This window comes from Pagrus major, chromosome 7 (assembly GCF_040436345.1).
Source record: "Pagrus major chromosome 7, Pma_NU_1.0".
Classification (NCBI taxonomy): domain Eukaryota; kingdom Metazoa; phylum Chordata; class Actinopteri; order Spariformes; family Sparidae; genus Pagrus; species Pagrus major.
The window spans coordinates 2,934,826-3,078,696 of NC_133221.1; the positions used below are offsets into that span (position 1 = coordinate 2,934,826).

At 39.7% G+C, this 143,871-nt stretch overlaps 7 protein-coding genes, 2 long non-coding RNA genes, 2 other non-coding genes and 1 pseudogene across 15 annotated transcripts in view; 7 read left to right on the forward strand and 5 right to left on the reverse strand.

Annotated features, from left to right (window-relative positions):
• Positions 1-15,876: 15,876 nt before the first annotated feature.
• LOC140999260 (uncharacterized) lies at positions 15,877-32,439 on the forward strand. Of its 3 annotated transcripts, none has more exons than XR_012179487.1 (4): positions 15,877-16,045; positions 26,506-26,604; positions 28,970-29,080; positions 31,718-32,439. It is a non-coding gene; the product is annotated as an uncharacterized lncRNA (long non-coding RNA). The 3 variants fall into 3 exon arrangements; XR_012179488.1 differs by lacking the exon at positions 15,877-16,045 and adding an exon at positions 19,737-19,837; XR_012179489.1 differs by lacking the exon at positions 15,877-16,045 and adding an exon at positions 21,972-22,263.
• A 3,920-nt stretch (positions 32,440-36,359) lies between these two features.
• Positions 36,360-43,022, reverse strand: ppdpfb (pancreatic progenitor cell differentiation and proliferation factor b). The gene is made up of 5 exons (XM_073470927.1): positions 42,872-43,022; positions 41,315-41,410; positions 40,271-40,348; positions 37,640-37,733; positions 36,360-36,886 (listed from the first exon to the last, which is right to left on the reverse strand). The coding sequence occupies exons 2-5, from the start codon at positions 41,367-41,369 to the stop codon at positions 36,772-36,774; spliced, it is 342 nt and encodes a 113-aa protein (XP_073327028.1). The 5' UTR covers positions 41,370-41,410; positions 42,872-43,022; the 3' UTR covers positions 36,360-36,771.
• A 4,417-nt stretch (positions 43,023-47,439) lies between these two features.
• On the forward strand, positions 47,440-55,027 carry LOC140999296 (galactose-specific lectin nattectin-like). The gene is made up of 8 exons (XM_073469626.1): positions 47,440-47,505; positions 49,415-49,553; positions 50,565-50,623; positions 50,859-50,874; positions 51,100-51,104; positions 52,081-52,215; positions 52,302-52,413; positions 54,888-55,027. The coding sequence occupies exons 3-8, from the start codon at positions 50,567-50,569 to the stop codon at positions 55,025-55,027; spliced, it is 465 nt and encodes a 154-aa protein (XP_073325727.1). The 5' UTR covers positions 47,440-47,505; positions 49,415-49,553; positions 50,565-50,566.
• A 2,516-nt stretch (positions 55,028-57,543) lies between these two features.
• On the reverse strand, positions 57,544-71,625 carry LOC140999299 (uncharacterized; annotated as a pseudogene).
• Positions 71,626-82,102: 10,477 nt separating this feature from the next.
• LOC140999301 (galactose-specific lectin nattectin-like) lies at positions 82,103-85,655 on the forward strand. Its single transcript, XM_073469631.1, has 7 exons — positions 82,103-82,202; positions 83,213-83,271; positions 83,509-83,524; positions 84,741-84,820; positions 84,984-85,118; positions 85,205-85,316; positions 85,511-85,655. The coding sequence occupies exons 2-7, from the start codon at positions 83,215-83,217 to the stop codon at positions 85,573-85,575; spliced, it is 465 nt and encodes a 154-aa protein (XP_073325732.1). The 5' UTR covers positions 82,103-82,202; positions 83,213-83,214; the 3' UTR covers positions 85,576-85,655.
• A 2,270-nt stretch (positions 85,656-87,925) lies between these two features.
• LOC140999302 (uncharacterized) lies at positions 87,926-102,987 on the forward strand. Its single transcript, XM_073469632.1, has 21 exons — positions 87,926-87,959; positions 88,235-88,267; positions 88,367-88,429; positions 88,761-88,896; positions 90,319-90,428; positions 91,483-91,527; positions 91,634-91,766; positions 91,942-92,045; positions 92,815-92,827; positions 94,551-94,717; positions 96,659-96,691; positions 96,936-97,031; positions 97,630-97,765; positions 98,249-98,362; positions 98,452-98,492; positions 98,589-98,721; positions 98,834-98,937; positions 101,597-101,787; positions 101,899-102,118; positions 102,562-102,680; positions 102,898-102,987. The coding sequence occupies exons 1-21, from the start codon at positions 87,926-87,928 to the stop codon at positions 102,985-102,987; spliced, it is 2,115 nt and encodes a 704-aa protein (XP_073325733.1).
• A 7,569-nt stretch (positions 102,988-110,556) lies between these two features.
• On the forward strand, positions 110,557-113,221 carry LOC140999165 (C-type lectin lectoxin-Phi1-like). Its single transcript, XM_073469441.1, has 3 exons — positions 110,557-110,894; positions 111,166-111,266; positions 111,754-113,221. Exons 1-3 carry the CDS (start codon positions 110,588-110,590, stop codon positions 111,880-111,882), a joined length of 537 nt encoding a protein of 178 aa, XP_073325542.1. The 5' UTR covers positions 110,557-110,587; the 3' UTR covers positions 111,883-113,221.
• Positions 113,222-116,751: 3,530 nt separating this feature from the next.
• Positions 116,752-116,833, forward strand: trnas-aga (transfer RNA serine (anticodon AGA)). Its single transcript has one exon. It is a non-coding gene; the product is annotated as a tRNA-Ser (tRNA).
• A 1,390-nt stretch (positions 116,834-118,223) lies between these two features.
• Positions 118,224-120,126, reverse strand: LOC141000196 (uncharacterized). Its single transcript, XR_012179523.1, has 3 exons — positions 120,060-120,126; positions 119,688-119,788; positions 118,224-119,200 (listed from the first exon to the last, which is right to left on the reverse strand). It is a non-coding gene; the product is annotated as an uncharacterized lncRNA (long non-coding RNA).
• Positions 120,127-127,342: 7,216 nt separating this feature from the next.
• LOC141000009 (lactose-binding lectin l-2-like) lies at positions 127,343-131,214 on the reverse strand. The gene is made up of 4 exons (XM_073470622.1): positions 131,193-131,214; positions 129,669-130,004; positions 129,300-129,397; positions 127,343-128,812 (listed from the first exon to the last, which is right to left on the reverse strand). Exons 1-4 carry the CDS (start codon positions 131,203-131,205, stop codon positions 128,681-128,683), a joined length of 579 nt encoding a protein of 192 aa, XP_073326723.1. The 5' UTR covers positions 131,206-131,214; the 3' UTR covers positions 127,343-128,680.
• Positions 131,215-141,950: 10,736 nt separating this feature from the next.
• On the forward strand, positions 141,951-142,022 carry trnae-cuc (transfer RNA glutamic acid (anticodon CUC)). Its single transcript has one exon. It is a non-coding gene; the product is annotated as a tRNA-Glu (tRNA).
• Positions 142,023-143,026: 1,004 nt separating this feature from the next.
• Positions 143,027-143,871, reverse strand: part of tpd52l2b (tpd52 like 2b) — a 29,515-nt gene continuing 28,670 nt past the window's right edge. For all 3 annotated transcript variants that reach the window (XM_073469773.1, XM_073469774.1, XM_073469776.1), the window contains one exon: positions 143,027-143,871. This exon is cut by the window's right edge and continues 2,918 nt beyond it. The gene's annotated coding sequence lies outside the window, so the exon portion shown is untranslated.

Below are 143,871 nucleotides of genomic sequence, written 5' to 3' on the forward strand. Positions count from 1 at the left end.
CTGGCCCAGTACCCCAACACAATCCACAGAACACAACCGTGTCAAACAAAGCGAGGCGAGCTGGCCACCGGGATCAGTCGCCATGACTGACAAGCTGACGGACCATTTGAAAACTCCAGTCCCTGATTGTCGACCTCGGATTGGCGCTCCTGCACCAGACGGAGCCGCACCAATCAGGATCCACCACTGGCACCGGAGACGAGGGAGGAGCCTGATCCAGGGCCGGAGAGCGACTGAGCGAGAGAGAGAGACCAAAATGGGAGACAAGACACATACACACACATGCAGGGCCGTAACACCTCAAAATTCCCTTAACTTTTTCTCAAAATTCTTACTTTTGATTCAAACTTTTTCTTAAAATTCTATATCCCCCGCAAAAAAGTTTCTCCTCAAAATTCTGACTTTTCTCCCAAAATTCAGACTTTTTTCCCTTAACTTTTCAAACTGTTCTCTTAAAATTCTGACTTTTGTTTCAAACTTTTTTCTCAAAATTCAGACTTTTTCCCCTTAACTTTTCAAACTGTTCTCTTAAGATTCTGACTTTTGTTTCAAACTTTTTTCTCAAAATTCAGACTTTCTTTCCCTTAACTTTTCAAAGAGTTTTTTCAAACTTTTTCTCAAAATCTTGACTTTTTTCTCCTAACTTTTCCTCAAAAATTTCTCAAAATTCTGACTTTTTTCTCTTAACTTTTTCTCAAAATTTCTCAAAAATCTGACTTTCCCCCCCAAAATTCAGACTTTTTCAACGTCTTTCAAATGTTTTCAAACTTTTATGGGGAAAGACAGAAAAGTTTGAAAATGTTTAGGGAAAAAAAGTCTGAATTTTTTTGGGGGGTGGGGGGGATAATATTCAGAATTGAGAAAAAGTGTGAAACAAAAGTCAAAATAATTTTATAAAAAGTTACTGGGAAAAAGTCAAAATTTTGAGAAAAAGTTAAGAGAAAAAAGTCAGGATTTTGGGAAAAAAGTTCAGGGAAAAAAAACATTTGGAGAAAAAGTTCAGGGAAAAAAGTCAGAATTTTAAGAGAAAAGTTTGAAAATGTTTAGGGAAAAAAAGTGTGAATTTCTGGGGGGAAAGTCAGAATTTTGAGTAGAAGCTTGGGGGGGGTAGACTTTTGAGAAAAAGTGTGAAACAAAAATCAAAATAATTTTTCTGAAAAGTCTGAATTTTGGGTAGAAAGGTCAGAATTTTGAGAAAAAGTTCAGGAAAAAAAACATTTTGAGAAAAATTTCAGGGGAAAAAGTCACAATTTTAAGAATAAAGTTTGAAAATGTTTAGGGAAAAAAAGTCTGAATTTTGGGGGGAAAGTCAGAATTTTGAGTAGAAACTTTTTTTGGGGGGGGATAGAATTTTGAGTAAAAGTGTGAAACAAAAGTCAAAATAATTTTGTAAAAAGTTACTGGGAAAAAGTCAAAATTTTGAGAAAAAGTTGAGAGAAAAAATTCAGAATTTTGAGAAAACGTTTGAAAAAAAAAATCAGAATTTTAAGAGAAAACGTTTGAAAGTGTTTAGGGAAAAAAGTCAAAATTTCGGGGGGGGGGGGGGGGGGGGGGGCGGGGTCAGAATTTTGAGTAGAAACTTTTGGGGGCGGGGAGAGATAGAATTTTGAGAAAGTGTGAAACAAAAGTCAAAAAGAAATTTCTGAAAAGTGAATTTTGAGTAGAAACTTTTGGGGGCGGGGAGAGATAGAATTTTGAGAAAGTGTGAAACAAAAGTCAAAAAGAAATTTCTGAAAAGTGAATTTTGGGTAGAAAGGTCAGAATTTTGAGAAAAAGTTAAGGGAAAAAAGTCAGAGTTTTGAGTAATTTTGAGAAAATGTTATAGGAAAAAAGTCAGAATTTTGAGAAAAAGTTCAGGAAAAAAAACATTTGGAGAAAAAGTTCAGGGAAAAAAGTGAGAATTTTAAGAGAAAAGTTTGAAAATGTTTAGGGAAAAAAAGACAGAATTTTGAGTAGAAACTTTTTGGGTGGGATAAAATTTTGAGAAAAAAGTCAAAATATTTTTTGTAAAAAGTTACTGGGAAAAAGTCAAAATTTTGAGAAAAAGTTGAGAGAAAAAATTCAGATTTTTGAGAAAACGTTTGAAAAAAAAGTCAGAATTTCAAAAGAAAACGTTTGAAAAAAAGTCAAAATTTAAGAGAAACGTTTGAAAGCGTTAAGGGAAAAAAAGTCTGAATTTTGGGGGGGAGTCAGAATTTTGAGTAGAAACTTTTGGGGGCGGGGAGAGATAGAATTTTGAGAAAGTGTGAAACAAAAGTCAAAAAGAAATTTCTGAAAAGTGAATTTTGAGTAGAAACTTTTGGGGGCGGGGAGAGATAGAATTTTGAGAAAGTGTGAAACAAAAGTCAAAAAGAAATTTCTGAAAAGTGAATTTTGGGTAGAAAGGTCAGAATTTTGAGAAAAAGTTAAGGGAAAAAAGTCAGAGTTTTGAGTAATTTTGAGAAAATGTTATAGGAAAAAAGTCAGAATTTTGAGAAAAAGTTCAGGAAAAAAAACATTTGGAGAAAAAGTTCAGGGAAAAAAGTGAGAATTTTAAGAGAAAAGTTTGAAAATGTTTAGGGAAAAAAAGACAGAATTTTGAGTAGAAACTTTTTGGGTGGGATAAAATTTTGAGAAAAAAGTCAAAATATTTTTTGTAAAAAGTTACTGGGAAAAAGTCAAAATTTTGAGAAAAAGTTGAGAGAAAAAATTCAGATTTTTGAGAAAACGTTTGAAAAAAAAGTCAGAATTTCAAAAGAAAACGTTTGAAAAAAAGTCAAAATTTAAGAGAAACGTTTGAAAGCGTTAAGGGAAAAAAAGTCTGAATTTTGGGGGGGAGTCAGAATTTTGAGTAGAAACTTTTGGGGGTTGGGGGAGCTAGAATTTTGAGAAAGTGTGAAACAAAAGTCAAAATAATTTTTCTGAAAAGTCTGAATTTTGGGTAGAAAGGTCAGAATTTTGAGAAAAAGTTAAGGGAAAAGTCAGAGTTTTGAGTAATTTTGAGAAAATGTTATAGGAAAAAAGTCAGAATTTTGAGAAAAAGTTCAGGAAAAAAAAATTTGAGAAAAATTTCAGGGGGAAAAAGTCAGAATTTTAAGAAAAAAGTTTGAAAATGTTTAGGGAAAAAAAGTCTGAATTTGGGGGGAAAAATCTGAATTTTGAGTAGAAACTTTTGAGGGGGGAGATAGAATTTTGAGAAAGTGTGAAACAAAAGTCCAAATTTTGAAACAAAGTTCAGGGAAAAGAGTCAGAATTTTGGGTAGAAAGGTCAGAATTTTGAATAATTTTGAGAAAATGTAATGGGAAAAAAGTCAGAATTTTGAGGAAAAAGTTTGAAAATGTTTAGGGAAAAAAAGTCTGAATTTCGGGGGGAAAGTCAGAATTTTGAGTAGAAACTTTTTTTGGGGGAGATAGAATTTTGAGAAAAAGTGTGAAACAAAAGTCAAAATAATTTTTTAAAAAGTTACTGGGAAAAAGTCAAAATTATGAGAAAAAGTTGAGAGAAGAAATTCAGAATTTTAAGAAAACGTTTGAAAAAAAGTCAGAATTTCAAGAAAACGTTTGAAAAAAAGTCAAAATTTTAAGAGAAAACGTTTGAAAGCGTTTAGGGAAAAAAGTCAAAATTTCGGGGGGGGGGGGGGGAGTCAGAATTTTTAGTAGAAACTTTTGGGGGCGGGGAGAGAGAATTTTGAGAAAGTGTGAAACAAAAGTCAAAAAAAATTTCTGAAAAGTGAATTTTGGGTAGAAAGGTCAGAATTATGAGAAAAAGTTAAGGGAAAAGTCAGAGTTTTGAGTAATTTTGAGAAAATGTTATAGGAAAAAAGTCAGAATTTTGAGAAAAAGTTCAGGAAAAAAAACATTTTGAGAAAAATTTCAGGGGAAAAAGTCAGAATTTTAAGAGAAAAGTCTGAAAATGTTTAGGGAAAAAGCCTGAATTTCAGGGGGAAAGTCAGAATTTTGAGTAGAAACTTTTGAGGGGGGGAGATAGAATTTTGAGAAAGTGTGAAACAAAAGTCCAAATTTTGAGACAAAGTTCAGGGAAAAAAGTCAGAATTTTGGGTAGAAAGGTCAGAATTTTGAATAATTTTGAGAAAATGTAATGGGAAAAAAGTCAGAATTTTGAGGAAAAAGTTCAGGAAAAAAAAAATTGGAGAAAAATTTCAGGGAAAAAAGTCACAGTTTTAAGAAAAAAGTTTGAAAATGTTTAGGGAAAAAAAGTCTGAATTTCGGGGGGAAAGTCAGAATTTTGAGTAGAAACTTTTTTTGGGGGAGATAGAATTTTGAGAAAAAGTGTGAAACAAAAGTCAAAATAATTTTTTAAAAAGTTACTGGGAAAAAGTCAAAATTATGAGAAAAAGTTGAGAGAAGAAATTCAGAATTTTACGAAAACGTTTGAAAAAAAGTCAGAATTTCAAGAGAAAACGTTTGAAAAAAAGTCAAAATTTTAAGAGAAAACGTTTGAAAGCGTTTAGGGAAAAAAGTCAAAATTTCGGGGGGGGGGGGGGGGGGGGAGTCAGAATTTTTAGTAGAAACTTTTGGGGGCGGGGAGAGAGAATTTTGAGAAAGTGTGAAACAAAAGTCAAAAAAAAATTTCTGAAAAGTGAATTTTGGGTAGAAAGGTCAGAATTATGAGAAAAAGTTAAGGGAAAAGTCAGAGTTTTGAGTAATTTTGAGAAAATGTTATAGGAAAAAAGTCAGAATTTTGAGAAAAAGTTCAGGAAAAAAAACATTTTGAGAAAAATTTCAGGGGAAAAAGTCAGAATTTTAAGAGAAAAGTCTGAAAATGTTTAGGGAAAAAGCCTGAATTTCAGGGGAAAGTCAGAATTTTGAGTAGAAACTTTTGAGGGGGGGAGATAGAATTTTGAGAAAATGTGAAACAAAAGTCCAAATTTTGAGACAAAGTTCAGGGAAAAAAGTCAGAATTTTGGGTAGAAAGGTCAGAATTTTGAATAATTTTGAGAAAATGTAATGGGAAAAAAGTCAGAATTTTGAGGAAAAAGTTCAGGAAAAAAAAAATTGGAGAAAAAGTTCAGGCAAAAAAGTCACAGTTTTAAGAAAAAAGTTTGAAAATGTTTAGGGAAAAAAAGTCTGAATTTCGGGGGGAAAGTCAGAATTTTGAGTAGAAACTTTTTTTGGGGGAGATAGAATTTTGAGAAAAAGTGTGAAACAAAAGTCAAAATAACTTTGTAAAAAGTTAGTGGGAAGAAGTCAAAATTTTGAGAAAAAGTTGAGAGAAAAAATTCAGAATTTTTAGAAAACGTTTGAAAAAAGTCAGAATTTCAAGAGAAAACATTTGAAAAAAAGTCAAAATTTTAAGAGAAAACGTTTGAAAGCGTTTAGGGAAAAAAGTCAAAATTTCGGGGGGGGGGGAGTCAGAATTTTTAGTAGAAACTTTTGGGGGCGGGGAGAGATAGAATTTTGAGAAAGTGTGAAACAAAAGTCAAAATTTTTTTTCTGAAAAGTGAATTTTGGGTAGAAAGGTCAGAATTATGAGAAAAAGTTAAGGGAAAAGTCAGAGTTTTGAGTAATTTTGAGAAAATGTTATAGGAAAAAGGTCACAATTTTGAGAAAAAGTTCAGGAAAAAAAACATTTGGAGAAAAATTTCAGGGGAAAAAGTCAGAATTTTAAGAGAAAAGTCTGAAAATGTTTAGGGAAAAAAGCCTGAATTTCAGGGGGAAAGTCAGAATTTTGAGTAGAAACTTTTGAGGGGGGGAGATAGAATTTTGAGAAAGTGTGAAACAAAAGTCCAAATTTTGAAACAAAGTTCAGGGAAAAAAGTCAGAATTTTGGGTAGAAAGGTCAGAATTTTGAATAATTTTGAGAAAATGTTATGGGAAAAAAGTCAGAATTTTGAGGAAAAAGTTCAGGAAAAAAAAATTGGAGAAAAAGTTCAGGGAAAAAAGTCACAATTTTAAGAGAAAAGCTTGAAAATGTTTAGGGGAAAAAAGTCTGAATTTCGGGGGGGAAAGTCAGAATTTTGAGTAGAAACTTTTTTGGGGGGGATAGAATTTTAAGAAAAAGTGTGAAACAAAAGTCAAAATAATTTTGTAAAAAGTTACTGGGAAAAAGTCAAAATTTTGAGAAAAAGTTGAGAGAAAAAATTCAGAATTTTGAGAAAACGTTTGAAAAAAAAGTCAGAATTTTAAGAGAAAACGTTTAAAAAGCGTTTAGGGAAAAAAGTAAAAATTTCGGGGGGTAGTCAGAATTTTGACTAGAAACTTTTGGGGGCGGGGAGATAGAATTTTGGGAAAGTGTGAAACAAAAGTAAAAAAAAAAAATTCTGAAAAGTGAATTTTGGGTAGAAAGGTCAGAATTTTGAGAAAAAGTTAAGGGAAAAAAGTCAGAGTTTTGAGTAATTTTGAGAAAATGTTATAGGAAAAAGTCAGAATTCTGAGAAAAATTTCAGGGAAAAAAGTCAGAATTTCAGGAGAAAACGTTTGAAAAAAGTCAAATTTTAAGAGAAAACGTTTGAAAGCATTTAGGGAAAAAAAGTCTAAATTTCGCGGGGGAGGGAGTCAGAATTTTGAGTAGAAACTTTGGGGGCAGGGGGAGATAGAATTTTGAGAAAGTGTGAAACAAAAGTCAAAATATTTTTTCTGAAAAGTCTGAATTTTGGGTAGAAAGGTCAGAATTTTGAGAAAAAGTTTAGGGAAAAAAGTCAGAGTTTTGAGTAATTTTGAGAAAATGTTATAGGAAAAAAGTCACAATTTTGAGAAAAAGTTCAGGAAAAAAACATTTTGAGAAAAATTTCAGGGAAAAAAGTGAGAATTTTAAGAGAAAAGTTTGAAAATGTTTAGGGAAAAAAAGTCAGAATTTCAGGGGGAAAGTCAGAATTTTGAGTAGAAACTTTTTGGGTGGGATAAAATTTTGAGAAAAAGTGTGAAACAAAAGTCAAAATATTTTTTGTAAAAAGTTACTGGGAAAAAGTCAAAATTTTGAGAAAAAGTTGAGAGAAAAAATTCAGATTTTTGAGAAAACGTTTGAAAAAAAAGTCAGAATTTCAAAAGAAAACATTTGAAAAACGGGGGGGGAGTCAGAATTTTGAGTAGAAATTTTTGGGGGTGGGGGGAGATAGAATTTTGAGAAAGTGTGAAACAAAAGTCAAAATAATTTTTCTGAAAAGTCAGAATTTTTGGTAGAAAGGTCAGAATTTTGAGAAAAAGTCAAGGGAAAAAAAGTCAGAATTTTAAGAGAAAAGTTTGAAAATGTTTAGGGAAAAAATTCTGAATTTTGGGGGAAAAGTTAGAATTTTGAGTAGAAACTTTTAGGGGGGAAGATAGAATTTTGAGAAAACATTTAAAACAAAAGTCAAAATTTTGAGAAAAAGTTCAGGGAAAGAGTCAGAAATTTGGGGGGACAAGTCAGAATTTTGAGGAGAAGCTGTTGGGAAGAAAGCGTTTAGGGGAAAAAAGTCAGAATTTTGGGAGGAAAAGTCAAGATTTTGAGAGAAAAGTCTGAAAAAGTCAAAGAAATTTTTTTTCTCACAAAATGACTTTTCTAGAGCAAAAAAGACTTTTCGAGAAATGTCACTTTTTTCTCTAGAAAAAGTTTTTTTTTTCTTTTTAATTCGACAACTTTTTTTGGAAAACGTCGACACATTTACTGTATTCATCTTCATCAGGTTGATACAGAAATAAAATGTCTGTCTAACTTTTTCCTAAAAAAGTTGTCGACTTTTTCCTAAAAAAGTTGTCTACTTTTTCCAGAAACGCAATGGGGATGTTTTAGAAATGTTTTCATTTGATTCACAACATTTCAGAAACTTTTTTCCCAAAAAAAACTGTCTCCAGAAACACAATAAGAGAGTTTTCATCAATCATCAATAAACCATAAAATAACATACATTTTATTTCCTCATCAACCTGATGAAGATGAATACAGTAAATTTGTCGATGTTTTCCAAAAAAAGTTATTGTCATTTTCCAAAAATAGTCGTCGACTGTTCCAAAAAAGTTTTTGTGCAATGTTTTCCAAAGAAAATTCTGAATTGTTGTATTTTGTATTTTGTTTCTGAAATGTTGTTGTGGTTTCACACTTAGAGCCACCACAGTAACACAATGGGAACGTTTTAGAAATGTTTTCTTTTAATCATCAATAAACCATAAAATCACATTTTATTTCTGTACCAACATGATGATGAAGAAGAATAAAGTGTTTGTCGACTTTTTCGAAAATTGTTGTATTTTGTAAAAAAAAAAAAAAAACAGACACATTTTTGGAAAAGTTGTGTTTTGTGAAATGTTTTTCTGAAAAAAATTTGTCGACTATCTAAGAAAAAAGTTGTCAACTTTTTCCAAAAATGCTCTCTTTTAAATCATCAATAAATCATAAAATCACATACACTTGATATCTTTATCTTTATTTTCAATGTTTTGTTCCTTTATTAAGTATATTTCATTTGCGTAGACATCATGCTGCTGGTTGTCAACCTGATGAAGATGAAGAATACAGTAAATTTAAGTGTGCAGGATGTTCTGGTTCTTTCACAGTTCATTTTTTAACTGGTATCATTGAGGAACAAAAAGGTCATGAGTGCAATTTTCATCATATGAAACAAAATTGTTTCTCACAACAACAAAAAAATTTCAAACCAAAAAATTGGTTTGATCTTTAAATAATCATTCTTTGTAGTACCACATCCTAAAGATTGATCTCATAATTAATCAATTTATATCAATTTTTTTGTATTACCGACAGTACAGAACCCAAAGAGATTCAGTTTACAATGAAATCAGAGAAAAGCAACAAATCCTCACATTTAATAAGCTTGAAACTAAAAATTATTTGCATTTGCATTGCTGCTAGATTAATTATCGACCTCTCAGAAATAAATTAAGGTTATTCATTTTATGGGAAATTCACAGATTTGAAAAACTGTTCCCAGACAGGTTTAAATATCTTTGTTTTGTTAATGAAACTGCAGTTGTTTCCATAGCAGTTAATCCACACAGCACAGTGTCCTTCCCTTTAGTTAATCTCTCTCACTCTCACACACACGTCCTTCACAATGAGCTCTGTATAATTCTAGTGATGACCAGTATTTTTTACAAAGTATGCGAAGACACAAAGCAGCCCACATTCACTATACCTGAAACCACATGTGGACTCACATAGCCACAACTGTCTTAGTCACTGAGGTCTCGTGGGTCAGTGTGAGGACAGGCTGAAACTGTATATGTGTGGGAATGTGTGTGTGTGTGTGTGCTGGTATGCTCTATATGACTCCCTATCCTCCCGTCCTACACAGTCATGGCGCCAAGTTAACCCAGATGAATGAAGGATGGTCAGAAATAGAGTCAGAACCTCAGATTATGCCCCGGGGCACTCAGTGACCTCAACAAGAAGAAACTCTGACACTCATCTCATTCTGCTAAACTGTGACCTCAGACTAGGGCTGCACAGTACTGTAAAAAAAAAGAAGTCATATTTCAATTATTTTTCCAGATTGCAAAACGATTCATATTTAGTGGAACAATGCCTGCAGCAAAGAAACAATTTCTGGAGTTGGCAGTCACCTCATCCACGGCTGAAACCAGCCTAACCGTGAGTCCATCTGCCAAAAACTTAAAGACATGAAACAGTCACATGAATGCATTTCATGTCTGTGTCTTGACCTGGGAGGCAATTAACCTCCAGTAACTGAGCAAGCATGAAGACTGAACCAGGGGAAACTGCTGTCTCTGTCCAAAACACTCACCAGCACCTCTAAAGCTCTCTAATAAACACACATCCATCTTGTTTAATCCACAAAAAATACATGAAAATGTAATTAAATGTCAGTTATGTCTTTATCAGTGTGTATTTTTTAGCTGTGCTAGAAGTGTTGCTATGTCAATGTCAGTCTGTTGGTCGGTCCACCATTTTGGGATGACAACTGGACTTGAAGTCACTGTTTTGATGGCTTGCTACTGGACTCGACAGAAAATAAATGACTTTGGACTTGTGGCTTGACATGAGACATGATGACTTGAATGACTTGTCTGTGTTTATGTTCTCAGTTTGGTTTCTTGGTCTGGCTCTAAAAGTGATGGGAGGGAATATTTTTCTGATTGACAACACATTAAGAAAGCTTTTATAAAGTTTTTTGTTTGATTGTATTTATTTCACATATCAGTCCAACTATAGTCAAAGTCTGATGTCAATGCAGCAGCAACCACATGCATAAAACCTCTGGAAGTGAAAGCAAAGTTGAACTTGTATCATAATAATTATCTAAGCATAATTATGCATCATGTTTCGTTGCTAATCTTCCACGTCTTGTTTGTTGATGAAAGTGACATTTAAGAACCACTGAGTTCACACAATTTACAACAATCCTTGACTTGTACTCGTAGTCAGAGTGTCCCTGGTTTTTGCACAAAAGACTTCTGAGCTGAAATCCGAAACAATACGCCACATTGTGTGACAACAACCCCCCACAGTGTTTGCTCTCACTGCAGGAACTAAAACACCCAAATGACAAAGTGAGCTAAATATGCAGCCAGTTTGTTTATTCTTTCAGTGTCTGGACACACAAATGCAGTCACCCTTAAAAACACATTTTAATAGTGTCTCAGTTTCTCTCGTTCTGGTTTTAAACTGGTGCCGTCAGAGTACAGAAAGGTTGGCGTTAATACTTCCTATACAACCAAAGTCTGACCCACATTCAGCTGATCATGTGCTCCAGGAGTGTCTGACCTCTGAAGTGGGAAAACAGCCAAAACTGTGGTTATTACATGCAGTAGATCCGGTTCAAGGCTTGAACTCGGTCACCTGGAGACGGCTGGCTGGCACCACAGCAGAGTGCCATTCAAAGCAAACGCAAACAGACTGAATATACAGAACATCTGAGGTTAAATATACAGAACAGGAAAGCAAATAAAATCGCTCTCATAACACAAATTCTACTTACTGAGAACGAAGCGTTTTCTCTCTGAAAAGTGACAAAGTGAGAATTATGAGGAAAGATCTGAAGTCATGAGGTGCATCTTTTTCTACATTTGTGTTTCGAAGTGGATTTACATCCGATATCACCGTAGTTCACAATTTATAACTAGTGATGTGTACGCTGACGATGTCGACTTTTCCAATTCCTAAACGCAGCATCCATTTCTGACATCATTGCCTCCAAACAGTGTTACTGCAAGTTAAACCACCAGAGTGGCGTCCATGATCTTGACCTGAACTTGTGTTACTGTTATTGTTGTCATGTTTCTCAAATCAGTCTCTGCTTAAGTGTGTTTTGGAAAAGCTGTTCTGTAAATTTCCTGTCATGTCTTTGCTCGTCTGTTTTTGTCTTTGCTTTCGTTGCGCCGTAATTTGCTCTCCTTTAATTGCTGCCCATGTCTTTGTCCTGACACGTCGACTTTTTCCAGAAACACAATGAGAATGTTTTAGAAATATTTTCATATAATCATCAATAAACCATAAAATCACATACATTTTCTTTCTGTATCAACCTGATGATGAAGAATATGGTAAATTTGTCAACTTTTTCCAAAATGTTGTCGCCTGTTCCAAAACAGTTTTTGTGATTTTGTGCAGTTTTCCGAAAGAAAATTCAGAATTGTTGTATTTTGTAAAATGTAAAGTTTCAGAAATGTTGTCGTGTTTTGACACAATGGGAATGTTTTAGAAATGTTTTCTTTTAATCATCAATAAACCATAAAATCACATACATTTTATTACTGTACCAACCTGAAGAAGAAGAATACAGTAAGTTTGTCGACTTTTCCTGAAAAACTGGTGCTGTCAGATTACAGAAAGTTTGGCATTAATACTTCCTATACAACCAAAGTCTTACCCACATTCAGCTGATCATGTGCTCCAGGAGTGTCTGACCTCTGAAGTGGGAAAACAGCCAAAACTGTGGTTATTACATGCAGTAGATCCGGTTCGAGGCTTGAACTCGGTCACCTGGAGACGGCTGGCTGGCACCACAGCAGAGTGCCGTTCAAAGCAAACGCAAACAGACTGAATATACAGAACATCTGAGGTTAAATATACAGAACAGGAAAGCAAATAAAATCGCTCTCATAACACGAATTCTACTTACTGAGAACGAAGCATTTTCTCTCTGAAAAGTGACAAAGTGAGAATTATGAGGAAAGATCTGAAGTCATGAGGTGCATCTTTTTCTACATTTGTGTTTCAAAGTGGATTTACGGACGATATTATTACAGTTCACAATTTGTAACTAGTGATGTGTACGCTGACGATGTCGACTTTTCCAATTCCTAAACGCAGCATCCATTTCTGACATCATCGCCTCCAAACAGTGTTACTGCAAGTTAAACCACCAGAGTGGCGTCCATGATCTTGACCTGAACTTGTGTTACTGTTATTGTTGTCATGTTTCTCAAATCAGTCTCTGCTTAAGTGTGTTTTGGAAAAGCTGTTCTGTAAATTTCCTGTCATGTCCGTGCTCGTCCGTTTTTGTCTTTGCTTTCGTCGCGCCGTTATTTGCTCTCCTTTCATTGCTGCCCATATCTTTGTCCTGACACGCCTGATTGTTGCTTTAAACTTGTTTCTTCACGCTTGATTTTAGTTTGCCAACTTTACACCTGGCCAAGGACTACAGATGAAAACTAGCCTGTAGGCATATTTACAGTAATGTTCATTAGTATGCACTGTCATAAACTGGATAAATGAAAAAAAATATATATATATGCACTGTAAGTGTAGGTGTAACGATTCTCCATTCATGATTTGATTCAAGTTCTGGTTTTTAATTTGAACCCTTTTTTCCAGCTCTGACGGCAATGCCATTGTTACATTATCGTATCACGATTTGTAAAGATCAACAGATGATTTGTTTTATTTAACAAGGTTAAAGGATTATTTTACAACAACATCTTGACGTTATCCTGGTGGCTTTTTGTAGGTTAGACAAGTTTGAATAATATTCACCAAGAATAAAATATTCCAGAGTTCAACACCTTTCAGTCATTCAACAATAAACAGACAACAAATATAAGGTAGAAATTCAGTTTGTTACAAGGTTCAGTTTCTCAAATCTGTCCAGAGTAAACCCTCTTTCTGAACAAATCAATGTAGGATCTCTGACAAAGGAAATAAACCCACCATCTCTGACACTTTTGGAGTTTTTGCTGGTACCGGTCAGCTGATCCTTCGATGTGCACTCAGGACAAGTGTCTGAAAGTGCAGCTGCAGGCTTCTGCTTTTTAGTTTCCAATCCAGACATGCAGAAGTTAATCGCTTACTCTAAACTGAAACTGAAACCTCATTTGATCGATTTGTGATTTAGAATTGAAATCATGACTGATTCTAAATACATTTGCTTGATTTGTGTTTCCAGGAAGTATTTGCAAACTAAAGTTAAACAACAAACTAAAGTTAAATAACAAACTAAAGTTAAACAACAAACTAAAGCTAAATAACAAACTAAAGTTAAATAACAAACTAAAGTTAAATAACAAACTAAAGTTAAATAACAAACTAAAGTTAAATAACAAACTAAAGCTAAATAACAAACTAAAGTTAAATAACAAACTAAAGCTAAATAACAAACTAAAGCTAAATAACAAACTAAAGTTAAACAACAAACTAAAGCTAAATAACAAACTAAAGTTAAACAACAAACTAAAGTTAAATAACAAACTAAAGCTAAATAACAAACTAAAGCTAAATAACAAACTAAAGCTAAATAACATGTCTTTAGAACACAATGTTCCAGCGACAGAAGGTCACAGTTCGACTGACAAATGTTGGTGCAAGTAAGCAAACAGTAAATACTAATTTCTTGTGCACCGACTGCAAACATTTTCCTGATACACACCTACCAATAGTTGCTGATTACTCTGCAATACTCACATTACCTTATACTCAAAACATAAACTTTAACTGTTAAAGTTATAGAAAAGACAGAAAAAGTGGCTTAAAACATCTCATTCACATGGATCAAGCATGCAGATTCATAATAAAGTGAAATTCGTCTGGCACTTTTGTTAGTTTCAGGTGAAAACAACACATTTCCATAAGAACATTTCACAGTTTTTGAGTGTTAGCTTAAAATTTAAAAACAGAGATGGTCGACATCTCTGAAGCAGGAGTTTCTGAACAGACCCTCTCCTTCTCCTCCTGTCAATTTTTTGTTCAGCTGCTCCAGAATCTCATCCCCTTTATACAGAGTGACCTTTATACAGACTGAACTTCATACCAGGTTATCTGTTGCATTGCAGCACGTGTCCTGTACTGTGTGTTTGTTGCAGGCATTACTGGAAGTGGGGGAAAATACATACTTTTGTAATTTGGATTAACTGACCTTTAATGGGTCATTTTGAACTTGGCGGTAAGAATTCAAGACGATGAAAGTGACGGGGAACGTCACAAAAGATGATAAAATTGAAACTTCAAAAGTGACCCACTCTGTCTTAAAGTGAAGCACACAAGGAGGAAACAACAACACTGAAACCTGCTCCTCCTGTTTTACAGCTGGTCACATTGTTTTTATCCCACGACGTCCTTATCAGCGGCACAGCGTCAGAACCTTTCTAAAACCAATTACCTGCTGTTTACTGTGCACGCAACTAGAGCTGAACGATTTGGGGAAAACAAATCGAATTGCAATTGTAAGTCAAGCTTCAGCTCAATATTCACCGTGTATCACTCGTTTCAGCAGTTTTTTTGCTGTACACTGGTCATATAGGTGCCTGTGGTGTTTTTTAAGTGCTGGTACATGTTTGTGGTGTTGCCTCGTGGTGTGGCATTGTACCTTTTTTTGATGGCATCTGTCTCTTCGAAGCCAAAAAATACTTCCATATGACGGAAGTGCCGCCTTTCTTTGTTACTAAATCATCCAAGGTTGCTGCTGGATCAGAGGATGCCATCTTTCCGCACCACAAACTAAAGTTTTACTTGCAGGTGTTGTTGTTGGTAGGCGTACACCATGTACAGAGGCTTTGTCCTCACTGTAGCGGCCCGGGGTTTGAGTCTGACCTGCGGCCATTTGCTCTTTACTCTCTCATCCCATTCTGTTACCTCAAATCAAATCAATTTGATCTATGGTGCCCAAAATCACAATCACATTGCCTCAGTGGGGTTGAGAAACAAATTTTACAGAAATACAGATATAAGGAGATGGTAAAACCGAGGAGAGCAATGAGCCAGTGGACGGCACGGGGTATGACGATCCAGATCCGTCAATATGTGAGGCAGCAGGAGCCCGGAGAGGTAGATGGTCCCAGGGGCCCGCGGTCCACCAGGAGGGAGCCTGAATGAGAAGAGATTGATTAATTAGAAATGTAGTCCATAACTCTGAATAATTTGGCCAAGAGGTGAAATACATATAGAGAAGAGCAAAGGGCCAAGAACAGAGCCCAGCAATCCTACAGAGGAAACTTACAGGGTGGCCGCTTGTGTCTCATACTTTTGGTCACTGACCATACAGGAGGGCTGGAACGTAGATCGACTGGTAAACTGTTGTGAAAGTACTTGATTACTGACAATCGCAGGCGTCCACATTTTGAATCCTAGATATTAAACACGTTTGATATTTATCGGGGCAGCGCCAATGAGTTCGGGAGGTATGAGGCTGGATCTGTTCACCTCTCACATTAACAGATAATCTGGGCCGACCCTCCGGACCAACCGAGCGCTCCGATCTGATCGTCAGGAGGGTTGTTGCTCCTTACGTGTGTCATGTTTAATCTTTATTTAAGTAAACAAATCAGAACAAGGACACTGTTTCATACATGCAAAGCAAAAGACATTCTTGCAAATCTAGAATATAACTTATTTTTCCAGGATAATTGAAATGTTGTCAGGAGTGCTTGCTTCTCCTGTAAAGCCACAGTGTTCCTTATTTATGGGGAAGGATGAGGGAGGGGTGGAGGGGAGAGAAGAGATAGGAGGTTTGCTTCCTCGACTAATAAAAGCTTCAGGAGGTGTGTGAGTGTCTGTCGTGTGTCTGCAGTGGAGAGTAGACACGCTTCTGTCTAATCAACAAGTGTTTCTCCTTTCAGCTTTAGACAAGATTTCTCTGCATGTATCTGGATTCTGCATCTTTAGTGACGTGAAATTCTCAAATCAGTGGATCTGACATCACAAGCAAATACTGAGCAAAAGGTAAGACTTTAAGCTTTTCAGTTTTAAACTGCAGCAAAAATATGAAAGTGTCCTTCCTATATCTGTATATTTTATATTTTTTGTGAAAAGGACTGGCAGTGAACGGGACGTTTGTGTTGTTAAAATTAAACAAAAAGGTGACATTTAGTTTTGTTTCTTTTTCTGGAAACTCACGTGATCCATTTCAGTCGACAAAATATGAAGAGTAGAGTCTCAGACTTGAGTCAATCACTTGCACAAAAATATGAAATCAAAAATTATTTCAGAGGCATTGTTTGGACCAGATTCCCTACAAACTTCTAGTGAGGCCACTCTCTCGAAGTACACAACAGACTTTCATTTGTAAACAGCTGTTATTTGCGTGTCGTATTTCTTGCTCCTAAAATTAGACTCCTAATAATAATAACCTTTACCACTGCATTTAACTTTTTAAAGTTGTGGTTGAGCAAACATTGTAGCTCTGAAAATGTGACAGATTTAATTAATGTAATGATAATGTGAAGGCATCATGATTACACTTTGACACTTTGGCCTTCGGACTTTCAGGTTGTGACTTGGCCCGAGTGCAGCTCAACCAGCTCCAGTGCAGCAGTTAGCCTGCACTGCATCCACTGTTAGTCACAATACCATAATAGTGGCGATTCTCCACCCTGTATCCTCTCTATCGTGTCCTGACTTGTTCAAGGGCCGGTGAAGTTCACATGATATTCTCTTCAAGTTAAGCACGAGCAGTCAGATGATCAGACAGGTTGTAAATGTCAGCCCTTCTCAGAAAGTTTCTAGGTTTTTTTCCCTTCTTTTACAACCTGTGTTGTCGACACCGTTCTTAGAAGTACGATAACATTGTACTCGCCATCTTAAGTCCAGCGGGGGAGATAACAAGACTATCAATCACACAAGTCGTAAACAGAGGTGCCAAAAGTCCACATAATCTCTCCTCCAGTAGAAGTTCAGATAAGACTCTGGTGAAAGTACAAGTACTGATTCAACTTCTTTACTCCAGTAAAAGTAATAGCACCACAAAGATAGTTGATGGTTGAGTCTCATTCCCAGGACGTCAAATAGCCACATGTTGGGTTGGTAAAGCGTCCCGAGCAGCAACAAAGTGAGAAATAAGAAACTCTCTGCAGATACGAGACACTAACACGCCTTTTCTCCCCATTCCAGCCTCCCTCTCTGTCTGTTTACATCTTCTTACGTCTTTGTTTCGTCTCGCTGCGTCTGCCGTGCGTGATGTGCTCTGATAGGTTGAAATCAGTCTTGTGATGTTTGGAAGGCGGCGTGCGATGACGCCAAATAAAAATAATCCATAATTCCCCTCAAATGCATCAAACTAAAGTAACGAGCCTGTTTTGAAAATGTGAGGAGGAGAAAGTAAAGATATAGGCCGTTGACATGGGACCTCCAGAGCTTTCTTTTCTATCTATCAGTCTCTTGATGTCTGCCTGGAGATCCCGTCATCAGGCGTTCTCCGGCCTCTTCCTTTTCCTTTGAGGGGCTCCATGTCAAAGCTTGTCTGGTGTTTGACACTGGTTTCAGTAATGTGAGCCTGATTCATCTCCATCTTCTTCTTCCAGTTCTGTCTGCTGCTGGTAGTTGTTGTGTCCTCGCCTACAGATCATTCTTGCTGATCTTGTCTGTCCAGCAGTCAGCAGTTGTTGATAAAAGTTTGCACTTTATTGATTGTGGTCTTTGTTATTTTCAAGGTCTTGGCGCCATAAAGCAGCACTGATTTTACATTGGAGTTTTGATTTGAAAAGACATTATTTACTCCTTTATTCGATTTGCACACTGAGGGTGTAAATAAAGTCTTCTCAAATCAGTTTGGGATTTTGGGACTTCCGGGAGCCATTTTTCTGTTTTTGGTTTTGTACATTATTTCCAACATTGTAAATGCTCAGGCAGAGCACGCTTACTTGCTCAGTTAACTCTGCAGGGTCGAAGCTGCACAGCTCACATGCAGTGAAGCATGTTAAAGCCTTCACGAGTTTGTGTACAGATACTGCTCGATGTAATCCAGCAGAAGGCGGCGAGTGAGTCCGAGGTCAGTGGATTTACGGCTTGATTTTGTAAACTCTCGGCCTTCTAAGACCTCATCGCTCTGCAGTCTGCTGATGAGGCAAATCTCCTTGGCATCCCAGTCATTAGTCAGGATAAACAAGGAGACTTGTTTCACAGGTTGAAGGGCAAAGTCTACAGGAACAAACATTTACAGCTGCACAAGGTGGGATTTTTATGTAACAAGGACAAAACCGCCCAAACTAAACATGCAGCCTACAAACTGTCAGAGTGGTGGTGGTTGAGTTTTTGGTTGGATATTATGGTCTTGTTTAGTCTGGCTAGATTAGAAATGTGCAGACAGTCAGTTAAATGTTTAAACCCTCGATGGAAAACTAGAATAACCACATCACAGCGAGGTCACAGCGAACAATTTTTGCATAATATTAAGATGTCACAGTGAAGTTTGTGTACATTTTATGTTACTAATTGAACAATGCGGTTAGCTGTTGTGTCCAAGATGGAATACCCAATATTTTTTCGGATAATGTTTGAAATTATGGATAAAATTGTGCTCAACTGAGTGTTTCCTCACTTTTAAACTCATTGACTGGTCCAAGGTTAAACCACAGAAAAAATAAGTCGTCAGAAAAATCCACAATTCAGACAGGAAACAAGAGGAAACAAGAGAAAACCAACAAAAGTAAAAGTAACAACTTCGGAGCTTTCAACAGCTCCAAAGTTGTTTCACTCATTTGTTGTTCTTAAAATAATATTGCGATACATGATATATATCGACATTTTGACCAAATACCTCTATATCTGTATGGCAGATAATCATCAGTAATGTGGATATAATGACTACATTGGTAAAGACAAGTATAAGAACAAGTAGAGAGTCTGGTAAGTTCAGAAAAAGACATCACTTTACTGTGATACAGCCTTTAAAAACAGGAAAAGGGCAATACATATGACATATCACAATATAACAACATCCAAAATCTAAGACGATACATACACATCATTATAACGATGTGTATCTCATATATTACCATGTTGACATCACAGAGTATGAACAAAGGCACGAACACACTGGTAATATAGGTAAAAAGACTTGAAATTAAAGCTTTAAAAAGGACTTTGCAGGTAAATAGAAGTGCTGTACAACACCTGAAACATTCACCACCACCACGCTCATGTAGGTGGCACAGGTGTGTAGGACGTCCTTGAGGTCGTGAATAATAAACTTTTGATAACCTCCATAAAGCCTGAAACTAACAGCTGAGTCGACTTCAGATTTGGATAAAGTCCACGAAGGGTTAGGACATAAAACAAGACCGCTGACTACAGAAACTCAAAAGACTGATATCACAGTCCTGCCTTCACTGTTTGACTCAGAGGGTGATCTCTGCGAACAGCAGTGAAGGAATGACAGAATAAGGATTCATCTGACTTCATGTTAAAGACATTAGGCTCTCTGCACTGTCATGTTCATGGAGGGAGACCCTCCAGTTACTTCAAATGTAGGTCACAACGGAGCTAAAATATGTCGCCGTGAGCCACGAGATAAAAACGGCTGCTGACCTTTTGACTTGGATGCTACCCGACTCCTAGCCACTCCTACGCTGCGTATGAGACCTGCAGCGTCATCCCCCTCAGAGGGGAACCTGCAGATGTTGGTTCATTTCCTGCACGTTTCTGTCTGAAATCTTCAGGATCCTGCAGAGCTCCAGTCTGTGTCTGGTTTATTACAGTGAGGGAAAAGATTTCAAGTGTCTGACGAGCTGATTAAAGGTGGGTGCGTGCATGAGAACAGATCAGGTCTGTTTATCATCAGTGAACCAGTTGTCAAGTCAGTTTAAAGGTGCGTGCACGTGTGATTTGACAGACCTGTCCGTCGTTCTTCCTTTCATGTTTCCTACTTTCCTTCATGTTTCCATCGTTCTTCCACATTTCTTTCCTTTCTCGCTTACGTGTTTGCTTCTTCCTTCCTTCCATGTATCGTCTTCCTTATTAGCTCCCATGTATCCTTTTCTGCATTTAAAAAGTTTCCTTCCTCCCCTCTGCATATTTCCTTCAATTCATGTTCCCCCCTTTCGTCTGTTTCCTTCCCTCCTTCCATGTAACTTATTTCTTCTTTCTTTACTGTCTTCCACATTTCCTCCTTCCTTCCTTCTCTTTTTTACTACCTTTTATGCATGTTGTGTATTTTCTTCTTTCTTGCTTCCTTCAATTCATGTTTCCTCCTCCACTGTGTTTCCTAATAAATTTTCTTCAATGTGACTTAATCCCTTCCTTCCCAAGCCCTTTCTTCCTTCCTTGTTGTAGTCTTTCTATATTCCCTTCTTTCCATCCCTGTTTACTTCCTCTCTTGAGCCCTTCCTTCCTTCCTTGTTTCCTTCTTCTTCCTTCCTGTCTTCCATGTTTCCTTCTCCTTCCTCTTCCATGTTACCTTCTTCTTTCTTGCTTTCCTCCTTTTATTTCCAGTTTTATTTTGTCATATTTACTTTTTTCTGTTTGATCTTTTCTTCCTTCCTTCCTCGTTTGCATCTCTTTTTACATATTCTATCATTTCCATCTGTTGATTTCCTCTCTTGAGCCTTTCTTTCTTTTCCTCCTGCCTTGCTGTTCTTTGTTGTTGTGTTTCTTTCCTTCCTCTTGTCCCTCCCTCCTGTTCAGCTCATGTTTTCATTCAGATCAACTGACGGCTGCAACAGTTGTATAAAGAAAAATTATTTAAAAACAAATTATTTTTCCTTTCCTTTCTATATTTGAAGTAAAATCACAGATCATCATAAAGCTCTGCATGTGTGTACGTGAGACAGATGTAAGATAGAGTCTTGCAGCCACATGATTGAGGGATTGAGGGAAGTAAAAGGAGAAGCTGAGTCTATAGGAGGAGGAGGAGGAAACAACAGTGGGTGGCTGCGACCTTTGTCCTACATCTCACTGACAGACCAGGCTTACATAAGCAGTGTTTAGATTACCCTTACAAAACACAGCAGCATGAAATCAAAGACAGACACGGGAGAACTGGTTCAATGCAGAGTCACTGGAGACGTCATTACGCTGCACTTTTACCAATTCACATTTCTGTATTTTTTTGTCTTCCATCAAAGAAATCTACTTTTTCAGATCACAAAGCTTCGGACCTTGTTTTGGCTCGACTCCAGCACAATGGACTGAATGAATTTCTACTTTACAGTAGTTCGATGTCGTTTACATCTTGGGTGAACAGAGTAGGACTCATTTTGATTCATACTGCACGTATTCCTCCGATTCTTACAGCTGAGGGAGGCTAATCCCAACTCCAGATGTCGGGCAGGAAACAAAGTACAAATGTATTTCATTTGTTAGTTCAGTGCAAAGTTATTTAAGAGTAGGGGAAAAAAGATTTACACTTACTGTAAAAACTTATCATATAGAAATGTATTCAAACTCTTATAATAATGGAAATAAAAACACAATTTTCAGAAATATGGTGCTTTCTTGCAGCACTTGAATGCTGAAGTGGCCCCTCTACAAGGTCAACCAGCAACGTTTCAGTGGACTTCATCAGAACATCGAAATGTTAGCATGTCGGTTGACCTGGCCAGTACAAATTGGCGAAAATGAGATTAATCAACTTTGTCCTGGAGATCGGTGTGTGTGCTACCTTTAAACCTTTGGGTATTTAGCAGATGGAGTCCCCAAAATATTCAGCGTTTTACGGGAAGATAGAAGTGAGATGGTTTTTATGTATTTTTGGCTAATTATTAAAACACAGGGAGACAGAATTAAAATGTAACATGTCTTTAACATCACAGTCCTTGTTACACTTAATATCCGATGTGCTGAAGTAGAGCAACGCATTGATGACAGACCGCACTTTAGGTCACGTCCTACTTAAAGACCAGTACTGTGGGTGGTGCTGCAGTGGTAGATATGGACTGTACACACCACAGCAGTTGGTTCTTGGTGAGAATTCACTCAGCCTCAGGGTGAAGCGAGGGGTCACCTACATATGAAATACTACACAGACTCAGAAATACTTATCTCTCCAGCACACTCATGCCATTATCATCCCAGCGTGACCAAACGGATTTACGTAACCAACAGTATAACCAATTTTAAGTGTGTCACAGCAAAATCCAACTTAAAACAAGACTTTCTAAATACACTGCGCATATTTACTTAATGCTGAACAGACCAACGTCCACACAGCTGCACGGTCTTACCAGGTATGACTGTCTTTACTATCACATTAAGATATTATTTGCACACTGCATTTCTTTGAACAAACACCGTATTTGTACAATACATGTAGAGTTTGCACGTTGGTATTTATGTGCATGTTGTTTCTGAGCTTTGTTGCCGTTTTAATTTCAACCAGGTCACCACCGATATGGTGAAACTTTACTTTATGTTGATGCTTTAGTTTTCTTTAGGTTCATTTTTCAATTTAATGTTGTGACAATGTTGTCTGTTTAGATTTAGGTGCAAAAACATCAACCCAATCGCCAGAGTAAATGTTGCTGTAAATGCCAAGTACGTTACTGCAAAACCACAGAGAAGTTAAAACTGAAGGCTTCTTTATGTTGCAGCTTTACAAGTGTTGGCCACAGACAGATTGGTATCGGCGTATATGTTGTCAATATCGGCCGATATGAAAGGTTTTTGGTTTTAAAGAACACTGCAGAAATCGATGCTTGGGGAGATATATAATTATTACATTGAGTCAAGTTGACAGTTTCAGTTCACTGATGTAATTTTAGATTTGTTAAACTGTAAAATATCTCACCTTCATTACATATTCTCGTTGATAACCACATTTGTGTGTATATCAGCCAATACATCACTAACGACATTTTTTACTGCTAAATTTTGTCATCGGCCCCGAAACTGCTTATCAGGCTCTAGACAAAATCATGGTTTGGCTTTAAATACCTGTTTTGGTCATCTTGATCGCGGATGGAGACGGTCCCACTTCCAGTTAAAAATAGCCGGTGTTGATACAACTTAATTGGCTAGAAATGTCCCCAGGTGTCCCCAAATATTCAGTGGTGTGACTCAAACAGCCGTCGGCCATTTGGCAGCTTTGTTGGCTGTAATAACGCTCTGTCCCCTCCACCTCCCCTCGTGAAAGATGTCTAATAAGCATATCATCTGAACCTGATATGCCACATTTGGTACAAATGTCAACCTTCGACGTATCTGTGGTTTGTAGAAACGTTAACTGCTCTCATTATATCCTGGCGACTGGGCTGGAACGATCATGTTTTGGCTAAATATACCTGGTTTTGTTGCCACAAACACGGCTGGAGATGTCCTGACATCTTGGTAAAACATGCGGTGGTTTCACGCTTACAGTTGAAAAAATGTCCCCAACAGTGGTCTCTGGCTTGGCAGCCATCTCGTGCAGCTGCAGCGTCACCACCATCCCCCTCCAACTGCCAGCATCCAAGTTAGTTTATATGGATGTAATGTTAACGTAATATGACGCAGATTGTAACAACATCAGTGTTATATGTGCGATAGGTATGTAATTTCTGTGGTTTGCAAAAATGTAAAATGCCGAAAACATTTTTGATACTCAACAGTAAAGAGGCAACGTGGTCGGTGCCAGGAAAATATCAAAACTCGATACTCCTACATAACACAAGACAAAATTGCCAGTGCAGATGGATGATGGATTAAAATTGTGATCAACGTGTTCCTTTTAAGAATGCAGCTGATGCATTATTAGACTGAGGTCAACAGAAAAACATCAAACTGGAGCAGCAAGACTTTTGAAACAGAGCCATGATCCCTGAACCACAAACGGATCTTATCTCTAAAAATAAATGACTGCGTGCTTCCCCAGCCGCTCCGCTGTCTCACATTTCAACACTAAAGCAAATATTTTTTAGAGATTCTGCTACCAGAAAAAGGATTTTTTATCTAAAGCCAACAGGGCTGCACTGATACCCCCGACTGAACCAGGACAGGACAGGCCTTAAATAAACACCAGCATGCACACAGCATGTGGGCTGTTGACCTTGACTTCAGGACACGTAACTTTAATCCTATTTTGACAGTTTATCACCAACGTACCTAAATCTGAATTGATGAAGACGTTATGACTGACAATTATGATAGTTTTGTTAGCAGAGATTCAGGTTATTGATGGTAAAAGATATCCTGCATATTGCAGGAGCACAGAGGGAACTCCAAATGATCTAAAGAAACAATCACAGATCCCAACTCCTACATGCTCTTATTCTAGACTCATCAACCAAATAAGAGACACGCTGTAGTCAATCTGAGTTTTGGGCTGCTCATCTTGATTACTACATGCTGATATCTTGGTGATCTAAAGTCGTGTTTTCTTGCAGCTTTTCAAGAACCTTCCTGTGGGTTTCAAATCTCTAAATCTTAAAGCAACTAAGATCAGTTGTTTGTACTACCAAAGAATCAGATGTAGCATCAAATAATCTCCCAAAACACATCATAAATAGATTTTCCAAAGTGATACTTACTGAGATGCACCCTAAAAATGAAAACTAAGAAAAACAAACCGGTATTTGTTTCATGGTATCAGACCAAAAACGAGATAACAAATTTATCACCTTTTCATTTTCCGATTTTCAATTGAATATGGAAGGAACGAATGAACCATGTTATTTCATACAGTGATGGCCTGGGAACCATGTTATTTCATACAGTGATGGTGAACGGGAGAGCGTGCATGATTGTAATGCAACAAATATTCAGTCACAAGATCAAATAAAAGACATCAAATTGAAGTGGAAGTGAAAATGCAACAGGGAGACAAAAGGCAGTGACACACACACACACACACACACACACACACACACACACACACACACACACACACACACACACACACACACACACACACTAACAGAGTGCGTCTAAAAATAGCAGCATCAGTGTTCAGGTTGAACGGTCTCTGCGTTCACTGGAGTAATCATTGACTCTGTTTGCCTTTTATCTATTTGGACATCCAGCTCAGGATTTACCTTTCCCTCTTCCTGTCCTTCTTTCCACCACGTCACCCTCTCTCTAACATTGTTCGTTTGATTTTCTGTTGGTGCAGTTTTTAGTTTAGATGGAGCTCTATCCTCCGTCTGGTCTGGTCTGGATCTTCTGTTGTTCAGGTTTTGGTGACTGTTCAACGAGACGGCGTCGCTAACGAGACTGTTGGCTGTGTAGTTCTTATAATTTTACGTATTTTCACAGTCTTATGACAAAAACTGTGACTTTAAAGTAATATTCTTGAAGATTTTCATGTAAATAAATGTCTGTTAAGTCACTATCCATCGCCCAATGAGGTATCACAATGATGATTGAGCTCTTGCATTTGCTGTAATACCAAAGATGCACACTGGATGTCTGTGGCGACTTTCCCGGGAAAATATCACAAGCGGCGCACAGTTAGTGAAGTGTTCACAGCCAGAGAGAGAAGGTGGTACGCATCATAATGACCGGAATAAGTTAGCCTAATGTTAGAAAACATTTTTTATTCAGTAAACAGTAACTGTTATAATTACCGTCTCAGAAGACATCATTCCCTTTTCCGCTTTCACATGGCGTTGCTATGGAGGCGTGGCAAAGCTGACGTCACACAGGCGACACTGGATCTCCGGTGAAGCAGTGAGGCCCAAAAATACACCTGCAATTGCCGCTTCGGGAAATCTTGGAGATAAAATTATCTTTTAAATTGACAAACATCATGTGTGTAGTTTATGGCACCAGTCAAACGGGATTTAGAAATTATTTGTCTCTATTTACTACCGTACAAAGTTTTTCCAAAATTACGTCCCATGGGGCAAACCGGAAGAGCCGTGACTTCGGCTCTCCATACTGGTCATGTGCGATCTCTGTTGTTATGGATACACATACTATAGGCCTCCTGTTTGGGTAACTGTCTGTTTGAAAGCCTGGCAAACTGATCACCAAACTTGGACAAACAAAGATTGAACATGTTGAATCTGACCAAACATCCTAAAACAAACACCGACAGCCGTGGCACACCAAACAAACAAACGTCTGTGTTTGTCTGTTTGCTGGAGACTGTTTAATTGGTGTGCCATCGGCTTTAATAACACTCAATAAACAAGTGATTTGTTTCCTTTGATGTACGGCTCGTTCAAAATTAAAGCTGAATTATCAGATATTTAGGAGGCTTGTAACTGGTAATGGGAAAAGCGCTCCTGTTGTATTTGTTTCTACAACAGCGTAGATCGATGTCCAGCTCAACTTCAGTTTCAATTATTTATACAGTGCTTTACAATAACAACAAATAAGATTCGGAATCTAAGAACAAGATAAAAAATATTGAAATAATTACAATTCTTGTATTCGAGTCTCGAGATTTAAAAAAGGATGCCAAGTTCTGACCCGAGTGACATCTGACCTGAGTCATGAAATCTCTCTCTCTCTCTCTCCTTTTGTGTCTCTCTCTCTCTCTCTCTCTCTAGGATGTTGACCCTGTAGGTCAGTGACCTCGCACATCCGACACGCCATGACAAGCGTCAACTCTCCCGCCTGTCTGCTCGCCCGCAACCGCTTCTACAGAAGTAAGACCACACGTACACTGAACTTTATTTTTACATCCTGACTTTAACGTGTTTGCCAAAAGGGAAGACAAATATTTGAACTGACACAAAGTTCATGTGGGCACGCATGAACTTGGGCACGTGTTTCCTTCATGACTGTTCATGAAATCACATGTGTTTTTAGGAAAACAGCGACTGTGCTGACAAGGAAAATAACATCCTGCCTGTCTTCACTGAACCGGGATGTCACCTGATTGAGACACTGTTTCTACTGTACGACCAATAAGTCTGATTTGACAGAAAGTAGAATGAATCTGAATCTGCACAGAATAGAAAGTCTGGCATCTTTTAGCCCTGTGTTTAATCCATTTTCAGGAGATAACCCTACAAACTCAGACCCAGGTTAAAGTCAGGGTTAGCCCAATTTGCAATGTGCCAGGATTGTGCCTGTGTAAAAGCTCTGTTAGCTTGGAGCTTATCAACTTAAGATGGGGGCTAAAAGATGGGTGAAATAAAGCTGCAACAGTTAGTTTATTAATCATTATTCGGTTGAGAGAAAATTAATTACAAACTATTTTGATAGTTTGATGTTATTTGCTGGTTCAAGCTTCTTAAATGTGAGGATTTGCTGCTTTTCTTCATAATTTATGACAGTACATGAAGAGTCTTTGCTGTGGACTGTTGGTTCAGTGGTGGGAAGTAACAAAGTACAAATACTTTGTTATTGTACTTGTACACAATAGGCATTGTTGGCATTTAAAAAAAAACTATTTTCTGACCTTTTATAGATTAAATGCATTGTTGGAAAATAGAAAATAATAATCGTCAGACTTATCTATGACAAAAATGGTTGTTTGTTGCAGCTATGAATAAATAATTTGCCTTAATTGTCTGCAAGTGGAGGCAGAAAGCTCAGATGGATATCTCAAAACTTCAGCAGATAAAAACAGAACATTTGTGTGATTTGAAACTGCTCCTTGAACACATCTGCACTAAATACATAAGTGAAAAAGGAAACGAAACTCACTTGTTCCCACTAACGCTAACAAATACAGCAAATACTCCCATATATACAGTCAGCAGTCACACATGCTACCACTCACACACACGCATACATACATAGATACAAACACTGAATCAGCACTTACACAGCGAATAAAGTCTGGCTTTGTGACGTGCTGCCATGTGCACGTGGCTCAAACTTCCTGCACACTTGTTCTTATGAAGAACTTCAATAATTTCTAACTCGAGACAAACATTCCCACACCACGATAAACGTGCTGACACGCTCCAGCGAGTTTGAATCAGTGCCCAGAACATTTTAGAGCAGGTGGAAACTCGCCTTGAAAGAAAAACAACAACGTGACCAGGATCACCATCAGTTGGTTAATGGTTATAATGATGATTAATTATTACACTGATGTTTAAGTAGGATAAGAACAACTTTTGCCCAAGTTGTTGGCAGTTTAGTTGCGAATGAAACTACATTCATATCATCAAACAGGCCTGTCACGATAACTGCTTTTTGTTGGACTATACGTTGTCCCAGAGATAATTGTGATAAATATTAAATGTCATTATGCAGAAAAAGATGCTTGAGGTAATTCATAATTATTAAATTCCTAGTCAAGTTCCCTTTTAAGTGAGCTGATGTGATTTTAGACAAAGTTTATTGTCACACTGTAAAATATCCTGCCTCTGTTAGATACCTTTGTCACTTCGCTGTGCCCAAGTCTTACAGTGGTCGGGGAAACACTGCTATTAATCTGGCATCGTGTTGGCTAAAATGTCGGTGACAAACACAACAAGTGAGATCAAGGCCAATAGAAATGATCGAGGTCATAAACAGTGGGGTCTGAGAACGCACTGAAAATGTATAATAGTGTCATGTAAACCAGGAAATAATCTGAAAGTTTGAGGATTCGGACAGTAAGTGAAAGTGTCAGAAGTCAAATTGTTATTCTGGGCAAAAAGGGGCTGTCTCAGCATCAAATCATGGCTAGACTGAAGGTTTCTAGTGCTTGGAGGTCTATACCACTTTACAAAAACTGGATCTCAGCCCATAACATAAGGAAATATGTCATCATATCCGTGGTTTGCAGAAACATGGAAGACAAATATTCTCTGCATACATGAATAATGAAAGAAGAACTGGGGAGGTCAGCATCAGCAGTGACAGAAACTCAAAACAGGAAGACGTTTGATTGACTGAAGACGTTTGATTGACTGACTTACAAGAAGCTCCTACTACTACTACTACTAATTATATATCTCTTTACTGCATATTTTTCTTTCGTTCTAGCTATTGTCACAGTGAAAATGTGCTCTCAGTCACATTACAGTATATAGTAGCACTGTACAGTACACATGTGTGTCTCTCTCTCAGACCTGCCCTCCGGTCCGGAGCAGATGAAGCCTGTGTTCAGCCGTCACAACGACTCCGTCAGACACAAACAGAAGCAGCTCACCCTCTGTGTCTCCATGGCAGCACCTCCTGGTAAACCTATACCATACACAGTACACTTTTAAGAAAGGCTTTACACTCCCACCGCCACTGATGTTTGGTGATCAGCTCCGGCTCCTAAAGATGTGGGGTGAGTTTGAGGTCTGAGCTCGGTGCAGGCCAGTCAAATCCTTTCACACCAAACTGGGAAAACCTTTACGGACCGAGGTTTTCGCATTGGGGCATCGTCCGGGCCTTCCTTCTCCAACCTTTTGGTATAAAGTTGGAAGCACGAATGAAAAACAGGCCCGGACCAAATGTCTGTAGAGAAGGCTTCCTCATACCTTGCTGCAACACACAGCAACATAACAAGCAGGAAGCAAAGATGAAATGATGGAAACGTGCAGCGATACACATTTTCTTTTAGGAAATTTTAGGAGCATTTAGACGAAAACATACATAATGATTTCATATTACTTTGAAAAGTGTTGGTCTGGCCTCTTCGGGGGAATTTCTTTCACTTTTCTAAGAGCTGTTGTGGCCCCGGTGTGTAAATAGGTGAGTAGGCCTACAAGAAGGTAGATGTATACAAGCACACACGCTATTTATAGTTTACAAAGACATCTCTGTACGCTCAGTAGGTAGGCCAGTATACACAAACAGTATATGCAGCTCACACACATGCAGAATTAAACCTAGAGCAGAACAAAATTGGCCCTTTTAAAACCAGATTAAGTCCAACTGGGTTAAATTATGCATTTGGAATAGTCTGGATTTAAACAACAAGGCCGTAGTTGTTCTGTATTTTTCCTTTTGTGAACAAACTGTGAAAAAGCAGAACCAACACTGTTAGTTTGTCTGTTAGTAGTTTCAGATGTCCCTACGCTGTCTGTGGCTCTCAGCCCGAGCCCATTCTTTCCCCACTAAAGACATAAATCTTTTAAACGGGGGCCACAAATAGAAAGTTTCCTTTTTAAAAAAAGACTTTCCTGAAATAGCAGCACGCTGTAGTTTTTGCGAATGATCGTCAAACTGGAGAAAAAAGTGCATTTGTTGCATTTTTGTCAGCTGAGGATGACGACAAAGTGGTTATTTATTTAGACACACTAAAAAACATTGAAAAGAAAGAAACAAGGGACCGGAAAGCAGAACAGAGAGGAAGAACTAGAATGTGTGACTGGTATTTGCAGACTGGGAGGGAAGGATCAGACTTTGTCTTCTCCATCTTGACTCAGTGTGTCCAGTGAGCCAGTAAAACTGCAGTGTAAGTGGAAAACAGATGCTCAGCTTGTGGAAACAGTCTCAGCCACTGTAAAACATTATAATCTGACATGATACTTCTCCAAACATATAAAATTACAGCCGCAACAATTAATCGATTGATCGAGTAGCTGACAACTATTTAAATGAATCGCCAAGTATTGATTGATCAGTTTAAAAGATAGAAGCATGAATTCTGCATCAAAATCTCTAAAAACAACTGGAATTTGCTTTATATCTTATTGAGTTAAGTACTTACATTATCCCAAATTTGTATCCCAACAATGTTTGAACCAGAGGTATTCAGAAGTTTACTCAAGGTAACGATGCATTTCATTATGTCACCTGTCGCTATAACTTCCAGGAGAGTGTTAGGAAGGAAGTTGAAGAACATGACTTACGTCCCATCAGATAGATTTTCATCAATCTATCTGATCTACCATTGGTGGTCGTTTAATGGTGTGTTCACCACCATCGAAGAGTTTGACTGCAGGATCATTTGTGTTTTTTCGTCCCAAACAGCCAGATTACTTTACTGTACATTAGCTGTAAAATAGCAAGCAACGTCACACACCCGAGGGTCAACATCTGACTAAACTCAGCACTCAGAAGTAAAGTACATTTCCCCTCCAGCTCCAGTCAGCAGGCAACATTACAGAACAGAAACACCCGACAATGGAGACACCTCCGCAGATCACTGCTGCAGTCAGGTTGATAAACAGGAGTGAAGATAAATCCACTTTTTAATCCCAAAAGTTAAAAAGTAAAAGTAATCTCTGAGCTCTCCTAAGAAAAATGCTGCTTTCTGTTTACTCCCGGGCGACCGGTGCCGTAAACGAGTCCTTGCGGGTGACGTAAAAATGCTACCACAAAGCAGTAGCGTTGCTGCAGTTACAGCGCCTTCATACAATGAACTTGTTTTGAACTCAAAATTTGGATATCCAACAGTCATTCCGACGTTGAGTTGTGCTTTACACGGCGTATTAAATCACAACCGTAGTGTACGTTAACGTTAGTGTAGCAACAGTGCTAAACAAGTAGCCTACACGTTAAAATTACGATATAAACAACAGAGGGTTATATCCTACGGTAGACATTTTTATATCGCACTACGATACATATCGTAATATCGCACAGCTCTATCGCACAGCACTACAAACAACTAATCTATCAATCCAAAAGGTACTTGACGTACTAATCGACAATCAAAGATATTGTTAGTGGCAGATCTACATTAAATGCTGATTTACTTGGACAGTAAGCAGAGAAAAAAAACCTCACAAGCTGGATAAAAAAGGTGGCATATCGGCAGTGAAGACCTATTGAGCTCCTGCAGGTTATCCAGGTGGTTCCTCCTACAATACAGATATTTTTTAATTTGTTTCCTGACTCAAATTAAACTCTGTTTCTCTCTCTTCCCTGGATTCTCAGGTGGCACTGGAACCAAAGGATTATGGGTCGACATCATCCTGGGCTCTTCTTCTTTCCTTTACTTCTCCACCTCCAAACCAACCAGCCCTGCTGACCGGCGCGTCAAGTAGAAGGAAACAAGCGCACCTCTTTGGTTTACAGACTAAAAGGAAGTTTTAAAAAATCTGGATCATTTGACTTCCCTGCTCTTATCAGCCCTCCTGGCTGCTCAGGATTTTACAGCCTGGGTCAAATGGACAAGCCAAGACAAAGTGGACAAATTCCGTGTAGAAAGACACTTGAAAATTAAACATCAGCAAAACGGACCTGATGTTGAATATCTAAGGCTGCTTGCAGCTCTGTAATGGGGCAAAATGTAATATCCCTGAAACAGAGCTTCACAAAGTGATCTTTTATTGGGCCACTACTGTGAGAATTCAGAAATGTATGTTTTAAGTATGTTTGCAGTGAGTCACTTTAGCTCCAGTCTCAAGCTGAAAATACAGGTACTGAGAATAATGTATGTATTAAAGTATGCTATGATTCCCTGTCCCGATTTAAAGACTGTTTAAATGTGACTTTTAGTTGGTGTTGTTTGTTAGTATCAAAGAGGGAAGCTGGCTGCTCATCTCTGATGATCTCTGAAAAAAATATGAAATTATAAATTGAAAAAAGGGGAAAAGATGACGAGGAAAGCTTGAAAATCAACTATTGTTTTGTGCCAATAAACAGTATTGTCTCGACTCTCGTTTATCAATTATAGCATCAACTTCAGTCTGGTTCCAGGTGTCCTGCAGGGTCCACTTTTTGTCTGAATTTATGCTTGTATTCAGTCTGTGTGAACTAAAATGCAGCTTACAGCAGGAACCGAGAGCATTTTTGTCTAAATTGATTTGAGTTATCAGGCTAAGCAAGGACGTGGGAAAAACTGCTAATCTATGTACCAACATACATTGAAAATATTCTGGGTTACAGTTAACAGATGATGTTCCTAAACTGAAGTCCTGAAATAGGTGAATTGGATGTTTTTTTAAACAATTCGAAGACTAAATCTCTGACGAAACTGGACTGCTACTTTTTTTCACATTTTATAGACTAATCAAAAAATGAATTAATCAATAGTAGCAATTATCATCACATGCTAGCCCTAATGTTATTGCAACACTGTTTTCAACCAGCACTATGTCAAGTTAGCCAAAAGAAGAACAGATGTTGAGAAACGGAAGGAGGGGAGCCTGACAAAGAGCGGCAGAGATCCTGACAGAGGAGAAAATAAATCACCTCCTTCACTCCCACTTTTCAACGACCCTCCGAGCACCCAGTGACCTGGAAAAACTGCAGCGTGGGACGACGACCGGCCGCTCGGCTCTTCAAATGAGCCACAGAACAAATCCTCTTTTCAACCTTTCAGCACCGTCATGCAGAGGGGCCACTTTACAGCAGCGTCGCCCATTGTTTGTCTTTCCTCTGTTTCATAGAGACAGACAGAGAGACAGAGGGGCTGAATAGGGGACAGCGGTGCTTACACAAACCCATTTTACAGTCAAATGGGAAAATCCTGGCGTCAGGATTTGTGCTGCTCTACAGTCAGCAGGGAGATTTTTCTCCACATGTCGGGATAACATGCAGGAGTCAAAAGATAAAGAGGAGTTTGTGGAATTGCGCAAAAGGCTGAAAAAGTTAGTTGGTGTTTGCTTTCTGCATCGTCATCATCCCAACTGTACGCATGCCTCAGAAGCACTGTGGTGACCACTGCTTGTTGGATTTAAAAAGGTCTGAAACTAACTCAGCTGATGACCAGAAATAGAATTAATTTATTGTACAGATGGGTTCAATTGAGCTTTATTTATACCTGTGAAGGCAAGTGTATGCAGCTCAACACCTACAGCAAAATATATACAAAACATAAGGATAAAAAACAAAACAATTAAAGGCTTTGAGCTTAAAAATATGTGCAGAAATTGTATGATCAATGATTAATTGCCATTAAGAATTTAACTGATTAAAAATGTCTTAATCGACAATAAGAGGTGGGCACAAATACGTCAAAGAGTATCTTACAATAGCAGATTGCAGATACTTGTTTTTCAAATGTATCCAAGTAAAACACAAAACACTGGTATGAGAAAATGAATGTAATTAAAATACAAGTAATTTGTAATTTTTTGTTGCTAGTTGTGGAACAGTGACAGATGGGAGCTCTGCGATTAAAATGAAGTCATTTCATTTAAAATTCAATAACTTTATGTTTACTTTATCTGTTCTTTTAGCTCCTAATGTAGCCGACTCTGATTTTACATCAAAAACAGATCATGTCCGTGGTAAAATCAGTTTTCTAAAAGGAAAAATGTTGAACATATTTCATATATTATTAATGACTAATCGATTGTTTAGGCAGCGGACCATCGACTAAAGAAATTACTCAATATTTGCATCCCTAAACAGGACATTACCAATCTAGAGGTCCTATGGTTTTGTTGCATAGTGCACCTTTAAACAAACAAAATCAACAACCTGTAATCATCACAAGAGTCATGCCAAATGACTAACTAAACTAAAACTGGCTGACCCACCACAAAAAATTAGTGCAATTAATGCAAACTATGAAGACAGATGAGAGGTAGCAGCCCTTCAGCCCTTCAGCCCATAGCAAAACATCAACCACACCCAGGAAATAGCCAGCGCCATCAAAGCTTATATTCATATAACGAAGCAGGCAAAGAAAAACCGAACAAGCCAAGAAATCCACCCATATAAAACTGTCAGCACAAACAGGTCCTACCTTGAAAAGTAAAGCAGTGGTCCTCAGGTAAACTGGACCATCTTGGATCAGGTCTCAAACTCCGACTTCCGGTTTACAATGGCGTCTGCAGGGAAAAGCTAGCTAGCTAAATGTCAACAGCTAAAAACGACACAAACATCAGAATTCCACTAAAAAAAATAAAGATATCCTGATGTAACATCGTGTGACTGTTTGTATGCTAGCTTGTTTCTAACACTAGCGGAGCTGTGGTGGTGGTTAAAGGTAGTTTTAGCAGCCGAGGTAGCCTAATTAGTATTAGCGGCAGATGCGCGAACACAAATATGATGCGTTCCATTGCACTCGGAAAAAACGATCCCGACACGGAAAAGTGCAACGGAGCGGTCATCAAGTTTGTAGTTATCATTTTCACTTTCAATTTTTTAAGTGCCCTTAATTGTTAAATCAGCTGCTGTAGTTGCTTTTCTTGACTTTACATTTAATCACATTTGCAGCGAGCGTCCAGTGTTTTTTCCGGGAATGCTACTCGGAAATACCGACTTCCGACTTGCAAGGGAATGCAGCAATCTCCCTCAGGTACGGAAGCGCATTAGGGCCAAGGGCTGCGAAAAAAATATGAGAGGAGGAAGTCTTTTTTTTCATTATGCACAATTTTGTGAATAAAGTCGAAAAGATGAGAAATAAACTTACAGAGTCGTTAGGGCCACTTGTGGGTCGTTGGCTAGGTGAGTCCAGGTGTGAATGGTTGTTAAGCTTTAACTTTTACTCAATTGGCAATGACTTTTGGCTACTCCACCATCCAAGTGCAGTATGTATAAATCTGTTTGGAAGTTGTGATTAGGCTGAATGTAATTAGACTTGTCGTTTTATTTTACAGTGGCTTGCCCAAAGTTCTACTAAATTCAAATTTGCATAGTGAGTCAAGTAGTGAAATAACTTTTTTTGTCCATTTTTTGTGTGGATTACAACTGAAACTGCAATCTTGGGCCATAAAAGGAAAATGTTTGTTTCATCCTGACCACTGTGGAAGCATGCCCAAGCAATGCATTATTGAGATATATTAGATGTGGCCCAGTCTATCTTTGTATTGATTATTGCTTTATATTAACAAATGTTTAGTGAAGTTGTTCAATGCTGTTTTAGAAGTTTGCTGATGGACAAAACCAAACTGACTTGCACTTTCCCTGAATGGTGAGGTATTTTCACGTGACTTTATTGTACTATATTTAGTTGTAATTTCTTTTCGTATGTGCAACATCAATTAAATCATTTGTTTTATAACTACTTTTTATGAGTAGCTTTACTTAACAAAACTAAACCTCTCATTTGTGTAGCTTCCCTGTAGTTAAATTTCTTTCAGTAATTAGTAATTGAAAGCAAATTTAGTCCCAACGTGAAATATTAGAACTTGGATTCAAACTTCATTTCAGGAGTCAAAGCCATCTGCAGGGGAAGTTAACCTAGATTTGTGTAGGAATCTTTCTTATCCATAGGGACTGTTGGGCTCAGTTCCCAGATGCGTTTCTGTGTTTTGACTCTGAGCCAAGTGTTACACAACTCCAGACCAGCAGCAGCAGTTAGTGGACATGAAGTGCTGCTCCCTCAGTGTTTACTCAGTTGGTGAACAGCCCTGTACAAAACCAGTGAACCACTCCCTGGCAAACAGACACTTTCACTGACTGGTCCTTATACGGCTATTTCAACCAACAGGACTCACCACTGCAGATGAATACATTATAAATAGTTTGACCAGTAACAGCACACAGAATGCCATGTGTTTTACAGAATTCATGCTAAACTTGCATTGTATTATGCTTTTTCTGTCTATGTATGCTGAGGGCACATTTTTGTTTTTCCATATAGTGCATGAGTAAAATCAAAGAGGAGAACCGACACAGAACATTAGGCTGCAAGAGTCTACTTTATTGCATTTGCAATCACAGGGTGACAAAAGTGAAAAACATGTTTAACAAAGGCATGTGGATGTATATGCACCACACTGTGTCTATGCACCACAGTATTACAAACATAGAACAGTACAAATGTTAAAAAAAACATAGGAGCTTATCAGTTGCATCATCGTCTTGTTGTTTGTTTTTTTTTGTTTATTTTAAATTCTTTTTTTTTCTTGGTTGTCAATAAAATAAAAAACACAAGGTTACCAAAACAAAAAACGAGTTAGGCAGCCTATCCTACGATGAATAATATAAAAAAACTAATAAGGTTGTAAACGGGACATCCTCCCGTCACCTAGCGTTGGTCATTGGTTGGACTCCTCCCGAGGCGCGGTGTGGATCAGAGTGAGGCTGCAGGATCAGGAGGAGGTGGGGCTTCCTGCGTCGCTGCTCTCACTCGCCTGCCGCTGCATCACCATCTCCCTGGCAACGCAGGTGATCTGACCGTTGGTCACCGCACCTGGGACCCCCGCCCTGAGAGAGACAGAGAGAGAAAGGAAGATTGTGAAAATCCATTATTGACACTGGAGAAAAGGTGCATCTGTGTGTCAAACAGATACAGGTTGATTAATGTACACAGCGACAAGTCATAGTGAAGCAAACTAGCAGAAGAGATGTCATTGTCTGCACACCATGGATGTATTAACAGAGCTGGACGCAGTGCAACACTCAGTCATTCTGCTAATTTTTGCCAGTGGCCATTTGCGGTACTGCAATGAAAAAATTTGCCCCTGTGGCCCCAAAGGCATTTTACCGTTAGACCACCTGAGGAGACCCCCTGCCTGAAAAACGCTTTTTTATTTGCCTAGTGCCATCTCAGTGTGAAGTCTTCTGGTGGGCACCACAACACGGAAACAACTTTCTGGCTCATCCAGGTGACTGTGCACCATCTATGAGTCCACTATTCAGTTACGCTAATGCATCCATGTAAGTAAAAGAAGAAGACATAAAAGCTCCATATCCAACGGTAGATTATTTAACAGAGCTGGAAAAAGATGAAAGATATATGTGGAACATTTCACACTGCATATCTTAGCCTGGGGCTACGTGCAGTGTGAAAAGCACTATGGTGAAAGTTTGAAAGAGAAGAAACTTGGCATTTAAAGACACGGTTTAGGATTATGCCCAGGATTAAAATAACCCAGATACAGCAGCTGAGTTAGGGAATGAGTCAGCAATGTGAGAGAGTGTGTGTGTGTGTGTGTGTGTGTGCGTACTTATACTTACTTCTGCTGTGCCTCCTCAGTCAGTGGGGTCATCCCTGGCTGCTTCCCAAAGAAGAAACTGGACCACCAATGGCCAGAGTCCTGCTTGGGGAGTCCTGTGGAGGCAGATAATGGAAGCATAAGGGTTTAATCTATACAGCTAACAGTTTCTGTGAAGTCAGTGCTCTGAGGACAGTGTTTCACCTCAGTTTTAAACACCCATTTGACAGTTTAACACTCCAGTCTGATGATAGTTTCAACATCAGATTAAAGCTACTTTGCTCTACTTTGCGAGCTGAGGAAAAGCACCAGGCAGCAATTTTATTGAAGTGAGACAGCAGACTGAGCGATGAGTGATGTTAAAATGTGTGTTTGTGTGCGTGTCTTTTAACAGCTACACCCTGAAAGAGAAATGACTCAGGTTTCCGGTGTCACGGCTCAGACGTGTTTGGATCTGGGTCAAACCTACTGTGATGCCTCCAACAACTGCATTTACATTACAGGCAGTTATATTTACTGTACAGCTGCTGTGTGCTATAATTAGCTTCTAGGTCAACCAAATTATAAAAGTGCTGCCAGTTGGGGATGTAAATGTGTCTGCGCAGACACAGGCCTTTACCAAAACTGTTTGACGGACTATAATGTAATCTAGTGTCCCACATTTTACGGAATTAAAACAATTTTTGTATGAAACTAATTTATTCATTTGCAGAAGTATAAACCAATCATCGCTTAAAAACCTCTCTCTTTCTACAAGCTTTTGGAAATGTTTAATATACGTTTTTATTTTATTTTCTTCCTATTACATCTGCCTTGTCTGGTTTTAATTCTTGTTAAGCACTTTGTAACTTTGTTAAGAAAGGTGCTATAACAATTAAGTTCATTAATTATTATTATTATTATTATTATTATTATAAAAACATGTAAATGCTCTAATTAAGCACTACAAGTTTAGTTTAGTACTATCCAGTCCAATAGTGTGAAAGTTCTTTTCCCTGTGATTTTTCAGTTATTTGTGGCTGTAAATAACAACATTATTTTACCACTAAAGTTATGATTTTACTGCCATGAAGAAATGTATACCTCATGACACATTTTATGAATGTATTTATTGTAATTTTTTAATGAATTGAATTTCATAAAACTGACAAAATCAACTGTAAAAATAAACTGTATTGCACTGATCTGTCTACGAATGCATGTGCTCCTTTGCCCCCCTTTGGTGTACAGCACCTGGGGTGTGAGTGTGAATATTTCAGAACCCTGAGACCATTAAAGCTGACCTGACCCGGTGGTTAAAACAGACACAGATGTAAGACGGCCCAGATGGTTTTCACACAGAGCTGCACTGAGACGCTGATCCAGGATTACTGGTGAAGTCAGCTGATATTAACTGGTGCTGAGGGTTATATTGGTGTACCAGGAGCTCGACGCACGTGCACCAACACTGGGATGATTTTTTCTGAATCCTAACAAGAGAACGAGGGTTGAAGAAATCCACTAATCCCGAACAGGAAGTGAAAACAATTGACTGAAAATGACTTTTAGTCAAGTCAGACCAGGAGCAAGCCACGCTAGGTGTGTCACAGGATGACTCAACCATAGTAACCGTGTGGTCTGAGGCAACAGCTGACTGAACCATAGCAATCCTGAGGTTACCGAAACTGAAGCCTCATTTGAGATGTACGAGTACAATGAGCAGCGGTACGACTTGGATTGAGCAATGATGTAATCTTTCGAAATTATTGCAAAAACTGCACACAGGATATGGGTGAGTGTTACAACACCGATTCCTAAAGAGTTGAAATGCTGTGTCAACCGTCAATAGATGCAGAATGCAACATTTATATACAACTGTGTTGACTGAAGTGTTCCTGAGCCCACGTAGTAACATCCTTTATACAATCATGTGTTTCGCAAAGTGCTGAACCTCTTATCTTTGGGTTTGAAAGGGGCATCCTTGAAAAGCTCAGTCATTCAACTTTCCCAGTCTTTTGTTGTCCCAACTTGTTTGGAACATGTTGCTGCCAAAAAATACATTTACAAAAAAAGTTGAGTGTCTACTGTTTTCAAGTGCGTTTATGTCAAAAAATGGTTAGCAAATTATCAGGCTGTTTTATTTATGAGCCACATTTTTTTTCCCCAAATCGAGGTTGCTCCTGACAGACAGAAACATCTGGAACCACCACAGACACACACACACACACTTCCTGTGGTTGTTCCTTCTTTAAAGCAGAACATGATGTTCTGTCGAAAACTCCAGTCATTGAAATGTCTTTGAGGAAGAGTGCCTTTCATGCGTCATTCTCTGTCTTAACTACAAACTGAGAAATCCTCAGGCAGCAGCTTTGATTCAGGGGATTTGGAGCACAGCATTGTGTTGACACTATTAAACCTTTTATGAACAGTTGGACAGACACCAACAGCAGCCTTTTATACTCAGCTTGTGAATATTGTGCTATGAAAGCATAAATGGTGTTATCATTAATACAAGTTTAAAGGATTGAGTTTAAACCTCCAATGATGATTTAATTTCTGTTTCTGAAGCTTTTCAACACTGATAAACATTTAATTATATTTATTTTGGAGTCTTCCTTTGCATAAAGACTGATTTCTTCAGTTTTTTTCCTTCATCACTGAAACAAACACCCACCTGGATGGTGAGGGATGACCTCTCCGCTGTACTCCGAACTGCCACAAGAGCTGCTGCTGGACGTAGAGCCGATGCGCCCTGAAGAAGAGTTGAAGAAGTGGTCAGTTTTATCACAGTCACAAAACTTAAAAAAGGTGAAAAGTAACAGGTAGAGAGGTCCGGCTTCATTTTGCACAGATCTCACTGAAGCAGGGTGCAAAACTTTTTTCTCCACCAGCCACAAAGCTTGTGAATGTTTGAATGTCACGAGCCACTTAACTGATCGCCATGTTTTTCTTTGGCTTGGGTTGATGGCAAATCTACCCGCAAGTTGCATTTTCTAGCAGCATTAGGCAGGTTGCTTGAGCTTATTTTGGGCCCTGCTGAAGGGTTAATTCTTTAAACCAGAGGCAGAACTTAATTCTCTTGCATAACTCCTATTGAAAGAGGGTGATGAGGCGTTCACAGGGATGCAGATATTTGAAATCCATTTTCCTCTGATTATACAACCACAACTCTGAAGCTCTAATGGACTCTTTTCATTTGATCTGCTGAGACAGGTTATAAGTCTATTTAGCACTCTGGGAACTAAACAGAACAGAGTACATTCATTCACACTGAGAACAGAGAGAGATATTCCTGAAGTGGAAGATTTGATGTCTTCTGACTTCTGGTGAGAGACCATCCTACATATACAATCTGAAAAATACACATTAAAGACATTGTCATATTCAGAACTAATACTTTAATCTTGATTAAAATAAAATACAATCAATGTATTGGCTACTAAAACTATCAGTGTTAAACAAATTACTCAGCCTGAGACCAAAGTTCTTCCACCCTGAGAACTGTCTACTAGTCATGTTTACTCGGACAGACGATGACTACACATACTAATCATCTTCTAGGGAAAGTCAAGGACAAACGACTCATCACAGCTAAACTTAAACCAGTTTACTGACTGTTTATCTAGTGGGAGTAAACTGTAAATCCCACAGCAGAGTTAAAGTGAGTCACCAGACAGGAAAGGGGAGTCAGTTTAGTCCTGATTAACAAGACACTCACTTCGGTAGTAGTCAGTGGTCGCCACGAGAGAACCGCCTGCTGGAATAGCTGCCATTCTGCTGTTGTTGGTCGCTGTAAGCTGTGCTTGATGGAAACCTGGAAAAAGGAAAAACAATTTCATCAAAACCAGACTGGGCCACATGACTCACCGGAGCTTCAGGGAGATTTTCTTTAAAAAATATTCCTTTCCAGGCAAATGCCCACACATGGGTCCAGGCCAGAACTTAAGATGATTTTATAACAGTGGCTCCAACTAATGAATCGACAACTTGCTATTCATTACCGATTCGTATATAACCAATTAACTAGGTGTCAATATGCAAAAAAAATTGCCATTGTCGACATTGGCCAATCAAAGATATATTGATATCGGCATATTGGTTGTCCGATAAGCTCTGATTTGAAAGCTTATTTTTAAAATCATTACATTCCCAGTGAAGTTTACAGTTTCAGTGCAATGGTGTCATTTCAGACCATGTCAGGCTCGGTCAGGCTCTCGTTTTAACAGATACTGCGATATGAGTCACAATTTTAGTGGGACTGGTAGTTTTTGCATTTCAAGTTCACTGAAAAATATTTAAAACCATACAGTGATTTTTCCTGAGGTGTGGACAAAACAAGCATCTTCCCTGCTGTGACACATCTCACCTTTGACAAACAATTGCATCTCCTGAGAGTTGAATATTGCAGTTGGCCATAATATAATTTTGCTAATGTTTGGATAACACTACAATTAATCAACTAATCCTTTCCACGCAAAAAAAAAAAAAAACACTAAAAAAATCTGAGAAAAACATGCTGGACTCCACATGTGGTACAGAAAAACAACAACAACAACAACAACTCGACGCCTTGAGCACAAAACAAGACAAATAAAGACTGTACATTAAAATGCACATAAACAGATTATAAAAAACAGCCACGATACATCATTTATGTTTTTAAAATAAAAGATTTATATCGTGTAAATCTGGCTCAGCACGTCTTCAGTGTGATGACGTCAGCCCATGTTTTGCAGGGGTCTTGTTTACATTAGAGTCTCTGCACCAAACCGACATTTTGGCTCGGTTCTTCTCTCATCGCGAACACGAGGACAGAAGCGTCGTTTAACGGGATCACGAGCAGAGACAAAAGGGGGTCTTTGAAGGAGGGGACGGAACCGATTGTAAAGCTGGACCCGCTCTGTCTGTAAACGAGGACATTTTCTGGCCCCCAACAAGGACAAAAACAAGATCTATAGGAAGAGCCAGTTGACACCAGAACTGTCAGCTGTCGACACCAGAACTGTCAGCTGTCGACACCTCTGTCAGTATGACCGCTTGTATTCTGGGGATGAATAAAACCCGAATAAAACGAGCCAACACCAAACACGAAACGTGTCTTCTTCTGCGTTTAACCCCAAACAAAGACAGCCACACAGCAAAAGCTGCCATTATCATCACAGGCTAGCTAGTTAGCATCGTTAGCTCGCCCCCCTCCCCTCTCCGTAAAGCAGCGAGCCGACCACCAGAAAAACCCTCGGTGTCACCACCATTTTATAGCCGGGGAGAGACTCACCTTTCACGGACCCAGACGTGCTGATGTTCGGTAGCACCCAATTCAACTCAGTCGGCGCGGCTGGGGGAGTAAACGCTAGGCGACGGGGCCCATTTGAAAATAAGTTTTGGGTAAATGTAACCCTCCAAGGTCCGAGCGGAGATCGACGCTGCTTCCTCCCGAACCAACGGTCCGCTCCGGCTTTTATACACACGGCTGGTGACGTAGCATCAGTAGTGGGCGGGGCTACATGGTAACGACTTCACAATAAAGTCCGTGTCATTATAATGGATTTATTCACGGAGGCTTATTAAATTAACAGGTTTATTTTAAATAATGATTATTCTGTTTTAACTTTCCCCCTGTTTTTACCAGATTTTATTGGCTCTGGTTATGTTTTATCAATCAATCAATCTTTATTTATAGAATAGAATAGATATAATTTATTGATCCCAAGCTGGGAAATTAAGGTGTAGCAGCAGCACTACACACAGAGACGAATGACAAGACAGTGAAATAGAAAGAACAACCTAGACATATTAACATAACAATATAAAATGTAATATAAAAAATGTTTATATACAAAAAATATGTATAAAAATGTATAAATGAGCAGTGTTATAAATGAGCAGTGTAAATATAGCACTAATATGGCACAGTGCTATATTTACAGCACTGTGCTGTAAATATAGCACTTGTCAAGCAAATCAAAGTGCAGTTTTACATTCTGCTTTACAAGTGATTGAAAAAGAGCCTGAAAACATGTGTAGAGACTAATGCACATCAATTGCAACAAAAGGAACAGTTAAAACACATAATAAAAAGATAAAAACAAGCACTAAAAATGATAATAGAAATTAGATGAAAAATTGCAAATTAAATTAAATTTTAAAAAATCTATAAAATATTATATAATAAGAAGAAGAATAAAAAGAGCAATGGTAACATTTAAATAAAAAAAATCTGCATAAAATATAGTAAAAAAGACTATAGGGCTATGATAAAAACAAAATAAATAAGTCAAAAATTAAAACCATAAAAATGATAAGAGACAGACTGAAGCCAGACTGAATATATAGTTTCTTTTTTAGTTTACGTTTAAAAGCATCAATGTATCTGTTCACTCTAAAATTTGACTGATATTTTTAACTTGATTGAAATCCACAAAAAAAAATCAGTGTTGGAAGACGTACTTGGTTTTATCTTTCTTGTCCCACAATAAGTGAAGCTTTGCAGGCATAATGTCCTGAAAATTGTTCTTACATTTTCACTTGAGCTCTCTCCTCAAACAGTACATTTCCAGGAAACTCCTCTGTGTAAATTCCATCGATCGCTTCAGCATAAGGTCAGATTTTTATCTATCAGGGTATCAGCTTTACCTTTTTTTAGCACAATATGTCAAACACTAAGATATTTGGTAACCTGTGTCTCTCTGTTGCTCAATTTAAAAACCAAAGATGACTCACACAGCTGAGTTTGGTTGCTTCATTGGTCTTTGTATTGTAATTTAAATATATTTTACTCAGAATTCTTTCCCTTTCTTTCTTTATTTTACAATACAGCATTCATCAAAAATGTTCGTCTTGTTCATATCTTTGTTGTTGTTCTGTTTTTATTACATATTTGAGCGCCGTAGCCCAACTCTGTCACTTAGAGCTGTTTCTCTTTCATCAGGTCTTCTTTTGATCAAATATATTCTATTTTCTGCTCTTTTGTTGGTCTTCAAATACATTTTATTTAACACTTTTTTTGTTCTTACAATGCAACATTCATGTAAAATGTTCATCTTGTGCAAGTGTTCCTCTGCCTACATGTGACACAGTTAAAGAAATAACATGACTTGATTTCTGTGACTTTCATAGTGTACAGTAACTCTGCACAGTCACTGATGATCACAGTTGAGTCACCAGTGTAACCACAGAGACTGTCCCAAACATAAACAGCAAGCACCGTACAAGCAGCTCCCCCTGGTGGTGAAATACACGAATTGCAGTAATGTTATCATCCCTTATGTTAAATAGATAGATAGATAGATAGATAGATAGATAGACTTATTAATCCCAAGGGGAAATTAGGTTATCATAGCAGCAGGTACATTCAAGTACAAATACAATCAAAAAACAAGGGCAAATATAGAAACAATAAGAAACAATAAAGTACTATATACAATAAAATGCTTAAGTAGTTATAAAATAAAATAAAATGCTGAGGTATCGAGGAGTAAAGGTAAGTGGAACATAAGGTGCAAGAGGATACGGTGCGGTTTTATTGACAGTGATAATAATTTAAAGTGCAAAAAATATTTGTGTGTTTTGGAGTGAGAGTTATAAAGTCTGATGGCACCAGGACTGAAGGTGAGGTTCGCCCAGGGCGTTATGCAAGCTAGGACCGCCACTGAATAGGGGAAAGGGAAGTAGTATAATAAATATATTCCATGTATAAGCAATGTGTTTAAACTCCCACTGAAGATATCAGCAGTTAATGTCTGCAACAGTGAAACAAGTAAGTTAAAAGTTCAACCAAAAAGGAAAATTCAGTCTTTATCTACTCACCGCCATGCTGATTGAAAGTCAGGTGAAGTTTCGTAGTCCACAAAACATTTCTGGAGCTTCAAAGCAAGACAGTGTTGCAGCATTCTCCTAAAAAACTGAAGTAATAAAAAACAACAGAAAACAAGATAAAATGGTTCCTTACAGCTTGTCCAGCATAATCTAAGCCTCCAGAAGCCCAGAGATACAAAATGTATTTGAAAAGAAATTATTCACAACCTTTTTCAAGCCAAAATCCTCACTGTAGCTGCTAAACTAAAAGCGTCGGGTCTGAAGTGAGACTTTAAATCGAGGCTGTAAATAAGGTCTTTTCAAATCAATTTGGGATCTCTGGGCTTTGGGAGACTTAGATTACGCCAGACGAGCTGTACAGAGCCATTATATGTTGAGGTTTTTTAAAAAACGTTTTAAAACAAGTCCCCATCAACTTCAGCTGTTTAGGAGAAGGCTGCAACACTTTTCAAGCTCCAGAAACGGTCTCCAATGTGGGCAGCAGCAGGCCGGTTCAGTCAGGAGATCCTGTACCTTGTGTTACTAAAGTGAGAAGACAACACACAAGACAATAAGAGGTTCATTGTGCTTGTACCCAGTGGTGTAACTGAGTGCTTCCTCAAGTACTGTACTTCAATCCAAATCTGAGATACCTGTACTTTACTTGAGTATTTCTGTTTCACACAACTCTACACTTCTCCTCCTCTACACCTCAGAGGCAAATATTGTACTTTTTACTCTGCTTAATTTTTTTTTTGACAGCTATAGTTACTAATTACTTTACAGATACATTTTTTTCATGTCCTTCCTGTCCAGTGGAAACCCTTTGAGTCCAAGCGATGATTGTGAACATGAATGTTTGCAATAAACTGAAGGATTGGACGGATGTTCTGTTACATGTTGTCAAACTTCTCCTTCTGAAGATAAATAAACTATTTCATATCCCTGTTGGATCACAAACAGGCTGCTTTTCTGACTTTTTACTGATTACTTATGATGCTCGTACATTATATGATGCACTGCTGTAGATTAAAGTAGCCAGCAGTAGATAAAATAGTTCAAATGAGCTCAACCTTAAACATCTACAGCAGGAAAATGACACATACACATGAACACAGCAGTAATATTAATCATCAGATATAAAAACCCTAACAGCGACCATTTTACAGCATGAGTACTTTTACTTTTCATACTTTAAGTACAATTTGCTGATAATACTTACATACTTTTACTTAAGTTGGGTTTTGAATGCCAAAACCTTAGCTTGTAGTGGATTATGTTCACCCAGTGTGGTATAAGTACTTTCACTTAATCAAAGAATGTGAATATAGATCAATATTTAGTATAATGTATCATTCAGACAGTTTTAATTCTCACTAGTTGTTGTTGTCATGTAGTGAACGCAGCACTTGTGTTAGCATCTCCAGTCGAGCCATCCTGCTAACATTAGCTGGGCTGACGCTGTTAGCATCGCTAGTGCTAAGCTAACACAAGCAGCGCCCGCTTCTTACTGCTGGTCATGAATGTTGTCATCATTAGTGGCCGCCGTGAAAAAGTTATTCATCTTCGGTGGTTTTGCCACAAACTTTTCATTTTCCTCCCGCTTCCTCCGTCTTCCTGCTCCTCTTTACTTCATTTTCGTTTTCTTCATCATTTGTTTTGCTAGTTTTCCCTGAATCATTCCTGCACATGCGCAGTACGATGGGATAGTCCAATGTGGTGGAGACTGAAGGGGGGGATCCTGATGTTATGATGTCATTCTAGCGCGGATTAATTGTTTTTTTTTTAATTAATCAGCGAAAAGTCAAAGAAAACTTTCTGAACCATCCGTTTATGAGATGTTTGGTGCCCAAGGCAATGAACTTTGCCTAATAATCATAATTATATATGTATTATGTCTTAATGCTGTCAATAATCAGTAAGCTATGGCTGCTAGGTAACAGTCACTCAGGCGCTGTCGTAAAGTAAGCCCCGCCCACAGGCTCAGTGGCGACAACAGGCGGTTCGCGCCAAAATTCCAATCTCAGGTTTACGGCAGACGATTGGCGCCAAAAACGTAAATAATAAATGGCCGCTGACCCGACGGATCCAGCAGCGCCTGTCTGAGGACCGGAGGTGAGTAAACGCTGCTGTGTTAATGTGGTTTATTTGTACAATTACCTGCTCAGGAAGGTTAAATGTATGTCTGTGTGGGAGTTGGAGTGATTTTAGCATCGATTGACTTGAATCCAGTCCTGAAGGCTTAGATCGGTCATGTTTACACCCCTCTCAAGTTACAAGTACAGGTGACATTAAGCTAACATTAGCTTTTACTGACAGTGAACTTGCACTAACTGGCTTATGACCTGAGCTAAACCAGGTAAATTTAACAATTTACAGTAACTGCGGTGCTTCCGCCTCCTGTAAAGTGTTAAGGTAAATTCGGCTTGTACATAGTTTTTCGGTACACCAAACCTCCATTGTGATTTTGATGTTTTTTTTCTGCCGGGCTTATTACATGAATTACGCCACATTAAATTCAATTTGGGGCACTATCCCGAATCAGTCGCTCGTTTTGGTAAAGTCGGGGTGAAACCTGGTTAATGTTGAATGTAAAGGTCGAAGTCAAGGGATGGAGTTGTTATCATCTCTGTTAGCTAGCTGACTTTAGAGTTGTTGCAGTTTCACTGTGGGGTTTGGTAAACCTGTAACCAGCGGCTCAGCTGCTTTTAACAGCTAGTAACCACACATGAACTGGGTGTTGACGGTGTAAAGGGCTGTTTAGAGAAGCCTTTTTTCTGGGTTCCTGGCTGGCTCGTTGGGGTGGGGGTATTAATATATATGTATTAATTTCACTGCACTTTACTGCTTTTTGCACTCTGGTTAGACTGAATTGCATTGCAGTGACAATAAAGGTAAATGAACATCATCGTATTTTCATTATTAGTCTATATACAGGTTTCTAGCAATAACACTTCAAATGCAAATTTCAACAAAATTTCCCACAAATGTCTCTTAGAATAAAATGAAGTGGTGGCATTTTATATCTAAAAGGTCAACTTCACTGTGTCGTCATAATAATCTGCTAAAACACTATTCTGGCCATTATTCATTCTAGTGGTCGACTGATACGACTTTTTCGGGGCCGATACGGATTATTGGAAATCAAGAAGACTGAAAACTGATATTTGGGACCGATATTCATTTGCATTAAAAATATAACTCTTTGTGTCAAAATGTAAAATAACCAGTGATGGAATGAACCTAAGTACAGTTTACTCAAGTACTGTTCTTAAGTACAATTTCCAGGTATTTCCAGTCCCTATCCATATTCAGTGTCATAACTCAGGAAAAGAAGGGGTGATTGTGATTCACATTCGGTCAGGTGCTGAATCAGTGACATTAACCTTGAAATTGTCCTAATTGTAGAAATCTTCTGTGCTGTCCGGTTGAAGATGTGTGAAGCATCCATATTTTAGAATTTGTAGCTTCTTCATGTTTTATCAGTCAGATTTATCGATGAAAACGTGATCACATACAAGGATTAAACTGTTTGGTTTTTTGTCTCAATGAATGGACATTGGTTTTGCTGATATTGATTTTCAGGTGATTGTTGTTGCACCATGTGGTGAAGCTCTCTATCAGTCCTCTGTAAAATGTGTCTGACTGGAAGTTATTCTCTGGAATCATACAGGTCAATACTGCTACTTCCTGTTGCGTGGAGGCAAACAAACGCAAGGCGGTAATTCTAGTATTAGTTTGTGAAGATCACATTACCAGAAAGAGGCGACAGGTTGTCCTTTGGGAGGAAACTTTATTTATTTTCTCCGCAAATATATTGATACTAGAATCAAATTTCATATGAACCGCCACTATGTGTAACTAGAAGGTGTACTGTGACAGTTAACACTATTGTTTTGACGCTGTATCGTTTGGAGCTGATGTCTCAAGTAACCAGAATGTTTGTTTAAAATTGTTTAAGGAACAGTTCAAAATTTACTCAAGGCTGTGGCAATATGTAAAACAATATTCACTAATACAATAGACAGTCTCGTGTTCAGTGGATGACGAGCAAGATGAGGAAACAAGCACCCAGAAAAACTATATAAAGGCCGTGTTCCCTTTGCCAAGACATCCTTCAACCTGCTACTGCACGAGCAACTTCATCTGATCATCATAACACGGTAAGGTTTTAACTTTGTCTTTCATCACAGCACCAGCTTCACAGAAAAGACTCTGCTTCTACTATTGATTACTGCAATTACCCAGTGCTGATTTACAGTTAATCGTAGAAAAACAAAATATATCAGCTGACTGCATTGTGTCCACTTAATGAGGCCATCTCTTTTTAGGGTGTAGTTGTTTACAGTGCTACCTTCCCTTCCAAAAAAGAAGTTTATTTGAGTGTGCTATTTATATTTTCAGTTTATTTTTCATGCACTTATCAGAGATAAACGTAACAAAACTATACATAAGTATACACGGTTTATACTGACAAGTGTATAGAAGAGTTTAAGAATATTTGGATCATACATATTACTTAATATTTGCTCAAGAATTAACTTAATCAATTTTTTTGTGTGTTTCACTGTATCCATTTATTTTTATATATAAGAATAAAATAAAATTATACCTAAATAAACACCCTGTGGTACTTTAAAGTACAAAATACTATATACAAATATTAAAGGGGCACTATGTTGTTTTGGAGAAGAAATTCAAACTCAATTGTAAAATGTACAATATTAATGAAGTAATAATACAATCTCAGAAATATTGATTTCTTTTCCATCAGTGAATAAACAAGCTGTTCTCAGAGGAAAATAAGGTCCCAGAACACTGTTTGAAGCTAGAAAGGTGGCAGGGTCCGCCACCTATAAACAAAGTAAAACAGTATAAATTGTGTTGTCCTTGTTTGTTTAGGCAGAAAAAAAAATCAGTCAATGAAGATCTTTCTCTGCTGATTTAAAGTTCTTCACCAAAACTACAGAATGCTCCTTTAACCTATGTTGATAGAGTTCATTTCAAGAAAACAAGTATACCTGCAGTATAAAGTAGAACCTGTAGTTTAATGAGTGTGTACTTTATAGTGTACTTTCACAAACTGAAGTATATAACCAGTACCTATAAGTTACTGTAGTTTTGATTGTCAGTTGATTTCTGAACAACATAACTTCTTTAATATGTCTTTCTAGAGATGGCATCAGCTCTTCCTCTCATTGTGCTCCTCTGTTTGACCGTTGGACTGTTGAACGTAAGTGATGATGCATCTTGCAAGAGTTTTTAAATCATTTGTTTTATTCATAAGACCTACATTAAACCCTTTCTACTTCTCTGACATTATTATTTCATCCTCAGCAGTATGAAATTCTCACTTTGTCCCTTCTTCACAATAATAATCAGTCTTCTTCGTCTACTTCTACTTATTAATTTAACTACAGCAACTACCTTCCAAGCTGATTTAATGAATGTCTTGTTCATGTTCACAGGTGTCTACTGCTAAAGGTAGGTAGCTGCAACCTTCAACTGTGTCCAGTGGCAGAAGTTCATCCAGAACACATTACATCATCTGGTTTGCTCGAGTCATTACACAGAGCAGTTCACCAACACACCACCACCTACTCTGATCAATGCACAAAATGCTGTTGTCACTCTGTGATGGAGCGATAAAATTACTCAATGTCATCAGACTGTTTATATGAACCTCTGACACAAATTATTTCATGTCAGCCCAAGTGATTACAGCATCTTTATTAGTTATTCTGATGTTGTGGGAGGGTGTTAAAGTTTATTTCTCTTAAAGGAGAGACACTACAGGAGAAGCCATCATATATTCATACATTAATCCATAACATGTCTTCTTTCAGACTCAAGAAAACAACTAAAATACACATTTATGTGTCTATTTTAGTGCAGATTTCTGTTCTACACATTTAAATGCAAATTATCACATGTTTAATAGATAGTTCCTCATTGGCTATATAATTTCAGAAAACTTGTAATACAAAAAAATAAGTTTTATGGTGATATTTATTAGTTTAAATAATTCCACCCATTTACCCAAAGTGTCATTATTTATGTCTGAAGTTGTACAATAGTTTTATTATTTGCATATTTAAGTCTACAATTTCTGAAAATTCTGAAATAATTGACTTAAAGGTGCAATATGTAAGAATTGTTCACCTGTTTAATTTATACTCAAAACAAATACAGGCAGCATATAACCAGAGTTACTGCTAACTGCTGCTAACTGTATTCTGTTACATGCATGATTGTAGCTACTGTTACCGTGTTAGCTAAGTTAGCCGTGAAGCTAGCCAGACAACCGGGGGAATGTTGGTGTTTACACTGCTTGCACAGGAGCTCCAGATTGCTGGGAGAAAGAGGTTTTCAGGCCCAGTGCTAGCTGCTTTGCATGCTAACTGTAGATCTCTCTAACCAAATACATAGACATAGTTGCAGCCTGTCCTCCTGGTTGGACTCCGATTGGCTCGCGCTGTTTCATCGTTCAGGACACAAAACTGTCGATGGCTGATGCAGAGGTGCGTAGTTAATCGCTCTTTATTGGCCTTCAGGTAGTCGATGATCACGTTTTAGCTTTTCAGAACCTGTTTGTATTTCTCTCCTCTGTTATTCTTCTCTGCGTACATGCTCTCACATGTTCCATATTGATTTTGTGTCTCTGTTTTCTCCCACCGTCTCCTCCATCAGCTCAACTGCATTCGTCTTGGTGGGAACCTGGCCTCAATCCACAACGATGGTGAAAACTTAGTAGTTAGGGGAATGATTAAAAGAGCCTGTGGCTCTTATGTGTTCGCCTGGATTGGGCTGTCTGATGCAATTCAGGTGAGTCCTTTTTACACTTGTAGACTTCAGACAAATCTGTAACCTGCAATCAATGCAGCTGTTCAGCAATCAGCTTTCTCTTTCAGGAGGGAAAGTGGCTGTGGACTGATGGGTCGAGGTTGGTCTTCACTCGCTGGTTGCGCGGTCAGCCCGACAACCACCTTGGAAAAGAACACTGTGCCCATATCAACTTCAAAGGTACGAATATTATTTCTAAACTTCCTAATGGTTTTTTATTGAGAAGAAAAATGGATAAAAAATGTGTGTATGTTTTTCTCAATTTGTCTGCAGAACAAGCATTATATTTAAATGCACTCTGATCAGTTCGACAAATCATTAACTGCAAAGATGTTTGTGCTCTTGTACTCAGCGACTCTTTTCCTTTTACAGGGGACTACTGGAATGATTTACCATGTAACCGTGCATTGCCTTCTGTTTGTGTGGGGAGACAGTGATGCCTCCATCCTCCATCTGCCCTCATGTGTACCGAGATGATGCCACTTCCACCACGACGTTACTTTGTCTTTGATGTTACACTTAAATAGTAGCAAACTTTCTCTGATGATTCACTTTTCATTTAATGTTTCAAATCAAAATACCACCAGATCAGTAAATGGCAGCATAGGAAATTGCCTCACTAAACTATGATTTAAAAACTTGCTCTCAAGTGAGCGGGACAAAATGATTTTTCTTGTGATTTTTCTCATTTACTGTCATATATTCACTATCTTTAATCTCAATCGTAATCAATACAAAAAACAAAAATACACTGAAATAAAAATAATCTTTAAGCATAGTGTGTTTCTGTAATGTTGTTTGTGTGTGTGTGTGTTTGTGGAAGACTTGTATTATGTGACCAGACTGTCACACTTACTGTCAGAGAGGTGAAACTATCAGACACACTATGACAGACAAAACTCACAGCAGAGATGTAAAAAGTATTTTTAACTTACAGCCCCCCTCCATTGTATTTTGATATTTTTATGATATTTCTGAGTCCTTTCTTGGCAGTGTTGATGAGGCAAATATTTTCAGACAAATCACATAATTTTGTGCTCAGAGTCACTAAATTTAAGCTGTTGCTAATATAGAATAATATATTCAGCAGATAAGTTGTCTAGTGGCAGTAAATGTACAGTACAGGTTACAGTTTGACCATGAATAAACTCTGCAGCTCCTCAATACACAAGAAGAACTTCAGTTTGAGTGACAGCGAGCACTATCCCTGCTAATACTCATGCTGCTTGTCCATGCCAATATCGATGCTGTTGCTAATCCATGCTAGTGATGTTGATGTAGCTATAACGGCAGTCTGGTTATGATGGTGATAACTATTTATGACTGCTAACCACGTATTCTCTGTTTGAGGAAGAACGTCGACCTTTAGACAGGAATAAAAACTGACTGGAGGGGGCTTTAAGTGAAAGTATGAATACCACACTGTGAGTATATTCAACTACAAGTAAAAGTACTGCATCCAAAACGTACTGTTTACAGTATTATCATTAAAATCCACTTCAGCTGTTACCATTCCTGGAAATTGATGTAATATTATCTTAAAACGTCTGTCCCCGTCTAGCCCAAAGTTGATTCAAAGCTGTTGTTGAACCATTTGGAGTACAGACATGGTTTTGGGCTCTTTTGAAAGGTTATAACCTGATTTTTGTTTTACCCCCAAGCTGTCAGAAGCTCTGTAAGTGCTTCTGTCATTGATCTATACGAGTCCGAACACACTGAATTATTTATCTGTTTATCTCACCTGAATTTTTCTAACTCAACATAAGTCTGCAGATGACCTGTAACTGCCCCTGTTAGCTGTAAACAGCATATAGTCTTAAATAGCCCAAGTTGTAATTTAAAATGCAAATTTTGACATCACAAGCTTTTATTCAGAACTCTGACTGAAGTATTTTCTCTAAATAAGTTAATTTCATAAACACAATGATTCTGTATGAATGAGGGCCTAAGGCAGCGCAGTGCAAATTAATAATCCACCCACACAAACGTAACAGTTTATAAACCTGTCCTTTGAGAACCACATGTTGCTGAAAAAAGTCAGAAAAGCAGCCTGTTTTCAGTTTGTGATGATGATTCCAGCTCATCTAGAGGGTTTTTAAAGAGGTTTTTAGCTCCATAAGAGGAGAATTTTTTGGACACAAAGGATCACTTCATCCCTCAGTTTATCACAAACATACAAAATCAGCACATCTGTAGATGCATGGTTTTTACTGGACAGGAAGGGGATGTAATATTGTAACCTGAGAAGTAACTCAGCTGCCAGACAAATGTAGTGAATAAAAAGTACTGTTGATGAAGGTTCTCAGTCATCAGGGTCATGGTAAATCTAAGTGCTGATACGACTCAATGCTAAAGCTTTCTAACCACAACCAACAGTACATTTGGTGTTGGACGACCTAAATAAACCAATCAATCCATGTCGAGGCATACAGAGACTTTCTACAGGAACCTAGTTGAATATTTCCCAGTGACATTTATTTTCCTGATCATATGTAGGATCAGAGCTCTGTGGGTTGGATAAAGGAAGTTGCAGCGTACCAAAGATATTCTTTTAATTTATTATTTAAGTCCATTGTCATAGATCATAGTTTCTTATATCCACTAAATACTGTCACTCTTTCAGTCTTATTTTTTGATTTCACTCTCTGTAACAGATGGCGGTGTGATCGGTGTGCAGGCAGCTCTGTATGGACGTGCAGACAGAGAGACCTGCAGTGAGGGAAGACCTCCACAACAGCTCACCAACACAAAGTGCTCTCAGCAGGGCACTGTGGACGTCCTCAGGAGGAGGTAGGCACAATAAAGTCCAAACTGTCCTCATGTGCATCTTTGATTAAAGCAACACTATGTTGTTTTTTGTTCCATTTGGCGCAACACACCTGTCATAAAAACAAATACCAGGTGATTGTAACAGTTTCTCAGATGAAATGTTACCTTACGTGCTAACTACAAACAACAGTCAGCATGTAGTAACAATGCTGCGTCTTGAAGTGAACATGCATGCTTTTTCCCACGCCGCAGTCAAAGTTTTCACAAGCACCACACACAACTCAAAATAGTAACAGCATGTTGAGCTAACGTAACCTGAACCAGAGACCATAACATCTGACTTTAACATGCTACTGGCTGATTATCTTTCCAAATGGGCTTTTATTCAGGGAAGCTGCACAAATGACTGAAAGCCGGTCTGAGACTCGTGTCTCTTTCTTGGCTGCTCTCTTTCTCTCCTCCGAGTCTCCTCAGACATTGTCCTCTTTGGTCTCTTCACCTCTGTCATGATGTCTGTAGAGGCTGCTGAGCCTGGGTATGTTGCCCACTCTACGGAGGGTTGATCCAATGTAAACATTTGACATGAAGCCAAATTCCAGACCGGACTAGTAATACAGAATTTTAGCACTAGGTGGCGTACGTGACTCAGCCTCTTCTGAGTGGAACTTAGTGAGTGTAGTGGCACCACAATCTGTGTCAGGCATGTTCAATCTGAAAACTGTGAAATCTTTGAGGTACATTTTCTCTGGTTAGGTGGGGGTGTCAGAGGTGTGACCCACTCAGTAGTCGTGCACTGATGAGAGCAGCCCTTGCCCCTTTTTTGGGTGAAACCAGCCCCTTGAATTTGACTGGCAGTAAATGGCTATTAGGAGCCTGAATCTGATGGCCAGTCAGGCAAACAATGATGTTATGTTGTTGTTGATCTACAATCTGCGTCACTATACAGTATAGAAAAAATGTAAATAAAAACAAAGAACAACTGATGTTGTGTTAAAAAAATGAACTCATTCTAAAAATAGAGCTTTGTATCGTCCTCTTCATGTTTTTGTTTTTGTCAGATTAATATGGTTGTATCTGTATCTGCCACAACAAACAGATAATTATCTATTAAAAAAATAGATTCATGTTATTGGCCTTCTTCACATGGTCCTTTCCTTTTCACTGATGTAGTTTGACCCGCAGCTGTGGCAAGTGATGTCATCCACCACCCCAGTTTTCCCACCTGGGGGGTGTTTAGGATGTAACAGCAGAGATATTGGCTACATCTTCTGACTGTCCAGTCTGTGAACAGTCCCTGTTGGGTTAGTAGTGTCAGTTCTGGTCTTGAATCTCAGTGGAGGATTCCCGTCGTGTGTCATCCACAGAAGAAGTCCATGGGATACGACCAAAAGCTTCGGCAACGGCTAAATAAGTTATCTTACCCCACGATCATTAATGAATGCTCTATATCACATTATGTCTTTTTAATGCACAGTAGGCTTGCATCCCTCTACATCAGGCCTATTCAACTTCTTTTGTAGAAGGGTCAGATTTGAAATAAGTGACGTGCTAAGGGGCCGGACTTTTACGTTACCTATATCTGCCCTTTACAACTTGTAATTTAAATGTGTTAAAACAATGTACTCATAGTTTTCACAATTGAAAGAGAAATTATGTGTACAAAAGTGCAGAAGAAGAAAAAAACAATTCACCTTTTTAATCTTAGATGTAGGTTGTCAGCTTGATTTTTGTGGTTGTACAGTTGTCAAAAGTTTTACATACACTTGTAAAGAACATGTATATCATGGCAGTCAGGTGAGGCAGTTCAGAGGAGAAAGTAAATACAAAGCGCTGAAAGAGAAATTTGCTACTGCAGAGTAAAAGTGCAGAGGTGATGACTTGCACACGAGGAAATGTTCTTCAACTCTGTTGTTTTTGTCACCTCCTGACCAGAAGTCACATGCAAAATGACTGATGTTGAAGAAATGCAGCTCGGGGCAGGTGAAAGGAATTAGCACACAACAACCGTTGTCATGTTTGTTGTGTGGAAACACTTTAGTGTCAGTCAACATGCTACAGGACAAAATGAAGCTCCTGACAGGTGTCCTGCCATTGAAAGCATTCAGGTTGGCAGTTAATGTATCAGTGCATATTAATAATGAGCTACAGTTTGTCATTAGCCAAAATAAATAAATAAACTAGAATGGCAAATAAACTAGAGTGCATACCTCTGCCAAGGCCCAACAGTCCCCTGTAATTCAATCAAGCAGTTAGAGTGCACACCACGACCGAACAGACAGACAAACATTCATGAATCTTGGTTCAATAATGAATTTAATTTGGGTCTTCTGAAAATGTGTGTATATTCCCTCTGCTTAAACAGCCTGGGTTAAAACTCTTTTATAAAATAAGAGTATTTTTCACCTAGTAACAGATGGTTGCTACATACATCTTGTGATGCAGTTTCTTGGACACATCCTCAGTGATAGTACCTGGGGTCACGGGGGGTTTCGGGTCTTTCAACTTCAGACCCCCCCACCCAGGCGACCCGACCGGGAGTGATCAGTTCCTGGCCTGTGTCCAAGACGCTGTCGCCCACTGCTTGTCCCTCCTGATCCACAGCCATCGTGAGGCTCTCTCTGCAGCCTCGGATGCTGCACTGATGGCTTTTCTCTTGCGTGCTCCGGTGATGCCCAGGAGGCTGTAGGCCTTCCAGAGTGACTTTCCTGCAAAGCCCCTTCCTCCAACTTCAACGGGAAAGCACCTCGCACGCCACCCCCGTCTGCGGCACTCCTCCACCAGCTCCGCGTATAAAGACATAACTAATGAAAGGGGCTAATTAGCCTACTAGCAAAATGAGTTATGGGCCAGAATGAGGTTGTTAAAGTGACACATTTGCCCCTGGGCCTCCAGTTGAATAGGTCTGCTCTACATGATGCATTTGATTTCATTGCTTTTTAAGTTGTTTTACTCATTTAGGCACTATCATCAGAATGGAACTGTATTGTTCACTTTTTGACAGTTTATACAGTTTTTGTACTTGAGCAGTGTATTTGCACAAGCGACGGGTTGGACTCATGTGCCACAGTGTGCTCAGAAAAAGCCTCTACATGCTTTATTCTTTAATACTTTATTGTAAGGGTGCAAAAATCTTAATTAATAACAAAATAATATTAACAATGAAGATGATAAAAATCTAAAATAATGACAGTGTTACTTGTGGGCTGGTTGTTCTCTCTCTCTCTCTCCCTCCCTCTGTTGCTCTCTGGCGCCCTCCCTTCCTTTGTCTGTGTTTATCTTCCAGGAAGACACACCTGCCCAGGTGTGTTGCAATCACCTGATGACAGCATTTGAGGAGGACTGAGTGGAAAGCTCACTCTCTCTGGAGCCGCTGCCCAGCTCACATCAGAAGGGGGATATTCTTCCCTTCTTCTCTTTGTTGTCTTTTTCCCCGCAGGTTTTTTCAGTGCTGGGGTTTTGTTTTGTTAGTTTGTTTTTAGTTTGGGTTGGAGATCACCGGTAGTCCAGTTTTCAGTTTTCTTTGGTTCATTTAGGGTTAGATTACTTTATCCTTTCCCTTTTTGATAATTTAGAGGGGATAACTGGGTGCGACGGCCCACTGCGTGGCTGGCTCAGTGATTTCCCCTTCTTTTGTTGATTTCAGCTGGGATCTCCATCCTCTTTTGGTAGGTACTTTGCTTGAGCTTCAGTGAATGATTTAAAATAAACTTTTGTTCAACTGTTCGTTTGGTGTCTGAGCGTCCTTTTAAATATGTTGCACCCTCTCTGCGAGCCTTTAGGTTAGAGGGTCCGTAACAGACAGGAAATGAGAAAAATAACAGGTTAGTATGGTGGTGCACATACCTACTGTATATACATACATATGAAGTATTCATTACCTTCACATATATTTATTTATATACATGCCATCTGCACATGCCTACACACAAACACAAGAAGAAAAAGTGACCCAAACTCCTCTCGACTGAATGTGTCAATATTATTAAACTGTGTTCCACAATCTGTTTATTCCATCTTATCAAATATTCCATATTTGAAACAGGCGTATATTGTTGGCAGTTACTGGAAATACGGCACACATGTAGACATTTGACTTGTTTCAGATACCACGACTGAACTGCAGATTAAATATGGCTTTAAGAGATAAGGGAGGACAGTATGCCAACAGCTTTGACTGCTTGGAACGAATCCACGACAGAAGACTCATGATGTTTGTTTTAGATTTGTTTTCAGGTACATTTTCTCTGGTATAGTGGGTGTGTCAACAGCCAGTAGTCCTGCATGAGCAGATCTAGCTCCTGTTTTGTTTGACTATATTTGACTTTTTCATGCTCTCGTTCATATGATGTGTTTGCAGAAGCATGTGCTCTACTGCAATGATGACAGTTAAGGTTCAGTCAGCTAGATCACAGGCTCAAACGTGGCAGTGTAACACACAGTGCTGAAACTGTCTTATTGAGTTACAATGTTCACTGTATAAAAAACATCAACGTTTTCTGATTCCAGCTTCTTAAAAGTAAATATTTTATATTTATTTTTTTATTCCGTAGATGCATGTTTGGATGATTCTGCATAACGACAGCAGATTCAATGATGACAAGCCAGAAGAATGACATTTGAAAGTAGTTTTATGCCTGCGCTGGTGATCGCTCTGGCTGGAGGCGTTTTGTTTTCAGGTTTTCCATATATACGTATGTCCCGATGTTGTGAACCCAACATCTTAGGAACACCTCGAGGGAATTTCCCCACAGTTGGCAGAAACGTCCACTTGGACCCAAGGATGGACTGATTTGACTTTGGTGGTGTCATGTTGCTGATCACATACAAAGATTATAACTGTTTGGTTTTTTTTGTCTTAATGAATGAATCTTTGTTTTGCTGATATTGATTTTCAGATGATTGTTGTTGCAGCATGTGGTGAAGCTCTCTATCAGTCCTCTGTAAAAATGGCCTCCAAGTGTAGCCGGCATGTGTCTGACTGGAAGTTATTCTCTGGAATCACACAGGTCAATACTGCTACTTCCTGTTGCGTGGAGGCAAACAAACGCAAGGCAGTAATTATAGTTTTAGTATGTGAAGATCACATTACCAGAAAGAGGCGACAGGTTGTCCTTTGGAAGGAAACTTTATTTATTTTCTCCGCAAATATATTGATACTAGAATCAAATTTCATATGAACCACCACTATGTGTAACTAGAAGGTGTACTACGACAGTTAACACTATTGTTTTTGACGCTGTATTGTCTGGAGCTGATGTCTCAAGGAACCGGATTGATATCATAAAATTGTTTAAGGAACAAATTTACTCAAGGCTGTGGCAGTAGATAAAACAATTTTCACCAGAACAATAGACAGTCTCGTGGTCAGTGGATGACGAGCAAGATGAGGAAACAAGCACCCAGAAAAACTATATAAAGGCCGTGTTCCCTTTGCCAAGACATCCTTCAACCTGCTACTGCACGAGCAACTTCATCTGATCATCATAACACGGTAAGGTTTTAACTTTGTCTTTCGTCACAGCACCAGCTTCACAGAAAAGACTCTGCTTCTACTATTGATTACTGCAATTACCCAGTGCTGATTTACAGTTAATTGTAGAAAATCAAAATATATCAGCTGATTGCATCGTGTCCACTTAATGAGGCCATCTCTTTTTAGGGTGTAGTTGTTTACAGTGCTACCTTCCCTTCCAAAAAAGAAGTTTATTTGAGTGTGCTATTTATATTTTCAGTTTATTTTTCATGCACTTATCAGAGATAAACGTAACAAAACTATACATAAGTATACACGGTTTATACTGACAAGTGTATAGAAGAGTTTAAGAATATTTGGATCATACATATTACTTAATATTTTGCTCAAGAATTAATTAATTTTTTCTGTGTTTGACTGTATCCATTTATTTTTATATATAAGAATGTAAAATTATACCTAAATAAACACCCTGTGGTACTTTAAAGTGCAAAATACTATATACAAATATTAAAGAGGCACTATGTAGTTTTGGAGAAGAAATTCAAACTCAGAATTGTTAAATGTACAATATTACTGAGGTAATAATACAATCTCAGAAACATTGATTTCTTTCCATCAGTGAATAAACAAGCTGTTCTCAGAGGAAAATAAGGTCCCAGAACACTGTTTGAAGCTAGAAAGGTGGCAGGGTCCGCCACCTATAAACAAGGTAAAACAGTATAAATTGTGTTGTCCTTGTTTGTTTAGGCAGAAAAAAAAAATCAGCCAATGAAGATCTTTCTCTGCTGATTTAAAATTCTTCACCAAAACTACAGAATGCTCCTTTAACCTATGTTGATAGAGTTCATTTCAAGAAAACAAGTATACCTGCAGTATAAAGTAGAACCTGTAGTTTAATGAGTGTGTACTTTATAGTGTACTTTCACAAACTGAAGTATATAACCAGTACCTATAAGTTACTGTAGTTTTGATTGTCAGTTGATTTCTGAACAACATAACTTCTTTAATATATCTTTCTAGAGATGGCATCAGCTCTTCCTCTCATTGTGCTCCTCTGTTTGACCGTTGGACTGTTGAACGTAAGTGATGATGCATCTTGCAAGAGTTTTTAAATCATTTGTTTTATTCATAAGACCTACATTAAACCCTTTCTACTTCTCTGACATTATTATTTTATCCTCAGCAGTAAATTCTCACTTTGTCCCTTCTTCACAATAATCAGTCTTCTTCGTCTACCTCTACTTCTTAATTTAACTACAGCAACTACCTTCCAAGCTGATTTAATGAATGTCTTGTTCATGTTCACAGGTGTCTACTGCTAAAGGTAGGTAGCTGCAACCTTCAACTGTGTCCAGTGGCAGAAGTTCAATCAGAACACATTACATCATCTGGTTTGCTCGAGTCATTACACAGAGCAGTTCACCAACACACCACCACCGACTCTGATCAATGCACAAAATGCTGTTGTCACTCTGTGATGGAGCGATAAAATTACTCAATGTCATCAGACTGTTTATATGAACCTCTGACACAAATTATTTCACGTCAGCCCAAGTGATTACAGCATCTTTATTAGTTATTCTGATGTTGTGGGAGGATGTTAAAGTTTATTTCTCTTAAAGGAGAGACACTACAGGAGAAGCCATCATATATTCATACATTAATCCATAACATGTCTTCTTTCAGACTCAAGAAAACAACTAAAATACACATTTATGTGTCTATTTTAGTCCAGATTTCTGTTCTACACATTTAAATGCAAATTATCACGTTTAATAGATAGTTCCTCATTGGCTATATAATTTCAGAAAACTTGTAATACAAAAAAATAAGTTTTATGGTGATATTTATTAGTTAAACAATTCCACCCATTTACCCAAAGTGTCATTATTTATTTCTGAAGTTGTACAATAGTTTTATTATTTGAATATTTAAGTCTACAATTTCTGAAAACTCTGAAATAATTGACTTAAAGGTGCAATATGTAAGAATTGTTCACCTGTTTAATTTATACTCAAAACAAATACAGGCAGCATATAACCAGAGTTACTGCTAACTGCTGCTAACTGTATTCTGTTATATGCATGATTGTAGCTACTGTTACCGTGTTAGCTAAGTTAGCTGTGAAGCTAGCCAGACAGCCGGGGGAATGTTGGTGTTTACACTGCTTGCACAGGAGCTCCAGATTGCTGGGAGAAAGAGGTTTTCAGGCCCAGTGCTAGCTGCTTTGCATGCTAACTGTAGATCTCTCTAACTGAATACATAGCTGCAGACATAGTTGCAGCCTGTCCTCCTGGTTGGACTCCGATTGGCTCGCGCTGTTTCATCGTTCAAGCCAGAAGACTGTCGATGGCTGATGCAGAGGTGTGTAGTTAATCGCTCTTTATTGGCCTTCAGGTAGTCGATGATCACGTTTTAGCTTTTCAGAACCTGTTTGTATTTCTCTCCTCTGTTATTCTTCTCTGCGTACATGCTCTCACATGTTCCATATTGATTTGTATCTCTGTTTTCTCCCACCGTCTCCTCCATCAGCTCAACTGCATTAGTCTTGGTGGGAACCTGGCCTCAATCCACAACGATGGTGAACACTCGACAATTAGCGGAATGATTAGAAGAGCCTGTGGCTCTGATGTGCGTACCTGGATTGGGCTGTTTGATGCAATTCAGGTGAGTCCTTTTTACACATGTAGACTACAGACAAATCTGTATCCTGCAATCAATGCAGCTGTTCAGCAATCAGCTTTCTCTTCCAGGAGCGAAAGTGGCTGTGGACTGATGGGTCGAGGGTCGACTTCACTCGCTGGCATCCCAAGGAGCCCAACAACTACGCTGGAAAAGAACACTGTGTCGAGATCAACTACAAAGGTACGAATATTATTTCTAAACTTCTTAATGGTATTTTTTATTGAGAAGAAAAATGGATAAAAATTGTGTGTATATGTCTTTCTCAATTTGTCTGCAGAACAAGCATTATATTTAAATGCACTCTGATCAGTTCGACAAGTCATCAACTGCAAAGACGTTTGTGCTCTTGTACTCAGCGACTCTTTTCCTTTTACAGAGGGCAATTGGAACGATAGACCATGTAACCATGCGTTGCCTTCTGTTTGTGTGGGGAGACAGTGATGCCTCCATCCTCCATCTGCCCTCATGTGTACCGAGATGATGCCACTTCCACCACGACGTTACTTTGTCTTTGATGTTACACTTAAATAGTAGCAAACTTTCTCTGATGATTCACTTTTCATTTAATGTTTCAAATCAAAATACCACCAGATCAGTAAATGGCAGCATAGGAAATTGCCTCACTAAACTATGATTTAAAAACTTGCTCTCAAGTGAGCGGGACAAAATGATTTTTCTTGTGATTTTTCTCATTTACTGTCATATATTCACTATCTTTAATCTCAATCGTAATCAATACAAAAAACAAAAATACACTGAAATAAAAATAATCTTTAAGCATAATGTGTTTCTGTAATGTTGTTTGTGTGTGTGTGTGTTTGTGGAAGACTTGTATTTGGTGACCAGACTGTCACACTTACTGTCAGAGAGGTGAAACTATCAGACACACTTTGACAGACAAAATTCACAGCAGAGATGTAAAAAGTATTTTTAACTTACAGCCCCCCTCCATTGTATTTTGATATTTTTATGATATTTCTGAGTCCTTTCTTGGCAGTGTTGATGAGGCAAATATTTTCAGACAAATCACATAATTTTGTGCTCAGAGTCACTAAATTTAAGCTGTTGCTAATATGGAATAATATATTCAGCAGATAAGTTGTCTAGTGGCAGTAAATGTTTTTTTAGCTGTCAGAAGCTCTGTAAGTGCTTCTGTCATTGATCTATACGAGTCCAAACACACTGAATTATTTATCTGTTTATCTCACCTGAATTTTTCTAACTCAACATAAGTCTGCAGATGACCTGTAACTGCCCCTGTTAGCTGTAAACAGCATATAAACAGCATATAGTCTTAAATAGCCCAAGTTGTAATTTAATAACATCACTGAAAATGAAAACTGTACACATGTTTTTCTGATTAAATATCCAGGCGCCTGGGGAAAAAATAAAAACTTTGACATCACAAGCTTTTATTCACAACTGACTGAAGTATTTTCTCTAAATAAGTTAATTTCATAAACACAATGATTCTGTATGAATGAGGGCCTAAGGCAGCGCAGTGCAAATTAATAATCCACCCACACAAACGTAACAGTTTATAAACCTGTCCTTTGAGAACCACATGTTTCTGCAAAAGTCAGAAAAACAGCCTGTTTTCAGTTTGTGATGATGATTCCAGCTCATCTAGAGGGTTTTTAAAGAGGTTTTTAGCTCCATAAGAGGAGAATTTTTTGGACACAAAGGATCACTTCATCTCTCAGTTTATCACAAACATACAAAATCAGCACATCTGTAGATGCATGGTTTTTACTGGACAGGAAGGGGATGTAATATTGTAACCTGAGAAGTAACTCAGCTGCCAGACAAATGTAGTGAATAAAAAGTACTGTTGATGAAGGTTCTCAGTCATCAGGGTCATGGTAAATCTAAGTGCTGATACGACTCAATGCTAAAGCTTTCTAACCACAACCAACAGTACATTTGGTGTTTGACGACCTAAATAAACCGTTCAATCCATGTCGAGGCATACAGAGACTTTCTACAGGAACCTAGTTGAATATTTCCCAGTGACATTTATTTTCCTGATCATATGTAGGATCAGAGCTCTGTGGGTTGGATAAAGGAAATTGCAGCGTACCAAAAATGTTCTTTTAATTTTCGTATTTTATGACAAAAACAAGTCCATTGTCATAGATCATAGTTTCTTATATCCACTAAATACTGTCACTCTTTCAGTCTTATTTTTTGATTTCACTCTCTGTAACAGATGGCGGTGTGATCGGTGTGCAGGCAGCTCTGTATGGACGCGCAGACAGAGAGACCTGCAGTGAAGGAAGACCTGCACAACAGCTCACCAACACAAAGTGCTCTCAGCAGGGCACTGTGGACGTCCTCAGGAGGAGGTAGGCACAATAAAGTCCAAACTGTCCTCATGTGCATCTTTGATTAAAGCAACATTATGTTGTATTTTGTTCCATTTGGCGCAACACACCTGTCATAAAAACAAATGCCAGGTGATTGTAACAGTTTCTCAGATGAAATGTTACCTTACGTGCTAACTACAAACAACAGTCAGCATGTAGTAACAATGCTGCGTCTTGAAGTGAACATGCATGCTTTTTCCCACGCCGCAGTCAAAGTTTTCACAAGCACCACACACAACTCAAAATAGTAACAGCATGTTGAGCTAACGTAACCTGAACCAGAGACCATAACATCTGACTTTAACATGCTACTGGCTGATTATCTTTCCAAATGGGCTTTTATTCAGGGAAGCTGCACAAATGACTGAAAGCCGGTCTGAGACTCGTGTCTCTTTCTTGGTTGCTCTCTTTCTCTCCTCCGAGTCTCCTCAGACATTGTCCTCTTTGGTCTCTTCACCTCTGTCATGATGTCTGTAGAGGCTGCTGAGCCTGGGTATGTTGCCCACTCTACGGAGGGTTGGCCCAATGTAAACATTTGACATGAAGCCAAATTCCAGACCGGACTAGTAATACAGATTTTTAGCACTAGGTGGCGTACGTGACTCAGCCTCTTCTGAGTGGAACTAAGTGAGTGCAGTGGCACCACAATCTGTGTCAGGCATGTTCAATCTGAAAACTGTGAAATCTTTGAGGTACATTTTCACTGGTTAGGTGGGGGTGTCAGAGGTGTAACCCACTCAGTAGTCGTGCACTGATGAGAGCAGCCCTTGCCCCTTTTTTGGGTGAAACCAGCCCCTTGAATTTGACTGGCAGTAAATGGCTATTAGGAGCCTGAATCTGATGGCCAGTCAGGCAAACAATGATGTTATGTTGTTGTTGATCTACAATCTGCGTCACTATACAGTATAGAAAAAATGTAAATAAAAACAAAGAACTGATGTTGTGTTAAAAAAATGAACTCATTCTAAAAATAGAGCTTTGTATCGTCCTCTTCATGTTTTTGTTTTTGTCAGATTAATATGGTTGTATCTGTATCTGCCACAACAAACAGATAATTATCTATTAAAAAAATAGATTCATGTTATTGGCCTTCTTCACATGGTCCTTTCCTTTTCACTGATGTAGTGTGACCCACAGCTGTGGCAAGTGATGTCATCCACCACCCCAGTTTTCCCACCTGGGGGGTGTTTACGATGTAACAGCAGAGATCTTGGCTACATCTTCTGACTGTCCAGTCTGTGAACAGTCCCTGTTGGGTTAGTAGTGTCAGTTCTGGTCTTGAATCTCAGTGGAGGATTCCCGTCGTGTGTCATCCACAGAAGAAGTCCATGGGATACGACCAAAAGCTTCGGCAACGGCTAAATAAGTTATCTTACCCCACGATCATTAATGAATGCTCTATATCACATTATGTCTTTTTAATGCACAGTAGGCTTGCATCCCTCTACATCAGGCCTATTCAACTTCTTTTGTAGAAGGGTCAGATTTGAAATAAGTGACGTGCTAAGGGGCCGGACTTTTACGTTACCTATATCTGCCCTTTACAACTTGTAATTTAAATGTGTTAAAACAATGTACTCATAGTTTTCACAATTGAAAGAGAAATTATGTGTACAAAAGTGCAGAAGAAGAAAAAAACAATTCACCTTTTTAATCTTAGATGTAGGTTGTCAGCTTGATTTTTGTGGTTGTACAGTTGTCAAAAGTTTTACATACACTTGTAAAGAACATGTATATCATGGCAGTCAGGTGAGGCAGTTCAGAGGAGAAAGTAAATACAAAGCGCTGAAAGAGAAATTTGCTACTGCAGAGTAAAAGTGCAGAGGTGATGACTTGCACACGAGGAAATGTTCTTCAACTCTGTTGTTTTTGTCACCTCCTGACCAGAAGTCACATGCAAAATGACTGATGTTGAAGAAATGCAGCTCGGGGCAGGTGAAAGGAATTAGCACACAACAACCGTTGTCATGTTTGTTGTGTGGAAACACTTTAGTGTCAGTCAACATGCTACAGGACAAAATGAAGCTCCTGACAGGTGTCCTGCCATTGAAAGCATTCAGGTTGGCAGTTAATGTATCAGTGCATATTAATAATGAGCTACAGTTTGTCATTAGCCAAAATAAATAAATAAACTAGAATGGCAAATAAACTAGAGTGCATACCTCTGCCAAGGCCCAACAGTCCCCTGTAATTCAATCAAGCAGTTAGAGTGCACACCAAGACCGACAGACAAACAAACATTCATGAATCTTGGTTCAATAATGAATTTAATTTGGGTCTTCTGAAAATGTGTGTATATTCCCTCTGCTTAAACAGCCTGGGTTAAAACTCTTTTATAAAATAAGAGTATTTTTCACCTAGTAACAGATGGTTGCTACATACATCTTGTGATGCAGTTTCTTGGACACATCCTCAGTGATAGTACCTGGGGTCACGGGGGGTTTCGGGTCTTTCAACTTCAGACCCCCTCACCCAGGCGACCCGACCGGGAGTGATCAGTTCCCGGCCTGTGTCCAAGACGCTGTCGCCCACTGCTTGTCCCTCCTGATCCACAGCCATCGTGAGGCTCTCTCTGCAGCCTCGGATGCTGCACTGATGGCTTTTCTCTTGCGTGCTCCGGTGATGCCCAGGAGGCTGTAGGCCTTACAGAGTGACTTTCAAGCCCCTTCCTCCAACTTCAACGGGAAAGCACCTCACACGCCACCCGTCTGCGGCACTCCTCCACCAGCTCCGCGTATTTCTCACTCTTCCTCTCATTGGCTTCCTCCATCCTCTCCTCCCAGGGCACCGTTAGCTCCAACAAAATGACCTGCTTGGATGACTCTGAGAGCAGGACGATGTCTGGTCTAAGGCTGGTTTCCATGATGTTATCAGGGAATCGAAGCTGTTTTCCCAGGTCCACCCTTAGCTGCCAGTCCTTCGCTGCTCCCAGGAGGCCTGTTTGGGCTTTTGGTCTGGAGGGTAGTTGTTCTCCAGCTCGCACGAATGGAATTTCATGCCTTGTGTTGATGGACTCGGCAACCGCCTTCAGCACCTGGTCATGGCGCCAGCGATAGCGACCATCTCCAAGTGCTTTAGGACAGCTGCTGAGGATGTGCTCCAGAGTTTCTCTTACTTGGCACAAGGGACACGCTGGAGTATCGACCTTGCCCCAACAGAAGAGGTTCGACGGGCTGAGCAGGACATCATAGACAGACTGAATGAGGAATTTGATGCGATAGGGTTCTGCCTTCCACAACTCAGGCCACGAGATCTTCCTATTCATGGCTTCTTCCCATCTGGTCCATGCGCCCTGTTGTCTCAATCCCACCGTCTGGCTTGCACGCTGTTCCTCGACCCCGGCCTTCACTTCGCGTTGAACCAGGTCCCGCCTTTCCTTGCCCTCAAGTTTGTTGTAGTGGATTGTCGGAATTTTTCCCAGACCTGCACGGCCAGTTGCCACAGATCCCACAAGCTCTTTGTGACGCAGCCGTGATTCTGCCTGGTCCACGGCCTCCTGTGCTCTCCATTTTCTGCCAGTCCTCACCTCAATGCCCACTTGAGATACTTTCAGGTCCTTGGATTCCCTGTATTGGAGCACCTCCCTTGCTCTGGTAACCATGAACTCCTTAGTAGGGCTGTTGATGGGGAGCGTCAGCTTGTTCTTGTTACCGTAGAGGGCGATGCTGCTTAGGCTTCGAGGTAAGCCCAACCAACGTCGCAGGTGGCTGCTGACCCTCCTCTCGAGTCCTTCCACAGTCGAGATGGGAAATTCGTATACCAGCAATGGCCACAGTATTCTAGGCAGAATGCCATGCTGGTATAACCACGCCTATTCCCCGGAAGCCCTGACTTGTCGACTGTTGTCAGCCAACTCTCCAGTTGTTCATTGGTTGCCCTGATGGAAGCGGCATCCTTTAGGGAGCAGTCAAAGGGTTTTCCGAGGCTCTTCACGGGTTTCTCTGTGACTGATGGTATGCGGGTACCTCCTAGAGAGAAGTGGAACCGGTTGATCACCTTCCCTCTCTTCAGGACCAGAGACCTGGATTTTTCCGGCTTGAAGCGCATCTGAGCCCAGATGGTAAGTCTCTCCAAGCCCGGGAGGATCCATCTGCATCCAGGAACTGTTACTTGCACGCCACCCCCGTCTGCGGCACTCCTCCACCAGCTCCGCGTATAAAGACATAACTAATGAAAGGGGCTAATTAGCCTACTAGCAAAATGATTTATGGGCCAGAATGAGGTTGTTAAAGGGACACATTTGCCCCTGGGCCTCCAGTTGAATAGGTCTGCTCTACATGATGCATTTGATTTCATTGCTTTTTAAGTTGTTTTACTCATTTAGGCACTGTCATCAGAATGGAATTGTAGTGTTCACTTTTTGACAGTTTATACAGTTTTTGTACTTGAGCAGTGTATTTGCACAAGCGACGGGTCGGACTCATGTGCCACAGTGTGCTCAGAAAAAGCCTCTACATGCTTTATTCTTTACTACTTTATTGTAAGGGTGCAAAAATCTTTCTTCTCTCTCTCTCTCCCTCTGTTGCTCTCTGGCGCCCTCCCTTCCTTTGTCTGTGTTTATCTTCCAGGAAGACAAACCTGCCCAGGTGTGTTGCAATCACCTGATGACAGCATTTGAGGAGGACTGAGTGGAAAGCTCACTCTCTCTGGAGCCGCTGCCCAGCTCACATCAGAAGGGGGATATTCTTCCCTTCTTCTCTTTGTTGTCTTTTTCCCCGCAGGTTTTTTCAGTGCTGGGGTTTTGTTTTGTTAGTTTGTTTTTAGTTTGGGTTGGAGATCACCGGTAGTCCAGTTTTCAGTTTTCTTTGGTTCATTTAGGGTTAGATTACTTTATCCTTTCCCTTTTTGATAATTTAGAGGGGATAACTGGGTGCGACGGCCCACTGCGTGGCTGGCTCAGTGATTTCCCCTTCTTTTGTTGATTTCAGCTGGGATCTCCATCCTCTTTTGGTAGGTACTTTGCTTGAGCTTCAGTGAATGATTTAAAATAAACTTTTGTTCAACTGTTCATTTGGTGTCTGAGCGTCCTTTTAAATATGTTGCACCCTCTCTGCGAGCCTTTAGGTTAGAGGGTCCGTAACAGACAGGAAATGAGAAAAATAACAGGTTAGTATGGTGGTGCACATACCTACTGTATATACATACATATGAAGTATTCATTACCTTCACATATATTTATTTATATACATGCCATCTGCACATGCCTACACACAAACACAAGAAGAAAAAGTGACCCAAACTCCTCTCGACTGAATGTGTCAATATTATTAAACTGTGTTCCACAATCTGTTTATTCCATCTTATCAAATATTCCATATTTGAAACAGGCGTATATTGTTGGCAGTTACTGGAAATACGGCACACATGTAGACATTTGACTTGTTTCAGATACCACGACTGAACTGCAGATTAAATATGGCTTTAAGAGATAAGGGAGGACAGTATGCCAACAGCTTTGACTGCTTGGAACGAATCCACGACAGAAGACTCATGATGTTTGTTTTAGATTTGTTTTCAGGTACATTTTCTCTGGTATAGTGGGTGTGTCAACAGCCAGTAGTCCTGCATGAGCAGATCTAGCTCCTGTTTTGTTTGACTATATTTGACTTTTTCATGCTCTCGTTCATATGATGTGTTTGCAGAAGCATGTGCTCTACTGCAATGATGACAGTTAAGGTTCAGTCAGCTAGATCACAGGCTCAAACGTGGCAGTGTAACACACAATGCTGAAACTGTCTTATTGAGTTACAATGTTCACTGTATAAAAAACATCAACGTTTTCTGATTCCAGCTTCTTAAAAGTAAATATTTTATTTTTTTATTTTTTTATTCCGTAGATGCATGTTTGGATGATTCTGCATAACGACAGCAGATTCACTGATGACAAGCCAGAAGAATGACATTTGAAAGTAGTTTTATGCCTGCGCTGGTGATCGCTCTGGCTGGAGGCGTTTTGTTTTCAGGTTTTCCATATATACGTATGTCCCGATGTTGTGAACCCAACATCTTAGGAACACCTCGAGGGAATTTCCCCACAGTTGGCAGAAACGTCCACTTGGACCCAAGGATGGACTGATTTGACTTTGGTGGTGTCATGTTGCTGATCACATCAAGGATTATAACTGTTTGTTTTTTTTGTCTTAATGAATGATTCTTGGTTTTGCTGATATTGATTTTCAGGTGATTGTTGTTGCACCATGTGGTGAAGCTCTCTATCCGTCCTCTGTAAAAATGGCCTCCAAGTGTTGCCGGCATGTGTCTGACTGGAAGTTATTCTCTGGAATCACACAGGTCATTACTGCTACTTTCTAACACTATTGTTTTTGATGCTGTATCGTTTGGAGCTGATGTCTCAAGGAACCGGATTGTTTTCATAAAATTGTTTAAGGAACAAATTTACTCAAGGCTGTGGCAATAGGTAAAACAATATTAACTAAAACAACAGACAGTCTCGTGGTCAGTGGATGACGAGCAAGATGAGGAAACAAGCACCCAGAAAAACTATATAAAGGCCGTGTTCCCTTTGCCAAGACATCCTTCAACCTGCTACTGCACGAGCAACTACATCTGATCATCATAACACGGTAAGGTTTTAACTTTGTCTTTCATCACAGCACCAGCTTCACAGAAAAGACTCTGCTTCTACTATTGATTACTGCAATTACCCAGTGCTGATTTACAGTTAATCGTAGAAAAACAAAATATATCAGCTGATTGCATCGTGTCCACTTAATGAGGCCATCTCTTTTTAGGGTGTAGTTGTTTACAGTTCTACCTTCCCTTCCAAAAAAGAAGTTTATTTTTCATGCACTTATTAGAGATAAACGTAACAAAACTATACATAAGTATACACGGTTTATACTAACAAGTGTATAGAAGAGTTTAAGAATATTTGGATCATACATATTACTTAATATTTTGCTCAAGAATTAACTTAATCAATTTTTTTGTGTTTCACTGTATCCATTTATTTTTATATATAAGAATGTAAAATTATACCTAAATAAACACCCTGTGGTACTTTAAAGTGCAAAATACTATATACAAATATTAAAGGGGCACTATGTTGTTTTGGAGAAGAAATTCAAACTCAGAATTGTAAAATGTACAATATTAATGAAGTAATAATACAATCTCAGAAATATTGATTTCTTTTCCATCAGTGAATAAACAAGCTGTTCTCAGAGGAAAATAAGGTCCCAGAACACTGTTTGAAGCTAGAAAGGTGGCAGGGTCCGCCACCTATAAACAAAGTAAAACAGTATAAATTGTGTTGTCCTTGTTTGTTTAGGCAGAAAAAAAAATCAGCCAATGAAGATCTTTCTCTGCTGATTTAAAATTCTTCACCAAAACTACAGAATGCTCCTTTAACCTATGTTGATAGAGTTCATTTCAAGAAAACAAGTATACCTGCAGTATAAAGTAGAACCTGTAGTTTAATGAGTGTGTACTTTATAGTGTACTTTCACAAACTGAAGTATATAACCAGTACCTATAAGTTACTGCAGTTTTGATTGTCAGTTGATTTCTGAACAACATAACTTCTTTAATATATCTTTCTAGAGATGGCATCAGCTCTTCCTCTCATTGTGCTCCTCTGTTTGACCGTTGGACTGTTGAACGTAAGTGATGATGCATCTTGCAAGAGTTTTTAAATCATTTGTTTTATTCATAAGACCTACATTAAACCCTTTCTACTTCTCTGACATTATTATTTCATCCTCAGCCGTATGAAATTCTCACTTTATGTCCCTTCTTCACAATAATAATCAGTCTTCTTCGTCTACCTCTACTTATTAATTTAACTACAACAACTACCTTCCAAGCTGATTTAATGAATGTCTTGTTCATGTTCACAGGTGTCCACTGCTAAAGGTAGGTAGCTGCAACCTTCAACTGTGTCCAGTGGCAGAAGTTCATCCAGAACACATTACATCATCTGGTTTGCCCGAGTCATTGCACAGAGCAGTTCACCAACACACCACCAACTTCTCTGATCAATGCACAAAATGCTGTTGTCACTCTGTGATGGAGCGATAAAATTACTCAATGTCATCAGACTGTTTATATGAACCTCTGACACAAATTATTTCACGTCAGCCCAAGTGATTACAGCAGCTTTCAAGTTATTCTGATGTTGTGGGAGGGTGTTAAAGTTTATTTCTTTTAAATGGGAGACACTACAGGAGAAGCCATCATATATTCATACATTAATCCATAACATGTCTTCTTTCAGACTCAAGAAAACAACTAAAATACACATTTATGTGTCTATTTTAGTGCAGATTTCTGTTCTACACATTTAAATGCAAATTATCACGTTTAATAGATAGTTCCTCATTGGCTATATAATTTCAGAAAACTTGTAATACAAAAAAATAAGTTTTATGGTGATATTTATTAGTTTAAATAATTCCACCCATTTACCCAAAGTGTCATTATTTATGTCTGAAGTTGTACAATAGTTTTATTATTTGAATATTTAAGTCTACAATTTCTGAAAATTCTGAAATAATTGACTTAAAGGTGCAATATGTAAGAATTGTTCACCTGTTTAATTTATACTCAAAACAAATACAGGCAGCATATAACCAGAGTTACTGCTAACTGCTGCTAACTGTATTCTGTTACATGCATGATTGTAGCTACTGTTACCGTGTTAGCTAAGTTAGCTGTGAAGCTAGCCAGACAACCGGGGGAATGTTGGTGTTTACACTGCTTGCACAGGAGCTCCAGATTGCTGGGAGAAAGAGGTTTTCAGGCCCAGTGCTAGCTGCTTTGCATGCTAACTTCTGTAGATCTGTCTAACAGAATACGTAGACATAGTTGACATATCGTCAACATTATTTCACTTTCTCTTAATAACTTTAGTTAATATTTGAATGGTTTAAAACAAAAATTCTGACATATTTCAATGTTAATGTTAGTAATCAACTGTGGAAGTTTCATGGTGATGTCTATCAGTTAAATCATTCACGTATTCACCTCTCGTGTCTTGCCAACCCCAGTGAATATGATGTAACACTTCTGACTCAGATTAGAGCCTCATCCTGTTATATTAGTCTGTCTAACATGAAAACTGTGTTGCAGCCTGTCCTCCTGGTTGGAGTCTGTGTGGCTCGCGCTGTTTCATCGTTCAAGCCAGAAGACTGTCGATGGCTAATGCAGAGGTGCGTAGTTAATCGCTCTTTATTGGCCTTCAGGTAGTCGATGATCATGTTTTAGTTTGTATTTCTCTCCTCTATTATTATATTATTCTTCTCTGCGTACATGCTCTCACATGTTCCATATTGATTTTGTATCTCTGTTTTCTTCCACCGTCTCCTCCATCAGCGCAACTGCATTCGTCTTGGTGGGAACCTGGCCTCAATCCACAGCTTCAGTGATGACTCCTTCATTAGGGGACTGATTAGAAGAGCCTGTGGCTCTGATGTGCGTACCTGGATTGGGCTGTTTGATGCAATTCAGGTGAGTCCTTTTTACACTTGTAGACTACAGACAAATCTGTAACCTGCAATCAATGCAGCTGTTCAGCAATCAGCTTTCTCTTCCAGGAGGGAATGTGGCTGTGGACTGATGGGTCGAGGGTCGTCTTCACTCGCTGGGCTCGCAGGGAGCCCAACAACTCCGGTGGAAAAGAACACTGTGTCGAGATCAACTTCAGAGGTACGAATATTATTTCCAAACTTCCTAATGGTATTTTTTATTGAGAAGAAACATGGATAAAAATTGTGTTCATGTTTTTCTTTATTTGTCTGCAGAACAAGCATTATATTTAAATGCACTCTGATCAGTTCGACAAGTTATTAACTGAAAAGACGTTTGTGCTCTTGTACTCAGCGACTCTTTTCCTTTTACAGGGGGCAATTGGAACGATAGACCATGTAAGGATGTGTTGCCTTCTGTTTGTGTGAGGAGACACTGATGCCTCCATCCTCCATCTGCCCTCATGTGTACCGAGATGATGCCACTTCCACCACGACGACGTTACTTTGTCTTTGATGTTACACTTAAATAGTAGCAAACTTTCTCTGATGATTCACTTTTCATTTAATGTTTCAAATCAAAATACCACCAGATCAGTAAATGGCAGCATAGGAAATTGCCTCACTAAACTATGATTTAAAAACTTGCTCTCAAGTGAGCGGGACAAAATGATTTTTCTTGTGATTTTTCTCATTTACTGTCATATATTCACTATCTTTAATCTCAATCGTAATCAATACAAAAAACAAAAATACACTGAAATAAAAATAATCTTTAAGCATAATGTGTTTCTGTAATGTTGTTTGTGTGTGTGTGTGTTTGTGGAAGACTTGTATTTGGTGACCAGACTGTCACACTTACTGTCAGAGAGGTGAAACTATCAGACACACTTTGACAGACAAAACTCACAGCAGAGATGTAAAAAGTATTTTTAACTTACAGCCCCCCTCCATTGTATTTTGATATTTTTATGATATTTCTGAGTCCTTTCTTGGCAGTGTTGATGAGGCAAATATTTTCAGACAAATCACATAATTTTGTGCTCAGAGTCACTAAATTTAAGCTGTTGCTAATATAGAATAATATATTCAGCAGATAAGTTGTCTAGTGGCAGTAAATGTTTTTTTAGCTGTCAGAAGCTCTGTAAGTGCTTCTGTCATTGATCTATACGAGTCCAAACACACTGAATTATTTATCTGTTTATCTCACCTGAATTTTTCTAACTCAACATAAGTCTGCAGATGACCTGTAACTGCCCCTGTTAGCTGTAAACAGCATATAAACAGCATATAGTCTTAAATAGCCCAAGTTGTAATTTAATAACATCACTGAAAATGAAAACTGTACACATGTTTTTCTGATTAAATATCCAGGCGCCTGGGGAAAAAATAAAAACTTTGACATCACAAGCTTTTATTCACAACTCTGACTGAAGTATTTTCTCTAAATAAGTTAATTTCATAAACACAATGGGTCTCATTCATGAAACGTTAGTAAATTTGTGCGTAGATTTGCACATAAAAGCCTACGCTACTAAAAACCTACTCCGGATTCATGAACACCGCGGGAAATTCAGATCTGATCGTAAACACGTGTGTATGATCGTGAATGCCAATCCATCGTAAAGTGACAGCGCGCTCCCGGTAATCAGCTATTAGCATAAATCCCCGCCCATGAATTGCCAATGACTGGATAAGGAGGTGTAGATGCATCCAGTCGACCTGTCAGTCATGGCGCAAACGAAGAAAGGGAGAGAAAGAAAAAAGAACTTTGCGGAAGCGGAGATAGAAATACTTTTGGGTGAAGTGGAATTAAGAAATTTTTTTTTATTTTCATCGGTTAGCAGTGGTGTGACAGGGACAGGCAAAGCGAAGGCCTGGAGGGAGGTGACAGATGCCGTCAATATTGTCTCTGTAGTCCAAAGAACCATGTCCGAGGTGAAGCGTAAATGGTTTGACATGAAACTGGAGGCAAAGAAACGCATAACCTCACACAAAAGAAATATATCAGCCACAGGAGGAGGAGGCTCACAGTCGCAGCTATCAACTGCAGACGAGCGCATCGCGGGGATAACTGGGGAGACCTCTCTGTCAGGAATTATACCTGGCGGAGACAGCGACATGCCTCCACTGGAGCCTATATTTTTATTATCATCATTCAACATGTAGAAAGAACGTGTAATCTATTGAGTTGATTTACATGGATAATTCACAATCATGAACCTAATCTGGATCTTAAACCTGCCAATTGCCAACTACTTTAACTAAATGTGTTATATTTTTATCATATGTTTAGGCTATATCACGTGTTTCAAAGGCATCTGTGTATTGTGTACATAACAGAGCGCAATATGAATTTAAATTGTAATTTCCAATAGTGACAAGCATTATTTATGTGCATTCTTAAATTTACACAAGCACTACGCGTGGTCAGCAGCATGTGTAGATTTTGTTAGTAGCTACGAAAAGATCGGAGCTACTAAAATATTGATGAATGCGAGATGCACGTAAATTTCCGTCTGCGAACAGTTTACACACAAATTCGTTCTGCTCACATTTCATGAATGAGACCCAATGATTCTGTATGAATGAGGGCCTAAGGCAGCGCAGTGCAAATAATAATCCACCCACACACACGTAACAGTTTATAAACCTGTCCTTTGAGAACCACATGTTTCTGAAAAAGTCAGAAAAGCAGCCTGTTTTCAGTTTGTGATGATGATTCCAGCTCATCTAGAGGGTTTTTAAAGAGGTTTTTAGCTCCATAAGAGGAGAATTTTCTGGACTCATCAAGGATCACTTCATCTCTGTTTATCACAAACATACAAAATCAGCACATCTGTAGATGCATGGTTTTTACTGGACAGGAAGGGGATGTAATATTGTAACCTGAGAAGTAACTCAGCTGCCAGACAAATGTAGTGAATAAAAAGTACTGTTGATGAAGGTTCTCAGTCATCAGGGTCATGGTAAATCTAAGTGCTGATACGACTCAATGCTAAAGCTTTCTAACCACAACCAACAGTACATTTGGTGTTGGACGACCTAAATAAACCGTTCAATCCATGTCGAGGCATACAGAGACTTTCTACAGGAACCTAGTTGAATATTTCCCAGTGACATTTATTTTCCTGATCATATGTAGGATCAGAGCTCTGTGGGTTGGATAAAGGAAGTTGCAGCGTACCAAAAATGTTCTTTTAATTTTCGTATTTTATGACAAAAACAAGTCCATTGTCATAGATCATAGTTTCTTATATCCACTAAATACTGTCACTCTTTCAGTCTTATTTTTTGATTTCACTGTCTGTAACAGATGGCGGTGTGATCGGTGTGCAGGCAGCTCTGTATGGACGTGCAGACAGAGAGACCTGCAGTGAGGGAAGACCTGCACAACAGCTCACCAACACAAAGTGCTCTCAGCAGGGCACTGTGGACGTCCTCAGGAGGAGGTAGGCACAATAAAGTCCAAACTGTCCTCATGTGCATCTTTGATTAAAGCAACACTATGTTGTTTTTTGTTCCATTTGGCGCAACACACCTGTCATAAAAACAAATACCAGGTGATTGTAACAGTTTCTCAGATGAAATGTTACCTTACGTGCTAACTACAAACAACAGTCAGCAAGTAGCAACAATGCTGCGTCTTGAAGTGAACATGCATGCTTTTTCCCACGCTGCAGTCAAAGGTTTCACAGGTCTCCTCAGACATTGTCCTCTTTGGTCTCCTCACCTCTGTCATGATGTCTGTAGAGGCTGCTGAGCCTGGGTATGTTGCCCACTCTACGGAGGGTTGATCCAATGTAAACATTTGACATGAAGCCAAATTCCAGACCGGACTAGTAATACAGAATTTTAGCACTAGGTGGCGTACGTGACTCAGCCTCTTCTGAGTGGAACTTACTGAGTGCAGTGGCACCACAATCTGTGTCAGGCATGTTCAATCTGAAAACTGTGAAATCTTTGAGGTACATTTTCTCTGGTTAGGTGGGGGTGTCAGAGGTGTGACCCACTCAGTAGTCGTGCACTGATGAGAGCAGCCCTCGCCCCTTTTTAGGGTGAAACCAGCCCCTTGAATTTGACTGGCAGTAAATGGCTATTAGGAGCCTGAATCTGATGGCCAGTCAGGCAAACAATGATGTTATGTTGTTGTTGATCTACAGTCTGCGTCACTATACAGTATAGAAAAAATGTAAATAAAAACAAAGAACAACTGATGTGTTAAAAAAATGAACTCATTCTAAAAATAGAGCTTTGTCCTCTTCATGTTTTTGTTTTTGTCAGATTAATATGGTTGTATCTGTATCTGCCACAACAAACAGATAATTATCTATTAAAAAAATAGATTCATGTTATTGGCCTTCTTCACATGGTCCTTTCCTTTTCACTGATGTAGTTTGACCCGCAGCTGTGGCAAGTGATGTCATCCACCACCCCAGTTTTCCCACCTGGGGGGTGTTTAGGATGTAACAGCAGAGATATTGGCTACATCTTCTGACTGTCCAGTCTGTGAACAGTCCCTGTTGGGTTAGTAGTGTCAGTTCTGGTCTTGAATCTCAGTGGAGGATTCCCGTCGTGTGTCATCCACAGAAGAAGTCCATGGGATACGACCAAAAGCTTCGGCAACGGCTAAATAAGTTATCTTACCCCACGATCATTAATGAATGCTCAATATCACATTATGTCTTTTTAATGCACAGTAGGCTTGCATCCCTCTACATCAGGCCTATTCAACTTCTTTTGTAGAAGGGTCAGATTTGAAATAAGTGACGTGCTAAGGGGCCGGACTTTTACGTTACCTATATCTGCCCTTTACAACTTGTAATTTAAATGTGTTAAAACAATGTACTCATAGTTTTCACAATTGAAAGAGAAATTATGTGTACAAAAGTGCAGAAGAAGAAAAAAACAATTCACCTTTTTAATCTTAGATGTAGGTTGTCAGCTTGATTTTTGTGGTTGTACAGTTGTCAACAGTTTTACATACACTTGTAAAGAACATGTATATCATGGCAGTCAGGTGAGGCAGTTCAGAGGAGAAAGTAAATACAAAGCTCACTCTCTCTGGAGCCGCTGCCCGGCTCACATCAGAAGGGGGATATTCTTCCCTTCTTCTCTTTGTTGTCTTTTTCCCCGCAGGTTTTTTCAGTGCTGGGGTTTTGTTTTGTTAGTTTGTTTTTAGTTTGGGTTGGAGATCACCGGTAGTCCAGCTTTTGGTTTTCTTTGGTTCATTTAGGGTTAGATTACTTTATCCTTTCCCTTTTTGATAGTTTAGAGGGGATAGCTGGGTGCGACGGCCCACTGCGTGGCTGGCTCAGTGATTTCCCCTTCTTTTGTTGATTTCAGCTGGGATCTCCATCCTCTTTTGGTAGGTACTTTGCTTGAGCGTCAGTGAATGATTTAAAATAAACTTTTGTTCAACTGTTCATTTGGTGTCTGAGCGTCCTTTTAAATATGTTGCACCCTCTCTGCGAGCCTTTAGGTTAGAGGGTCCGTAACAGACAGGAAATGAGAGAAATAACAGGTTAGTACGGTGGTGCACATACCTACTGTGTATACATATGAAGTATTCATTACCTTCGCATATATTTATTTATATACATGCCATCTGCACATGCCTACACACAAACACAAGAAGAAAAAGTGACCCAAACTCCTCGACTGAATGTGTCAATATTATTAAACTGTGTTCCACAATCTGTTTATTCCATCTTATCAAATATTCCATATTTGAAACAGGCGTATATTGTTGGCAGTTACTGGAAATACGGCACACATGTAGACATTTGACTTGTTTCAGATACCACGACTGAACTGCAGATTAAATATGGCTTTAAGAGATAAGGGAGGACAGTATGCCAACAGCTTTGACTGCTTGGAACGAATCCACGACAGAAGACACATGATTTGTTTGTTTTAGATTTGTTTTCAGGTACATTTTCTCTGGTATAGTGGGTGTGTCAACAGCCAGTAGTCCTGCATGAGCAGATCTAGCTCCTGTTTTGTTTGACTATATTTGACTTTGTCATGCTCTCGTTCATATGATGTGTTTGCAGAAGCATGTGCTCTACTGCAATGATGACAGTTAAGGTTCAGTCAGCTAGATCACAGGCTCAAACTTGGCAGTGTAACACACAGTGCTGAAACTGCTTTATTGAGTTACAATGTTCACTGTATAAAAAACATCGTTTTCTGATTCCAGCTTCTTAAAAGTAAATATTTTATATTTATTTTTTTATTCCGTTGATGCATGTTTGGATGATTCTGCATAACGACAGCAGATTCAATGATGACAAGCCAGAAGAATGACATTTGAAAGTAGTTTTATGCCTGCGCTGGTGATCGCTCTGGCTGGAGGCGTTTTGTTTTCAGGTTTTCCATATATACGTATGTCCCGATGTTGTGAACCCAACATCTTAGGAACACCTCGAGGGAATTTCCCCACAGTTGGCAGAAACGTCCACTTGGACCCAAGGATGGACTGATTTGACTTTGGTGGTGTCATGTTGCTGATCACATACAAAGATTATAACTGTTTGTTTTTTTTTGTCTTAATGAATGAATCTTTGTTTTGCTGATATTGATTTTCAGGTGATTGTTGTTGCACCATGTGGTGAAGCTCTCTATCGGTCCTCTGTAAAAATGGCCTCCAAGTGTAGCCGGCATGTGTCTGACTGGAAGTTATTCTCTGGAATCACACAGGTCAATACTGCTACTTCCTGTTGCGTGGAGGCAAACAAACGCAAGGCGGCAATTATAGTTTTAGTTTGTGAAGATCACATTACCAGAAAGAGGCGACAGTTTGTCCTTTGGGAGGAAACTTTATTTATTTTGTGCACCAACATATTGATACTAGAATCAAATTTCATATGAACCGCCACTATGTGTAACTGTAGAAGGTGTACTGTGACAGTTAACACTATTGTTTTGACGGCGTATCGTTTGGAGCTGATGTCTCAAGTAACCAGAATGTTTGTTTAAAATTGTTTAAGGAACAAATTTACTCAAGGCTGTGGCAATATGTAACACAATATTCACTAAAACAACAGACAGTCTCGTGGTCAGTGGATGACGAGAAAGATGAGGAAACAAGCACCCAGAAAAACTATATAAAGGCCGTGTTCCCTTTGCCAAGACATCCTTCAACCTGCTACTGCACGAGCAACTTCATCTGATCATCATAACACGGTAAGGTTTTAACTTTGTCTTTCATCACAGCACCAGCTTCACAGAAAAGACTCTGCTTCTACTATTGATTACTGCAATTACCCAGTGCTGATTTACAGTTAATCGTAGAAAAACAAAATATATCAGCTGATTGCATTGTGTCCACTTAATGAGGCCGTCTCTTTTTAGGGTGTAGTTGTTTACAGTTCTACCTTCCCTTCCAAAAAAGAAGTTTATTTGAGTGTGCTATTTATATTTTCAGTTTATTTTTCATGCACTTATCAGAGATAAACGTAACAAAACTATACATAAGTATACACGGTTTATACTGACAAGTGTATAGAAGAGTTTAAGAATATTTGGATCATACATATTACTTAATATTTGCTCAAGAATTAACTTAATCAATTTTTTTGTGTGTTTCACTGTATCCATTTATTTTTATATATAAGAATGTAAAATTATACCTAAATAAACACCCCGTGGTACTTTAAAGTACAAAATACTATATACAAATATTAAAGGGGCACTATGTTGTTTTGGAGAAGAAATTCAAACTCAGAATTGTTAAATGTACAATATTACTGAGGTAATAATACAATCTCAGAAACATTGATTTCTTTTCCATCAGTGAATAAACAAGCTGTTCTCAGAGGAAAATAAGGTCCCAGAACACTGTTTGAAGCTAGAAAGGTGGCAGGGTCCGCCACCTATAAACAAAGTAAAACAGTATAAATTGTGTTGTCCTTGTTTGTTTAGGCAGAAAAAAAAATCAGCCAATGAAGATCTTTCTCTGCTGATTTAAAATTCTTCACCAAAACTACAGAATGCTCCTTTAACCTATGTTGATAGAGTTCATTTCAAGAAAACAAGTATACCTGCAGTATAAAGTAGAACCTGTAGTTTAATGAGTGTGTACTTTATCATGTACTTTCACAAACTGAAGTATATAACCAGTACCTATAAGTTACTGCAGTTTTGATTGTCAGTTGATTTCTGAACAACATAACTTCTTTAATATGTCTTTCTAGAGATGGCATCAGCTCTTCCTCTCATTGTGCTCCTCTGTTTGACCGTTGGACTGTTGAACGTAAGTGATGATGCATCTTGCAAGAGTTTTTAAATCATTTGTTTTATTCATAAGACCTACATTAAACCCTTTCTACTTCTCTGACATTATTATTTCATCCTCAGCAGTATGAAATTCTCACTTTATGTCCCTTCTTCACAATAATAATCAGTCTTCTCCGTCTACCTCTACTTCTTAATTTAACTACAACAACTACCTTCCAAGCTGATTTAATGAATGTCTTGTTCATGTTCACAGGTGTCCACTGCTAAAGGTAGGTAGCTGCAACCTTCAACTGTGTCCAGTGGCAGAAGTTCATCCAGAACACATTACATCATCTGGTTTGCTCGAGTCATTACACAGAGCAGTTCACCAACACACCACCACCGACTCTGATCAATGCACAAAATGCTGTTGTCACTCTGTGATGGAGCGATAAAATTACTCAATGTCATCAGACTGTTTATATGAACCTCTGACACAAATTATTTCACGTCAGCCCAAGTGATTACAGCAGCTTTCAAGTTATTCTGATGTTGTGGGAGGGTGTTAAAGTTTATTTCTCTTAAAGGAGAGACACTACAGGAGAAGCCATCATATATTCATACATTAATCCATAACATGTCTTCTTTCAGACTCAAGAAAACAACTAAAATACACATTTATGTGTCTATTTTAGTCCAGATTTCTGTTTTAGACATTTAAATGCAAATGATTGCTTGTTTAATAGATAGTTCCTCATTGGCTATATAATTTCAGAAAACTTGTAATACAAAAAAATAAGTTTTATGGTGATATTTATTAGTTAAACAATTCCACCCATTTACCCAAAGTGTCATTATTTATTTCTGAAGTTGTACAATAGTTTTATTATTTGCATATTTAAGTCTACAATTTCTGAAAACTCTGAAATAATTGACTTAAAGGTGCAATATGTAAGAATTGTTCACCTGTTTAATTTATACTCAAAACAAATACAGGCAGCATATAACCAGAGTTACTGCTAACTGCTGCTAACTGTATTCTGTTACATGCATGATTGTAGCTACTGTTACCGTGTTAGCTAAGTTAGCCGTGAAGCTAGCCAGACAACCGGGGGAATGTTGGTGTTTACACTGCTTGCACAGGAGCTTCAGATTGCTGGGAGAAAGAGGTTTTCAGGCCCAGTGCTAGCTGCTTTGCATGCTAACTTCTGTAGATCTGTCTAACAGAATACGTAGACATAGTTGACATAACGTCAACATTATTTCACTTTCTCTTAATAACTTTAGTTAATGTTTGAATGGTTTAAAACAAAAATTCTGACATATTTCAATGTTAATGTTAGTAATCAACTGTGGAAGTTTCATGGTGATGTCTATCAGTTAAATCATTCACGTATTCACCTCTCGTGTCTTGCCAACCCCAGTGAATATGATGTAACACTTCTGACTCAGATTAGAGACTCATCCTGTTATATTAGTCTGTCTAACATGAAAACTGTGTTGCAGCCTGTCCTCCTGGTTGGAGTCTGTGTGGCTCGCGCTGTTTCATCGTTCAAGCCAGAAGACTGACGATGGCTGATGCAGAGGTGCGTAGTTAATCGCTCTTTATTGGCCTTCAGGTAGTCGATGATCATGTTTTAGTTTGTATTTCTCTCCTCTATTATTATATTATTCTTCTCTGCGTACATGCTCTCACATGTTCCATATTGATTTTGTATCTCTGTTTTCTTCCACCGTCTCCTCCATCAGCGCAACTGCATTCGTCTTGGTGGGAACCTGGCCTCAATCCACAGCTTCAGTGATGACTCCTTCATTAGGGGACTGATTAGAAGAGCCTGTGGCTCTGATGTGCGTACCTGGATTGGGCTGTTTGATGCAATTCAGGTGAGTCCTTTTTACACTTGTAGACTACAGACAAATCTGTAACCTGCAATCAATGCAGCTGTTCAGCAATCAGCTTTCTCTTCCAGGAGGGAATGTGGCTGTGGACTGATGGGTCGAGGGTCGTCTTCACTCGCTGGCATTCCAAGGAGCCCAACAACTCCGGTGGAAAAGAACACTGTGTCGAGATCAACTTCAGAGGTACGAATATTATTTCTAAACTTCCTAATGGTATTTTTTATTGAGAAGAAACATGGATAAAAATTGTGTTCATGTTTTTCTTTATTTGTCTGCAGAACAAGCATTATATTTAAATGCACTCTGATCAGTTCGACAAGTTATTAACTGAAAAGACGTTTGTGCTCTTGTACTCAGCGACTCTTTTCCTTTTACAGGGGACTACTGGAATGATGTACCATGTAGCCAGAGGTGGCCTTCTGTTTGTGTGAGGAGACGTTGATGCCTCCATCCTCCATCTGCCCTCATGTGTACCGAGATGATGCCACTTCCACCACGACGTTACTTTGTCTTTGATGTTTACTGGACTTTCTCTGATGATTCACTTTTCATTTAATGTTTCAAATCAAAATACCACCAGATCAGTAAATGGCAGCATAGGAAATTGCCTCACTAAACTATGATTTAAAAACTTGCTCTCAAGTGAGCGGGACAAAATGATTTTTCTTGTGATTTTTCTCATTTACTGTCATATATTCACTATCTTTAATCTCAATCGTAATCAATACAAAAAACAAAAATACACTGAAATAAAAATAATCTTTAAGCATAATGTGTTTCTGTAATGTTGTTTGTGTGTGTGTGTGTTTGTGGAAGACTTGTATTTGGTGACCAGACTGTCACACTTACTGTCAGAGAGGTGAAACTATCAGACACACTATGACAGACAAAACTCACAGCAGAGATGTAAAAAGTATTTTTAACTTACAGCCCCCCTCCATTGTATTTTGATATTTTTATGATATTTCTGAGTCCTTTCTTGGCAGTGTTGATGAGGCAAATATTTTCAGACAAATCACATAATTTTGTGCTCAGAGTCACTAAATTTAAGCTGTTGCTAATATGGAATAATATATTCAGCAGATAAGTTGTCTAGTGGCAGTAAATGTACAGTACAGGTTACAGTTTGACCATGAATAAACTCTGCAGCTCCTCAATACACAAGAAGAACTTCAGTTTGAGTGACAGCGAGCACTATCCCTGCTAATACTCATGCTGCTTGTCCATGCCAATATCGATGCTGTTGCTAATCCATGCTAGTGATGTTGATGTAGCTATAACGGCAGTCTGGTTATGATGGTGATAACTATTTATGACTGCTAACCACGTATTCTCTGTTTGAGGAAGAACGTCGACCTTTAGACAGGAATAAAAACTGACTGGAGGGGGCTTAAAGTGAAAGTATGAATACCACACTGTGAGTATATTCAACTACAAGTAAAAGTACTGCATCCAAAACGTACTGTTTACAGTATTATCATTAAAATCCACTTCAGCTGTTACCATTCCTGGAAATGGATGTAATATTATCTTAAAACGTCTGTCCCCGTCTTAAAAACTTTGACATCACAAGCTTTTATTCACAACTCTGAAGTATTTTCTCTAAATAAGTTAATTTCATACACACAATGATTCTGTATGAATGAGGGCCTAAGGCAGCGCAGTGCAAATTAATAATCCACCCACACACACGTAACAGTTTATAAACCTGTCCTTTGAGAACCACATATTTCTGAAAAAGTCAGAAAAACAGCCTGTTTTCAGTTTGTGATGGTGATTCCAGCTCATCTAGAGGGTTTTTAAAGAGGTTTTTAGCTCCATAAGAGGAGAATTTTCTGGACTCATCAAGGATCACTTCAACCCTCAGTTTATCACAAACATACAAAATCAGCACATCTGTAGATGCATGGTTTTTACTGGACAGGAAGGGGATGTAATATTGTAACCTGAGAAGTAACTCCAGTCATCCAGGTCCAGGTATTTGCCTCTGAGATGTGATGGCATAGAAATATTAAGTAGTACAGTGACTTGTTTGTCTTTAACCAGACTGTTGGCATAGCTTTCATTATGAACCGATATGAACCAGTAGAGCTACTCAATGCTATCAGATCAGGGTCATCAGATTAGCGTTGGTACCTTCGAATGTTCAAGGAAAAGTCAACAGAAAAAGTACCTGCACATGCTTCCAAGTAATCCAGGAAGTCAACAGAAAAACTGCCAAGTAGGTTGGCACATGCAAAGAATTTGCTGTGGTGTTTTGGTTCGTAGCGTTCACAATAAATATGGTAACAGAAGGGAGGAAAAAGTACAGCAAAAGACGAGGAACAGAAAATACATTTTAGATTTAAAAAAAGACAGACTGGTTCACTGTATATACACTGGAGAGAGACATGGAGAGACGTGCACATGTCCTGACAAAGTCTACAAACACTCCTTTAAGGAAACTCGTGTTTAAAAGAAGCCATGAATCATTTTATGTTATCGGGTTGAAACAACAGGAAGCGGTCCGCAGTGAGTGATGCACTTTGTAAATGTCCTTCATGAGAATGTGGTAAAGATCTTCCAAGAAGTCTTTACTTCCTTTTGATAATCTTGGACCATAAAGTAAATCATTACCTTCCTCACACTCTGCTACACCCAATAAGTCAGACAACCTGACCTCAATCGTGTGTTTACATAAAAACAATGTACTGGATAGGAGCCAATACAGTACTTGACCGAACACAATAAATACAGGTGTGACTGATCCAGCTGCCATTGTTCTTACCTGCTACTGACCCGCAACCAACACCATGATCAGCTTCAGGCTCAGCGGCAGCACACTGCGTGAGTACACTTCCTCGTCTTCATAGATGAGATTCATACTTTCTTGTTGAAGAAGCTGAATACTTTCATGATATATGATTGGAGTTATAGGATGCCTGATGGATCATCATCATCATTGCAATTTGAGTCTATAAATTAAGCATGTTTTTTGCGCTGTCACTGAGTGGTCTGATGGGACGCCGAGTGTCTGTCTGTGTGTGTGTGTGTGTGTGTGTGTGTGTGTCTTGTAAAAACAAGATAAACACAGATTGACAGTAGTGATGTGTTTTTTTCAGTGCTGGCAGCAACCTGTTTGCTCATGACAGCAGGTAAATATCAGTATTACAATGCTGACATTCTTCTTTTTTTACATACATGCATTCAACACCCTCAAACTCAAACTTTCATGTCTGTTTTTTTTTTTTTAGATGTTTCCACAAAGAGTGTCATCAGCTGTGACAACGGCTTCAGCGTTCAACATTTAAGCTGTGGTACGACTCAATGCTAAAGCTTTCTAACCACAACCAACAGTTCATTTGGTGTTGGACGACCTAAATAAACCGTTCAATCCATGTCGAGGCACACAGAGACTTTCTACAGGAACCTAGTTGAATATTTCCCAGTGACATTTATTTTCCTGATCATATGTAGGATCAGAGCTCTGTGGGTTGGATAAAGGAAGTTGCAGCGTACCAAAAATGTTCTTTTAATTTTCGTATTTTATGACAAAAACAAGTCCATTGTCATAGATCATAGTTTCTTATATCCACTAAATACTGTCACTCTTTCAGTCTTATTTTTTGCTTTCACTCTCTGTAACAGATGGCGGTGTGATCGGTGTGCAGGCAGCTCTGTATGGACGCGCAGACAGAGAGACCTGCAGTGAAGGAAGACCTCCACAACAGCTCACCAACACAAAGTGCTCTCAGCAGGGCACTGTGGACGTCCTCAGGAGGAGGTAGGCACAATAAAGTCCAAAATGTCCTCATGTGCATCTTTGATTAAAGCAACATTATGTTGTATTTTGTTTCATTTGGCGCAACACACCTGTCATAAAAACAAATACCAGGTGATTGTAACAGTTTCTCAGATGAAATGTTACCTTACGTGCTAACTACAAACAACAGTCAGCATGTAGTAACAATGCTGCGTCTTGAAGTGAACATGCATGCTTTTTCCCACGCCGCAGTCAAAGGTTTCACAAGCGCCACACACAACTCAGAATAGTAACAGCATGTCGAGCTAACGTAACCTGAACCAGAGACCATAACATCTGACTTTAACATGCTACTGGCTGATTATCTTTCCAAATGGGCTTTTATTCAGGGAAGCTGCACAAATGACTGAAAGCCGGTCTGAGACTCGTGTCTCTTTCTTGGCTGCTCTCTTTTTCTCCTCCGAGTCTCCTCAGACATTGTCCTCTTTGGTCTCTTCACCTCTGTCATGATGTCTGTAGAGGCTGCTGAGCCTGGTTATGTTGCCCACTCTACCGACTCCGGCTCCGGTGCCTCCTCCTACTGGCGGTTGCTGTGATAGCACAGTAAACACCAGCACTCCCCTGCAGTCCTCCTAGCAAAGTCAGCTAGCAGAGCTAACTTGTAGCTAAAGTACGCAGCAATTACAGGTGACTTTCAGGAAATCACTTGATCACCTGAGGCAGAGCAGCCAGAGGACGTCAGACCTCCCTAAAATATGATCCAGTTTCACCAAATGCTGTTATAAACAAGACATATAGACATATACTTACATATATAAGTGCTTTGATAATTGTTGCAACCCCTTACTATTTATTCTTCAACATATTTCCCTACATTTACACACACAGCTTTACAGCAGGTTTACAGCAGTGATAACATCATCACTGTAAAAATGCAGACCTCGGAGCTCCTCCTTTATCTTGGGGAAGATCTTGTAGTCTGATGTTGCCAAATCAGATAAACAGGTTGAGTGTTGGAAGAATTCATCTTCGCACGCCTGGATGTCAGATTTCAGGTACCCGAAACAGAAATACCACAAAAGCTGTTCCTCTTGGAGAACTTTATAACTCGTCTCCTTTTACCTTTGGCCATGAACTTATGAATCACTCCTTGTAGGTACATTAACATGTTATATCAGCATTAATCTCTAAGTGCAGCTGGCTAACAGAGATATGTTAGTACACTTAAACGTGTCCTGTCAGACATGCACCTGAATGTCTGAATGCAACAACTTCAGCATATACATGAAGCCAGCAATGTCACGTATCCTGTGTATAAAATCCTGTGTATTACTATAACACACTTAAAATGTAGATGCTGAATAGTAAAAGTCTCTGATAGTCTCTGACTTTATTTAATTTACCATACTTGTGTTTTGTATTGTCTGTTTGTGTTTCCTGTAGGTGTGATGGCAAGAGAGTGTGTGAACTGAGTACAAATGTCGTCCGTACTTCTGATCCCTGCCCGGGCATCTTTAAATATTTGGAGACCAACTACACCTGCTTGCCAGCAAGTCAGTCACATGTCTGCATGAAATTAAGTTCAAACACACGCTCACATCAGCATTTAAAACAGTGGAATCGCTAACAAGACGCTAACACTGTGTCTCTGTTTTCTATTTTATCTTGCTACATGGTTGTGCTCTTGGTCTGGTTAGATTTAGTTACCAAAACCACTTGGTTAGGAAAATACCACTTTTTGTCTCACCTGGTTCTGTGGCCTGAAACACGGCTGGAAAATGTCTGGACGTCTCTTTAAAAATACCCAGTGGTCTCAGCCTACAAATGTTGAATTGCCACCTCGAACAGTGGTCTCTGGCTTGGCAGCCTCCTCGCCTGGCTGTAATGCCTCCACCATCCTCTCCTCCCCCCAAGAGGAAAGTCAGCTCTTAAAGACGATATCTTGACATTCATCTCTACAGGTTGAAACCTGGCTATTGCGGTTGATTTTTGCTATTAGTGGATCCTTGAGGCAGCTTTCAGGAGGCAAACCTCTGGGGTTTAGGTTCCCTTTAAACATGTAATGTGATATTACGCTTATCGTAGAAATGTTGATATAGTACACAGTAGTATACAGTGGAACATACCCGTGGTTTGCAGAAACGTAACATGCCAACATTTTCTTCTGGTGACTGGGCTGGACCTTTAAAAGAAGGGAGAGCTAGAAACTTCAAAATGGAGGAAGCTATCAGGGCTTAATTGCGTGATTCACATTTGTTTACCCCCCATCTGTCTGAGTATTAACTGCACTGTAATATAAATACTGGTGCAAGTATGCTGTGTAGCAACCAAGCTAACACGCTACAGAAAGACTGATTGTTCAGAGAGATTAATGAAACCTTAGAGGGATGAACGGTCGAGCACAGAGAAAACAGAAAGAAGCGTGGAGAGCTGTTGTGACTGATTAGCTTATCGCGTTAGCTCGTAGTTCAACAACTGTTTCTGTGAGTCCTCCCAACCTCACCAATCTTCTAGCACTGAATGTTACACAAAGACACACGTTCAACATGCCGCTTTCTGGTGTGAGCGGGCGTTTAACAGTGCGATGATCTACTTTATGTTACACAGTTCACCTTGTGGTTTGCGAGCACTCCTTGGCACAACTTTATTGTGGTAAGATCACTTTTTTTGTATATGTTTTTGTATGTATGGTACAATAGTAATGAAATAAATTGTTCATTTTGTCACCTGCCTCCTGAAATCTCCCTCTTTTCATCAGATGAAGGGCAGGTTATTCTTGTGTACGGTGCTGATTATGGGCGCCGTGACCGCACCACATGCTCTTACCAACGTCCTGCTGTTCAGATCCAAAACGTCTACTGTTCACACCCTACGAGAAAAGTGGCTGAAAGGTACAGTCGCACACTCTTTGTTGATTTCAACTCCTGATCGTGGAAGTCAAAGTCATTTTACATCCCAATCAAAGTACAATATTCTGATGCCATCTTTTAAATCACACACAGATTTCACATATCTCGGTGCACATTTACGCCTGTATTTATAAATGACATTAATCTGCGTCCACAGCTGTAACGGAAAAAACAGCTGTATTGTCAGAGCGAGCAACTCTGTGTTTGGAGACCCCTGTGTCGGCACCTATAAGTACCTGGAGGTGGCCTACACATGCCAATGTAAGTAGCTCCGACGCCATGTTGGGCTGTTTCACCTCACAGAGGCTTATCTGTGGTCTGGATGTGAAAAAGGAAGATGATGGTAAACATTTTGAAATATAGAGATATCTCTGCATAAGGTTGACGTACTAGTGCTGAAACAAACAATCCCAGCCTTTGTAAATTCAAAAGTATACAGTTATGTGTTGAGGCCACATTTGTATTTTGAAGTGAAACAACAATGATCATTTCTAACGATGAGGAAAAACATTTGTCAAAGCTGCTGTAAGTCCACTTCCTGTCTGTTCTGCAGTTAGCGTTCGCCTCCCTCCTCTTCACGTCACCACACTTGCATGATGAATCTACTAATGGAGGTGGCGCCAAACCATTTAAAGTTCTGTACACGAGGCACAAATCTGCAAATAGTTTAAAACTCTCAAAGCTCAGAAGATTATGCTTTTCCCAAAATCCTACTGTGGTGATATTGAATAGATTTTTAGGTTTGTTTAAACAGAGACTCCAGTGGTTTAATGACGGTTTCCCCAGCTTGCCCCCAACATGTGATACAATATGACACGTGTGGGCAGGGATACCAGGAAATGTATTTTCTCTTTTACGGCATGAGCAGGAGGAGGAGAGACATGGGTTACTGACCAAACACTCTGCTGGAGTATAAAGCAATTTAACAATTATTCATAAAATTATTAAATAGAGTAACGCTTACAGCAACCTTAAGAAGAGTCACTTAAATGATCCGTTTAACATGAATGTGTCTTCTGTTCTGTTGCAGATCCTGTCGGGTCGTATTGAAACCACAGTAATGTCACATCATTCATATTCAACAAAATGTCTCATCTGTCTGTGATCAATGACAAGAGAAGTGTGGGAACCAACGGAGCTGAGCAAATTTTAATTTAAAGCAACATTATTTTCCCCCCTATAACCTGCTGATGGTCCAGTGTCTTGTGACAGGGTGAATGGTGTCTCTGCCTCTTGTTTCTGTGGCTTCAGTGGAGAGAGGAGGATCACAGCGTTACATACATGTTCACTTCAACATACAGGTTGTCAACACATTGCATTGTTATATGTGTTGTGTGTAGTTAACACCAACATTAAGTCTGGCACAACATGACAGTTTCTACATGATGTTGCTTCAACAGAAAATCTAAATCTAAAATTCTGCTGCTTTTTTTTTTATTATAACCTGAATTTATACTTTTTCATTTTTACACTATATTGATTTTAACTGTGTTTTCAATGTATTTTTCCACCTTATGTAATGCACGTTGAATCTCCTCTGTGTTTGGAAAATGCTGTTTAATAAATTTGCCATTTCCCTCCTGTGACCGCGTGTGTTTGTGTTGTAATCACTGACGATTTCTGCTGATTATATAAGTCGGAATGTACACGCTGTCTTATACTATAACATTTATTAACTTTTGTCAAATTGGCTCCATTAAATTTATGCAGAATTAACGGTTCCAGTTTGCAAAATCATCAACTTAAAAACACGATGAATCTGAAGCAAGTGAAATGTGTTTATAGAGCACGATTCAGACACAAGGAATGAGGAAAGTGCTTTACACGGACAGAAATGCATTAAAAATAAGGGGAACATTAGGAAAATGTCAAAGTTGCATTGAAAAGACGATAAAAACAAAAAGCAAAATAAAGTTACAGATGAAAATGAAGCTAAAGCCACATGATTTGTGGGGTCCGTGCTGTTGTTGGCTCAGGATTCAGTTTGTTGGATTGTTGTCCCTGGTGTTGTTTGTGGTGAGGAGGGTGGAGTGTGTGTGGGTTGCAGGATATGGTTGCTTGACTATACAAATCAAGTATGATTGATTGATTCAAGTTAGTTTTAGTGAACCTCAAATATTCAGGACATTTGGTGGAGAGCATAGAAACTCATGTTTCTGCCCACCACAGGGGAGAAGTTGTAAAAGGTTTTTGTCGAGGGTTTGTGAGTCGCACAGTGTCGTCTCCTGCCCATTCCTCGAATCTGAACATGTGTTAGTCCTGGATTGGAGGGCAGGTTTGCACCCGGTCAGACTATCTGACACCTGCTCAGGGTTTTACCCAGGGTAGAAATACTGAGGCCATGCACCCTGGCCCCGCTCGGGGAGTTCAGGGGGCTCATCCCTCCACAAGAAGTTTTCAGACACTACAGTATAAATCTGCATTTTAGTGCATTTTAAGAGTAACAATAATCTCTTAGAATATAATGTCAGTGCCAATACATCGCTGACAATTAGGGTGGCTGCTAATTGTTTCAGGGTGGCCGTGGCCAAGGACATGACCAAGGTGTCCTCAGCTGAAGCTTTGGGCTGTGACATGTTTGACCTGAAAGTCACGTTTGCCGAGCAGGAAGCTTTGGACACATCAGTCCTTTTCCTTGTCTGTTCCAGCACCTTGCCAAATGATAACAATCACTTATGTAACAAACTGTATGTGACATTTTCAAAAATGTGTGTAGTTATCGGACCATTTTAAGATTCCTTCCTCTTTCTGTGGGCTGCAACTCAGAAGGGACGTTCTGGACACACTGACAGGAGACTTGATTTGCATAAAGAGAGGCAGTTCTGACCCAGACACAATAAAAAGCAGTTGTCTGTTTCGAGCACCTTCGACTCTTCACCTGAAACTGGACTCTTTCGACACCATGCTCCGCTCCGGACTCAGCACCACACTGTGTGAGTACAAAACTGACTGGTGACAAACATGATGACGAGGTTCATGTAAAACCAGGAAGCTTGAATTTTAATGTTGTAACATTTGTGCTTTCTTACTGAAAAATCTCTGTATTATATTTGATTGTGTTCTCATCCCTGTTCTGCAGGAACCTTGTTTCTGTTGTGGGCCTGGTCCCGTGTGTCTGTGAATGGGGATGTGCCAGCGCGCGGGGGCGTCTCCCAACCGAGGACATAAAGTGGCGCTGGCCTTTGAAGTGACGGCGCGAAAGCTTTGCTTTGTCTTTTGGTTTTGTTTGATGTTGAGGTTTTTCAAAAATCTAAATCTAAATGGGGGCTCGTCCAAACAGTTTGTCCGCCTTTACGCATGTACCTGTGTTGGTCCTACCTGCGCCTGGTAGTTGTTGATTTATTGGTTTATTCACACTTTCTATTATTTGTAATTTGTGCGTTTTCCCCCCTCTGTTCTTTTCAAACAGCTGCAGGAAAAGTGTTAATTGGAGCGGAAAGCGGTGCGTTTTTCGTGCGCCGGAACGTCGGAGAGTGAGGTTTGGTGAGCTCCGCGGTATATCTGCTGGGCCTTTTACCTTTCAGGCTTCCTTATTCGCGTGTTTTTGGGACGTGTGGTTTATTATTTTTGAGCAGTTGTCTCTGGTGTCACCCCGAGGAATTGGTGGAATCGCCAGTTTCTGGTTGTTTTGCCCTTCCTGCGGGCTTGGTGCTTAATTCATCCCACCACCGGCCTGTTTGAAGCCTCGCGTTTAGTTAATTACCTGGGTTATTTTGTTTTGCCTGAGGGAAATGGTCATTGGGTCGTGGCTTGTATTGTCGCTGGACTTCCCGTTGTGGTTTTGTGTTCTGTCTTTGGTGTTGAGTTGGTAATGTGCGCGCCGCAGTTGCTTAGATAATGGCATCGCTTGTTGAAAAGTTCGTGGAGGAACCTTCTGAGGTTGTGTTTGATGTATTGTCCAAGGTCCAGTTGATACAAGTGGCTGATCATTACAAATTGAAGTCCCGTCTATACGTCTCAAAAGTGATGTTAAAAGAACAGTCGGCTCTATGTGCTGTGCGTGTGATTAATGCATCCCATTACGCATCAGATGAGGAGGGTGAAGAAGAGCCTCCCGGAAAATTGCCGACACCTGGGGGAGGAGATGCTACCTGCGATATTGTCACTAGTCTGCGGTTGATTCCTCCGTTCAATGACAAGGACGTAGATACCTTTTTTCTCTTGTTTGAGAGAGTGGCTGATGCGCAAGGGCGGCCTGGTTCACGCCGTGCGCTTCTGCTTCAGTGCGCTCTGACGGGGAAAGCGCAGCGGGCTTTCTCTGCTCTGAGTTTGGAAAACTCTCGTAATTATGAAACTGTAAAAGCGTCGGTCTTGCGTGCTTACGAGTTGTTTCCAGAGGCTTAACGTCAGCGTTTTAGGAACATGAGGAAACGTTCAGATCAGACCAATGTGGAATTTGCCAGAGATTTGCGCTTGCGGTGCCAACGGTGGTGCGTTGCCAGAGCGGGTTGCGACTTATGTTGCGGAGAAACAGGCTAAGAACGAGGCCGAGGCTGCTGTTTTGGTAGATGAGTACGAGTTAACTCACAGAGCTCACGTGCGCTCATCTGGTGGACAAAAAGATGTTGGTTATTTTTTTTGGTAAAGATAAAAGTCTGAACGTTCATGCGCCACCGCCTTTTGGAGCAGATCGTTCAGTGGTTAAATCCGACGCGGATCATCGCCATTACTGTCATCGGAAAGGGAACTGTCCGGTGCTGAAATCCAAGTCCAAAGCCCGTTTTTCTTATGTGAAGCCTGACATGTTGGCAGCGTCCCCTGTTAAGTTGAATGTAAATTCACGTTCTGTGGGGCCGAATTTCAATTCCGGTAACAGATTGTAACAAAAGAGCTTCCAGCTGTAAGATAAATAAACATTTGTTTTTATTTTTCAGTGCTGGCAGCAACATGTTTGATCATGAGAGCAGGTAAATGAATGTTTGAATGTTGTATAATGATGCTTGCACATCTTTTAAGTGTAAAATTATAAGATAAGAACTTATTTAAAACCAAAGGACATTCTTGTGCCAGAGATTGTGGCAAAAATGTGCAGCGCCATAGAAAAGTCACTGATAACCAGTGCCCTTTTTAACAATCTTCATTTTTGTCTCTTTGCTTGCAACATTTATTCAGCAATATACACTAATTCTAAAACAAACCTTTTTATTCCAGACTTTTCCAGAGCCGAAATACCTGGTTTGTACCCTGCGTCCACAGAGAGAGCGATCACCTGTGATGGCCATAACAATGTCCACCGCCTGAGCTGTGGTACGGCCACAAGCAGACGCACAGTACAGTCGCTTGTTGTTTTTATTTTTCTCTTCAAGACCAAATATCTTAACATTTGACTGTTTTGAGTGCAAAAAGCTAAGAAACCTGTAGCTCACAGAGAAGGGAGAGACATTTTTTCAGTTCTATAAATAAAAAGGAGAAATTTAAATGTATGATTTGTGGCTGGTACACGTGAGTGACAGATATCATTTCTTCAAGTTGTTACTGAAGGAAACCCTCTGAGTCCTCAGTCCTGCACACACCATCCTGCTGCCACACACTGAGCCCTGTAGCCAGAATAAATGTTGGCATTTTTGTCACGTCTACAACACATTAGCAAGCACGACACTACTGGATATTTTTGACGAGACATCTGGACTTTTCTCGTTGTTTATGAGGACAAAACCGGGTATTTTAACCCAAAAACGTGTACCTGTGATTGTTTTGAAAGGTCAACATGCTCAGTGGGCACAGATCTGAGGGCCACAAAGAAAGTACAGACAGACGTAGGTTTTTCCTCTATTATATTTTTGTTGTGTGACACCATTTGAACTGTTGTTCCCTCGGCTCTTGTGTCCTCTGCGGTGCGTCGCAGACAGCGGAGTGATCCACGTGCAGACAGCGCAGTATGGACGAACTGACAGAGAGACCTGCAGTGAGGGCAGACCTCCACAGCAGCTGCACAATATAAAGTGCTCTCAGAAGGGCGTCCTGCAAATCTTCAAGAAGAAGTAAGCAATAAAATTTAAAATGTTAAAATTGTATTAACTAATTACTCTTTTTTTTTTTGTTTTGTTTGGGCAAAACGAGTAGTAAGGCCTGATGCAGCATGTACACAAATGTAGGATTAGTTTAACAATAAGGTAAAGGGAGAGAGTAATGACTAAACCAGTCAAATAGCTGGCTAGATACTGAGCAAACAGTTCAAATAGTTAGATAGAAGTAAGAAGTAATAAATAAATAGTTCAAATAGTTGGATAAAAATAGGCTTCTAGTTTAAATTGTTAGCTAAGTAACAACTAATGATTAACATTTCAAACAGCATACTAGAAGTAACGAGTAATGAAACGATCCAGGAGTTAGTTCACAGTAATAGTTCAAGAAGTTGGCTAAAAGGAAACTGCAATGAATAATATTTGCTTATTTATGTATTAATTTGTTATTAATGATATTTAACATTCAGCTCAGTAATCTTCTTGATCTTCTCCCTGCAGCTGTGATGGCAAGAGGGTGTGTGAGTTAAGCACAGCTGCCGTCCACACTTCTGATCCCTGCTATGGCATCTACAAATACCTGGACACCACCTACCTCTGCATCCCAGCAGGTCAGTAACAGTTCTGTGTGTGACACAAAAAAAACGAATAAGTTTGATAAGAGCAATATGTTTAATGAGACCCGTCTTTGCTTTGACAGTCAGCACTGTAGCATGTGAACATTCTTCGGCAATCCTGCAGTGTGGTAAGATCACAAGATCTCTTTTTGTTTGCGTTTTCACTTGTATTTTCTTTGCATGTCAACATTTATACGTGTTACTCTTCCTCCTCTTTTTGTCAGATGAAGGGCAGGTTATATTTGTCCTCGGTGCCGATTATGGACGCCGTGACAGGAGCACATGCTCTTTCAAACGTCCTGCCCGTGAGCTCCAAAACACCCATTGCTCAAGCCCCACTACTAAAGTTGCTGAGAGGTACGGGGATAGATACCGTACATGTTCGTGTTTTCAAATGAGGACACCCATATTCCCTCTTCTTCTGTGCACATTCAAAGCTGCATTCAGTCACATTAATCTGCATCCACAGCTGTAACGGGAAGAGCAGCTGCACTGTCAAAGCAAGCAACTCGGTGTTTGGAGATCCCTGTGGTGGCACTTACAAGTACCTGGAGGTGGCTTACAGATGTCAGTGTAAGTAGCTCATCGGCCACGTCGGGTTGCTTGACTCTACATAAGCTAATCTGTGGTCCTGGAAACCAAATTGTTTAGTACACAAGATGGAGGAAAATGAATGACGCTGAAGTACAGTATATCCACATCACGTTGTTAGCACACCACAGATTAAACATGAAACAAGGACGTGTCATTCAGGTCACATCTGTTTTACCCTGTTTGGATTCTTGGCTTACAGAGAAACATAAACGGATCAACAGCACAAAGGTTATGATTGTTCTGAGATGTCATCTCAATATCCAGAATAAATGTTATAAATCCAGTTAAAATTGAACGTTTCTTCATGTTGCAACTTTACGTTTGTTTAGCCGGGGCTTTTCCACATAGCTTCGGCAGCGTGCGGCCCACAGAGCGAGCGCACCAGAGACTTCCGCCCACCGAGCCGGCTAACTTCCTGTTTAGCGCCCGGCTAACTTGAATGAGGATAAAATCATTTAATCGTGCGGCTCTTCTAGACTTTACAGATGTTATTGGACCGAACGGCTCCAGTTATGACAGTGAAATGAGTCATTTCTCAGACACTTCTTCTAAAGTCAATATGTTGTCTGTTCTGCTGCAGATCCTGCGACTCTCTGAGCCAACAAGGAAGTAACCAAGAAACAGAAGAGACACCATCATCTCATACAGAGCCAGTATGGTGCACTCGGGCCATATGAACTAAACATAGCGTGATTAATTAACAAACAGATGGATTTAACGAACCTCTGATTAATGTTCTGTGCTGCAGTTTTATTTCCTCTTCTGTTTTTATTGGATTTAATTTTACTTTTATATAAAGAATAGTTTCCCTCTTTATTGTGCAACACAAATAAACTCGCATTGGATTGCCTTATATTCTGTATCATTACACTAAACTATCAGATAATCTAGGTCATTTATGAAGCTTATTTTTCTGGGGATTTGGTGGGTCTCATTTTTGTTGTATTCTTATTAAAACATATGTACTATTATCTGTACAGGTACAATACTACAGAAGTTAACTGTCCTAAATAAACTCTTTACTCCTCCAGTCCGTCCCTCGATACTAATGTCTTAAAATTCACCTTTTATCTTGTTTGAAATAGATTTTGAAAAAAAAACTGCTGAATTCTCATAATAAATATTCATATAAAATAAAAGAAGTATTAAAATATAATGGAAACAGATGTGTCATATATGTCAATACAATCCGGCATCGGTCTGGAGTCACTGGGTCACACGACACCGAAGCTATTGAATAAAAAAAAGACATTACTGATCTGGAAATATTGACCTTTTTCTTGCCTCCAAAACATGATTTCATTTCATTTGAAACATGCAGATTGTTGCGCTGAGCACAACAAATATCAGATGAAGTGAGTCCTACTGTTTTTATCCACTTTTAACTTACAGCAGCACATCTCTTAGTGTCAATATATTTCCTGAGAACTTCAACACTAATGTTATCCCATGTCTTCTGCAACTCAAGCCAAAGTCTTTCCTTTGAATGTACAATAGATCTGTCCAGTTTATTTTCCAACTCGCCCCAAATTTGCTGGATGGGGATGAGGTCCGGACTTCGAGGGGGCCAGTCCATCAGCAGATTCCTTCTGTCGCAGGTTTTTCCAGCAATAGTTAGCAGAATGTTTTGGGTCATTGTCCTCTTGGAAAATAAATCCAGGCCCAATAAGACGACTCCCAGATGGGACTCCGTGCCTCACCAGAAGGTTGTGGTATACTTTCTTATCCATGATGCCATCAATTTTCACCGAAGAGGTGTATTATTTGTCCCATTGAGTAATATAATGAGAATCAGTTATAGAAGAGTTGTAGTGTAAAGTCAAAATTGCCCTTAAATACAATACTTGAGTTAATGACTTTAGTTAATACAGGTTGGTTTTTGTTTATTTGTGAGTTTTCTGTGTGCATCTCCTGAGCGGTCTCAGGATGAACCAGCAGGTCTGGTGTCTGAATGTTTACATCTCTGCTTCATTCAGCTCAGATCTTCTTATTTCCTTGACTTGATGTGGCCGTGCTCCCCTCGACATGTTTGAACCATCCAACATCAACAGATATCAGGACATGTTTTTGAACAAAGGCTCCTGGTTCTTGACTGAACAACCTATTCAGCACAGTGTAAACAGTAAGAGACTGAGGAGCCTGATCGGCAAATAAGCGCTCACATGACGACTTTGCATGAAGCTGAAGGTGACGAAGATAATAGTTAATGAATAACGAGTGATTTTAAAAGCTGCACGTCTGCAGTCACAGACACAGAGAGAGAAACAGGGAAGAGACGAGGATGGAAAAACTTTTTCTGAGCATCATCGCTGCATCAGGCAAGTCTTATCTATAATTTCCTCTTTCCTAATATTATTGAATGTGGTATTGTTGCTTGATGTACAGTCTAACTCAATGAAAAATCAGGCTTTGTCATTGTTACGGTTCAGCTGTGGGCTTCAGAGCCGTCGAGTCGTGCAGAAAATATCTTTCTTCTGGTTACTAATTAAGCCTCATTAACCTTCTTTAATACGTACAAAAATAAAGAAAAGTTCTGAACAAACAGCTCACAGTTTTACATACGATCTGAGCCGGAACCAGAAGGTCATTAAGTCATCTTTGGTCCAAATGTAACCAGTATGCATGTCTGTCACTACAGGGCTGAGTGCCGTCTCATCACATGTCCCTCGTCAGTACCATTTTGTTTCTGACCTGAAGACCATGACTGAAGCTCAGAGGTACTGCAGAGAGAAATACACTGACCTGGCAACTATAGACAACATGGAGGACATGAGGATCCTGATCGACATGGCAGATAAAAGCTCAGTGGTGGACTCTGAATACAGCCACGTGAGTTCACTCTACTCTCTTTCTCATTTCAAAGCCATTTTTGACCATTAAGTGTGATGGATGGTTTTAAAGTTCTGCATTACTATTTAACTATTCAAACTTTGCTTTCAGTTTGCCTGGATCGGGCTGTACGATGACCTGGACACCTGGAGGTGGTCACTGTCAGACACCAGGATCTACAAAGACGAGGAGACTGAGTTCAGAAGATGGTCGCCTGAAGAACCGAACAACGACCACAGTGGGGAACACTGCGCAGAGATGTATGATAACGGACTATGGAGCGATGCCGGATGTCACAAAGCTTTTAAGGCGGTCTGCATGGATGTCAGAGGTGAGGATGTGAAGTAGTGAAGTTGCAAATGTACCAGTTTGGTGTTTGACCTCTCTGCCTCTTCGTCTTCGGTTACATGAATGTGATTTAAAGCAGCTCGGTGTGAAGTCTGCCTTCACTTCGATGCGATAATCCGGGCCATGAAGCGAATTATAGAGTCTGATGACACACACACCTCGACGATTAACAGGTTTATCCCCTGTGACTGTCTCGGTCCGAAGCGGGTCAAGAACAGGAGGCGAAACATCTCTGATGTGCATTTGTGGACGAATGTGGTGACGGACAGCTCCATAGTGATTTCACATTGTAACTTAGATTTTGATATTTTATTGGCGTACTTCCTTACATCTCTGGGGATTTATAGTGCCGTGGATGCTGCCACAGACACAGCATGGGTGGCTGACTGTAGGTCAGGGTTTGTACCTCTGCACGTCTGTTTTCAGGGCTGAATGTGACGTTTGTCCTCACCAAAGAAAACATGAACTGGACTGAGGCCCAGAGCTACTGCAGACAACACCACACAGACCTGGCCAGTGTGAGGAACACGGCAGACAACCAGAAGGTAAAGGACGTATCGAGGGACCGACACTGCAAAAATCAAACATAAATAGATAAATGTAGGCGTAAATTAATGTTTCTGTTATTTAATTTGCTCCTGTGTGTATTTACCTTTACAGTTAATTCACACATTTATCAACTTTTCCATGTTATTATTAATTTGTTCATTTTTAAATGTATTTCTGTGTTAATGTCTTTATTCTTTCCCCTTTGTGCTTCAGCCTCTGTTTATTTCCACTAACGTATTTATTCTGTGTTTTCTGTGTGACGGTGACGTGCTGACGGCTGTCACGCTCACTGGGGGTCTCTAGAAGATGAAGTCTCAGTATAGTTCGTGTCTGTTGTTTAAAAACCTACTCGGCACTCACGCGGGTCTCATGACGGCTACGGTAGCTTGAATAATACTGATGTCAGGCACTGAATTTGATGACATAACTGTTCACAAATGAGAAGCAAATGAGGCTGGAAAAAACCGTAGCCGGCACAGAGCTGAGTGTGTCGGGGGGGCGAGGCCTCACTGATGACTGTATAACATACAACTTTATCCACTGACTCATATTTCACAGAGAAAGTGACTCTGAGACTGACAGTTTCCTGACTGACAGCGTTAACTGTTGCTCAGCTAACAGTAGTTAGCAGTAGCTCAGTTAGCCGTTCAGCTCCTCTCAGGTGACTGTGCTCTGACTCGGAGCTCCGGGCGCTGTGGGGTTTTTCCACTGTCACTTTGGGCGTTGCTGAGTCGATCCATGCAGCGGCGATTTGCATTACCAGTTTAACCACGCCTGGTAGGGCCGCAGTGTGCCGGCCCACCTCCAAGCGGGCTGCGCCGACCCGTGACCACCCCCCATCTCCCCCTCAAACAAGCCTGTGTTGTGAGACTCAACTCATGTCTGAGCAGGAAACCTTAGAGAAAGGCCTTTTTAGTTGGTTTTGTTTTTCTCAGTGGTTTTGTAGCTTCTCACTAAATCTTTGTGTGTTTGCCTCTTCCTGCTCTGTGTCCACACCGAAGTCAGGAAACAGAGGAGATGTGTGTTTTCCTCCTGGGCCAAAGTTGTTTGTGCTCGACTCCTTCGCTTTCACCAGCAGTAATGAAGCTGCTCGTGGGAGACTTCAGCTCAGTCTTGAGAAGCTGCAGCTTTATTTACCCACAACTGAGGCTCCACTGCACATTGAAGTCGCTGCTACCTGCCCTCTTTTCCTGCTGCTGCACTCTGGCCCAGCTCACACCCTCCCCTCTCTCTATTTCATTTCATTGGAAATGAAACAAGTTTTCCACTGAACTAGTGGAGCTTTTTTTAGCATCTGTTTATCCATAGCACTGAGAGGAGGAAGAGTTAGATATGCAAATCCCTGCAGCACCGGGCCGTCAGGTCCAACAGAGCGGAGCCAGGCCGACAACAGCTTGTTTACACCTCTGGTACAGGAGCTTTGGACTGACAGGTCAATAACAGACAACGATACATAAACACATTTTGTTGAAGTTCATATCAATGATCAGTCTGAAATAATGTCATTTCAGAGACGACTGGCTGCGTTTAGTAGCCTGATAGAAGAAATGAAGGATTGAGAGCTGCTGTTTCTTCTCCCCTCAGGGATCAACACCGCTGAATACACGGCTAACTAGCTAATGGTAGCTAAAGTTGCAGTTAGAAGTAGTTAGCGGTCTCCACAAAATATGATTCAGATCAGAATCCTGGTCGGGGCGTCTGTAAATCAGCCCGGTGAGCCTGAGACTGTCCCGCCTGGTCCTGCCCTGCTGTGCTGTGAATGGCTCTGAATCACCATGTTCACAACTGGATTCTTCACTATGGCAACCGCAGCTGAGGCTCATGGGTGTTGCAGTATTTAGAGCCATCTGAAAATGACAGATAAAACCAGATGTCTTAGAAACAAAGTCAATATCATTGACATCAGTAGATGGACCCTTTTCGTGGTTGTACTTTGTGTTGAGTGTGCAAGCTAATAAACTGGAGCTTGAATCAAGAGCTGTGCGCATAATTCCTGTCGAGATGACCCCCGGTAGCACTGACGAGGCTACAGCCACCAAAGTCCTCAGGCCGGACTTCAAGGTGCGTGACAAACATGTTTCGTGACAACAACAACTGAGGGTTTTTTTTTTGACAGATCTGCCAACACTCCTGTTTTTCCCATGTTTCCTATTAAACAAATCATTTCCTGGAAAAATACCTGCAGAATAGACGTGTTCTTTTCATGAAATGCAAATAGTTGTTCACATGATATCTAATGATCCTGAGGTGCTGTGAGCTGTTTAAGCTATTTCAACAGATGCGAGTCTGAATGCTCACATCAGAATGAACAGAGAGCCAGTGAAGATGGACGTAGTTCTGCTGCTCATCTTGGCTGCATCAGGCAAGTAGTGATTATACATATACATATATATATTTCATGTATAGTGTTTATATTTTTTAGTGGGAGAGGAGTGGATTTGATAAACGATGGGAGAAGTTTAGAAGGTAAAAGACTCTTTAACAACTGAAGCACAGAAGTTTTTTTAAAAAGACGTCACGAGCCCAAAGAGTTGGGAACGCCTGGTTTAATATATAATGATGTATTGTTGTGTTCTGTTTTTAGGTTTATCATCCTTTAATGTAAAATGTTGATCTAAAAAACAATTAAATGTGCTTTAAATGTAATAATAATAATAATAATAATAATAATAATAATAATAATGCATTTTATTTAAAGGTGCCTTTCATAGCACTCATGGACACCTTACAAAACACACATAACATAACAACAGTACATCAGACAATATAATCAGGTAACATTGGTGTGGAAGTTAAATAAATAAATATGAAATGCAATTACATAGTGCAATAATACAGTAGTACAATAATACATATATATAGTGTCGGAAGTGTGAATGTCTGGTGGGAGAGAGTTCAAAGGCTGGAGGCAGATGGGCTGAAAGCTCTTGACCCCGTGGTGGTTGGGTTGGCAGATGGGGCAAAGAGCTGGATGGTAGAAGAGGGTCGGAGAGTGCGGGATGGTGTGTGGATTAGAGGTCGACCGATAGTGGATTTTTAAAGGCTGATATAATAACGATAGTTTGGAGCAGGAAATGTTATTATATGTGATTAATATATAATTAATATATAATTAATATTATATAATATTAATATATTTAATTTAAACTTGTATGTATTCGATATCTATTAAAATCTACATGGATGATTTAAGTTGCACTTTAATGGGGGGAAATTAAGTGATCCTTCACATTTTTGTGAGTGATGGCACTGTGTGCCATAAAAAATAATAATCACAAAATAACACTGGTTAAACAAGGCGTATAGTGAAGGGATTTGAACTGTGATGTTTCTCATCCTCCCATAGTCAGGCTGTAACCACTAACCAGCTATAGGGATGGTATGTTAGGATTTTATCTTTATCTTATCCAAACTCTTAACAGTCCTGTTCTTTATCAATACTAAAGAATGGTTTGTTTTTTTAATTGTCTTTTTTTAAAAGAATAAATTCAGAACAGGAATTCATTTATATTTCAAATATAACTACATATTGTTTCCACTGCAGCAACAGTAAAGTTTACAACAGCAAAGTCACTATATAAACTCAGTAATATCTGGAAACAAATCGAGGGGGGGGGCTGGTTTGTCTCAGCCAGCAGCTAAAGTTTACAAGAAATTGCCAAATTTTAAGATTGATGGCAAACTAAGCTGAACAGACTACACACAGACAGCTTTCATTTGAGCGTGTTCTTAACAAGCTGTTAATTGTTGTCTTAACGAGCACTGCGGTCATGGAGGCTAAAACATGCCGGTGAAAATGTCGCTGTTTATGCTGAAATATGATGCACGTTTGTGCTTGTTGAACAAGTGGTACTTATTGCCTCCGCCAAGGAGGTTATGTTTGTTGACTTTCAACCCGTGAAGGTTTTATTGCACTTCCAATAACACGTGTCGTCGTCTCGAGTTATCTTCTTCACTTCTCTCCTCTCTCTGCCGCTGCATACGCCCGTCTCTCTCTCTCCCCTGCTCTCTCTGTGTGAAGAGCAGCCCCGCCCCTCAGGGATCAGAGCGACAGGGAGACAGAGAGCAGCGCAGGGAAGAAGCAGTTTATGGCGCTGTGGAAAAAACTGCAGCCATCGGCCACTATCGGAGCCAAGTTCCGCCGATTCCCATAGTTTGTAAAACGTCCTGTCGGCGCGGATTAATCGGCCAAACCGATTAATCGGTCGACCTCTAGTGTGGATATGAATAAGTTCAGAGAGTACACCTGAACACACAGAAATGTGATGTTTCAACAATCTCACATTGTTGTTCTGTTGTTCCTACGAATTATATTAGTAAATTTACTCCAATCAAACTCCTGTTCCTTTCTTTTGAGGATGAGATGACAATATAAATATTTTTTTTCTGTGTAAATATGTTCAAAAATCAGTTTTACTGAAAGTTACTTTCAGTCACCTGGTGACGTCACAATATGCAAATTAGATGATTCAATTTACTCCCATCACAAACTTTAGGTCATTATGAATATTTTTCTCATTTACACTATGGATTTATCTCTCACCACTTCCAAGCTACAGCCTTTTGAAATCTTAAAATCCAAACGGAATATTTTCCTAAATAAACTCTGGCGCCTGGAGGGTTGGGACAACACAGTTTATACTGTTTTACTTTGTTTATATGTGGCGGACCCTGCCACCTCTCTAGCTTCAAACAGTGTTCTGGGACCTTATTCTCCTCTGAGAACAGCTTGTTTATTCACTGATGGAAAAGATAAATATTTCTGAGTTTGTATTATTACCTCATTAATATTGTAAATATAAAAATTCTGAGTTTGAATTTCTTCTCCAAAACTACGTAGTGCCCCTTTAATGATCAGCCTCTGTGCATGAGACGCATGCTCTACCACTTGAGTTACTGGGACGTCCCAGAGAAACACTGGTGTAATATATAACTATGTATTTTATTGTATTTCAGGTTGTCGTGTGTCTTTAGACTAAAATCTTCACCTGAATAACAATTAAATGTACTGCAGTAAAAGTCTGATATTACAGTGAAATGTAATGGAGTAGAAATATAAAGTTACATAAACAGAAATACTGCAAATTGTCCTTAAAGTGTCAACAGACACCCCCAACCCTGTCACTAGTTTAAGTACAGTACTTAAGTAAATGACTTTGTTACATTCCACAGCTGATTTTACTGACAGAGACAACGACACACCTGAATACACTGAAATGCAACGTGACAAAGTCCAGATGATTCATAGAAGTCATGTTTCACCCAAATGTCACCAGTATGCATGTCTGTCTCTACAGGGCTGAGTGCTGTCTCATCACATGTCCGTCGTCAGTACCATTTTGTTTCTGACTGGAAGAACATGACTGAAGCTCAGAGGTACTGCAGAGAGAAATACACTGACCTGGCAACTATAGACAACATGGAGGAAATGAGGATCCTGATCGACATGGCAACTAAAAGCAAAGTGCCCAGAGTGAGTTCACTGATGTCTTTCTTTAGTCTCAAAGCCATTTTTGACAAACATGTAAATGACACGCAGGTTGAAAGTTTTGCACTTCCACATTGGTGTAAAGTCAGTAGATACATTTTGAAGTAACATTTTGAGGTACTGTACTTGTACTTGAGTATTTCCATTTAATGCCACTCTGTACTTCTACTCCACTACTTCTCAGAAGGACATTGTAAGCAGCACTTTAATCTGGTGTCTGATTAAGGTGCAGCTTGAATCTAAACTACTCCTACCTCTACCTCTAGAAAATGCCTCATATTTATTTGTTTACAATATGAAATGTACTCATAGACTATATGTCTACATATGTCTATATATGTATACAACGCTCTTTCCAAAGAAGTTGGGACGTTGTGTAAAATACAAATTAAACAGAATCGGGGAATGTGATAATTTGCTGATCCTTTTTGACATAAACTCAATTTAAAACAGTACAAAGACAATTTATTTATTTCATGTTCAACTTCACTGATTTGTGTAAATATATGTCTATTCTGAAGCGACGTGTTTCAAACAAATTGTGACTCGGCAACAAAAGCCTGAAAGTTGTTGTGTTGGAAGCTTCCACAGGTGAACAGGTTCATCGGTAACAGGTGATCGTATCATAATCGGGTATGAAAGGGGCGTCCTCCAAAGGCTCAGTCGTCCACAAGCAAGGATGGGGCGAGGTCGTCAAACACATGATTGTATAAATGATTTGACTACATGAGCTCAGGAGCAGCAGGACTGAAGTCAGTTCTTTGCAAATGTTTGCATTGTGTCTTTTTTCTACACAGCGTCCCAACTCTTTTAGAATCGGGCTGTGAAGTGTTTTTCATATAAAACTCCCTCGTTGTGTTTCACCAGACTGAGTGTCCCTGTTGAGCCCCGTCACTGACAGTATATTGAAAGAGTATTACCAGGGGATAATATGGCCAGTATGAACAGGAAGAATGATCACAGCATGCAAATCCTGTTTCAGTGTACATATGGGCACCTAGATACAGTTTTAAGAAAGACTTAAGGGTTTCGCAAATTGTTGTGAGAGTTGAGCCAAAGTCATTGTAAAGTAGAGGCAGTATCAAGACTGAAAATGTTACGTGAAAACATTTCCTTTAGCAGCTAAAAGCTAGAGCAGGGTCGAATGCTTTATATTGAAATTTAGCCTAAAGAAAGATATATTAAAATATTGCTTTCAGTATTTCTGGTTCGGGCTGTATGAAGACGTGAACAGCTGGAGGTGGTCACTGTCAGACACCAGTTTCTACAAAGACGGGGAGACTGAGTTCAGACAGTGGGGGACTGGACAACCAGACAACCAAAAGAGTATAGAGCACTGCACAGTGATGTATGATGATGGACTATGGGGCGACTACCCTTGTGAAAGAAGCTTTTGGCCGGTCTGCATGGATGTCAGAGGTGAGAATATTCAGTGAAGTTTAAAACACCAGTTCAGGTTCTTGAGCTCTCCCTCATTATTTGGGCCGATACAGGATCAGTCAGTCAAACTTTAGTTACAGCACCTTCCATCAAAGTTAGTACAATTCAAAGAGCTTTACAGACGACTTACAAGCCAATAAGGCAGCAATTAATATTGATGATTTGACAGCGATGCAGGTGAGAATGAGAAAAAGAAGCTTGTCAGTGATGAATGACTTGTTTGGGTGGAGCAGATAGAAGAGCATTGTAATAGTCCATCCTGCTGGATTTAAAAACATGCTGCAGTCTCTGAGTCACTCAGACGGAGACGTGGCCACAATTTAGCTGTTTCAGATAATAAAAGGCAGATCTGGCTCCACACCCCACATGAAAGCAACTGAGTACATGTACTCTATTACTACGCTACTTTATTTACTGTGTAACTTCTGGATCTCAGAGGGAAAATGATGTATTTTTGAACTGACTTCATTTACTCAACAGCTGTAGTTACTTGTTACTGTTCAGATTAATATAAACATTAAAAAACAGATGAGAAGCTTATGAAATACAACACATTGTTATATATTGAACTAGTTCCCAACCGTCTTGTTTCTTTCTGCTGGTGACCTCTGACACAAAGCTCTGTCTACTGGAGCTGCTTGTCATGTTTCACATGTTCATGTGTTGTTAGTTCCACCAAAGAAACATTTCCCCACTAAACTTCTCACATGGTGAAGTCCAAAGAAGTCAGATGATCCAATGTTTTATGTGAAAGCAAATATTGGAGGAAAGTTAAAGAAAAGAAAAACTGAAGACAGATTTGTGCATCAGAACTTTTTTCTTTTCTTTCCTCTCCCATCAACCAGTGGGTTTATAATGCTGTGAATACTGCCACAGACACGGCATGGATGGTAAACTGTATGTTATAGTACCTCTGCACAGCACTGTGCTCTGTTTTCAGGGCTGAATGTGACGTTTGTCCTCATCAATACTCACATGAACTGGACTGAGGCCCAGAGCTACTGCAGAGATCACCACACAGACCTGGCCAGTGTGAGGAACACAGCAGAGAACCAGAAGGTAAAGGACGTGGTACCTTCAGGACAAACAGCCTGGATCGGCCTTTTCAGAGACTCCTGGAAGTGGTCGGATGGAAGTAACTCCTCATTTAGGTACTGGGATCAAGGTGAACCTAATAACAATGGTGGGAAAGATGCTTGTGCGGTGGCAGACTTGGACAGAGATGGAAAATGGTGGGACACTCGCTGTGACTGGAAGAGATGGTTCGTTTGCTACAGCCCACGTGAGTGTTAACTCTTTATTCAACTTGTATTTATTTTCAGATTTTGGTTTAATTTAGCATCAAATGTCCTCAATGATAATGTAACAAAAACAACACAAACCATAAAGTTATGGACAGAAAATAAAATGTAAACACTCCTGATGTTTATCATTGACATGAAATCATCTGTAAAGTTAGCAAACAGATGCCACAGATGGAGGACAGAGCCACATGTTCCCTGTCATTGTTCAGACTGATGAGTCAATATTTATATGAACATATTTTTTCACAGTCCCTACGACTACAAGGCAAGTGATCAAAGTGCGTCTGGAGAGAAAGGACTCCTCTCTGGATCTCAACGACCCTGCTGTGTTGGAACAAATGTTGAAGGAGGTAAATCATGTTGGACCTTTCTAATTTTATACACAAACAGAACAAATTCAAATAAAATCAGACTTTGTTGATCCCCCGAGGGAAAACTCAGCAGAACAAGAAACAGTGTGAAGAGGTAGGAAACAGATAAACATGACATGACCTGAGCATTGTGTAGGAAGCTGTGCACGTACATATGTGCAGGATTAAAGAGCGTAGTCGTGCCACTCTGCAGGCCTGACTGAGGCACAACTGTGACTCGTTAAGAGTCGACGCTCAGCACAAACTTTACTATCAGTTTTAGAAAAGCCAGAGCCTTTACAACAGAAGAAAGAGGAGGAGAAAGTCAGAAAGGACAGCAGGCCAACAGGGCGACGCCATCTTAGGGAACAAAACATGTGAATATATAAATGTGATGCAGAGCGCTCCTGAAATAGAGGAAAATATAAAGAACAGTGCAGAATGTAATATCTCTATGTGAGTGATGATGCTGAGGAGGTTTTATCAGTTCAAACAGAGGCTGAAGGACCAGGGGGTGGATGGAGACGTCAAACTGAGCTGGAGGAAGCAGTCGGATGGAAAGGTCTTCCACAAGGAGGAGGAGACAAAGAAGAAGAAGAAGAAGGACGAGCTTTAAAGGGGCACTACGTAGTTTTGGAGAAGAAATTCAAACTCAGAATTTTAATATTTACAATATTAATGAGGTAATAATACAAACTCAGAAACATTTATCTTTTCCATCAGTGAATAAACAAGCTGTTCTCAGAGGAGAATAAGGTCCCAGAACACTGTTTGAAGCTAGAGAGGTGGCAGGGTCCGCCACATGTAAACAAAGTAAAACAGTATAAACTGTGTTGTCCTTTAAGGTCAGTTTGTTTATTCAGTTTATTCAGTCATGAAAACAAAGAGTTTGTTTATTTAGTTTGTTTAGGCAGAAAAAAATCAGCCAATGAAGATCTTTCTCTGCTCGTTAACATTTCTTCACCAAAACTACAGAATGCTCCTTTAATGTTGAGTTTGTGTGAGTCTTTCCTCAAAGTCCTCATGTAATGTGTCAGAATAGACCTGCAACATGTGGATGAACTGATCAGTCACATGAACTATTTTCATCATCAGTTAATCCTTTCAGTTATTTGTCAACTAAACGTACCAAATATTCTCTGGTTCAAGCTTCTTCAATGTGAGGATTTGATGTTTTCTTCTCATATATGATCATAAACTTAATATCTTTGTGTTTCAGACTGTTGGTCGATTATAACAAGACATTTGAAGTGATCTCATTGGGCTGTGGGAACTTATAACAGACTTTATTCACTCTTTTCTGACATAGATGAGATAATATACTGTGTGATAAGATAATATACTGTGTGATAAGTTAATATACTGTGTGATGAGATAATATACTGTGTGATGAGATAATATACTGTGTGATGAGATAATATACTGTGTGATGAGATAATATACTGTGTGATGAGATAAATGACTGCAGGTTAGATGAGATAAGAACTGACTGGAGGAAACTGCAGTGAAAACAACATTAAAAAGATGAGCTTTAATGTTTGAAGAATCTTTAACATCTGCCTTGTTGCTGTGCTCAGTCTTGCCCTGGTGTTTGACCTGTGACATGACACTGTCTTCCACAACGTCACCTTGGTAGCAGAGTTTGGCTGTTCCTCACCCGGTGTTAAGCCTCCTACACAGCTGTTTCTGTCTCAGTTAATCACTGTGTTTCAACCTACATGTGAAATTGATGATCATTAGCACCTGTCTGGTATAATTGGCTGATCATACACCTGACTATAATCCTACAAAATAAGAACTGATGCTGGTTTGAAGGCAAAGGGTCGTAACACCAAATATTGATTTGACTTAGATTTTTCTTTTGTTCGCTCACTTTGCATTTGTAAATTGATAAAAATAAACAATTATTATTAATATTTTTGAAAGCATTCTTAGTTGACAGCAACCTGCCTAAAACTTTTGCACAGTACTGTATATTTACTTTTGTATCTCAAACTGTAATTTGGACTTTTTATGTCATAGTTTGTTACAGTCTGGTGTTTGTTTATGCCTGTTGCTCAATTTAGAAAATAAAGATGACTCACACAGCTGAGTTTGGTTGCTTCCTTGTCTTTATATTGTAATTCAAATATTACAAACATATTTTATTTAGAGTTTTTTCTTCTTTTTTTGTTTTTACAACGCAACATTCATGAAAACTGTTCAGCTTGTGCAGCTGTTCCTCAGCCTATATGTGACACAGTTAAATCAATCAATAAATAACATGAAGTGTCTGACTTCCGGGTTTACTTGATCAGAGTGGCGTCCTTAGCAACGGGCCTGGCAACCGACTGCAGGAGTCACTTTATCTGTTGCTGTGACTCCCATCTCTGGTCAATAGGTGGCGTTTTTTCTGTTCACTCTCCATATTCAGCCTCTAACACACTGCTAACTCCTAACACCCATGCAATATTTTAATACACCCACTCTTACTCCAAACAAAGATGAAGCTTTCCACCATCTACACAAGACATCTCTCACCGATATAAAGAGGCGTCTGGCCCCCGGGGAAGCCTTCTGGCCAAAAACCCTGGAGCACAGAGGACAGTTTAGTGTTTCATCCTGTACACAATGACTCAACTACATGCACACACTTATGGCACCATATTCTACACATGTGAGCCACAGTAATTATGGCACATGTTCCACCAAATACTAACAAAGTGATCCACCATGTCCAGGATCCTGACTATCTCCCTTTCAGGCGGAGCTGGTGTGACGTGTAAACAATGTTGCGTGCGAATCCAATAAAGTGCAAATATCTCTACCGAAGTGCAAGTGCCATTATTCATGTGCATTGTTAAGTTGATTGTGCATATATGTATAAAAAATAATTGTAAAATATTTCCAAGGCTCAAACAAATCTGTCCCAAGTAAAAAATGTTTAATTTGTGATTACAGTCTGCAAAACTGAGAAAAATAGTTTGTAAGAGGCAAGTGAGAGTAAAACATGTGTAACTGCATGTTGACTGTTGTTTCTTACTTTCTTTAAATAGAGAATGCTTTGACATTAAAATGTGCATTTCTTAATTAATTAATTTTATATTTTTATATTTTATTCATCTTTATTATTTATTGCGTTGTAGTTTATACTTGCATCATCATCAGTCTGCTCTGCTGCAGATTGCATGTTTCCAGGTCATCAGACTGAGACGGTTCAAACCGTAATAAAAGGTCGTTATAGGATGAAAAGGATATTGAACATCAGTCAAGGTGAGACCGAGACCCTGGTGACACATCACCGAAACTATCACATGCAGGTAAATAACTTGGACTTTTACACAGCAGTGGCACTGGCAGTAAGTGAAAATGTCATTAAGCGGGTGATTTAACGCCAAAATACCTTTAGAGTTGCATTTAGAAATACATGACATTAAAATATGAAACTTGTATCACAACTCTGTCTCGAAAAAAACTCACCCTGGAGTCGTTTGGGAGTTCACGCACACAGCTGTGACGTCACCATGGAAAATGAGACTTTGGGGGGGCTTTTCTGGCCTTTAGAAAACTTTTAGACGGTTTAAAAGTCCATGACTTAAACATATGGAATACAAAGATTATCCATTAACAGTGGTTACAGCTGGAGGTGTCCTGAGAACAGTTTTACAGGCTTCTCTTTTACTATTGCAGTCTATGGGAAAAATGCTTTCTGGGCCCCATGGGATTTTTTGTTGCAATACCACGAGTGGCCACTGGGAAACATCGGCGTGTCTGCTGAGAGGCGGCGCCATATCCAGGTCTGATTATAGATCCATGGTTAGTTCACGGGGCAGATCTGCCACATCCAATATGGCGGCGACGTCGACGTACGATTCAGCGTTTCAGTGAGGCGTATGCATGGATGTATTATATAACTGGATACCGGACCAAAAATGGCGGCCGTTGATTTTTTTTTTATTTTATTTTATTTTTTTTTTATTGTAAGTACAATAAGGGTACAGTGTGAAATGAGGGAGGAGGGGGTTACAAACAAATGTATAACAGTTTCAGTTACATAATATCATGAAAAGCAGGGGAGAACAGAGAACAGGTACATCTCATGTTTTGTTTTTTTCATGTTTCATACAGTTCATTCAGCGCAGATATTCAAAAACATGAAAATAGAGAAAATAATGTTATGGTTTTTATGGCTTTCTTGTTTTCAGATTGACTGATGATGTTGATGTATTGTTTGATTTCGTTCTTGAAACGGTCAGTGCAAAGTATTTGATTTGTAAATTTGCGGTTGTGAATATGGGCTTTGGCTAAAAATAAAATCAAGTTAATTATATTGTATTGATTTAATTTGGAAGCCGTGACTGAAAGGAAACCAAACAATACATTTTGATACTCCAAAACAAAGTTTTTGTCGAAATGTTGACGGATAAAAAGGGTTAAATTTTTCCAAAAGGACTGCAGATGAGGACATGACCAAAAAAGATGCTGAGAATCTTCTGGAGCCTGTTTACAGAATGAGCAGAGTTCATTAATGTCTTTTTTGTATCTCTGCATGAATAGGTTGGAAGGGTAGATGCGATGGATGAGTTTAAGGGATACTTCTTTGATTTTATTTGTGATAAAATATTTGTAGGGGAGGGACCATATATTTTTCCAGATCAGATTTGGGAATAAATGATTCCAGTATGAAACAGCGTTGGGGGTACTGACGTTTTCTTTTTGAAATAGTATACGTACAGTACGGTTATTTTTGGCTGAGAAGCAGATTCGACCAGTTTCAGTCTGTACAGGCTCCAGAGGTAAGGGGTCAGACTCAGGTAACAGAACATTTTTAAATAACATAATCACTCCAGAGGGTATCGCATCAAATACTATTGCATATTCTTTCGGTGGAATAGGGAGTGTGTATTTATTTAAAAATTCTGAGTATGATAAGAGTGTGCCGTTAGAGTTAAAGAGCTGACTGACCAAAATAATGCCGTGGGTGAACCAGTTCTCTAAAAAAAAGTGGTTTGTGTTTGTACAGTATGTCCCTGTTATTCCAAATATAATATCTATGGGGTGTAAAGTTATGTTTGTAAATCAAAGACCAGGAGAGAAGCATCTGTTTATGAAAGTTGGCTAGTTTTATGGGAAGTTTATCAATATTGTAGGTGCAGAGTAACAGAAAATTAAGGCCACCAACTTTGGAAAATATATAGTTGGGAAAGAAGTTCCAGATTGAGGTTGGGTTTCTAATGAATTGTTTGATCCAGCGGCCGTTGATTTCAACGGAGTTTGGTCACTCGCCTGGCGCATACGCCGAAAAAGTTTCTGACTTCCGGGTTTACTTCCGCGTTATGGGGCCCACAGAGCATGCGCAGTTGAGTCACCCACCATATAGATCCATGGGCGTATGTCGTTTCCAAGGGTGACGCAGGAATGACCCGCCCTGCTCTGCCTGTGACTTCCCTGTCTTGTCAGTCGGTATCGCGAGATTTGAAGTAGCACACTTCCGTGAAGCCTTCACGTTGTCGTGGCCGAGTGGTTAAGGCGATGGACTAGAAATCCATTGGGGTCTCCCCGCGCAGGTTCGAATCCTGCCGACAACGAGCAACCTTTTTGATTTTCTCACACAATTAAAAGACAACTTGAATTACTCTAATAAAATCTAAATCACCCGCGAGTCTGTGCTACCAGACACATAGCGAGGAACATGCAGCCGGGTTTGTGTGCAACTGAAAAATGTAGGTTATCGATAAGTTCAGGATTCACGGTTCATACAGGATGTTAATGGCAGCAAATTAAATCATACGAGACTAACAAATAATACTTGATTCATTTGTTTTGTTATAAAAATGTCAATGTTTTGTACACATTACAAAAATAGACCACACACCTATGCAGATATAAATATTGTTACATTGCATTTAAATAAGGGATGATAACATCACTGCAATTCGTGTATTTCACCATCAGGGGGAGCTGCTTGTCTGGTGCTTGCTGTTTACGTTTGGGACAGTCTGTGGTTACACTGGTGACTCAACTGTGATCATCAGTGGCTGTGCAGAGTTACTGTACACTATGAAAGTCACAGAAGTCTAGTCATGTTATTTATTGATTGATTTAACTGTGTCACATATAGGCTGAGGAACAGCTGCACAAGCTGAACAGTTTTCATGAATGTTGCGTTGTAAAAACAAAAAAAGAAGAAAAAACTCTAAATAAAATATGTTTGTAGTATTTGAATTACAATATAAAGACAAGGAAGCAACCAAACTCAGCTGTGTGAGTCATCTTTATTTTCTAAATTGAGCAACAGGCATAAACAAACACCAGACTGTAACAAACTATGACATAAAAAGTCCAAATTACAGTTTGAGATACAAAAGTAAATATACAGTACTGTGCAAAAGTTTTAGGCAGGTGTGAAGAAATGCTGTCAACTAAGAATGCTTTCAAAAATATCAATAATAATAGTTTATTTTTATCAATTTACAAATGCAAAGTGAGCGAACAAAAGAAAAATCTAAGTCAAATCAATATTTGGTGTTACGACCCTTTGCCTTCAAACCAGCATCAGTTCTTATTTTGTAGGATTATAGTCAGGTGTATGATCAGCCAATTATACCAGACAGGTGCTAATGATCATCAATTTCACATGTAGGTTGAAACACAGTGATTAACTGAGACAGAAACAGCTGTGTAGGAGGCTTAACACCGGGTGAGGAACAGCCAAACTCTGCTACCAAGGTGACGTTGTGGAAGACAGTGTCATGTCACAGGTCAAACACCAGGGCAAGACTGAGCACAGCAACAAGGCAGATGTTAAAGATTCTTCAAACATTAAAGCTCATCTTTTTAATGTTGTTTTCACTGCAGTTTCCTCCAGTCAGTTCTTATCTCATCTAACCTGCAGTCATTTATCTCATCACACAGTATATTATCTCATCACACAGTATTTTATCTTATCACACAGTATTTTATCTCATCACAGTATATTATCTCATCACACAGTATATTATCTCATCACACAGTATTTTATCTTATCACACAGTATTTTATCTCATCACACAGTATTTTATCTCATCACACAGTATTTTATCTCGTCACACAGTATTTTATCTCATCACACAGTATATTATCTCATCACACAGTATATTATCTCATCTATGTCAGAAAAGAGTGAATAAAGTCTGTTATAAGTTCCCACAGCCAAATGAGATCACTTCAAATGTCTTGTTATAATCGACCAACAGTCTGAAACACAAAGATATTAAGTTTATGATCATATATGAGAAGAAAACATCAAATCCTCACATTGAAGAAGCTTGAACCAGAGAATATTTGGTACGTTTAGTTGACAAATAACTGAAAGGATTAACTGATGATCAAAATAGTTCATGTGACTGATCAGTTCATCCACATGTTGCAGGTCTATTCTGACACATTACATGAGGACTTTGAGGAAAGACTCACACAAACTCAACATTAAAGGAGCATTCTGTAGTTTTGGTGACGAAATGTTAATGAGCGGAGAAAGATCTTCATTGGCTGATTTTTTTCTGCCTAAACAAACTAAATAAACAAACTCTTTGTTTTCATGACTGAATAAACAAACTGACCTTAAAGGACAACACAGTTTATACTGTTTTACTTTGTTTATATGTGGCGGACCCTGCCACCTCTCTAGCTTCAAACAGTGTTCTGGGACCTTATTCTCCTCTGAGAACAGCTTGTTTATTCACTGATGGAAAAGATAAATGTTTCTGAGTTTGTATTATTACCTCATTAATATTGTAAATATTAAATTCTGAGTTTGAATTTCTTCTCCAAAACTACGTAGTGCCCCTTTAAAGCTCGTCCTTCTTCTTCTTCTTTGTCTCCTCCTCCTTGTGGAAGACCTTTCCATCCGACTGCTTCCTCCAGCTCAGTTTGACGTCTCCATCCACCCCCTGGTCCTTCAGCCTCTGTTTGAACTGATAAAACCTCCTCAGCATCATCACTCACATAGAGATATTACATTCTGCACTGTTCTTTATATTTTCCTCTATTTCAGGAGCGCTCTGCATCACATTTATATATTCACATGTTTTGTTCCCTAAGATGGCGTCGCCCTGTTGGCCTGCTGTCCTTTCTGACTTTCTCCTCCTCTTTCTTCTGTTGTAAAGGCTCTGGCTTTTCTAAAACTGATAGTAAAGTTTGTGCTGAGCGTCGACTCTTAACGAGTCACAGTTGTGCCTCAGTCAGGCCTGCAGAGCGGCACGACTACGCTCTTTAATCCTGCACATATGTACGTGCACAGCTTCCTACACAATGCTCAGGTCATGTCATGTTTATCTGTTTCCTACCTCTTCACACTGTTTCTTGTTCTGCTGAGTTTTCCCTCGGGGGATCAACAAAGTCTGATTTTATTTGAATTTGTTCTGTTTGTGTATAAAATTAGAAAGGTCCAACATGATTTACCTCCTTCAACATTTGTTCCAACACAGCAGGGTCGTTGAGATCCAGAGAGGAGTCCTTTCTCTCCAGACGCACTTTGATCACTTGCCTTGTAGTCGTAGGGACTGTGAAAAAATATGTTCATATAAATATTGACTCATCAGTCTGAACAATGACAGGGAACATGTGGCTCTGTCCTCCATCTGTGGCATCTGTTTGCTAACTTTACAGACAATTTCATGTCAATGATAAACATCAGGAGTGTTTACATTTTATTTTCTGTCCATAACTTTATGTTTTGTGTTGTTTTTGTTACATTATCATTGAGGACATTTGATGCTAAATTAAACCAAAATCCAAATATAAATACAAGTTGAATAAAGAGTTAACACTCACGTGGGCTGTAGCAAACGAACGGTCTCTTCTGGACACAGGGAGCATCCCACCATTTTCCATATATGCCCAAGTCTGCCACCGCACAAGCATCTATCCCACCATAGTTATTAGGTTGACCTTGATCCCAGTACCTAAATGAGGAGTTACTTCCATCCGACCACTTCCAGGAGTCTCTGAAAAGGCCGATCCAGGCTAGTTGTCCTGGAGGTACCAAGTCCTTTACCTCCTGGTTCTCTGCTGTGTTCCTCACACTGGCCAGGTCTGTGTGGTGATCTCTGCAGTAGCTCTGGGCCTCAGTCCAGGTCATGGAAGTCTCGATGAGGACAAACGTCACATTCAGCCCTGAAAACAGAGCACAGTGCTGTGCAGAGGTACTATAACATACAGTTTACCATCCATGCCGTGTCTGTGGCAGTATTCACAGCATTATAAATCCACTGAATTAATGACTTTGTAAAATAAAAATGGAAGACATGATCATCTTAATAAATGTTACTGAGTATTTCTTCAGTCTCTCCCCATTAATAATCACATCCTTAAAATCTACATCTAATAGATTGACACATTATTTTTTCTACATGTGAATATTTCCTCAGATTTCTGAAACACAAACATACGGGCCCCTCTGAAGGGTCACCAGATACATCTGAGGGCTCGTCAGATGGTTGATGGGAGAGGAAAGAAAAGAAAAAAGTTCTGATGCACAAATCTGTCTTCAGTTTTTCTTTTCTTTAACTTTCCTCCAATATTTGCTTTCACATAAAACATTGGATCATCTGACTTCTTTGGACTTCACCATGTGAGAAGTTTAGTGGGGAAATGTTTCTTTGGTGGAACTAACAACACATGAACATGTGAAACATGACAAGAAGCTCCAGTAGACAGAGCTTTGTGTCAGAGGTCACCAGCACAAAGAAACAAGAAGGTTGGGAACTAGTTCAATATATAACAATGTGTTGTATTTTATAAGCTTCTCATATGTTCTTTAATGTTTATATTCATCTGAACAGTAACAAGTAACTACAGCTGTTGAGTAAATGAAGTCAATTCAAGAATACATCATTTTCCCTCTGAGATCCAGTGGAGTTATAAAGTTACACAGTAAATAAAGTAGCGTAGTAATAGAGTACATGTACTCAGTTGCTTTCATGTGGGGTGTGGAGCCAGATCTGCCTTTTATTATCTGAAACAGCTAAATTGCGGCCACGTCTCCGTCTGAGTGACTCAGAGACTGCAGCATGTTTTTAAATCCAGCAGGATGGACTATTACAATGCTCTTCTATCTGCTCCACCCAAACAAGTCATTCATCACTGACAAGCTTCTTTTTCTCATTCTCACCTGCATCGCTGTCAAATCATCAATATTAATTGCTGCCTTATTGGCTTGTAAGTCGTCTGTAAAGCTCTTTGAATTGTACTAACTTTGATGGAAGGTGCTGTAAATAAAGTTTGACTGACTGATCCTGTATCGGCCCAAATAATGAGGGAGAGCTCAAGAACCTGAACTGGTGTTTTAAACTTCACTGAATGTTCTCACCTCTGACATCCATGCAGACCGAATGAAGGCGAGTTTTACAATCAACGTCGTTCCATCGTCCACCATCATCATAAATCGTTGTGCAGTGCTCTCTACTGTTTTGGTTGTCTGGTTGTCCAGTCCACCACTGTCTGAACTCAGTCTCGCCGTCTTTGTAGAAACTGGTGTCTGACAGTGACCACCTCCAGCTGTTCACGTCATCATACAGCCCGATCCAGACACTCTGAAAGCAATATTTTAATATATCTTTCTTTAGCCTCACATTTATTACACGGCAACACAATATACACTCAAAAGTTAATCTGAGGCTTCAGCAGTCTGAGTGACACAGATCCAGTTCATATCCTCCAAAGTGACAGGCTTTCTAATACAACATTCCCTCCTTTTGTTTCCATCCACTGCAGCTCAACAGGGACACTCAGTCTGGTGAAACACAACGAGGGAGTTTTATATTAAAAGCACTTCACAGCCCGATTCTAAAAGAGTTGGGACGCTGTGGAGAATAAAGACACAATGCAAACATTTCCAAAGAACTGACTTCAGTCCTGCTGCTCCTGAGCTCATGTAGTAAAATCATTTATACAATCATGTGTTTGACGACCTCGCCCCATCCTTGCTTGTGAACGACTGAGCCTTTGGAGGACGCCCCTTTCATACCCGATTATGATACGATCACCTGTTACCGATGAACCTGTTCACCTGTGGAAGCTTCCAACACAACAACTTTCAGGCTTTTGTTGCCCCGTCACAATTTGTTTGAAACGCGTCGCTTCAGAATAGACATATATTTACACAAATCAGTGAAGCTGAACATGAAATAAATAAATTGTCTTTGTACTGTTTTAAATTGAGTTTATGTCAAAAAGGATCAGCAAATTATCACATTCCCCGATTCTGTTTAATTTGTATTTTACACAACGTCCCAACTTCTTTGGAATGAGCGTTGTATACATATATAGACATATGTAGACATATAGTCTATGAGTACATTTCATATTGTAAACAAATAAATATGAGGCATTTTCTAGAGGTAGAGGTAGGAGTAGTTTAGATTCAAGCTGCACCTTAATCAGACACAAGATTAAAGTGCTGCTTACAATGTCCTTCTGAGAAGTAGTGGAGTAGAAGTACAGAGTGGCATTAAATGGAAATACCCAAGTACAAGTACAGTACCTCAAAATGTTACTTCAAAATGTATCTACTGACTTTACACCAATGTGGAAGTGCAAAACTTTCAACCTGCGTGTCATTTACATGTTTGTCAAAAATGGCTTTGAGACTAAAGAAAGACATCAGTGAACTCACATTGGACACTTTGCTTTTATCTACGGTGTCGATCAGGATCCTCACGTCCTCCATGTTGTCTATAGTTGCCAGGTCAGTGTATTTCTCTCTGCAGTACCTCTGAGCTTCAGTCATGTTCTTCCAGTCAGAAACAAAATGGTACTGACGAGGGACATGTGATGAGACAGCACTCAGCCCTGTAGAGACAGACATGCATACTGGTGACATTTGGGTGAAACATGACTTCTATGAATCATCTGGACTTTGTCACGTTGCATTTCAGTGTATTCAGGTGTGTCGTTGTCTCTGTCAGTAAAATCAGCTGTGGAATGTAACAAAGTCATTTACTTAAGTACTGTACTTAAACTAGTGACAGGGTTGGGGGTGTCTGTTGACACTTTAAGGACAATTTGGAGTATTTCTGTTTATGTAACTTTATATTTCTACTCCATTACATTTCACTGTAATATCAGACTTTTACTGCAGCACATTTAATTGTTATTCAGGTGAAGATTTTAGTCTAAAGACACATGACAACCTGAAATACAATAAAATACATAGTTATATATTACACCAGTGTTTCTCTGGGACGTCCCAGTAACTCAAGTGGTAGAGCATGCGTCTCATGCACAGAGGCTGATCATTAAAGGGGCACTACGTAGTTTTGGAGAAGAAATTCAAACTCAGAATTTTAATATTTAAAATACATACTAATGAACTGATTGAATCATCCCTAATTGCATTTTTAAGAATAAATGAGAGCTGTGATTGGTTCCTGCTTTATTCAGACAGATCCCAGTTTATTGTTTTTTGTTTTAAAAGTCAGTTCAGCATCGAGAAATATTGAGGAACTCAGTGATGGTTTGTAAACGACACACACCAAAGCTGGACTGGAAAAAATAGAAAGCTAAAGATTGTAAGAGCTGCAGCGTGACCACAAAATATTTCAGGGTAAAAGAAATCAAATTCAGAGGATTCAGTTTGCATTAGTCTGTGCGTCAACCAAAGGAGAAGGATTATATAAATGTGGGACATCATTTTTAATTTAGACTTCTGATGACAGTTTTGTCCCCACAAGGTTTTGTGCTGTAATAAAAGAATATAAACATCTATAAAACAAATAAACTACTGACCTGATGCAGCCATGATGAGCAGCAGGACTGCGTCCATCTTCGTCGGCTCTCTGTTCGTTCTGATGTGAGACGTCAGACTTGTGGCTGTTGATGTAGCTCATTAAAGCTGACACTGCTTCAACACAGTACGTCACTGTCCACCTGTGATTTGCATTATTGGGAGCTGTAAACTTCGAGTACACTGCTAAAACTGAACCTTACCCTTTATGCATGACATGGTTTGCATCCTTCATTTGGCTATCACAATGTTTATGACAAGGACACACACAAGAACAACATATTCATGGAAAATTTCATTACACATACCTTAATGTTCGTGCCAGACTGGGTCCATGGGATTCTTTGCTGAGTCTCAGCCTCATCCCAGCGCTGTAAAACAACAGAGAGATACTCTGTCACACGTAAAAGTCATGTGTTCATAATTTTATTTGAGTAAAAGTAGGATTGAAATGTGATTAATGTATCAAAAGTAAAAGTACTCATACTTCTGAAAAACGCCCCTGTGAGGGTTACATTTTATTATTGATGCACACATGCATGCAATATATTTATTTGTTGATTATATTTTGTATCAATCTGAATCTGATGGTCACTTAAACTTTACAATATGTGTAGTACAGTGAAAAGTATAAAACCCTGAAATGTAGAGGTGTAGATGTTTACAGGTACAAGTGACACATGATGAAGGAAGCAGCCCTCCTCCCCTCACAACAGCTCAGAGGACAGCAGAGGGAGGAGCCCCACACACAACACACACTCACACACACACAGAGAAAAGAGGAACTGTAGACCAGAATAGACGGGATGATCAGATATGATTTTCATACACTGAGGTACGTGTCAGGCAGCAGGTCTAACAGGTGTCAGATGACCAGGCCGCTGTACCATCTTCTCTCACACCATGTTTAACACGTATAGAAATCTGACCAACGACAGGCAGAAATCCACATTACTTCTGTGGACAAACCACCAGAATAAAGTGAGTTTCAACCTGCCGGCCTGACGTTTACGTAATCGTCAGAAATGTCTTTGAGATGAGAGAGAAAGGTGAACTCACGTGGCTGTATTCAGAGTCCACCATTGAGCTTTTATCTGCCGTGTCGCTCAGGATCTTCACGTCCTCCATGTTGTCTGTAGTTGCCAGGTGTGTGTGTGTGTTTTTACATTTAGGGCATTTAGCAGACGCTTTTGTGCAAAGCGACTTACAATAAGTACATTTGTCACAAGAAAGAAACCACAACACATCACCGTCGAGAAAGTAGAAAAGAAAAAATAAAAACAATCTTCAAAGCTCTCATCTGAGCAAAGTAGCTGCTATTTATCAATGATACCTTAAGTACATAAGTGCTAAAGGTAAGAACATACAAGTGCATATCATTTTATTTGGGGGGGGGGGAGTCTGAACAAGTGAGTCTTGAGTCTTCTGCAGAAGATGGCGAGTGACTCTACTGTCCTCACATTGGCCTTGCCTTGCCCTCCCGTCCTGTCCCGCCTCCGAGGTGTTGGCCTTACCGTCCCGCCCTCCGAGGTGTTGGCCTTACCGTCCCGCCTCCGAGGTGTTGGCCTTACCGTCCCGCCTCCGAGGTGTTGGCCTTACCGTCCCACCCTCCGAGGTGTTGGCCTTGCCGTCCCGCCCTCCGAGGTGTTGGCCTTGCCGTCCCGCCCTCCGAGGTGTTGGCCTTACAGTCCCGCCTCCCGAGGTGTTGGCCTTACCGTCCCGCCCTCCGAGGTGTTGGCCTTACCGTCCCACCCTCCGAGGTGTTGGCCTTGCCGTCCCGCCCTCCGAGGTGTTGGCCTTGCCGTCCCGCCCTCCGAGGTGTTGGCCTTGCCGTCCCGCCTCCCGAGGTGTTGGCCTTACCGTCCCGCCTCCGAGGTGTTGGCCTTACCGTCCCGCCTCCCGAGGTGTTGGCCGTCCCGCCCCCGAGGTGTTGGCCTTACCGTCCCGCCCTCCGAGGTGTTGGCCTTACCGTCCCGCCCTCCGAGGTGTTGGCCTTACCGTCCCGCCTCCCGAGGTGTTGGCCTTACCGTCCCGCCCTCCGAGGTGTTGGCCTTACCGTCCCGCCTCCCGAGGTGTTGGCCTTACCGTCCCGCCTCCGAGGTGTTGGCCTTACCGTCCCGCCCTCCGAGGTGTTGGCCTTGCCGTCCCGCCTCCGAGGTGTTGGCCTTGCCGTCCCGCCTCCGAGGTGTTGGCCTTGCCGTCCCGCCCCCGAGGTGTTGGCCTTACCGTCCCGCCTCCGAGGTGTTGGCCTTGCCGTCCCGCCTCCCGAGGTGTTGGCCTTGCCGTCCCGCCTCCGAGGTGTTGGCCTTGCCGTCCCGCCCCCGAGGTGTTGGCCTTGCCGTCCCGCCCCCGAGGTGTTGGCCTTACCGTCCCGCCTCCCGAGGTGTTGGCCTTACCGTCCCGCCTCCGAGGTGTTGGCCTTACCGTCCCGCCCTCCCGAGGTGTTGGCCGTCCGCCTCCCGAGGTGTTGGCCGTCCCGCCTCCGAGGTGTTGGCCTTGCCGTCCCGTCCCTCCTCCCCGCGCAGGTTTGAATCCTGCCCACAAGGACTTGATGTTTTGACTTTCTCATATAGTTACAATGGACTTTGAATAGTTCTTATCAGTCTGTGCTACCAGAAACACAGGCGAGGAACAGGCAGCTGGGTTTATTTGTAACTGAAAAATGTAGGGTTCAGGATTCATGGTTCATACAGGATGTTAATGGCAGCAAATTAAATCATACGAGACTAACAAATAATACTTGATTCCCTTGTTTTGTCATAAAAATTTCAACCATTATTTTTACACATTACAAAAATTGGCTACACAACGATATAGATCTAAATATCTACTGCTACATTTCATTTAAATAAGGGATGATAACATTACTGCAATTCGTGTATTTCACCATCAGGGGGAGCTGCTTGTCTGGTGCTTGCTGTTTACGTTTGGGACAGTCTGTGGTTACACTGGTGACTCAACTGTGATCATCAGTGACTGTGCAGAGTTACTGTACACTATGAAAGTCACAGAAGTCTAGTCATGTTATTTATTGATTGATTTAACTGTGTCACATATAGGCTGAGGAACAGCTGCACAAGCTGAACAGTTTTCATGAATGTTGCGTTGTAAAAACAAAAAAAGAAGAAAAAACTCTAAATAAAATATGTTTGTAATATTTGAATTACAATATAAAGACAAGGAAGCAACCAAACTCAGCTGTGTGAGTCATCTTTATTTTCTAAATTGAGCAACAGGCATAAACAAACACCAGACTTTAACAAACTATGACATAAAAAGTCCAAATTACAGTTTGAGATACAAAAGTAAATATACAGTACTGTGCAAAAGTTTTAGGCAGGTGTGAAGAAATGCTGTCAACTAAGAATGCTTTCAAAAATATCAATAATAATTGTTTATTTTTATCAATTTACAAATGCAAAGTGAGCGAACAAAAGAAAAATGTAAATCAAATCAATATTTGGTGTTACGACCCTTTGCCTTCAAACCAGCATCAGTTCTTATTTTGTAGGATTATAGTCAGGTGTATGATCAGCCAATTATACCAGACAGGTGCTAATGATCATCAATTTCACATGTAGGTTGAAACACAGTGATTAACTGAGACAGAAACAGCTGTGTAGGAGGCTTAACACCGGGTGAGGAACAGCCAAACTCTGCTACCAAGGTGACGTTGTGGAAGACAGTGTCATGTCACAGGTCAAACACCAGGGCAAGACTGAGCACAGCAACAAGGCAGATGTTAAAGATTCTTCAAACATTAAAGCTCATCTTTTTAATGTTGTTTTCACTGCAGTTTCCTCCAGTCAGTTCTTATCTCATCTAACCTGCAGTCATTTATCTCATCACATAGTATATTATCTCATCACACAGTATATTATCTTATCACACAGTATTTTATCTCATCACACAGTATTTTATCTCATCACACAGTATATTATCTCATCACACAGTATATTAACTTATCACACAGTATATTATCTCATCTATGTCAGAAAAGAGTGAATAAAGTCTGTTATAAGTTCCCACAGCCAAATGAGATCACTTCAAATGTCTTGTTATAATCGACCAACAGTCTGAAACACAAAGATATTAAGTTTATGATCATATATGAGAAGAAAACATCAAATCCTCACATTGAAGAAGCTTGAACCAGAGAATATTTGGTACGTTTAGTTGACAAATAACTGAAAGGATTAACTGATGATCAAAATAGTTCATGTGACTGATCAGTTCATCCACATGTTGCAGGTCTATTCTGACACATTACATGAGGACTTTGAGGAAAGACTCACACAAACTCAACATTAAAGGAGCATTCTGTAGTTTTGGTGAAGAAATGTTAATGAGCAGAGAAAGATCTTCATTGGCTGATTTTTTTCTGCCTAAACAAACTAAATAAACAAACTCTTTGTTTTCATGACTGAATAAACAAACTGACCTTAAAGGACAACACAGTTTATACTGTTTTACTTTGTTTACATGTGGCGGACCCTGCCACCTCTCTAGCTTCAAACAGTGTTCTGGGACCTTATTCTCCTCTGAGAACAGCTTGTTTATTCACTGATGGAAAAGATAAATGTTTCTGAGTTTGTATTATTACCTCATTAATATTGTAAATATTAAATTCTGAGTTTGAATTTCTCCTCCAAAACTACGTAGTGCCCCTTTAAAGCTCGTCCTTCTTCTTCTTCTTCTTCTTTGTCTCCTCCTCCTTGTGGAAGACCTTTCCATCCGACTGCTTCCTCCAGCTCAGTTTGACGTCTCCATCCACCCCCTGGTCCTTCAGCCTCTGTTTGAACTGATAAAACCTCCTCAGCATCATCACTCACATAGAGATATTACATTCTGCACTGTTCTTTATATTTTCCTCTATTTCAGGAGCGCTCTGCATCACATTTATATATTCACATGTTTTGTTCCCTAAGATGGCGTCGCCCTGTTGGCCTGCTGTCCTTTCTGACTTTCTCCTCCTCTTTCTTCTGTTGTAAAGGCTCTGGCTTTTCTAAAACTGATAGTAAAGTTTGTGCTGAGCGTCGACTCTTAACGAGTCACAGTTGTGCCTCAGTCAGGCCTGCAGAGCGGCACGACTACGCTCTTTAATCCTGCACATATGTACGTGCACAGCTTCCTACACAATGCTCAGGTCATGTCATGTTTATCTGTTTCCTACCTCTTCACACTGTTTCTTGTTCTGCTGAGTTTTCCCTCGGGGGATCAACAAAGTCTGATTTTATTTGAATTTGTTCTGTTTGTGTATAAAATTAGAAAGGTCCAACATGATTTACCTCCTTCAACATTTGTTCCAACACAGCAGGGTCGTTGAGATCCAGAGAGGAGTCCTTTCTCTCCAGACGCACTTTGATCACTTGCCTTGTAGTCGTAGCTGAAAAAAAATATGTTCATATAAATATTGACTCATCAGTCTGAACAGTGACAGGGAACATGTGGCTCTGTCCTCCATCTGTGGCATCTGTTTGCTAACTTTACAGATAATTTCATGTCAATGATAAACATCAGGAGTGTTTACATTTTATTTTCTGTCCATAACTTTATGTTTTGTGTTGTTTTTGTTACATTATCATTGAGGACATTTGATGCTAAATTAAACCAAAATCTGAAAATAAATACAAGTTGAATCAAAAGTTAACACTCACGTGGGCTGTAGCAAACGAACGGTATCTTCAGGTCACAGGGATCGTCCCACCATTTTCCATCTCTGCCCAATTCTACCAGCACACAAGCCTGATTCCCACCATTTGGTTCACCTTGAGCCCAGTACCTAAATGAGGAGTTTCTTCCATCCGACCACTTCCAGGAGTCTCTGAAAAGGCCGATCCAGGCTGGTTGTTCTGAAGGTACCAAGTCCTTTAACTCCTGGTGCTCTGCTGTGTTCCTCACACTGGCCAGGTCTGTGTGGTGATCTCTGCAGTAGCTCTGGGCCTCAGTCCAGGTCATGGAAGTATTGATGAGGACAAACGTCACCTTCAGCCCTGAAAACAGAGCACAGTGCTGTGCAGAGGTACTATAACATACAGTTTACCATACTATACTGTACATACTGTGCATTATAAATCCACTGAATTAATGACTTTGTAAAATAAAAATGGAAGACATGATCATCTTAATAAATGTTACTGAGTATTTCTTCAGTCTCTCCCCATTAATAATCACATCCTTAAAATCTACATCTAATAGATTGACACATTATTTTTTCTACATGTGAATATTTCCTCAGATTTCTGAAACACAAACATACGGGCCCCTCTGAAGGGTCACCAGATACATCTGAGGGCTCGTCAGATGGTTGATGGGAGAGGAAAGAAAAGAAAAAAGTTCTGATGCACAAATCTGTCTTCAGTTTTTCTTTCCTTTAACTTTCCTCCAATATTTGCTTTCACATAAAACATTGGATCATCTGACTTCTTTGGACTTCACCATGTGAGAAGTTTAGTGGGGAAATGTTTCTTTGGTGGAACTAACAACACATGAACATGTGAAACATGACAAGAAGCTCCAGTAGACAGAGCTTTGTGTCAGAGGTCACCAGCAGAAAGAAACAAGAAGGTTGGGAACTAGTTCAATATATAACAATGTGTTGTATTTTATAAGCTTCTCATATGTTCTTTAATGTTTATATTCATCTGAACAGTAACAAGTAACTACAGCTGTTGAGTAAATGAAGTCAATTCAAGAATACATCATTTTCCCTCTGAGATCCAGTGGAGTTATAAAGTTACACAGTAAATAAAGTAGCGTAGTAATAGAGTACATGCACTCAGTTGCTTTCATGTGGGGTGTGGAGCCAGATCTGCCTTTTATTATCTGAAACAGCTAAATTGCGGCCACGTCTCCGTCTGAGTGACTCAGAGACTGCAGCATGTTTTTAAATCCAGCAGGATGGACTATTACAATGCTCTTCTATCTGCTCCACCCAAACAAGTCATTCATCACTGACAAGCTTCTTTTTCTCATTCTCACCTGCATCGCTGTCAAATCATCAATATTAATTGCTGCCTTATTGGCTTGTAAGTCGTCTGTAAAGCTCTTTGAATTGTACTAACTTTGATGGAAGGTGCTGTAAATAAAGTTTGACTGACTGATCCTGTATCGGCCCAAATAATGAGGGAGAGCTCAAGAACCTGAACTGGTGTGTTTTAAACTTCACTGAATGTTCTCACCTCTGACATCCATGCAGACCGACCAAAAGCGATTTTTACAATCAACGTCGTTCCATCGTCCATCACCAAACATCAGTGTGCAGTGCTCTCTACTTTTATAGTTGTCTGGTTGTCCAGTCCACCAATGTCTGAACTCAGTCTCCCCGTCTTTGTAGAAACTGGTGTCTGACAGTGACCACCTCCAGCTGTTCACGTCATCATACAGCCCGATCCAGACACCCTGAAAGCAATATTTTAATAAATCTTTCTTTAGCCTCACATTTATTACACGGCAACACAATATACACTCAAAAGTTAATCTGAGGCTTCAGCAGTCTGAGTGACACAGATCCAGTTCATATCCTCCAAAGTGACAGGCTTTCTAATACAACATTCCCTCCTTTTGTTTCCATCCACTGCAGCTCAACAGGGACACTCAGTCTGGTGAAACACAACGAGGGAGTTTTATATGAAAAACACTTCACAGCCCGATTCTAAAAGAGTTGGGACGCTGTGTAGAATAAAGACACAATGCAAACATTTGCAAAGAACTGACTTCAGTCCTGCTGCTCCTGAGCTCATGTAGTAAAATCATTTATACAATCATGTGTTTGACGACCTCGCCCCATCCTTGCTTGTGAACGACTGAGCCTTTGGAGGACGCCCCTTTCATACCCGATTATGATACGATCACCTGTTACCGATGAACCTGTTCACCTGTGGAAGCTTCCAACACGACAACTTTCAGGCTTTTGTTGCCGAGTCACAATTTGTTTGAAACGCGTCGCTTCAGAATAGACATATATTTACACAAATCAGTGAAGCTGAACATGAAATAAATAAATTGTCTTTGTACTGTTTTGAATTGAGTTTATGTCAAAAAGGATCAGCAAATTATCACATTCCCCGATTCTGTTTAATTTGTATTTTACACAACGTCCCAACTTCTTTGGAATGAGCGTTGTATACATATATAGACATATGTAGACATATAGTCTATGAGTACATTTCATATTGTAAACAAATAAATATGAGGCATTTTCTAGAGGTAGAGGTAGGAGTAGTTTAGATTCAAGCTGCACCTTAATCAGACACAAGATTAAAGTGCTGCTTACAATGTCCTTCTGAGAAGTAGTGGAGTAGAAGTACAGAGTGGCAGTAAATGGAAATACCCAAGTACAAGTACAGTACCTCAAAATGTTACTTCAAAATGTATCTACTGACTTTACACCAATGTGGAAGTGCAAAACTTTCAACCTGCGTGTCATTTACATGTTTGTCAAAAATGGCTTTGAGACTAAAGAAAGACATCAGTGAACTCACTGATGTCTCACTGGACACTTTGCTTTTATCTACGGTGTCGATCAGGATCCTCGCGTCCTCCATGTTGTCTATAGTTGCCAGGTCAGTGTATTTCTCTCTGCAGTACCTCTGAGCTTCAGTCATGTTCTTCCGGTCAGAAACAAAATGGTACTGACGAGGGACATGTGATGAGACAGCACTCAGCCCTGTAGAGACAGACATGCATACTGGTGACATTTGGGTGAAACATGACTTCTATGAATCATCTGGACTTTGTCACGTTGCATTTCAGTGTATTCAGGTGTGTCGTTGTCTCTGTCAGTAAAATCAGCTGTGGAATGTAACAAAGTCATTTACTTAAGTACTGTACTTAAACTAGTGACAGGGTTGGGGGTGTCTGTTGACACTTTAAGGACAATTTGCAGTATTTCTGTTTATGTAACTTTATATTTCTACTCCATTACATTTCACTGTAATATCAGACTTTTACTGCAGCACATTTAATTGTTATTCAGATGAAGATTTTAGTCTAAAGACACATGACAACCTGAAATACAATAAAATACATAGTTATATATTACACCAGTGGTTCTCTGGGACGTCCCAGTAACTCAAGTGGTAGAGCATGCGTCTCATGCACAGAGGCTGATCATTAAAGGGGCACTACGTAGTTTTGGAGAAGAAATTCAAACTCAGAATTTTAATATTTACAATATTAATGAGGTAATAATACAAACTCAGAAATATTTATCTTTTCCATCAGTGAATAAACAAGCTGGTCTCAGAGGAGAATAAGGTCCCAGAACACTGTTTGAAGCTAGAGAGGTGGCAGGGTCCGCCACATATAAACAAAGTAAAACAGTATAAACTGTGTTGTCCCAACCCTTTTAAGATTTCAAAAGGCTGTAGCTTGGAAGTGGTGAGAGATAAATCCATAGTGTAAATGAGAAAAATATTCATAATGACCTAAAGTTTGTGATGGGAGTAAATTTAATCATCTAATTTGCATATTGTGATGTCACCAGGTGACTGAAAGTAACTTTCAATAAAACAGATTTTTGAACATATTTACACAGAAAAAAAATATTTTTATTTTCATCTCATCCTCAAAATAAAGGAACAGGAGTTTGATTGGAGTAAATTTACTAATATAATTCGTATGTCACCAGGTAAAATTCAGTAAAACAGAATTCTGAACATATTTACACAGTAGATTTGTTTTCACTTCATTTCATTTTTTCATAGATTTTTTTCATCCTCTCATCCTCAGAGTAAATGAACAGGAATCTGATTGGAGTAAATTTCCTAATCTAACTTGTAAAAAGAAAAGAAAACTCTCGCAGTGATCAGCGTGTGTTGCTTGTGTGACAGTGTGCGCAGCTGCAGCATCGTCATCAGAGGGCAAATCGTCCCCTTCTGAATCGCGATCAGCAAAGATCTGTGCAAGCACCTCATCCGCACTGTAAAGTCTTTTGGGCATTTTGTTTTTTATTACAAAAATCGCTGTCTGTCTCTCGATCTGTCCAGCACACTTCTGCCACGGCTCCGCGGCTCTCTCCTCTCCCACTCTGCCGTTTAGCCGCTGCCGCTCCGACAGCCGGTGTCGGGTTTCAAACTTTTTTTTCTCAGGTATTTTGCATAGAAACACACCCACAACTGACGTCAGGATTGAAGCTGAATCTAGTGGCCATCTAGTGGTAGCAAGCAAGTAACAGCACAAGGCAGTAGATTTAAAGATATGGGCTGTTTTAATGAGCAATGTTGCCTGTCGCAATAATGCGACTTTGTTTATTCAGTCATGAAAACAAAGTTTGTTTATTTAGTTTGTTTAGGCAGAAAAAAATCAGCCAATGAAGATCTTTCTCTGCTCATTAACATTTAATCACTAAAACTACAGAATGCTCCTTTAATGGATTCTGATACTTTAAGTCCATTGATCTGATAATACTTCCTATTACTAAAGATCCCGTCCCAGAGTTTTGGCTCGTCGGTGTATAAACTGTGTGTGCGTATAAATATATATACTGTATATATATATTAATGAGTGCAGGTACAGAGTCTGACTACATTTTGATTGAATCATCCCTAATTGCATTTTTAAGAATAAATGAGAGCTGTGATTGGTTCCTGCTTTATTCAGACAGATCCCAGTTTATTGTTTTTTGTTTTAAAAGTCAGTTCAGCGTCGAGAAATATTGAGGAACTCAGTGATGGTTTGTAAACGGCACACACCAAAGCTGGACTGGAAAAAATAGAAAGCTAAAGATTGTAAGAGCTGCAGCGTGACCACAAAATATTTCAGGGTAAAAGAAATCAAATTCAGAGGATTCAGTTTGCATTAGTCTGTGCGTCAACCAAAGGAGAAGGATTATATAAATGTGGGACATCATTTTTAATTCATTAGACATTTTAATTTATTTTATTAATTTAATTTATTAGACATTTTTAATTTAGACTTCTGATGACAGTGTTGCCCCCACAAGGTTTTGTGCTGTAATAAAAGAATATAAACATCTATAAAACAAATAAACTACTGACCTGATGCAGCCATGATGAGCAGCAGGACTGCGTCCATCTTCGTCGGCTCTCTGTTCGTTCTGATGTGAGACGTCAGACTTGTGGCTGTTGATGTAGCTCATTAAAGCTGACACTGCTTCAACACGTTACTGTCCACCTGTGACACATTATTCCTCTGAAATAGGTTTGCATACTTCATTTGGCTACCAAAGTGTTGATGACAAGGAAACCGTCCAGAACAACACATTTACAGTAAACAGTGTTGAACATACTATTGTTCATTCATGACTGGGTCAAAACAAGTTCTGAATGCAGAACAGAGGTAGAAGTGACAAGCAGCATACAACATCAGCACACAGTGTATTCTTAAACTGTAGTTGGACACTGGAGAAAGAGCTGCTCAGGTCCTTTGCTTTAGTAAAAGTACTAACACCACATGGTGAGAATACTCCATTACAAGTAAAAGTCCTGAATTCCAAAACTAACGTGAGTAAAAGTATATAAATATTATCAGCAGGATCTTTCAGTGTAAAAAGTACTCAGTGTGCCATCAAATGTTTCCTGTCAGTGTTTTTCTATTTTATCTGACCATCATAACATAATGATTGAAAAGACCTCCCACCTGGTGGGTGTCCTGGTGGCTCAGTCGGTAGAGCTCGCGTCCCACTTACAGAGGCCTTGTCCTCGCTGCAGCAGCCCAGCACACACACACACTCACACTCACACACACACACACACACACACTCACACTCACACTCACACTCACACACACTCACACTCACACTCACTCACACTCACACACACACACACAGAAAAGAGGAACTGTAGACCAGAATAGACGAGATGATCAGATATGATTTTCATACACTGAGGTACGTGTCAGGCAGCAGGTCTAACAGGTGTCAGGTGACCAGGCCGCTGTACCATCTTCTCTCACACCATGTTTAACACGTATAGAAATCTGACCAACGACAGGCAGAAATCCACATTACTTCTGTGGACAAACCACCAGAATAAAGTGAGTTTCAACTAGAGGTCGACCGATTAATCGGTTTGGCCGATTAATCCGCGCCGATAGGACGTTTTACAAACTATGGGAATCGGCGGAACTTGGCTCCGATAGTGGCCGATGGCTGCAGTTTTTTCCCACAGCGCCATAAACTGCTTCTTCCCTGCGCTGCTCTCTGTCTCCCTGTCGCTCTGATCCCTGAGGGGCGGGGCTGCTCTTCACACAGAGAGAGCAGGGGAGAGAGAGAGACGGGCGTATGCAGCGGCAGAGAGAGGAGAGAAGTGAAGAAGATAACTCGACACGACGACACGTGTTATTGGAAGTGCAATAAAACCTTCACGGGTTGAAAGTCAACAAACATAACCTCCTTGGCGGAGGCAATAAGTACCACTTGTTCAACAAGCACAAACGTGCATCATATTTCAGCATAAACAGCGACATTTCCACCGGCATGTTTTAGCCTCCATGACCGCAGTGCTTGTTAAGATAACAATTAACAGCTTGTTAAGAACACGGCCGATTAATCGGCTATCGGCTTTTTCCTGCTCCAAACTATCGTTATTATATCGGCCTTTAAAAATCCACTATCGGTCGACCTCTAGTTTCAACCTGCCGGCCTGACGTTTACGTAATCGTCAGAAATGTGTTTGAGCTGAGAGAGAAAGGTGAACTCACGTGGCTGTATTCAGAGTCCACCATTGAGCTTTTATCTGCCGTGTCGTTCAGGATCTTCACGTCCTCCATGTTGTCTGTAGTTGCCAGGTGTGTGTGTTTTTCTCTGCAGCACCTCTGAGCTTCAGTCACGTTCTGCAACATGGTGCTGACGGTGAACATGTGATGAGACAGCACTCAGCCCTGCAGGAACAACAGGACGACAACATGAGATTGTTGAAACGTCACATTCTATAAGAGCATCATATGTTTGTACTGTGGCTGTCCTGTGAGAACCACGTATCTGTGAAAAGGCAGAAAAACAGCCTGTTTTCAGCTGCGTGAAGATGCATTTTGCAGCTAATGATTGAAAAGACCTCCCACCTGGTGGGTGTCCTGGTAGCTCAGTCGGTAGAGCTCGCGTCCCACTTACAGAGGCCTTGTCCTCGCTGCAGCAGCCCAGGGTTCCAGTCCGACCTGCTGCCCTTTGCTGCGTGTCATCCCCCCCCTCTCTCATCAGGCTTCCTGTCACCTCTCCTCCCCTGTCCTATGAAACAAGGCCAAAATCACATTAAAAACAACTGTGGTTGATCTCTGAGAGGTCTCTTATTTTAAAGGGGCACTATGTAGATTTGGAGAAGAAATTCAAACTCAGAATATTAATATTTACAATATTAATGAGGTAATAATACAAACTCAGAAATATTTATCTTTTCCATCAGTGAATAAACAAGCTGGTCTCAGAGGAGAATAAGGTCCCAGAACACTGTTTGAAGCTAGAGAGGTGGCAGGGTCCGCCACATATAAACAAAGTAAAACAGTATAAAACAGCAGAGGGAGGGGCCCCACAAACAACACACACACACACACACACACACACACACACACACACACACACACACACACACACACACAGACAGACAGACAGACAGACAGACAGACAGACAGACAGACACACACACACACACACACACACAGAAAAGAGGAACTGTAGACCAGAATAGACGAGATGATCAGATATGATTTTGATACACTGAGGTACGTGTCAGGCAGCAGGTCTAACAGGTGTCAGATGACCAGGCCGCTGTACCATCTTCTCTCACACCATGTTTAACACGTATAGAAATCTTACCAACGACAGGCAGAAATTACTTCTGTGGACAAACCACCAGAATAAAGTGAGTTTCAACTAGAGGTCGACCGATTAATCGGTTTGGCCGATTAATCCGCGCCGATAGGACGTTTTACAAACTATGGGAATCGGCGGAACTTGGCTCCGATAGTGGCCGATGGCTGCAGTTTTTTTCCACAGCGCCATAAACTGCTTCTTCCCTGCGCTGCTCTCTGTCTCCCTGTCGCTCTGATCCCTGAGGGGCGGGGCTGCTCTTCACACAGAGAGAGCAGGGGAGAGAGAGAGACGGGCGTATGCAGCGGCAGAGAGAGGAGAGAAGTGAAGAAGATAACTCGACACGACCACACGTGTTATTGTAAGTGCAATAAAACCTTCACGAGTTGAAAGTCAACAAACATAACCTCCTTGGCGGAGGCAATAAGTACCACTTGTTCAACAAGCACAAACGTGCATCATATTTCAGCATAAACAGCGACATTTTCACCGGCATGTTTTAGCCTACATGACTGCAGTGCTCGTTAAGATAACAATTAACAGCTTGTTAAGAACACGGCCGATTAATCGGCTATCGGCTTTTTCCTGCTCCAAACTATCGTTATTATATCGGCCTTTAAAAATCCACTATCGGTCGACCTCTAGTTTCAACCTGCCGGCCTGACGTTTACGTAATCGTCAGAAATGTGTTTGAGATCAGAGAGAAAGGTGAACTCACGTGGCTGTATTCAGAGTCCACCACTGAGCTTTTATCTGCCGTGTCGTTCAGGATCTTCACGTCCTCCATGTTGTCTGTAGTTGCCAGGTGTGTGTGTTTTTCTCTGCAGCACCTCTGAGCTTCAGTCACGTTCTGCAACATGGTGCTGACGGTGAACATGTGATGAGACAGCACTCAGCCCTGCAGGAACAACAGGACGACAACATGAGATTGTTGAAACGTCACATTCTATAAGAGCATCATATGTTTGTACTGTGGCTGTCCTGTGAGAACCACGTATCTGTAAAAAGGCAGAAAAACAGCCTGTTTTCAGCTGCGTGACGATGCATTTTGCAGCTAATGATTGAAAAGACCTCCCACCTGGTGGGTGTCCTGGTAGCTCAGTCGGTAGAGCTCGCGTCCCACTTACAGAGGCCTTGTCCTCGCTGCAGCAGCCCAGGGTTCCAGTCCGACCTGCTGCCCTTTGCTGCGTGTCATCCCCCCCCTCTCTCATCAGGCTTCCTGTCACCTCTCCTCCCCTGTCCTATGAAACAAGGCCAAAAATCACATTAAAAACAACTGTGGCTGATCTCTGAGAGGTCTCTTATTTTAAAGGGGCACTATGTAGATTTGGAGAAGAAATTCAAACTCAGAATATTAATATTTACAATATTAATGAGGTAATAATACAAACTCAGAAATATTTATCTTTTCCATCAGTGAATAAACAAGCTGGTCTCAGAGGAGATAAGGTCCCAGAACACTGTTTGAAGCTAGAGAGGTGGCAGGGTCCGCCACATATAAACAAAGTAAAACAGTATAAAACAGCAGAGGGAGGGGCCCCACAAACAACACACACACACACACACACACACACACACACACACACACACACACACACACACACACTCACACACAGAGAAAAGAGGAACTGTAGACCAGAATAGAAGAGAGGATTAGAGATGATTTTCATACACTGAGGTACGTGTCAGGCAGCAGGTCTAACAGGTGTCAGGTGACCAGGCCGCTGTACCATCTTCTCTCACACCATGTTTAACACGTATAGAAATCTGACCAACGACAGGCAGAAATCCACATTACTTCTGTGGACAAACCACCAGAATAAAGTGAGTTTCAACCTGAGATTGTTGAAACGTCACATTTCTGTGTGTTCAGGTGTCGTTATAGGAAAATCAGAGGTGGAATGAAAAACAGTTGCGTAAAGAACAGTTTTGAGTATTTCTGATGTTTTTGACATTTCACACTTCAGTACTTTTACTGCAGCACATCTCCTTAAAAAACGCCTGAGGGCCTCCTGTGTGTGAGAGCGAGAGACATGATGCACATGAAGAGTCAAAGCTGACAGGGTTGTACACATTGTGTACTTACTCAAAAGGCTGTGTGGCCCTTTGACCTCCTGAACAATGAACAACAAGACATCACCCACACAGCCTCATAAACAACTGGAGAACAAGTCATCAACTAGCAAAGTCATGATCTTGTTTCAAAGAGACCACAGAGCCGCATTTAGCTCAGCAGGGAAACACAAGAGAGGAGCAAATGGTCACTAAGTGTCTGAAGCCAGCGCTGCTCGCTAACGCAGCCGCTGTGACCTGGATCTATACACACACACTGATGTTATAACGCAGCTGCACAACTACACACGCTGTGATAACAAGTCAGCAAGCTCCCTAAATAATGTCCCCGACATAACTTCATCATGTTTGCTCCAGGCAGACAGGCGCAGTCCATTCACAGCCTCTTACCGCAGCTTCCGCTCTCCCTCCGCTGTCGCCGCCAGCGCCGTCATCTCTCTCTCGCCTCGGCCTCGCCTCGTCCCCCTCACGGTCACCTCCATCATCATCGGCCGCCAGTGCTGCCACAGGTGCGGAGGCTGCTCCACCTGTCCCACAACTTACTTTTAACCTGGATACCGGACAGACATTCACTCCGGAGACACCCAGCGGCGTCTCTTCCTCAGTGTCCCGCAGTGTCGGCAGCAGCAGGACGGTCAGCCGCCTCCCGGAACCTCGCGCTGCGCTGGAGGCTGAATGGGTCGGTCCAGCCTTCGGAGCGTTTCCTGGTTGCGTCACCAGGTGTTCATGCAGTAAAGTCTGTTCTGGTCCAAATCTATCAAACGTCTACATTTATTTGTGTGTGTTCAATGTGTCAAATCTAAACTGAATGATCAACATTACAAAACAAACATTAACCCATCGGTGAATAACAACTATATTTACCATCGCATTACCAGCGTCACGTGTTTTAACTGAAAGTTAAAATTTGGAGGTTTTATAGTCCCTTGAAGTTTAACACATCTGGCGTCGGATGTTCAAATGAGTAAAAACCGAGTATAAACCCGAGACTCACACTTGAATGTCGTGTCTGCGCCACTTGATGTCGCCATTTTCTCTTTCTTTCCCGCTTCTGTTTCGGGACTGAGCGGCGGCGCGCAAAGGATCTTGGGATACGTGAGGTCGCGAAGGACAGTAGCGGTGCGTCCTCCGGAAAGAGGGAATCACCCTTCGCGCGGCTTTGTGACGTAACTGGCCTTCAAATGCGCCCTTCGAAGGCCGCAGCCCCTGAATTGAGACACAGCTTATAGGCTCGTTCGAGATGAGCCGCGCCTGCGCAGAATCGATCACCGCACAATGCATGCCGGGTAGATTTGTGTCCGACTTGATCCCGACTTGCTCTGACGTCATGCACGCACCTGCAACGATAACCTCTCACGAGATCAAGGCGCCGCAGTTGCTCTCCACCGACTGCAAGACCGCAGGGCATGATGGGAAACGCCTGGCTGTCGCCTGTTCAAAGAGCTGATTGGCTCTTAGGACTACAAACACAAACGTTTTGTCGAAAATCCTAATTTTGTGTGTAATTGTTATATTTAATGCTAGATTATATGAATCTCATGTTGTGCAATGAAGGTTTAATCTGTTAACAAACATATTTTGTGTGGTTGATAATAATAATAATAATAATAATAATAATAATAATAAAGGTTATTTATATATAACACTTGTAAAAAAAGAGCAATCAGTGCTTTACAAGGCAGACAAAAAGAACAAAGGATAGAATACAATGCCAGATACACACATATTCCCACATATATACTGTATATAATTACAAATATAAATACATCACTAAATAAAGATTATAAGAAACCTTTGCTGCTCTTCCTCCCCATGTGCAGCCTGTATATGTAGCTGTGAGGACGTTTGGACTGTTAATTCAGTAGTTCAATTTCTTAAATTTAGGGATTGTATGATTTATAAATGACAGTGCCTTTACATAAATTTACTTTGTAGGCAATTCTCATTCAATAAATATGACTTCATCTCATCTCGAACGAGCCTAATGTTTTTTCCTTGTTTTTTTTTCTTAGCTTCATCGTTAAATCGAAGAAAAGTAAAATTTCTATATTATATATATATTAAACTTTATAAGAATGTGACGTCGTGCAGCTTCCAGCCTTCCCTGGTGGTCTAGTGGTTAGGATTCGGCGCTCTCACCGCCGCGGCCCGGGTTCGATTCCCGGTCAGGGAACACATGTTTTGTTCGGTTCTGTGAATGGTTTTGATGCCAGTTAAACCTGTGGTACTCTTCATTTGTTTGGGTCACGTCATGCCAACTCACCTCGGGTCCATGTCATGGATTTTCTTGGGAAAAAAACAAAAAAAACATGTTGAAACTTCTATTAAACTCATGGGATCTTGCAAAATTCTAAGTGCTGTAATTTAGGCAATTGGACCTTCTTGGACTTTTTTCCTTTCTTTCAGAAAATCATATCTCTACTAGCTTTCACTTTCTTGCAACCAAATGTTGGTAACCGTTTACTGTAACCATCCAGCAGCTGCTAATTAAATGGATACGTGTTGCCAAGTTTCCTTAATGTCTTTTCAATGTTCAGGACAAATTTTAAACCCAATCCAGTGAAAAATGAGCGATTGGTGATGTTCAGAACACGCATACAGAAAACCATAAAAATGCTGAAATTCAGTGTTTTCATGTAATTCACTATTGTCTTATAGTGTTAGTGCACACTTTTAAACCTGTATATAATGTGTCAGGTTACAGCACACACATAACATTAAATTAAATAACATTATGACGACATCATTCTGGTTTCATCATCATAACTTCAAGGCACCACAGATGCTCACATCCATTCAGTATGAAGTGTTTTAAAGGGACTATAAACAAAATGGTGCTTTCCGTAATCGTAACATACGAGTACTGGACTTAATAACCACCCAGACTGTATTTATGATATCTCATTATAAGCCATGTGATGCCTGACTTTGTAAAGCATTATAATAATCATTAACGACAGCTCTGGCATCATATTGTAATTAAGAGCAACACTTCTCCAAAGCTCTGTACCATAAATTTAAGACCATAGAAGAAAAATAGTGTATTTAATCCACATTATTCTGGATTAAAGTTCCTGGTTGAGTTTTGCTTATGAAAAAAGTAAATATTACACTTGAGTATTGTATATTTTGTGTTACCTTTGGCAGATTTTAAAACAATGACCAAACACCACTCAGTCATTTAAAGGAATGCTTTATTGATATCCAAACATATACAACAAAACCAAAAAGTGTTTTTAATTCATTCGCCACAACCTTCCAAATCTGATCCCTTTTAATAATCTACATCAGCCCGTCCCGGGACCTAAATAAAGCTATAAGTACTCTACTGTCCTCCAGCCTCTGCAGCGGCTGGCTCGTCATGTGCTGCACTTCCCAATGGCACCCAAAACAAAAGTACATCACCCTTTTCATCATCAGTCTCCAAAAAAAAAACAAAAAAAAAAACGGATTGCAGCTTTAAACAGGCGACAGCTACACTGCGGGAAAAAGTTTAATCTCAACAAGTCGTTTAATTCAATCTTAAAGTCGTGTTTCTCGCACCGACAAGCATCAGTTCTGAATGAATTTCTCCACTTTGTGCAAGAAAAACACGACTTTATGCCTCAATTCTGAAGTAAATGACTTGAGATGAATATTTCCTGCTCGTGAGCATCTTTTTTTTATTTTTATTTTTTTATTTCTTATCTTGGTGAAGCAGAAGATCAGAGATTCAGAGGCGGAAAGAAAGAAATAGTTTGTAACAGATAGTTTAAATATTGGCAACTTGTTTTTAAATGATGGCAAATTATTTGTACAAATAACGAATCCCCTCAAAAATCCACCTCTCCGAAACAGACGGAAAGCCAAAAGAAAACATCTAACAGGAATATATTAACTACCAAAATGATCAACACAAACAAAACAAGAAAATACACTTAAGTTATGATACACTGGCAGCAGATTTGAAGCAGTTTGATGTTTGTCCGCCGTGTTTTTATTACACGTTTGATCATTTTAGCCCAACTCTCACACGGAGCTGT

Excerpts from the sequence above, each read along its gene's own strand:
- LOC140999296 (XM_073469626.1), top strand. The coding sequence starts at position 50,567 with ATGGCATCAGCTCTTCCTCTCATTGTGCTCCTCTGTTTGACCGTTGGA. Across the intron at positions 52,216-52,301 it reads GGCTGTCTGATGCAATTCAG|GAGGGAAAGTGGCTGTGGAC; the intron begins GTGAGTCCTTTT and ends TTTCTCTTTCAG. Across the intron at positions 52,414-54,887 it reads TGCCCATATCAACTTCAAAG|ATGGCGGTGTGATCGGTGTG; the intron begins GTACGAATATTA and ends TCTCTGTAACAG.
- LOC140999302 (XM_073469632.1), top strand. The coding sequence starts at position 87,926 with ATGATCAGCTTCAGGCTCAGCGGCAGCACACTGC. Across the intron at positions 87,960-88,234 it reads GCTCAGCGGCAGCACACTGC|TGCTGGCAGCAACCTGTTTG; the intron begins GTGAGTACACTT and ends TGTTTTTTTCAG. Across the intron at positions 88,897-90,318 it reads GTGGACGTCCTCAGGAGGAG|GTGTGATGGCAAGAGAGTGT; the intron begins GTAGGCACAATA and ends TGTTTCCTGTAG.
- LOC140999301 (XM_073469631.1), top strand. The coding sequence starts at position 83,215 with ATGGCATCAGCTCTTCCTCTCATTGTGCTCCTCTGTTTGACCGTTGGA. Across the intron at positions 84,821-84,983 it reads TGACGATGGCTGATGCAGAG|CGCAACTGCATTCGTCTTGG; the intron begins GTGCGTAGTTAA and ends CTCCTCCATCAG. Across the intron at positions 85,119-85,204 it reads GGCTGTTTGATGCAATTCAG|GAGGGAATGTGGCTGTGGAC; the intron begins GTGAGTCCTTTT and ends TTTCTCTTCCAG.
- LOC140999165 (XM_073469441.1), top strand. The coding sequence starts at position 110,588 with ATGAACTGGACTGAGGCCCAGAGCTACTGCAGAGATCACCACACAGAC. Across the intron at positions 110,895-111,165 it reads GTTCGTTTGCTACAGCCCAC|TCCCTACGACTACAAGGCAA; the intron begins GTGAGTGTTAAC and ends ATTTTTTCACAG. Across the intron at positions 111,267-111,753 it reads TGGAACAAATGTTGAAGGAG|TTCAAACAGAGGCTGAAGGA; the intron begins GTAAATCATGTT and ends AGGTTTTATCAG.
- ppdpfb (XM_073470927.1), bottom strand. The coding sequence starts at position 41,369 with ATGGCAGCTATTCCAGCAGGCGGTTCTCTCGTGGCGACCACTGACTAC. Across the intron at positions 40,349-41,314 it reads GACCACTGACTACTACCGAA|GGCGCATCGGCTCTACGTCC; the intron begins GTGAGTGTCTTG and ends ACTCTTCTTCAG. Across the intron at positions 37,734-40,270 it reads GGTCATCCCTCACCATCCAG|GACTCCCCAAGCAGGACTCT; the intron begins GTGGGTGTTTGT and ends CTGCCTCCACAG.
- LOC141000009 (XM_073470622.1), bottom strand. Across the intron at positions 129,398-129,668 it reads GTTCGTTTGCTACAGCCCAC|CTACGACTACAAGGCAAGTG; the intron begins GTGAGTGTTAAC and ends ATTTTTTTTCAG. Across the intron at positions 128,813-129,299 it reads TGGAACAAATGTTGAAGGAG|TTCAAACAGAGGCTGAAGGA; the intron begins GTAAATCATGTT and ends AGGTTTTATCAG.